Source organism: Amblyomma maculatum, chromosome 9 (assembly GCF_055883805.1).
Source record: "Amblyomma maculatum isolate TAMU_Amacu chromosome 9, ASM5588380v1, whole genome shotgun sequence".
Lineage (NCBI taxonomy): Eukaryota > Metazoa > Arthropoda > Arachnida > Ixodida > Ixodidae > Amblyomma > Amblyomma maculatum.
Window position 1 is genome coordinate 126870773 of NC_139352.1, and position 144179 is coordinate 127014951.

Consider the following 144179-nt stretch of genomic DNA (forward strand, 5'->3'; position numbering starts at 1 on the left):
ATGGGAGCAAGGCACCTTTTGTATCCTGATAATTTGATAAAGTGTTTCATTTGAACACTCATAGTACCATTTCCTGTGTACTGTTTACACGCCCGCAGAGTTAAAGTCTCCCTCATCCCTCAGCATTCCTCATAGTTTCCAAAAGCCACGAATAAAATAATTTGCCAATGACGTTGCTTGATTGAGCGTTTGGAGGCAATCAATTTATTCATTGCTCCCTGCATCTCCAACAGAAAGGGTCCACATAACTGGCATTAGAGAACCGGCGTAAGCACTGTTCGATGGAGAATAAACGGCTATTCTTTCTTTACATGCTGCAGTCTCGATGCGTCGGAGCGGTTACGTGACGTCAGGGAATGCGCTCTACACTTGTCTCGTGCGTAGCTGAATTGAGAATCCATGAATAACGACCTAGCTAGAAGACAAACACAAAAGAAAGCGTTGAGTAAAATCATCCTATCTTTAAGCGGTGTTATAGATTTCTTCAGCAATGCCTTACATTCGCAGGAGTCTGCCGTCCAGTTCTCACAAAGCACTGTTATTTTATTAGCTTCTCATTAATACAGATGTGTCCACACGTGAATTCCGGAAACGAATAAGCGATGACTGGAAACAGACAATAGTCGCTAAGCGTGCGCGACCTATCTCCACTTTACCAGTCATATTCAGTTAAGCAGATTCTATGCCAACAGCACTTAGATGCGAAGCATAGTTTGTGGTAGCGAATATTATTTTTCTCCAGTTTGCTTTAAACACATGCACAAAGATCATGTTTTTCTTGAAGTCAGCTGCTAACCTGCATATTCGAAAATGCCGACGTTGGATTGACTAACAATTGAGACCTTCGCGTTGTGGCGTTACTAGTAAGGGACCACTGCACGCGTATGCCGAAAAACCGGTCTCACCAGACGACACACGTCTTTTATCGGAGCCGGCGCAATCACTACAGTGCATTGTCAGGTGGTAGACACCGCTGGCTTCGATACCGTTAGGTCTCCTTCTAATGACGCCCGCATACACATGCTCGCAGAGGCCTTTTGACTTCACTTGGCGACATTTGACACTTTATAATTAAATGATTGCATCACCAAGTAATAGCACTCAATTGTATAATTTGCAGAATTTGCTTAGCTTTGATCGAATATTTAGGGTAATCCCCCAAGGTGGAGTAAATTTGTAATAAGAGTGTAATTACTCATTGGCATCCACCCAAGCGCAACCAACGGCTACAAAGGAAAGCTATACAGCTTTCTCAGAAACTTCGTAGTTAAAGAAAAATTCGTCCTGATCCGGGAATCGAAGCCGGGACCACCGCCTTTGCGGGTCTCTATCCGCCATAGCTTGCTCTATCCACCATAACTTGCTGAAGCGAGGCTGTAAATAGTTTATTATCGCAACAGGTAGGTATAGGGAGTTAAGCAGGCGGAAGCCCTGTATTTTTTATCTTTTAATTTTACGCACTTAGCGACACATCAGTGCTCCTTCGGTTCCGGTCTGAAAACTAAACGAAATGAATTATGATATTTCAATCACGTTTGTTACGTGAGCAAGAGCGGGAGGGAAGAAAGCCAAACAGGCATGAGAGGAAGAATGTGCGTAGAAAGCACTTGTTTACTTTGTGCATCTTCGGGTGACTGGGGCCGTGTCTCTGAAATGTTTTCGTGTGCATGATGTCTCCAGCGCCGCTTAGTGTTGTCAAAGGCTGTGATTCCAAAATAAATATTAGTAAAGCCGGCGTCTGGTGCCCGCCTATTCTTTGTCCGCGTCTTATCAACTCAGGCGACATCGTTATTAGCACCCATGATATTGCCGCATAGACGACGACGCCAAAGATGATGACATGGACACACGTGCGCGAGCCTGGAAGCAAAGGAAGTTTGGGCGCAAGACTCGTCCTGGTTGATTATTAAACCCGTCTTATCTTTGGGTCCTCCTTGGCGTTCTATCGAGACGTGACACTGGTGGAGGTGCTGGGGTACGCATAAGACTCCTTCCGGCAGTCCACAGCGGATCCCAGACATCGACACGCCTGTCCATCGCGCCAGCGGCCGCCTTCTAGGCCTAGCCCCGGAGTACAACTATCTGCCGAGCGACTCTTCAAACGCCCAAGTCCATCAGGTCTCCCAAGCCATGGCACATCCCAACCCTACGCCGGTGACTCTTCAGAACACCAAGGTGCCAGAGTGCTTTCGCGGGGAAGTGTTTGAAGATGTCGAGGAGTGGCTTGACCAGTTTGAGCGAATGGCCAAGATTAATCAGTGGAGCGCAGATCCCAAGCTTTGCAATGTTTATTTTGCCCTTCAGGATAATGCTAGAACGTGGTTTGAAAACCACGAGGCCAGCTTATCCACATGGAATGACATCCGCCGCTACCTCGTAGACACCTTTGCGAGAACTGATCGACGAGACAATGCGCTGCGCCTGCTTGAAGTGCGTGTGCAGAAGCCGAATGAGAGCGTGGCTATGTTTGCGGAAGACATGGCTCGCCTTTTTCGCCGTGCCGACCCTGATATGAGTGAGCCAAAGAAGTTACGGCATCTCATGCACGGTGTCAAAGAACAGGTGCTTGCCGGCTTAGTACGCAACCCACCTAAAACCGTGAGTTCATTAAGGACGCTACGGCTATAGAGCGAGCCCTCCAAGATCGGTGCCGCCAGTACAACCGACCTGTCAGCTGTGCCCCGACGACTGCGGTGGCGCTGACTGCAACAGATCAGACCACTCTTCGAGACATGATTAGAGAAATTGTCCTTGAGGAGCTGCAGCGAATTACGGTTACGAAAGCTCAGTCGTCAGAGGCCCTCGTGCAAGCTGTAAGGAATGAAATTCGGTGCTCCCTATCACCGTCTGCCCAGTGCAACAAGTTTCATCCAGTCGACAACGCGACAGCCATTTCCGAACCATACCGCGTTCCACAACCGGTCAACTACACGGCCAACATTCCTGCACCTTATCACAAGCCGCAATCTGAGAGCTACGCCGCTGTCCTACGTCGCCCGCCTCCAGACCACACCCCACCGAGCTCACCAAGCCGTCAGGAGACGCGATTCTTCCAGGGGCCTTAGTGGGTGCCTTCCAGACGCTCTCAACCACGCCGAACGGACAGGTGGCGCAGTTCTGACAGCCGGCCACTCTGTTTCTACTGCAGACAACCTGGCCACGTCTATCGGTACTGCCGCTACCGCGAAGAGGGGCAGGCCTTTCCGTTTGCTTCTACTCGCCGCCGCTTCGACGCTGACACTGCCCAAACCGAAGACGGCCTTCCGGTCAGCAGGGAAACCGAATCCCCGGGCTTCCGCCGCCGCTCCTCCCTATCGCCACAGCGTTATTCTTCGCTGATGCGTCGTGGCAATGCTGACGTTGGCGGACGGCGGTCCCCTAGTCCTCACCGGGGAAACTAACAACCGCAACCTCGCGAGGGGAGGTTGCACACAGTCTAAAAGTGTCAAAACCGTCACCACCGCCGCAACTGCCGACAAACCGTGCTTCTGAAGCTGCCGTTAGTATTGACATTGCCGCACTACCGCCGAAAATTCCGCACCAGATGAGCAGCCCCAACGACGAAGCTGACACCGCCGACCTTGTCGCACTTCCGCCACAAATACCGAAAGAGACGAGCAACCCAGATAACGTTGTTAGCGCTGACCTCACCGTTTTCATTGATGGGCTGGAGGTACATGCTCTGGTGGATACCGGGGCGGATTTTTCAATTATTAGCCAGAAACTGGCTGACACGCTGCGCAAAGTAAAAACCGAATGGACTGGGCCAGTATTAAGGAGTGCTGGGGGCCAGCTACCTGCACCGACAGGGAAGTGCACTGCCCGGATAGGATTTGGAAACGCTGTGTTTGTTGGCAGCTTTGTTATTCTCCCTGACTGTTGCAAAGATCTCATCTTGGGCATGGACTTTCTGCGTCTTCATGGGGCTGTAATCAGCATTCGTGGCAGCGTCGTTGCCTTCAACAACAATCATGAAGACCTTGGTTATGCGGAAGTACCACTGATGCCCTTACGCGTCGCCAATGAGATGGTGACATTGCCTCCGCGATCATGCTCTCTTGTTCAAGTGAAGTGCGACATGGCGCATACCGGCGATGGTATCGCCGAAAGGGCAGTCGCTCTGGTTCTAAGCCGAGGTATTTTTATAGCTCGAAGGCTAGTCAACTTGACCAATGGGCAGACCGAAGTGCTGCTGACAAACTTCAGCGACGAGCGTCAGCAAATTCCGAAAGGCACAACTGTGGCATTTTTAGACAGTCTTCCAAATGCGCAGCACTGCTGCTTGCTGCAACAGAAGGGATCAGTGTGCAAGACACCCGTAACCATCGTCGATGTGAGCCCAAATTTGTCTTCTTCAAACGGGACCGCCTTTTGGATCTCATAGATCAATTTCGAGACTGGTTTGCTTCAGAATTTCGGGTCGGCCAAACGCCTTTGACAAAACATCGAATCATCACGGATGACTCGATTCGCCCGATTCGACAAAATCCTTACCGTGTGGCTCCGAAAGACCGTGAAGCCATTCAGCGCCAGGTAGCAAAAATGCTTAGAGACGGCGTTATCCAGCCGTCACAGAGCCCCTGGGTTTCCCCCGTGATACTTGTTAAAAAGAAGGACGGCAACGTACGATTTTGCATAGATTACCGCAAGCTCAACCAAGTAACTAAAAAAGACGTGTACCCTCTTCCTCGCATCGACGATTCCTTGATAGCCTACGAAATGCACGTTACTTCTCATCAATGGATTTGAGAAGTGGATATTGGCAGATAGAAGTAGACGAGAGAGATCGGGAGAAGACAGCATTCGTCACTCCCGACGGATTGCACGATTTTAAGGTCCTTCCGTTCGGTTAATGCTCAGCACGAGCAACATTTCAGAGATTGATGGATACTGTGCTCTCGGGACTTAAGTGGCAAACATGCCTGGTGTATCTTGATGACGTAATTGTGTTTTCGGCCACATTTGAAGAGCATCCACGCCGTTTGCTAGCTGTATTTCAGGCCATACGATCTGCGGGCCTCACAATAAAACCCGAGAAGTGCCCCTTCGGTTACGAGGAGCTGCAGTTCTTAGGTCACGTCGTTAGCTAAGAAGGTGTCCGGCCTGATCCTGAAAAGCTTTCCGCAGTCGCCAAGTTCCCAACACCTACGGACACAAAGACATTGCGGCGTTTCCTGGGTCTTTGCGCCTATTACCGCCGGTTTATTGCTGGTTTCTCACGAATTGCCTGGCCATTAACTTCGCTGACGCGTGACAACGCTGTCTTTCGCTGGTATGAAGAACAACAACAAGCATTTAATGAGCTGCGGAGGCGTTTAAGACACCACCTGTCCTGGCGCACTTTGATGACGACGCCCCTACCCTGCTTCATGCGGATGCCAGCAACATGGGCTTAGGTGCTGTGCTGGTGCAGCGCCAGGATGGTGTGGAAAAAGTAATTGCTTACGCCAGCCGGACCCTATCTAAAGCAGAAGCGAACTACTCGGCAACCGAAAAAGAATGCCTTGCAGGGGTATGGGCGGTAATGACGTTCCGCCCTTATTTGTACGCTCGCCCCTTTCAAGTCGCTAGCGACCATCACTCGCTCTGTTGGCTGACGAATCTAAAGGACCCTTCAGGGAGACTCGCGCTTTGGAGCCTTCGATTACAAGAATTCGACATGGCAGGTATATACAAATCTGGAAAAAAGCATACGGATACTGACTGCCTTTCACGAGCGCCCGTCGAACCTTTCATTATGACCGATGAAGACACTGCGTTTTTAGGTGTCAGAGATGACGCAACGCTTTCCCAACAGCACCGAGTAGACCAGGAGTTGCTCCCTCTTATTTATTGCTTGGAAAAACGAACTACCGTTGTGCCTAAGATTTTCACCCGAGTAATCTCTTCATTCTTTATTCGTAACAACGTACTTTACAAGAAGAACTTCCGCCCTGGGGGAAACAGTCATCTACTCGTCGTCTCATCTGCTCTCCGCAGTGAAGTTTTGCAAGCGTGTCACGACGGGCCAACCGCCGGTCACCTAGGCTACACCCGCACGTTGGCTAGAGTCCAGCATGGATACTGCTGGCCAAAACTGCCGGCGACAGTGAAACACTATGTACGTACGTGCATAGACTGCGTGCGCCGTAAATCACCCCCTGTAAAACCAGCTGGCCTACTCCACCCTCTTCAAGTGCCAAGAACACCTCTTAAGCAAATCGGTATGGACCTCCTGGGACCATTTCCGACGTCCACATCCGGGAATAAATGGATAATTGTCGCCACCGATTAGCTAACCCACTACGCGGAGACCAAGGCTCTGCCAAGGGGTACCGCCGCCGAAGCAGCTCGGTTCTTCGTGGAGAACATTGTCCTGAGGCATGGCGCTCCGGCGCTCATTATAACTGACCGAGGAACTGCATTTACGGCCGAACTTTAGGAGACCGTTCTCCGCCTCAGTGGTACCAGTCACCATAAACTACAGCCCCAAACCAATGGGTTGAGGGAACGCCTCAATAAAACCATCGCGGACATGCTTTGCATGTACGTTGACGTGAACCGCAAGATTTGGGACGAAATTCTTCCCTACGTTACGTTAGCCTACAATCCGGCACGCCAAGACACCACTTGTATGACACCATTCAGCCTCCTTGACGGGCGACCAGTAACTATGCTGGATGCAATGTTGCTCCCGAATGCCGACGCCGACGATTTCGATCAGGACGCCGAGGAAATCGCTCAGCGTGCAGAGGAAGCTCCCCAACCAGCGCGTGTGCGGATCAGAAATCTGCAAGAGCATGATGCACGACGCTACAATCATAGACTCCGACATGTCATGTACGAACCTGGCGACAAAGTGTGGGTCTGGACGCCTATTCGCTGCCGTGGACTCTCCGAAAAACTATTGCAGCGATATTTCGGGCCCTATGTTGTTCAGCGACGTTTAACCGACGTCACTTATGAGGTGGTGCCAGACGGGATGTCGACCTCAAAGCGACGCCAGAAACAAGCCGACGTCGTCCACGTTGTACGCATGAAGCCGTACAACTCGGACTGACCTTGACCTCCTACTTCTTTTTATGCTCGTCGGGACGATGCTTCCTGAGGAGGAGGGCAAATGCCGCATAGACGACGACGCCAAAGATGATAACTGGACACACAAGCGCGAGCCTGGAAGAGAAGAAAGTTTGAGCGCAAGACTCGTCCTGGTTGATTATTAAACCCGTCCTATCTCTGGGTCCTCCTTGGCGATCTATCGAGACGTGACAATATGTATGCGTCATGAATGGAGATGCTCCGGCTTCTCCGTACTGTTGCCAGTCTCCTTAGGTTGCACAGCCGAAGACGCGCCACTGGACAAATCCAATCCTTCGGCGCTGCAAGACAAAGCGTTTCCTTCGTCTCAAACCAAAATAAGATTTCTGCATTACTTGAAAAGTCATTTGTATCATTTAGAAACTCAAAATATGAATTGCTGCATTATTCAGCTTCTTCTGTAGTAGACGTGCGTCACGAGATGTAAATGCCCTATGGCTCTTCCGAGCATTTGCACACTCTCAAATTCTTCTAGTTGAGACATTTGGAACTTGCGTTCTACATGCAGATTGAGAGCTAGCGCCCTTATGTACGCCTATTTGTGAGCGGGCTATGGCGCCGTTCTCCAGAAAATCCGGTGCTGTCGGTGGCGGCGCTGTGAGCGAGAAATCACGGCCAGACTTATAGCTGTTTCGTGGTTTACAGGTTCCATGACCGTCAATTGATTGTCGGCTTGGGACGCAAAGAACGTAGCGGCGTTGCCAGACACTGCGAATTCGGGCTGTGTATTGGGATTGTGGGTGAGCTGAAAATCCAGCCTTCTACAGCCCTTGGATACCGAATTAGAACTGCTGCGCAAGGCTACGCAGGCGCCTTCGTACGGATAGGTTCAAGCTCGGCATTATGTTTACGACGGATAGTGGTTTATATAATGTGGGTACTTAGACTGTGTGTTTGATATAATAGAAACATGGGCGATAAAGCCAGAAGTAAAAAGTACTACGCAAAAGAGGATCCGAAACGGGAGCCAGCCGAAGCTGTCGCCTTACACATTTTGCTGGTGGAGTTTAAATTTTTCTCCACCTTCTAATACAGGGTTGAAGCGCTGTTTTGACAACTGCTGCATAATACAAGGATCATTATTAAAAAACTGAATGTCAAATCTCCTCGTAAATAGCACCAGTACCTTAATGTTCCCTCATCGTATGAACTCAAGTAAATTGAAATTCGACTACCGCTTAGTAAGCATCACAGCCTTGAAGAAGCGCGCCGATCTTCAGGATCTATGTCTTCGTCGTAAACTAGCAAGTTTATCACTTTTTCATAAACTGTGTCATGATCCAACGCTTCATAATGACTTTTTTTTTCGCCTTATTTCATTTTTTATCACCATGATCATCCATTTAAAGTTAAGCGCTTGTCATGTCGTACATCCAACTATGCACATTCATTCATACCAGGTACAAATGTCTGGAACGCTCGGCCTTCACATGTTGCTACCGTCACTGATGCGGATAAATGTTTTACTCTATTGGCTGCCACTGTCTCTGCTTAAACTTTTTGTGTTCACTGTTCACTTACCAGTGCATCAGGTTTCTGTTTTTACTTCTGTTAATGATAATTCTGGTTTCAATGTCGCGCCGTTATTCGTGAGACATTGTATAACTTATATCAACGTTACTGTCTGCCGCTCTGTTCATGATTTTTTTTTCCCCTTTTAAGCTTCAATGTTTAAATTTGCCTTTTGTATTCTTGCGAATATTTATATGCTTTTATCTGTTCTGTTCATTCTTGTAATTGTGGTTTATTTGTTTAATTTTGATTATATGCCTGCATCCCCCCCCCCCCCGCCCTGTGTAATACCCTCTAACTGAGGGCCTTTAGGGGTATGTTGTATAAACCAGCCCTTATACATAGCATTCATTGATTACGAAAAAGCTTTTGACTCAGTTGAAACCTCGGCGGTGATGCAGGCATTGCGAAATCACGGGGTAGACGAGCCGTACGTGAAAGTGCTGGAAGATATATATAGTGGCTGCACAGCAACCATAGTTCTGCATAAAGAAAGTAACAAAATTCCCATAAAGAAAGGTGTTAGGCAAGGAGACACAATCTCCCCAGTACTATTCACAGCTTGTTTAGAGGAAGTATTCAGAGACTTGGAATGGGAGCAGTTAGGGATAAGGGTAGATGGAGAATACCTCAGTAATCTGCGATTTGCAGATGACATTGCCTTGCTAAGCAACTCGGGGGATAAACTGCAAATAATGATTGATGACCTAGACAGAAAAAGTAGAAAGGTAGGCTTGAAAATCAATATGCAGAAGACTAAGTTAATGTTCAACAGCCTCGGGAAGGAACAGCAGTTTACATTAGGTAGCGAAATACTGGAAGTAGTAGGCGAATATGTCTACTTAGGACAGGTAGTAACCGCAGATCCGGACCATGAAAAGGAAATAAGAAGAATAAGATTGGGATGGAGCGCATTTGGCAAGCACTCGCAGATTATGACTAGCAGCTTACCGGTATCGCTCAAGAGGAAAGTATACAACAGTTGCATCTTGCCTGTACTCACCTATGGGGCTGAAACGTGGAGGCTAACCAAGAGAGTTCTACTTAACTTGAGGACAACCCAGGGGGCTATGGAACGAAAAATGGTAGGGGTAACATTAAGAGATAGAAAGCGTGCAGAGTAGGTCAGAGAAATAACTCAAGTTACCGACATTCTAGTGGAAATTAAGAAGAAGAAATGGACATGGGCAGGACATGTAGTGCGAAGAGAGGATAACCGATGGTCGCTGAGGGTAACAAACTGGATTCAAGGAAAGCGTAGCAAGGGGCGGCAGAAAGTTAGGTGGGCGGATGAAATTAAGAAGTTCGCAGGGGTCAAGTGGATGCAGCTAGCACAGAACCGGGTTAAGTGGAGAAATATGGGAGAGGCCTTCGCCCTGCAGTGGGTATAATCAGGCTGCTGATGATGATGATGATGATGATGTACAAATAAATAAAAAAATTGTGAGGGAGTTGGCCATAATTAAAATGTAATCGGCAGCTGGCGCACTACGGAGCACGTAATAATAATAATAATTTGTCTGCTCAGGTAGGCATTTATGTTTCAAGGTGAAGCCTTTAACTTGCGCCCAAAGCACCCCATAAAGCTGACACGCGCGAACAGCGGTTCCTAATGCGGGGAGGATTGGATTGTTTTGCGCTGGTGATATAAGACTGCCTTCATTGCAAGCGCCTACTGTAGCCATTTGCACGCTTTTTCGTTCGGCTATTTATAGCTCATCTGTTCTTCGTAAGGCTAATCATTATAAGTTAGCGAGCCCTACTGCTGCAGAGTAGTAGCGCGTAGAATGCTTTAGGAGCGCTCCTAGAGGAATATATTGGCACCGCAATCGGAGACCCAAGCTTTTATTAAAACCAACTCCAAGACTGATTTACGTTTCCTCTTTTCCTTATTTTAGGCCGTACTATAGTAAAACTGCTGCAAGTTGAGTAATATAAATAGAAAGTCGACTAGCGATTTCTTTCTATAAGAGCTCTTTGTAGTTTTTTACATCGTACATGCTGCGTCTGAAATAGGAAACTGCCTCGATTTTGTTTTTAAACAGAACGGTTGTGGTGTCTCATATTTCGAGTACAACACCAGAGACTAACCACCGATTAGAATATGATGACAGCCTCTTCCTCGCCTTTGAGATAAAAGGACAGGAACAATAATTCCGCTAATGTTGCACAGGCATGATGATATCATGGTCATATCTAAATCCACATTTTCAGAACGGACAAATTGCCAGATTATAAAAACAGTCATGCACGCTACCTGGAACGACATGACTAAGGCTTACTACCAACGAGAGATCAATATACACTGTGTTTGAATGCGTACTGGCTTGACAGCTAACGTTCCCTGCTGACTATATCAGAGCTGCGGTAGCAGGGTCTCCCAGGTGTCTCCACTGCCTATATTGTGCGTCCCCCTGGGAGAATACTAGCATTCCCATATTATGTGGTCGAGAGTCGCTCTCGCCCCACAATGATCTTATCACTCCAGGCCTCAGAGAACATGTGGTTTGCCATAACCGGGTGCGGATATGTATACGTTTGCAGTCGGCTCCACGCGACTGTTTATCTGCTGTTTAATTTCGGGTACTAGTCTACGATCCAATCTACAGTGCTGCGTGATCTCCCCAATGCTTTATCAAGCGCTCTCCGCTCCCTCGGTCATTAAGTGGCCCTGCAGCGGCTCGGCGGTAGAGATCTCGAGCCAGATTGTGGGCCGCCTCGTTGTCGGGGACGGCTTCGCGCGCAGAAATCCAAATTATTTGAATTTTTCTATCCAACTTTGTCTGGCCTAGGATTCTGGCTGCTAAGGGCGAGATCCTGCCCTTGCTAAAATTTTGTATGGCAGTTTTGCTGTCACTGATGACAAAATTTAATGATTCCCACCTGCCTAAAAACATGCACCCGGAATATAACAAAGACAGGAGGAAAAAAACGAACCGAATCATTAAAAATTAGATTCCGCGAAATTTCGAAACATTATGTGGCCTAAGTAGACGCGGCGGGAGCGTTGACAGTTTCACGGTGGCAACGGTCGTGAAAGCTGCCGTGAAAGTTGCCACTTTGCGCGAGAGGAGCATAGAAATAGCCGAGGAAACTGCGATCGCGTTAGCTTGCGTCTGAACGGAAGTAATGACTAGGAGAATAAGATCAGGATCGAGCGCATTTGGCAAGTACACGAAGAGTATGACTAGCAGCTTACCGGTATTGCTCTAGAGGAAAGTGTGGAACAGTTGCATCTTACCTGTAATCAACTATAGGGCTGAAACCTGGAGGCTAACGAAAAGGTTCTACTTAAGTTGAGGGCAATGAAGAGGGATATGGAAAAGAAAATGGTAGGCGTAACATTCAGAGATAGAAATCGTGCGAGGTAATTCAGAGATATCATACAAAATAATTATATTTTAATGACAATAAAGAAGTCGAAATAGTCATCCGTGGGCTGAGCATCTTGTGTAAAAGGTTAACCGATGGTTGCTAGGGAGAGGCGGCCGAACGTCAGGGGCGCTAATGGCATTAAGTGGTTCGCAGAGGTCAAGAGGATACAGCTAGCACCGGACCGATTAAATTGAAGGAATATGGGAGAGGCCTTCGCTGTGCGGTGGATATAGTCCGGCTGATGATAATATTGATAATAAAATGATCTCGCAAGCAGCTACAAAAAGTAATTAAATGACTAGCGCATGTAAGAAGGACACAGACATTGAAGAAGACAGGACGACCACTCGTCCTATCTTTTTGTGTCCTTGTTGCAGGCGTTACTCTTTTAATAAAGATAACACACCAACCAAACCAGCATTCCGTTTATAATAGAAACACAAACACGCGAAAGATGTGTATTACCTAACAACCTTAATAATCAAATAACTTTGTCCAGCATTCTTTCAGTTGCCCAGCGATAAGTTGTTATAGTTTTTTTATATATATACAGAAAGTATGGAGCTGGTGCGTAGTCGTGTTGTCGCTTCCATTGCTCACAGTGCCAGACAAATAGTACGCCTCTTCTTCGTAATGAGCTTCAGGTAAAAATAAAGCACGTTGATTTGGTTGGTGGTATTTTCCGCGCCTCACAAACTCTCGATTGAGAAATGCTGAGACGTGGATGGCTAGTTTTCACTTCTAGATGGGAGCAAGGCACCTTTTATATCCTAATAATTTGATAAAGTGTTTCATTTTAACACTCATAGTACCACTTCCTGTGTACTGTTTACACGCCCGCAGAGTTAAAGCTCCCTCTCCCTCAGTATTCCTCATAGTTTCCAAAAGGCACGAATAAAATCATTTGCCAATGACGTTGCTTGATTGAGCATTTAGAAGCAATCAATTTATTCATTGCTCCCTGCATCTCCTACAGAAAGGGTCCACATAACTGGCATTAGAGAGCCGGCGTAAGCACATGTTCGATGGAGAATAAACGACTATGCTTTCTTCACATACTGCAGTCTCGATGCGTCGGAGCGGTTACTTGACGTCAGGGAATGCGCTCTACACTTGTCTCGTGTGTAGCTGAATTGAGAATCCATGAATAACGACCTAGCTAGAAGACAAACACAAAAGAAAGCGTTGAGTAAAATCATGCTATCTTTAGGCGGTGTTATAGATTTCTTCAGCAATGCCTTACATTCGTAGGAGTCTGCCATCCAGTTCTCACAAAGCGCTGTTATTTTATTAGCTTCTCATTAATACAGATGTGTCCACACGTGAATTCCGGAAACGAATAAGCGATGACTGGAAACAGACAATAGTCGCTAAGCGTGCGCGACCTTATCTCCACTTTACCAGTCATATTCAGTTAAGCAGATTCTATGCCAACAGCACTTAGATGCGAAGCATAGTTTGTGGTAGCGAATATTATTTTTCTCCAGTTTGCTTTAAACCCATGCACAAAGATCATGTTTTTCTTGAAGTCAGCTGCTAGCCTGCATGTTCGAAAATGCCGATGCTGGATTGACTAACAACTGAGACCTTCGGCGTTGTGGCGTTACTAGTAAGGGATCACTGCACGCGTATGCCGGAAAACCGGTCACATCAGACGACACACGTCTTGTATCGGAGCCGGCGCAATCACTACAGTGCATTGTCAGGTGGTAAACACCGCTGGCTTCGATACCGCTAGGTCTCCTTCTAATGACTCCCGCATACACATGCTCGCAGAGGCCTTTTGACTTCACTTGGCGACATTTGACACTTTATTAATAAATGATTGCATCACCAAGTAATAGCACTGAATTGTATAATCTGTAGAATTTGTTCAGCTTTGATCGAGTATTTAGGGGAGTCCCCCAAGATGGAATAAATTTGTAATAAGAAAGTAATTACTCATTGGCATCCACCCAAGCGCAACCAACGGCTACAAAGGGAAGCTATACAGCTTCCTCGGAAACTTCGTAGTTAAAGAAAAATTCGTCCTGATCCGGCAATCGAACCCGGGACCACCGCTTTTCCGGGGCAGTCTCTATCCGCCGTAGCTTGCTCTATCGACCATAGCTTGCTCAAGCCAGGCTGCAAACAGTTTATTAACCCGACAGGTGGGTATAGGGAGTTCAGCAGGCGGAAGCCTCGTATTTTTTTAGCTTCTAATTTTACGCACTTAGTGACACATCAGTGCTCCTTCAGTTCCGCTCTGAAAACAAAAATGCAATGAATTATAATATTTCAATCACGTTTGTTATGTGAGCAAGCGCGGGAGAGAAGAAATCCAAACCGGCATGAGAGGAACAATGTGCGTATACGGCACTTGTTTCCTCTGTGCATCTTCGGGCGACTGGGGCCGTGCCCGTGAACTTTTTTTCGCGCGCATGATGTCTCCAGCGCCGCTTAGTATTATCAAAGGCTGTGATTCCAAAATAAATATTAGTAGAGCCGGCGTCTGGTGTCCGCTTTTTCTTTGTCGGCGTCTTATCAGCTCCGGCTACATTGTTACTAGCACCCATGATATGTATGCGTCATTAATGGAGATGCTCCGGCATCTCCGTACTGTTACCAGGCTCCTTCGTTTGCACAGCCGAAGACGCGCCACTGGGCAAATCCAATCCTTCAGCGCTGCAAGACAAAGCGTTTCGTTCGTCGCAAACCAAAATAAGATTTGTACATTACTGGAAAAGTCATTTGTATTATTTATAAACTCAAAATACGATATGCTGCATTATTCAGCTTTTTTTGTAGTAGACATACGTCGCGAGATGTAAATGCACTATGGCTCTTCCGAGCATTTGCACACTATCAAGTTCTTGTGATTGAGTCATTTAGAACTTGCGTTCTGCATGCAGATTGAGAGCTAGTGCCCTTATGTACGCCTATATTTGAGTGGGCCATAGCGCCGTTCTCCAGAATATCTGGTGCTGTCGGTGACGGCGCTGTGAGCGAGAAATCACGGCCATGCTTGTAGCTGTTTCGTGGTTGACAAGTTCCATTATCATAAATTGACTGATTGTTGGCTTGGGATGCAAAGAACATAGCAGCGTTGCCAGACACTGCGAATCGGGCTGTTTATTGGGATTGTGGTTGAGCTGAAAATCCAGCCTTCTACAGCACTTGGATACCGAATTAGAACTGCTGCGCAAGGCAACGCAGGCGCCTTCGTACAGATAGGTTCAAGCTCGGCCTTATTTTTACGACGGATAGTGGTTTATATAATCTGGTTACTGTTCGATATAATAAAAACATGGGCGATTAAGCCAGAAGTAAAAAGTACTACGCAAAAAATGATCCGCAATGGGAGCCAGCCGAAGCTGCCGCCTTACACTTTTACTGGGGGAGTTTAAATTTTTCTCCACCTTCCAATACAGGGTTGAAGCGCTGTTTTGACAACTGCTGCATAATACAATAATCCTTAATAACAAACTGAATGCCAAATCTCCTTGTCAATACCTTAATGCTCCCTCATCGTATGAACTCTAGCAAATTGAAATTCGACTACGGCTTAGTGAGGGAATTGACCATTTTAAAAATTTAATCGGCAGCTGGCGCACTGTGGAGCACGTATTAATAATAATAATTTGGCTGCTCAGGTAGGCATTTATATTTCAGAGTGAAGCCTTTGACTTGCGCTTAATGAACCCTTATAAAGCAGACACGTGCCAACAGCGGTTCCTAATGCGGGGAGGATTGGATTGTTTTGCGCTGGTGATATAAGACTGCCTTCATTGCAAGCGCCTACTGTAGCCATTTGCACGCTTTTTCGTTCGGCTATTTATAGCTCATCTGTTCTTCGTAAGGCTAATCATTATAAGTTAGCGAGCCCTACTGCTGCAGAGTAGTAGCGCGTAGAATGCTTTAGGAGCGCTCCTAGAGGAATATATTGGCACCACAATCGGAGGCACAAGCTTTTCTTAAAACCAACTCCAAGACTGATTTACGTTTCCTCGTTTCCTTATTTTGAGGCCGTACTATAGTAAAACTGGTGCAAGTAGAGTAATATAAATAGAAAGTCGACTAGCGATTTCTCTCTGTAAGAGCTCTTTGTAGTTTTCTACATCGTATATGCTGCATCTTAAATAGGAAACTGCCTCGATTTTGTTTTTAAACAGAATGGTTGTGGTGTCTCATATATCGAGTACAACACCAGAGATTAACCACCGATTAGAATATAATGACAGCGTCTTCCTCGCCTTTGAGATAAAAGGACAGGAACAATTATTCCGCTAATGTTGCACAGGCATGATGATATCATGGTCATATCTAAATCCACATTTTCAAAGGGGACAAATTGCCACATTATAAAAAAAGTCATGCACACTACCTGGAACGAAATGAGAAAAGCTTACCACCAACGAGAGATCAATATACACCGTGTTTTAATGCGTATTGGTTTGGCAGCTAACGTTCCCTGATGACGATATCAGAGGTGCGGTAGCAGCGCCACCATCGGCGGTGATTTTACATGTATTTAGAACGCCTCTCTCACTTAGTGTTTCAAGACTATATAGCACTCGGTCGTCAGTCATTTGCCGTCCATTTTCTCTGCCATAATGCTACGGATACTCCCTCGTGAACGTCGCTCATATTCCCCCACGAAACCACACAGCACGCACGCGCCTTGTCAAGACTTTGCTCTCGCATCGCGCGCCGTGTTTTAAGGATGGCTGTTGATGGCGTGTCCCTTATTGAACTGTCGGCTCTGCAAACCGAATTGGTGTTGAATGCGAGAAAGGAAGGCGCCGCACATTTTTACTACACGGTGAGTTCGGGCAATTGTCAATCCTAAATGTAAAGGGTCGTGAATATTTGGGGGCTGGGATTTAAAAAATTCCTATGCAAAATCTACTAACCCATTCGAGCTGAAATAACGTTCACAAAGTAGCAAAATATAGTCTACGTTATCTGATAAGTGATTCAACATCGGTACTTGCCTAGATTTTCCGAAATCGAGAAAAAACTGCTCTCGGTGGCGTGCACAATTTTCGCAGAAGAGAGTCGAAAAGCTAGTTTAACATGATGCGTCATCTGTCGAGCAGTGAGACAAGCTCCATCCCGGCCGTTGGCGCGCTTACCTCGCTGCCCGAAAGATGACGCATCATGTTAAAATAGCTTTTCGACTCTCTTCTGCGAAAATTGTGCACGCCGCCTAGAGCAGTTTTTTCTCGATTTCGGAAAATCTAGGCAAGTACCGATGTTGAATCACTTATCAGATAACGTAGACGATATTTTGCTACTTTGTGAATGTTATTTCAGCTCGAATGGTGTAGTAAATTTTGCATAGGAATGTTTTAAATCCCAGCCCCCAAATATTCAAAACCCTGTATATAGATTCCCTTGCCGGTCCCACCATTCTGGAGCCGTCCTTCGCGCCAGAACAAATGAGTGGGAGCAGAATTCTTTGTTCTATGGCATATTGGCATAAATGTTTAGGTTGCGCAAAAAAAAATTAACAGTGCGCTAATGTTGATCACAGCATGCAGGCCTAATTGTGCTTCGTTTCTTATTATCAGACAGCGCACTATGCAGCTTCACATCCCTTTTTTATTTTAATGACAATGGCTTTTTAGCAATGCGGCTGGCGTTCTCTTGCATGATAAGATTTGCGGTTGTTTTCCGCGGTGTCCAACAGCAGTAGCGGTAATTTAATTCGATTTATGCTGACAACTAGCTAACACCAAAAAAGGGCTTTAATAGTTGTAATAGAGGCCTGAAGTTCTAATCTCTCTATTTGTGAGCTATCCATTTTTATTTGCATTACTGCTCTATTCGGCTCTTCCGTATGCATCGTAAAACAAGATGCAGGACGTTTGTGCTATGTCCTGCTGTGGTATTCAGCATAATACCGCAACTTTCATTGCCAGACATTCAGGGTGCGAGATAGGCAATCCTCAAAGACTAGGACAGGCTGGGAGCGCATATATTGAAGCACGTGGTCACAGGCTAAGAAAGAAATCTATCGATGGCGTCTTGACCCGTAATTCAGGATCAGAAGCGCAGCATGCACCTTATTTCACATGTCCATGTCATTTGCATAAGGCAAACCATTCCGAAAGAATTCATTACTCTGAATATCAAAGACGGCGCATTGAACCCGTTAACGACTACAAGCAGAATGAGTGCAAATAAATAGATGACTAACAAATGGTGACAGGTATATCAATAATGAGTACGTGATAGTGGTAGGCGGAAGGATTGTTAGAAATGATACCGGTAAGCTATCTAGGGAGATGAATGTTTATTAATAAACGCCAAAGTATGAATGCCTACAACCCAACAGGAAGGATAGACGTGGCAGATATCAAAGTTAATTAATTACCGCAATATGGTCGACGTAAGGAAATAAAACATGGGGAAAACTGAGCATGCTTTTAAAGAAAGGTCGTAGCCTAAAAGCGGTAAAGGGGAAATTAGGCCTATGCAAAAATTAGTTGTATGCACTGAGAGATAAGCGGGCAGTGGCATTGCTAACATAGACAGTATAATCAAGGTAGCCTAGGAGTTATACGTGGAGCTCTCCAAAGTAACAGGACAAAATGAACTGGCTGCAGTGAAGAGCAACCAGACGTTCCGCCAGCAGCGAAGGGAGACATTAAGAAAGCCTGAGAATCTATGAAAAGGTGGAAAGCAGCTGGGCAGGATCAGGTAACTACAGGTTTGTTGAATGACGAGGGGATATTGTGCTTGAAAGATGCCACCTTGTACACGCAATACCTGATGACATCGAAACTACCGAAAGCACGGAAGAACGCAAAAATTATTTTCATTCATAAGAAAGGGGGTGCTGAAAAAAGTACAGACCAATCAGCTTGCTACACTTTTATCAACCAAAGGATCAAGCAGGAGTTTGGAAAGGGTACTCCTACTATCGATCATATTCATACCATCAACCAGGTGATAAAAAATTGTTCGGAATATAACCAGCCCCTATATATAGCATTCATTGACTACGCGAAAACATTTGACTCGACGAAAGCTCAGTCGTTATGCAAGCGTTGCGAGATCAGGTTATAGGTGAGCCGTGTGTAAACGTACTAGGCGATATCTATAGTGGCTGCACTGTAACCACAGTTCTGCGTAAAAAAGCGATACAATTTCAATTAAGACAGGTGTTAGGCACGGTGACACGATCTTCCCAGTGCCATTTTACAGCTTGCTTAAAGGGTGTGCTCAGACGCGAAATGGGAGCAGTTAGTTAGGCTTCATGATTGATAGAAAATATCTCGGTAATCTTGGATTTGCTGATGACATTGTCTTGTTAAAGGCCTAGGGGACCAGTCAGAACTAATGATTAGTAATCTAGGCAGGAGGAGAAGGAAGATAGACCTAAAGGTTAATGGGCGATGGACTATGGTAATGTTGAACAGCCTGGGAAAGGAACAGCATTTTCACATTGATAGCGAAGTGCTGGAAGTGGTTGACGAATATCTCGACTTAGGACAGGTAGTAAAAGCAGATCAGGACCACGAAAGGGAAATAGCTAGCATAATAGGGTCAGGATGGAGCGTATTTGGAAGGCACTCACATATTATGACTAGCAGCTTGCCGGTGTCTCTCAATGGGAAAGTACACCAGTTGCATCCTGTCGGTGCTAATCTGTGGGGGTTAACGAAAAGGTGTCACTTAAGTAGAGGAAACCGCGGAGAGCTATGGAACGGAAAATGATAGGTGTAACGTCAAGAGATAGGGAACGTGCAGAGTGGGTCAGAGGGATAACTCAAGTTACTGACATTCTAATCGAAATTAGGAAGAAATGGGCACGGGTAGGACATGTACTAATCATTTGGATTCCAAGGAAAGGAAGGGATAGGAGGGGATGGCAGAAACTTAGGTGAGTGGATGAGCTTAAGACGTTCGCAGAGATCATGTGAATGCAGCCAGCACAAGAGCGGATTTTTTGAGGGAAAATTGGAGAGGCCTTTGCCATGCTGTCAGTATAGCCAGGATGATGATAATGATGATTACAGAATTAGCGTTCACGTGACGTTAGTAGCTCCCAGTCGAAGTCTTTCTTGATCTACTTACCCACATGGCATGACTCACCACGTTTTGTCTATACCCATGACTCATAACTCACGAATTACATGATTCGACTCTTTCATATCCTTACACTAATGCCTCAGGACTCCATCATGCAGCACTTTTTATGTCCTGGCTCACAACTCTCATTCGGTAAATAACTTATGACGTCACTTCGTCACGACGTCACTAGAGAACTAACTCCCAGCGACACATTTTGCGCACACTTCCGGCGCCAACATAGTCTGCCGATGCTAGATACCGACAAAAGTGAGATTCAAGGATATGGTCAAGATATATGAAAGTGATAGACTGAATAATGTCCCTATGTTTCAAGCCAAGCGGCCAGCTGGAGTTCGTTCCTTTCCTGTCAGCGCAAAAGCACACACACATCCACGCAGGCGTCGCAGCAACCTGAAAAGGCCAGGCGGTACCGGGTAATTCAAACCCAATGTCGTCAAAAAAACACGTCATAGTAGCGCCAGCTGCTTTCGTTCCCGGGTTCCGATTTCCGGCTAAGTTTCGCAAAAAAAATTTCCATTATGGTTTCTGTAAGGTTTGTTAGTATGAGGTGTTTGCTGTAAAGAAATTTCACCAAGCCTTCGTTCACGTAAATGAATATGCCTCCCCTTGGCTTAGTCGCGAAAGCTTGAAAAGTTAGTCTAAAATAAACAAGTGCAAAACATTCACAAGGAATTTTGACAGTGCAGAAAAAGTGCTATCTTTACGTCAATCACACCAGTTGATATCAGAATGAATCATTGAATAGCACCGTTTTAAATATGAAATATTCTGCCTTTTTGTCTCACTTTTCAAATTATGGGTGCTCCGTAGGCCTTACATAACCGTTACAATAGCACCGCACTCCTATCAATTCAAAGAGAGTAAATTCGACCAAATTTCCGCCAATTGGTGGTGATTGTGTCAGCAGTTCCTTCCACGAACCCCTGGATAAAATCCTTCTCGGATTTACCCTAGTATCGAAGAATCTCATAAAGAAGACATAGATCATCGTTGCCCAAAGCACAATGAACTGGGATCATTTATTCTGCGCTTGCCGTTGTTTGCAGGGCCTTTTTTCGGCTTTCCCTTTATTTAGTCAAAAGCCCCATAATGATGGATTCTGAATTTTGTCACAAAGTTACTCTGCGTCTTTTCCCGCACCTTGCTATGAAGATCAAAATTTTAGAAGAGGAGCGTTCTTGGCAAAAGCAAATAGTCTTTTAAGCATCCAAGTGAAAAAAGCTAGACCTATATTATTATTAATACAAGAATATATAATATAATAATACTGTATAATAATACAAGAAGAGAGTGAGAAGCTTGGGCTTAAACTGAACATTAAAAAGACAAAGATCATGGCGTCTTGCCCTATCAAGTCCTGGAGCATCAATGGACGAGAAGTGGAAGCTGTGACAGATTTTCTGTTCCTGGGCTCCAAGATTACCTCCGAAGGAGACTGCAGCCATGAAATTAAGAGACGCCTGCTTATGGGAAAGAGAGCAATGGTTAGCCTTGACCGCCTAGTAAAGAGCAGAGACATTAGTCTGCTAACCAAGATCCGTATAACTCGTGCTATGGTTTTTCCAGTTGTGAAGTATGGATGCGAGAGTTGGACTGTGAAAAAGGCTGACCGCCGAAGAATTGACGCGTTTCAATTGTGGCGCTGGCGAAGACTCTTGCGAGTTCTTTGGACTGCCAGAAGATCAAATCAGTCGATATTGTCGACCATAAACCCTGACTACTCATTGGAGGGTCAAATTCTAAAGTTAAAGCTCAGCTACTTTGGTGATCTGATGAGAAGAGAGGAGTCGCTGGAGAAAGATTTGATGTTGGGAAAGGTTGAGGGTCGACGGAGAAGGGGTAGGCAGCGAACGCGATGGTTAGATGGCATCCTCGAGGTACTGCAGATGAAGTTATGTGATGTTAGGAAGATAGTGAGCGACCGGAAAGCGTGGCGTAACATGGTCCATAGGATCACGAAGAGTCGGACACGACTGAACGACTGAACTGAACTGATAATAACGGACGCGTTTCAGACAAACTATTGAGTGACTGCGCTGGAATAATTTTTGTGCAGATTCGCCTCCGCAACGTTTTGAGAGCGATATTTCGTGTCAGACAGGTGAGCCGACATCTCATACCTCCCAGCTTTCTGCGGTGTCAGGGGACTGAGTTCGCAAAATGACCTGTTAATAATGCATAAGCGTTAAGCGGCTATGCTTGAGGAGTTGGACACCAGAACTTTGACTGCAGGATTGCGTCAAATTGAGGGGGACAGGAAAAAGGAACGGTTTTAGCCGATAGAGGATGAAGAGAGAGAGAGAAAACTTTTAATGAGCATATAATCAGTAAAAATTCGCAGGAGCTGGGTGGTCGGTGCCCCTAGTCCAGGGCTCCGCTGGCAGCAGCTGACTTGCGGACTAGCTAGATAATCCAGGCTTGCTGGTCCAGGTTGTCGCTGGTCAGGGCCGCCTTCCACTGCTCGTGTGTCGGGCATGGCACTATTAACGTTAGGTCAGGTTTGTCCTAGCATTCCCAAGAGATGTGATAGAGTGTGGGGCTTGCACCGCACCAAGGATGAAGAAATCTCTCCAATGGAAGAGGATGAAGAAATGTCTCCAAAAAAAATTTAGTTCATGCGGAGTCATTAGGCAAATAATTAAAGCCAATAAGGTCAATTAGACGTCGAAATACATAAATGAGGTAATCTCGACGTCCAAAGTGAACACGTAGTACCTCACTTTCTTTCACGTAGCACCTCGGTGCCAGCCACGTCACCTATCAGGATGTCGGAATAGTGACCTGGGTATTTCAACGACACGTGACATCAGTGCGTGACGTCATAAAACTGGGAAAGAGCGTGTTTGGACATGAGCATTAAGGCACCAGGTAAACGATTGAGTGACCAGAAATTGTGTAAAGGATGTGAATTACTCAAGTGAAGTGTAATTAAAGCATACGTAAGAGATAGAGGCATGCAACGCGTGACGTTTACGCTTTCTTTCAATGTGAAGGCTTCAGTGATCGCAAGCTTTTTATTTGGTTATTGAATTTAAATTACACCTTGACCTTTGTCTTTGCAGAACGGGTGGGATATCCGTAAGACAGGGGTGGATATTACATTTCCCTCAGAGTTTGCGGTGGGCCATAAGCTTACAATGGTCATATACTACGACCTGGACGCACAAAAGTAAGTCGGCCGGCCACGACGATTGACGGATCACAGAACGTAGACAGGACAGTGACGGCAAATTATAACTGTTTTACTCGCAGCACTGAGTGCGTTGCCAACCGAACAAGTTGCCTTGTCTGGTGTCTGATTCTCTCTCGGAGCATTAGTAATCTAAAATAAGATTATTTGTGGCAGTAAGTGCACTTCAAACATGCGGCGACGAAAATAGGTCGGTTTCGTTGGCCATTGCCTTAGGCCGCTGTTCAGTCGTCGTTTTCTTTTAAGCCAGTACGTTTGTCTCATGAGTGGCGTCGACAGAGTATTGCCGCGAAACCATCAAATCTGTATTTGTTGTTTTTTAGCAGCCGCCGGCATGCGACCTTATCACTCTTATTCTCGCACGCGTGTCAATTCTGTATGCTTTTTTTTTTGTTAATGTTCGATGTCGCGAGACGCACTTTTATCAGTTTCGCTGTCGCGTAAGATGCGCCGAGATCTGTCTTGTAGATTCCGATTACTCGCTTATGTTTCTACAATGTTTAAAGTTGTGATAGTAGCAGTTTGCGACGTTATCTAGATGGTTTCGAGCAGCCTTTAAATTGAGCGTTGAGGAGTGCAACGGGCATTCTTAGTTCGACGATAGACGAGCACGTTTGTTGCTATTGCTGCCGCCGAGTTGCTTAGATCTTTTGACGACACAAGTCAGCCCAATAAGGAGTTTTTTCCCTGCACTGTGTCATGGGCCTTATCACCACCACGTGACAGTATGACGGTAGAATCTGTGCACAGAGATTCTCATCGGAGCGGGTCCACTTGAACTGGCACCTTAGGAAAATGTTTTTAAGGCACTTTGTACCACGAAAACGTGCTGAAGCGAAAGCCTTTGAAACGCCGCTGATTATTCCTGTATTACGTCTGCCTTGTGTTTTGCGGTTTTCGAGTATTCGTCAAACAAAATGCGGATCATAGATGACTCGATCCGACGCCCGAGGAGGTCAGCTTCGTATATGCGGGAATAGCATGGTGATAGCCGAGTCGCCTTCTGCACGCCTTACAAGGATTTTTCCCCTGCTGTGCCAAACGTGTTGAGAAGAAAATGACTTCAAATACGTTTGGCACAGCCGGGGAAAAATCCTTGTAAGGCGTGCAGAAGCCGACTCGGCTATCCTTGTAAAATCTGAGGGGGACTTGACTGCTCTTACTTAGGTTTAAACAGCTTTGGTAAACGGCTTTCTTTCCTTCTATGTTCACTATTCCTAACGACTTACGTAAGCATCTTGGAAAAAAATATTTATCCGGAATCAAGTTTTTTCACATAAATGCTCAGTCTGCTAAAAATAAGCAAGTACCATTTGAAGTACTTTTTGGACAGATCAGTTTTAATTTCGATGTGATAATGCTTAGCGAAACATGGTATACCGACGAATGTGTTTTTACTTTGCCAGGTTACAACGTCTTCTAATCAAATCACCGCACACGACGGGGTGGTGGAGTGTCATTACTGGTAAAAAACACCTACAAATGCGATATCATTGAATCACTCACTCGTTCCGACAGTGACTGTGAAATGCTGTCAGTTGCACTTAACGGCTGTCTGGTTACAGTACTTTACCGTCCTTCGAGCTCGAACATTCCAAACTTTCTAAACACTCTACAATGTATTTTTGAATACAGTAGAAAAAACAAATTGAAAATAGATTGTGGCGGCGACATAAATATTGATATGCTCGTAAATTCTTCAATAGTAAATGAAACGAAATGGTTGTTCGAAAGTTATGGGTTACCGAATGCTATAACTATGCCTACAAGAATAACTACTCAGTCCGAAACCTTAATCGATGTCTTTCTTACCAGTTTTACTGCAGCAAACACAAAAGCTGGCGTTTTGTCTTGTGATGTCAGTGACCATCTTCCAATTTTCATGTCGATTCTAGACAACTTTGACGAACAAAAAACTCCTAGATTAGTGCAACGCATTTCACCACATAGTCTCGAATGCTTTCGACTGGAACTAATAAACTTGCCCTGGACTGACGTGTTTAGCACCACTGATGCAAATGTTGCATTTGACAGATTTCTAAATAAATTCAAAATCGCTTATGCAAAACATTTTCCCTCAGAACAGTACAAAATATTACAAAAAGTTCGAAAACCATGGATCAATAAAGATCTGATTAAGAAAATTAAGATTAAGTATTCCATGTATGCTAAATTCCTTACCGACCGTGACCCAGAGCAACTAAAAGAATTTAAGCAATACCGCAATCATCCTAACAAGGAAATCAAACGCGCAAGGATAGACTATTTCAACAGTGTTTCTATAACAGCTTCAGACACAACAACAACATGGAAGAAGATAAACACGTTGTTTGAAACTGGTAAGCCCCAAACTTCAATCACGGAACTACATAATCAAGAAAGAACCATAAATAGAACAGAACTGGCAAATGCTTTCAGTGATTACTTAGTTAAGTTGACCTTTTCAGCGGCCGTCGACGACAATGCACTCTGTACGATGCAAACGTGTTCGCAATCAGCTTTCTTGAACCCTGCTACGGAATTAGAGGTACAAGCAGTAATTGAGAAATTAAGAAATAAGTCTGCTTGTGACTTCGACATCCAAGTTCGTCCAGTAAAATCTGTGGCGGACATTATTGCCGGTCCGTTAACCTACATACTTAATCTTCGTTTCAATGTCGGCATCTTTCCTCGTGAGATGCAGGTTTCCAAAGTCCACATACTTTACAAAAAAGAAGATAGAAATAATCTAGATAATTACCGGCCAATTTCCATATTGCCCATTTTCTCAAAAGTTTTAGAGAGTGTTCTTCTTGCTCGTTTGGTGTCATTTACAGATAAGCACAATATAATACATGACTCGCAATTTGGATTCCGAAAAAATCGCCCTACAGAACTTGCTCTGCTAAACCAAAAGGAATACATCCTTCAAAACTTTGAACAAAACAAGTATGTCTTAGGAATATTTGTAGATTTTAGTAAGGCTTTTGATTCCCCAAATCGAAACTTATTGCTGAAGAAGTTCAAATTATATGGTGTACGTGGCCTCGTTCTTAATATGATGAAGTCTTACTTTGAAAACCGTAAACAACACGTATCTTTGAATAACTGTTCTTCACTGACTAAACCAGCATCATTTGGTGTCCCGCAAGGAAGTATTTTAGGGCCTTTTCTCTTTAACATTTTCATAAATGATATAATACAAATCGATCAGTCCGTAAAATACGTAATATATGCTGATGATACCAGCTTGTTTATTGCAGATAATGACAGTGAAGCCCTTTTCCGCCGTGGGAATCAAGTTTTATCTATGTTAACCGACTGGTCACTCAGTAATGGATTATCTATAAACACTAAAAAAACAAAAGCAGTAGTCTTTCGAACAAAAGGCAAGCATTTAGAACAAGGCCACACTCTCTTCCTAAACGGAGAACCATTAGATATTGTAAGTAGCATCAAAACCTTAGGAATAATTTTTTTCAGAACATATGATGTGGGATTTACAGTTTGACTCCGTAACAACTAAATTAGCTCGTACGACAGGTTTGCTTTATCGCCACCGTGAAGTACTCCCGTTTAATATAAGGCTTCTGCTTTATCATACACTTTTTTTGTCTACTGCGCGCTACTGTTTCCTCGTGTGGGGAAATAGCACACGCACTAACGCAGCAAAAATTATTCGTGTTCAGAATAAGATTTTAAAAGTTGTCTCAAACTCACCTTCACAATCTACAACCAATACACTGTTACAACAAATGAACATGGTAAATATGGAACACTATTATGATTTCTTTTTGTGTAAAGCACTTATTAAAGACAAAAAGCAAAATAACTTCTTATCACAGTTGGCTAACATAAGCAAAAACTGTCAACCATACCATACGGCACACAAAGAAGAATGGGAAGTGCCTTCATCAAGGACAAACTACGGAATGCAAATGCTGTCAAACATTATTCCCAGATTGTTAAACAGCCTTGCTTCAAATGTAACAATGCATGATAATATCAGAAATATTAACGTGTTGTATAGTTGATTTGAATTGTCGTGTTTTCATCCTGCTATATGTAGATTTTTATTCTATATGCTCTGTATATAAATGCTCTGTATTTTTTTTTCTTTGCAACACTTCTGTACAGGATGTAGCTGCTTCTTCGCTGTGTAAAATTTGCATATAATTGCTGTTAATCTGTATTATTTCTATTTGTAGCTGTGTTTTTCACAACATCTATGTTTTTATTTTTTATTTTGTTTCACGGAACGCTTTTATTGTCTGCCCTTGCCCTTATATATTAGGGGGCGCGAGCTTGTCAAGCTGTCGACAAGGCAGCTTTTTTCTCTCGCCCCATCATGTGCTTTCAGTAAGTGAAATAAACGAAATGAAATGAAATGTAATATCCTCAGTCATCTCCAGATGTGACATCATGATTACGTCCCATTCGTTCATGTCCGATGACGTCACCAGGTGATGAAGTCACAATCTTGAGGTATCCCGTGCTGCAATCTTGCGAAGAAGTATGACACTGCTCGCAGACAGATACTTATGAGCCTACACAGGTTTTCTCCTTAAACAAAGCGCCGCGACGACTGGGCTACCAGCCTTCGCCAGAACTAGCAGGTCAGTTTCCTGGCCAAGGCACGAAATAATAATACTATCATCGATTCTTTCGGGGTTTTAAGCACATCAACTATGTAAATATTATTAGTAAAGCAGCAGTTTCTCATCAACAAGATGAGCAGGAGGAGGAGGAGGAAGATGAGGAGGAAAGGCAGGGAGGTTAACCCGTAAAAGCAACTGGTTTGCTACCCTGCACTGGAGCAAGGGGATGAGTGTATATAAACGTTTTGAGAGAGGGATGGTTGAAGTTATTACAGTCACATCACAGACATGCCACGTCACATCACGCCACAGTCATATCACAGTCATAACAGCAAACTGTCCTGTGCTTTTCATAAAGCGGAGCAGTGCCTGGAAGACCTTCACCGAAGACGATTGCCGTGGCCAGGGACCTAAAATCTTAATTTCAGTCAATGGGCGTCCATCTAGATGATCCAGCGTACGGAACAGACATTGTCTTTTCTCGCTGTATATCGGGCATTCACAATGTGGCCTATAGACTCATCGCATCCACAGTTTGTACATGCAGGGCTGTTTGCCATGCTTATTATAAAAGAATGCCAGTTTGTGAATGCTACACCAACCCACAGGCGGCACAGCAAAGTTTCTTCGCGTTGGGGTAGGCCAGGTGGAAGGCGGAGCTTCAGGTCAGGGTCCAGGGATTTTAAGCGGCAGTTCGCAAACTGGCCAGAATTCTACAGGGAGAGTCTGTGTTCCCGCGCAAATGCGCGAAGCCTGCCCTTTGCGTCTGCCCTGGAAAAGGGAATCAACACACAATCGCCGTCTTGGTGGGCTGTTCGTGCGACCTCGTCGGCCCGAAGATTGCCCGCTATGCCGCTGTGTCCTGGAAGCCATTGGAAGATGATGTCATGTCCTCCCTTAATTGCACAGTGATGAGTTTGTCGTATTTCCGCAACGAGTTTTTCATGAGCTCCACGGCGAAGAGCCGCTTTTAAGGCTTGCAGGGCTGGTTTTGAATCTGAAAATAGACCACCGCTTGGGGATCTGCTGACTGATATGCCTAATTTCGACACAAAGAGCGGTTAGCTCTGCAGCTGAAGAAGAAGTCTGGTGAATTGTCCTAACTTTTATTCCTGTATTAATTGAGGGTATGACCACGGAGCCTGAAGAACTCACGGCATTCACTGAACCATCGGTGTAGACGTGTAAACGATTTGCATGGTGCTCATGGAAGTATTCAAGAGTGATTTTTTTTAGTTCTGTAAGCGATAGCTCGACCTTCTTCCTGATTCCGGGTATTGAAAGAAGCACATGTGGTTTATGCAGGCTCCATAGTGAAGAGGACGGTCTAGATGCGGGTGTAAACTGGGAAGGCAAAATAGCGCGATACGCATCAACGGTCTCTGTAAACGATGTACGCGGCCTGGTAACAGGAAGGCTGGCCAAATGATGACAGGGAACCCAGGAGATGTGTTGGAAATGTGCCCTCAGGGAGTCAACTGTTAGGTAGGTAGATATGGGATATGCTCCGGTTCAATTAAAATGGTACCAGCCGTAGAGGCACTTTTCGGCAATCCCAGGCAGGTTCGCAGAGCTTGAGCTTGAACGCTTTGTAGAATTCTTAAGTTGATTTTCCTGATATTTCCAAGTGCAGGTAAGCTGTACCGACGAAATCTCATAAATAATGCACGGTATAGTTAGAGTATCGACGGCACGAACGCTCCCCATGACTTTCCCCCAACAAAGGTAAGTACGTGAGTAATTGCTGTCAGCCTCTTTTTCATGAATGAAATATGGGGAGTCCACTAAAGATTTCTGTCGATGACAACTCCCAGAAAGCGATGGCTGCTTTCGTAGGGTATTGCTTTAGTATCAATGCGTACGGTGTAAGGTGACATGTTCTTACGTGTAAATGCAACTAGCGAACACTTTTCAGTTTGCACGTGGAGGTAGGCCGCAACTATACTTGTCGCCTTTTGAAGCCTCGCTCTAACCTGTGGGCGCGTAACTCCTGATGCCCAGACACAGATGCCGTCTGCATATATTGGAAGTTGCGCTGATTGTGGTATTAAGTCGACAAGCCCGACAAGAGTAACATTGAAAAGCGTTGGGCATAGTACTCCGCCCTGTGGGACGCCACGAGAAGCGAAATGGGAAGATGTTGGACCATCTTCAGTCTGCATAAAGTGAGATCTATTGGATACATAACTAATACATAAATAATTCCAATACTTAAGCTGTTCGAGTACAGGTTTGTTTGTTTTTCTAAAAAACATACCGCACGAAATGACCCATTTTTGTCCCGCATTGTACAGCTGGTGCCACACAACACGCCCTATGCTACAAGAAACCCTGAAATGTTTGAGGTACCCAGATGTAGAACAAACTATGGTTTTGCTATGTTGAAATATATACTGCCAATGTGTTTGAACACTTTTCTTTACAGCAACATGAACAAAATGACTTTTTCTTTCCTCCGAGAAATGTTCACTGATTAGGTTGTATTGATAAGGAATGCGTCTATCGACAATTCATTTTTACCTTTTCCTTGTCATTGTATAACATTTTTTTTTCTGTTTCAAAGCACTGTCTCATTTTGTAACGCGTGAGTTGTTCATTTTATATCGCACAAACTGCCGCTGCTGTTCATCGTCGACCTTACAGGTGGCGAAGCCCGTCAAGCGGTCATTGCGAACTGCGTTTTTTTCGTCACCCGCGCTTTTTGTACGACAAAAGCGGAATAAACATTCACGTATCCAGCAAAAAAACACGACCGCCAAGCTCGGCAGCTTCTAGAGCGTCCAAAATGGCCTGGTGAGTGACGTTGTCATATGCGCTTTTTATATCCAGGAACAACGCCGCGGGTAAGCGCTTCAAAATTTTTTTGCCGTTGTACAGATGATACCAGGTCCACCACGTTGTCAATTGAAGAGCGTCCACGTTGAAACCCTGACATTATATCCGGATATATGCGGTAGCGCTCCAGGTATCACTCAATCTTCACTTACGTGGATACTTTTATCTTTTAGTTTGGTAGACTGAGATAGAGCCTGTTGCTTCGTTTGAAATGAGCGGAACTTCACGATAACAGGGCGGCATTTTGTTGTCTGAGAATGCACCAATTCTATGGGCATGTTCAAACGCATCCTTTGTAAGCACTGGACTAAAGCAGCTGGAAATCATGTCTAACAGCATTACTTAGGTTTAGAAATTTCTCTCGTTCATCCAGTTGCTTAAATTATTGCTTTATAAAACTCTGGTACGCTCTAAATTAGAATATTCTGCATCTGTCTGGAGCCCTGGCATTGATTCACTCGTTTCCGATTTGGAAGCTGTGCAGAACCGCGCCTGTCCCTTCATACTGTCAAACTATCACAGAACAAGTAGTGTAACTGCCATGAACTCAAGTTTGTCCTTTCCACTTCTATCTCACCGCAGATCAGTAGCATCATTATCCCTTTTTTATGAAATTTGCCACAACAGCTACCTGAAAGAAAGGTTACTAACAAGACCATCTTACATATCAGTGCGCATTGATCACTGCCATAAAGTTGGGGTTCCATCTAGTCACACAAAATGTTTCCATGACTCATTCGTACCTAGAACTTGTATCAGTTGGAATCACCTTCCCCATGATATCTCATGTATACCAGATAACGACGCATTTCGCGAAGCCGTTGTTTTTCTTTGAATATATCTATGCTTGTTACTATTTAATATTTGCCCTTTACTTCATGAACATAGTTTTTACTTATCCCCACTGCATTCTGAAGCTTTGTTTTCCTTTTTCTTTTTGCACATGTTTTTTGTGTACTTGTACTGTATTTTTTCTGTAACTTTGCTGTACTTTTATATCATTTTATGTGTCCCACTCTCCTCTGTAATGCCCCCGGGCCCTGAGGATAAATAAATAAATAAATAAATAAATAAATAAATAAATAAATAAATAAATAAATAAATAAATAAATAAATAAATAAATAAATAAATAAATAAAGTTGCCAGTGCAATTGGACGGTATGATGTCATGCCCAGAGGCGATTTGCCAGGTTTCAGGAGCGGAACTACACGACTGCACTTCCACTCGTCTGGAACTGTACCCTCACTCCATTATTTGGTGTAATATTCCAAAAGAGCGTGCCTAGCTTCTTTTCCAAGATTTCCAAGCGCAGTGTGTTACACCGTCGGGACCCGGTGATAATGACCATCTGCAAGAAGCCAGCGCAGCGTCAAGTTCCTCCACGGAGAAGGGAAAGTCCATTCGTGAATCCCGTGAAGCTGGAACATCGTTGAAATGTAGCGTTGCCGTTGGAGTCGATTGGCTTACTACCCTAGCGAATAAATCTTCTGCTACCTCGACCTCATTACGTCTTTGATAGAGCGCGAGAGATTTGAATGGGTAGAGCTGTTTAAAGGATGTTCAGAGACCACGAACGACATTCCAGATGCGTGATAAAGGCTTGCGGGGATCAAGCGTTTCACAGAATGACTGCCAACGTTTTGCCTGGAGGGCTTGAATTCGGCGCTGAATTTTCTTTTGCATGCACCTCGCACCTCTGAGGTCGAGGCGCGACTTCGTGCGTCGGTATTCACTCTCTGCCCTCTATCGCAATGCTCGCAGGCGCTGTAATTCCGTATCAAACTCTGTGTAGGTAGGTAATTGGGGTGCAGAAAGACGTCACGTTTATCATGGCCTCCTTAATTTTCTCTTCAATACTTGCAGAGAGGCCTGTTGTGCAAGCATCTTCCATAAGTGCTCGAAATCCGACCAATCGATGTGGCGTATTCGTGGGACAGACGTGGATGTGGAAAGGCTATAATGATCACATATAGAAATGTGGTCGCTTCTGTGTGTTTCTATATCTGCAAACCATTGGACGTTGTTGGTAAGGCATCGAGACACGAAAGCTAAATCAAGACCGCTGCTCTAAGTTGTCCCTCGAATAAAGGTCGGTTTACCGTCATTAAGACACTGCAGGCCATGATCAGAGGCGAAGGATTCAAGCTTTCTTCCCTTAAGGTTCATTCGAACACTGTTCCACATGGTGTGGTGAGCGTTAAAGTCTCCTATGATGATCCAAAGGCCAGGTGTAATCGCCATCAAGTTACCGAATCGTGTGGCGTCAAAACGACTTCATGGCGACATATACGCGCCCACAAGTGTAAACGAGAGATTGCGCTTCTTCACTGTCAGGCAACCGTACTGGTTATCGTTGCTGGGAGTAACCGGATGGAATACATATGCGAGTTCTCGCCGAATATAAATGATGACCTTGCTGTTTTCCTGGAGCGTTGGAGATGCAAATGCCTCGTATCCTGACAGTCGTAAGATCTTTGGTACATTCGGCTCACAAATAACAAGGATGTGGATGCGATTTGCATGAACATATTGTCGAATATCTGAAATTCGGGACTGAAGCCCACGGGCATTTCATTGAAAAATAGAGGCGTCCTTGAGTGTTTTTCTAAATGTTAATGCTGGGGGAGCCATTGTGTCTGCTAATGTAGAGCCGCTTGAACTGGTGTTAGCGCGTCCAGAACCTGTTGCGCATTCTGTGCTGCTGGCGTGTGCAGACTAGATAGCACAGCGCGGATTGCGTTCATCATGGACGTGAGAATGGCAATTACCTGTAGGTCTTGGCCACGTCCCACATCCTGACTTTGCTCTAGTTCGGCAGTAGGTGCAGGACATTCGATTCGCGGCAAGTTTCCCGGCGGTTTTGGTAGCGGTGGCCAGTTAACGTCTGAGGCAGCACCTCCAGATTCACCGCCAGTCGAGGTCCCTTGAATTAAAACTGCAGGCATAGGAGCAGGACAAGATGCAGGAGTGCTCGAGGCCTTGCTATCAAAATTAACTGCTTTCTTAGATGATCCTCGGCGACGCGAACGACTCCATCGCACCTTAGCAGCGACCTCTGTGTGTGTAGATTGATCACGCACCATTTGCTTCAGCACTGCTCGTTCTGTCTTTAAGTGGAGGCAGTCCTTTGAGGAGGAGTTATGAGGGCCATGGCAGTTGGCGCACTTCAGAACAATCGCGCGGCAAATGTCGCCGCTATGCGACTCGGAACACCTAGGATACACGATGGAAATTTTGCAGACCGCACTTCCGGATATTCATACATTTTCTGCATTGAAGTGGCTTGGGCACGAAAGGCCGGAAAGGGTGTCGGAAATATCCAACCTTCATATTCGATGGTATGCAGTCTCCCTTGAAAGTGAGCTTGATGCATTTCGATCTCCCGAGGCGCTGCACTTGCAGTATGGAGATGCTATTTGATGCTTGTTTGATTAAGACTGGTAGACTGGTGTCAGCGATGGCCTCGTCAACATTGTAGATGACGCCGGCCATAGTGCCACTGTCCTGAAGAATATAGGAGCACACACTGATGTCGCCGAGTTTGTTGATGGTGGTCAATCTCTCCAATGCGTTCCGCTCCACGTCATCAAGGCAATTATGTTTTTGTAAGGATTCACTCTAACGTCTTTAATCTTTCCAAGGATGAAGCTTTCAAGAAGCACGGACGTGACTTGCCTGTTGAGTTGGTTCAGATTGTCTGTTGGCGTCTCTGGCACACACAAGACAGTGTGTGTCGGAGGGCCTCGAGTAGTGATGACCGTGGACGTGCTTGATGAGGACGAATCTTGTCGTCGGTGTAGTCTTCGCTTTGCTTTCTTGCTAAGCACCGGCACGAACCCATCGTCGTCGGCCAAAGAGTCATCATTAGCAGGCGAGTACAGCACGGTGGTCTGGCTGCTTGTGTCCCTCGAGTTGTAGAGGCGCTTCCTCTGGGCGACCGCTGCCGACGCACCGGGTTCTACAGGAGGCCCATGAGTGTCCACTTGCATCGCCGTGCGAAAAAGGGAGCGGCACCTCCTGGTTCGGTCACAAATTCCAAAAAGCAACGGAGACGGAAACGCAGCGTTCTGGTAAAGAACATCTTCTTTCTCCAAGATGCGCAGTATTACACACAAAGAAGTAAGCAAAGCTATAGTCATGAAGTAATGCAGAACATGTCGCTAAGATTGCGTGCTACTCCTGCTCAAACTCGGTCTATGCATTAAAGCACTTTTCTAGTGTTGTACAATGCTCTCGCTGCAGCTGATCATGTTTCGTTTAAAACTGCAACACACTCTCGCATTCTGCAGCAAATATCGTCGTCCTCATCTGCGCCGGTCCTTCATTTACTCTTGGTGAATATACACAATCTGGCCGAGTGCAAGCGAGATACGCGAGCTTAGTGTTTGGCCAGTTCACCAGGCGGCATGAAAGAATGAAAAAAATTGATACAATGATACCGACCCATCAGTGTTGCAACAGCAGAAGCAACGCTCAAGCTTTCGCATTGGTACCGGGCAAGTACTGCAGTGCTCTAAAAGCTTTTTATTTATCATCATTGTAAATATTTTTACGAAGTAGCAATTGGTAAAACTTATATATTTCCGGGGTATGAAGACGTCGCGGAACGGTCAGCAAACCGTCAGTTCCTAACCCGTGTGCTTCCGCTCTTGCACCTCCACATCTTCATCCCAGTTCTTCTGAGTGCAACGTACCACTTCTCTTGGTTCAGTCAAAGCTCGTCTTCGAGCAACTACATTAATCAGCAAACTGACAGCAAGGCTTTAGGCGGACGACGTGGATAATCTGTGTCTTGAGACACCAGCGATGATTCGAAGTAACTTTACAAATGATGTAATTGACGTCACTGAAGCGCTTGAGGATGACGAAGGGACCGGAGTATATGCAGAGAAATTTCTGATGCCAACCTGGCCGGCGTAGAGGGGTCAAGAGCTAAACGTAGTCGCTGGGAGCATAGGCGGCTGCGATAGGGCCATCATCGTAGCGTGCCTTAGTCAGGCCTTGTGTGCTAAGGGTTTTTGAGAGCAAGTCGGCGCACTTTCTCTGCACGGCCAAGAGTCTCCAAAACGGATGTATCAGGATGGGTGTAAAATGGGAGAATTGTTTCCAGAAAGGTGAGTGGCGAGCGAGCGTAGAGCGGAGAGAACGGTGAATACCCAGTGGTCTCGTTCTGGTCAGTATTATATCCGTAAGTGACAAAGGCAGCACTGTGTACGTGTTCTTATGGTCCGCATCAATGTACATCGCCAAAATGTTCCTCAAGGCACAATGCATACGCTCCATGAGGCCATTCGTTTGTGCATGATGTGTACAAGTGCTGATAATCAGTGACATTGTAGGAATAGCTCTTCGACGACATCGGCAGAGGATTGAAGACCACGGTCACTGATGGTGACTAGAGGGACGCCATAGCGAAGAATGACAGAGTGCAGCAAAAATGTGCAAACGTCTTCTGCTCTGGCATAAATGAGAGCAGCGGTCTCTACATATCGTGTGCAGTAGTCGACATATCAATAATCCAGCGGTGGCCGGTTGCTGATTGGTGGATCGGACCAGGCAAGTCAATGGCAATGCTCTCAAGTGAGGTATGCGGCGGGCTGATCGATTGCAGCTGTCTAACAAGGGGAGTGTTACGAAGCTTGAACTTTTTGCACTGGATGCAGCTTTCAACGTACTGCCGCGCTCCCTTGTCTAATCCTGGTCAGTAGAAATGTTGTTAAAGAGCAGGGTCTTTCCGCTGCTCATGCTCACTACTCATCGAGGTCGTCGCCGCTCTTTGCTGTTTAACTCTTGTCAGTGGTATCTTATTTATGCTGTACGCGAAGTCGGAATTTGTTTTTTACTTGTTACAGTTAGGAAGGCGGTTTTTTGAATATTTAGTTCCATTTGCCAATCCTTGCACCATGTTATCACGTCTTGAAGGGCGTTGTTTAAATCATCGTGGTCCTTCGAAGAGTTAATTTCATCAACATAAGTACCTAGGTTTAATCCTCTCACATGACCTAAGATGGGAAGCACATATTAACAGCATGGTATCTTTTGTGAAGCACCACCAGAAACTAAACTATTAGCATATAATACATTTATACGACCAGTTCTCGAATACGGTAACACAATTTGGTTCCCTTATACACAGCAGCTTATTAACAAAATCGAAGGAGTACAGCGAAAGGCAGTTATATTTATATTTAACAAATATAGGATCACTAATTCGCCATCCCAATTGCTTAAAAAAGCCTCTATTCTTACTTTACAAAACCGTGCCAAGCTTGCACGACTAAAATTACTCCATCAGTTATTACACAATCCACTAAACATAGATAGCACGTTGTATATATCCTTAGATCAATGCAGAACTTCCCGCCATAAGCACCCACAAACTCTCAAAGAATATTCTTTCCGTACCGAATGTTTTAGATATTCATTTTTTCCACGTGCAACTACCGAATGGAACGGTTTGGATCCACACATCACTAACAGCACATCATTGCCGAAATTTGTAACCCTCCTAGAAGAACTACTACACAACACGTAAACCATTTCGAACCAAATATAACAAACCATTTACAATACTATAAATGAAAGCTTTTGTATTACTGCATTATTTACCTTGTTTAACTGCATTATTACCTAGATATCCTGTGTATGACATTGTTTATCACCTGCTAACTGTTTTTTTTTATATATTCATGTATTTGTAACCTTGTATCGCCATTATTGTAGTCATTGTTCAATTATATGCCCATCCTGTAAAATTCCCAATGGGGATTGACAGTATCTGAAAAAAAAAATAAATTAAGAACAAGCACACGCTCGCCTTTGTCAATTCTAGCTAGTTTGCGAACTTCAACCTAAAATCCCGGACCTTGGCCTGAAGCTTCTTCGTCCACCCAGCCCACCCCGGCGTGATGCAATATTGCTGTGCCGCCTGTGAGGTTGGTGTAACGTTCACTAACTATTTTTCATTTGTTATAGGTATGGCTAATAGCCCTGCATATGCAACATGCGATTGCGATGACACTATGGCCTACATAATACCCTACATACAGTGCCGAAAGACAGTCTCTCTTCCTCGAACTGAAGCGTCTAGATGGACGCCCGCTGACAGAAATTAAGATTCTCGACCACTGGCCGCGGCAATCGGCGGCGGTGAAGGCCTACCATGCACTGCTCCGCTTCCTGAAATCCACGGGCCTGAGCAATAGGCTGTGCTTTACTAACTATACTGACTTTACTGATTCACTGACTATACATACCGTTTTCATATTCATGTAACTCCCTCTTATCTTTCACTTTTATATCCACTCTCCCCCTTCCCCAAGTACAGGGGATAGCAAACCGGATTTTCCTTCCTGTTAACCTGCCTGCCTTTTCTCCTCCTACTTCTCCTCTTTTCCTTCGCGTGCTTGTGGATGTTGAAATTGAAAACTCCAAATAAATATTTCAATAGTTCGCGGAATTATTATCAGAAATAAGTGTGGTTTAAGCACGGAATGCTTTTAGGTGCCGCTGTCAGCGACCTTGAGGTGACATCAAGTAAAAAGCGAGAGAACATCCGGTCCCCCAGTTCTCGTCATCCGGGAACTGACTGCCTATCATTCGAAAGCCGAAACGCGGTCATGCTGGCACCAGAAGAGACTTAACGCAGCGAGTTCTCCACTCCCTGCGCCCCCATGCAGAACTGGCATACAAAACAGGAGCGCTCCAGGATGACAGGGCGCTGCTTGGAAAAGAGGCTTCCGTGACGTCCCCAAGAATAGAAGCACGGTCCCGTGCACGTATGCACGTACAAGACCACCCGATGCGGATGATCGATGCGGCATCAGTTTGAAGCGCGTTCGGGCGTTTAAAACTGTAGCTCTCACTGTGGTGCGGCATCAGCTCATGGCGCTTCCCCCTTTGGCAGGTGGATGTACGCACTTACGGAATGCTCGAACCCGCTGTTTTCCTATATTCTTGTTAGGCATTCACCTTGTCGCGGCCGTGTACGCTTCTGCATCGTTCTGCTTTTGCGTTTTAAAAGCAAGGTGGTTGCTTTAGCAGTGCCCTTTATAAGCACAACGTTATGCCAGTGGCTATTTTATGTTTGCATTTACTCTCCATTACGGAAGAGTCATTCATTTTTTTTTACATTGATCCGCTAAGAGGAAACAGCCGCGAAGCTAATTTTCAGTAAGAGAAACGTCGGATGGACTTGTTGTCTGTGTTGGGTTCACCAGATTATATCAAATCATTCTACACATTCACATCGAAAAGGCTGATTAGGCATGTCAGACTGGCTTTTGCTGTCTACTTTTGAGCGACACGTACATGCGGGGCGAGCTGACTGCAATTCTGCCAACCGCAGACACGGGGTCAAGCGATGACGTACTAGTCAAAAGTTTGTGGGATCCATATTAGCAGAAAAACGTTGCTGAGTTTCATCCGGCTTAACCTATAACGTGTCGGACGATCGCTCGGTTTCCACGATTTGGCTCGCCTATTAAACCTATATTTCTCAGCGTGGTCAGAATTTGCTTGCCGAGCAACCCTAGCAACGGATATAGAACCTCCGTTCTTCACCCATTTCAGCAGAGACTTGAGCCCTTTGCCGTGCTCTCTTCTTCGCCAAGTAAATTTCTTGCCGCTCTCTATGGTAGGATCGTCGAAGAAGCCAGGCGTCTCCGGTGAACAGTCGAAGGATGCGTCCCGGCATCCTGGTCCACTCCATGGCTATGCGCTAGGCGCGCATGCCTTATATTCGCGCTAAACGGTAATATTACATGATTTGGAGACGTGCGCCGTCGCATAACGCATGATTCAGCGCAGCTGCATTTACAGTTGCGAGGAGCAATGTTCTTGCGAGGAGAACGTACACACTCGACTTGGTATATTTCCTCGCAGCCGAGAGGTGAGCAGTTCGCGTGCGGTGCATCACGTGATTATCACGTGTACTCCTCCGGTTTTGAAGGTCGATTCAGTCAGCCAGGTCATGTTCAAGGTTTGGCAAAGGAGAGACGAAGTAGTTAGTGGGTGGGCAAAGCACACCAACGAGAAGTAACAAAAGGTAGCATATGTAATCGAGAATTGATGCATGAAATGGTTACGCGTATAGCACATTGGTTGTAGATGGTACTAACAAAGCGATCGCTTTCCTTAAGACACTTCTAGCTCTCTTTTCATGATGCTGCATTGCCCTGCATAAGCATCGGTAACGGTGACGGCATTGAAATGCAGAACGATGCAGAATTGTAATCGCCTCTGACACGAAAAACACGTTTTAAAAAGGCTGAAGAAGTAGCGCGTTCGAGTGCTACCCGAAGGTTTATAGAGCAACCTTGACGTAACAACCCTTGACGTAGAAGCTCGCCTTGTGCTGCACTCTGGTTGTAGTAGGTCGCGGCGGCAAAATCAAACCAATCTTATTTTAGCCATGCATTTGCGTGTTTCCGAAGTATTTAAAATGCGGAATTTCTGTGTTCTGTAGCATATAGGCGTGTATTTTTGTAACTTCCATGCGTAATTATTTTGAGAACTGTCAGAAGACATTTTAACACATTTCCTATGATTTTGTCTGTGCATTCATATTTTCCTCAATGAACGTCGATGTCTCTCTCTCAGCTTTCTCTTTAAGCATTGATAATGTCCATTTCTCTTTTTTCACTCCTTTGTCAGATTGCAACGAACATTTCGATTCCACAAGGAATATGAACGTTTGGAAACATATTTTAAAATTGTTGTAGACGAAAAGTGGGGGGGTGAGTTCTCATATGATCGGAACACAAAAAAAATAAGGACAAATCCGATAACCCCTGGATTTAAAGGCTTCCATGTGATCGAACTAACCAACACTTCGGGTCTGGAGGTAAGTATGGCTGTATTACTTATTGATTCTTTCAGTGCAATTACCTTCCGACATATATTGACTTAAAAGATTTTGTTGGGACTTCCAAAGCATTTTCCAGGTACGTCATGTCCAACCAATAACATACCTAGATGAAGGACTCCATGGTTGGGTATCCATGAATGCCGAAAAAAATGTTGCACCCCAGAAGATGACCGCCAGGGCAGTACCTGATGAAACACCCAGGTGGTTTTGAAATGAGCTGAACGTATTGATTTTAAAATAGAATATTTGTTTATCACGTCTGTGAGGTTAGTTTTCGGTTATGTTTAAACGCCGGCGCAATCACCGACTGAAAACGCGCAATTCTAAATTTCTGCGATTCGTGCAACGGGTGGAGAGGAGGACCTCAGAGAGGAAACCTTCGCCAATGCCAGTCGACGTTTCTTCACTCCGAGGTGCCGAAGGCATTCCGAGGCACACTAGGCATCTTTCAGCGTGCGTTGCCGAAGTACAAAACGTGGACACTGGGTACTACGCCCCCGATTCAACACGACCTGTGTTCAGATGCGCGAGCACCTACAGCCGCAACGGTGTATTTGATGGAGGCGAATAGGAGAGGCGTCCGTATGCTGTACGATGTCAGTGCACGTTAAAGGTGCCCAGGTGTTCGAAATTGCTTCTTAGCCATCCACTACGGCTCCTCTTTCAACTTTCACTCCAACCTTCCTATCTGTCCTTACGCCGCGGTTTAGGTGTCCATAAAAATAGTGTGACAGGTACTGCGTCCTTCAAATCCTGTAAAGCAATAAAAAATGCTGGACGCTGGACAAATTCAAGCTGGCCAAAGCCAGTGCACTGTGCTCGAAACACTTTCGCATCAAGGCGATCGTGCACAGTTCTTCCTGACACGATTTGTATTGGGACCTGTAAAAACGCACGCCTGAACCGTGACGCGGTCACTTCGATTGTCGCGCACAAAATCAGCATATCAGTCACCATCTCCAAGGACCATAATTATTAAAAGAAGCAAAATCAAAGAAAGCGCTTCCACTTCTAATTTTAATTTCATTAACTTCCAACCGTTCATGCTTCACGTATAAACAAACCTTTGAGTTAATTGTTCACTGCGATCAGTTCACGGAATGCGATCTCAAGATTCAAAGGATAAACACATTCGGCGTGTAGATTAGCTTGCCTGTCTCGTCTTCTACGGCATACAAGCTGCAGGACTCATAGCTCATCAGCTGCGATCCTTCTCGAATGGGAAGGCGATTGAGAAGAATAGATTGTTGTGTCACAGGCTGTGGCGGCTTTTCCAGGCTCTGCCTCACGGCACGCGTCTTATATGCTCGTGAAGTCCTTGCAGGAGCTTTATTTGAAGACCAGACGTGTTTCGCTCATCTCAATGTAGGAGCATCCAGATATGGACTGCAATGAATGAGGTTTTGATAGACGCAACTGAGTGAACAGTCAGTGAAGCTGGTTACGAATAATAGTGGCGAACTTCATACGAAAATATTTCACATGGTTATATCTGGTTGTGGGATGCCGATTCTTTGCGAAGTGATTGAAAACGAGACTCCTCGAAGAAAACATTGAATTTCTAACCATAGTTGGGTTTCTCGTAATGATATGAATGCGCAGCTGCTCCAGTTTGGCTTTTTACGGATGTCAATTATAGAGGACTTCTTTTCTATCATGAATGTAGGAAGAGGGAAGGATATCCTATACGCCAGCTGTATGTACCATGATTTTAGTTGCATTCTACACAAATTTGACTTGGTCGCCAGAAACCTGCTTCTTCAGTATCTCACGTGCACCGTGGAGCTCTCCAATTACACTGCGCTTACTATTCGTTTCTCTGATGTCAAATATTTTTTGCTTATATCTTTCCGTAAGATACTTCTTTTTTCAATGAACGATGCTGGGCGCACTTTCAAAGGAATTCTGTTCTTCGCGTTTTGCGCCCTTTCTTCAGAAAAAAAGGATGCTTCGGGGATGTCAGGAGACGCTTGACAGTGGTAGTCGGATTGTGCATCATTCTCTGGCCTTCCTTAATAACAATATCCACGCCAAGATATCCCTGAAGGCATCTAGTTTCTACTAATAACGACATGCATTACTTTTCAGAAGTACCTTGCTATGACCCAGGACAAGTTCTCAAAACCGGTAGACAGAGAAACGTCGTCGGTTTTGGGCTTAGCTCTGGACACTAACGGAGAAAGCACCTCATGATCACTGGAGTGGAAATAGCATGCCATAATAACTTTCATAACGCGGCGGAGAGTTGATATTGCTGCCATTCGTAATATTAATAATAATAAAACGATTATTATTATTACCAATATATACACGCCAAGGTTTCGCTGAGGGCATCTAGTTTCTACTAATAACGATATGCACTACTTCGCAAAAACACCTTGTTATAATCCAGGACAAGTTCTCAAAAGTCGGAGATACGTAGTCGTTTTTGGGCGCAGCTCTGGACACTTAAGGTGAAACACCCCATGGTCACTCGAGTGGAAATAGCTGCCACGATAACTTTCATAACATGGCGGATAGTTGATAATGCTGCTTCCGTAATAATAATATAATAATTATAACCAATATTATGCACGCCAAGGTTTCGCTGAAGGCATCTAGTTTCTACTAATAAGGACATGTACTAATTTTAAAAAATACATTGCTATGATAAACCTGGACTGTTACGGTGAAACACCCTATGGTCACTCGAGTGGAAATAGCATGCACGATAACCTTCATACCGCGGCGGAGAGTTGATATTACTGCACTCATAATAATACTAATAATAATAACGATAACATTATAATAATAATAATAATAATAATAATAATAATAATAATAATAATAATAATAATAATAATAATAATAATAATAATAATAATAATAATAATCAATATTTATTTAATGTGCGCAGGAACAACCATGTGGTCTTCGTACTGCAGCACAAATTAAAAAAATGAAAATGCACCCACAAGTTTTACACACACAGATAGAACACAAAAGAAACAAATAACAAATAAAATGAAACTGAGACGAAAAGTGTCACGGAAAGAAAGAAATCAATGTCTTATATACACAGTCAGAATTGTAGAGAACATCACGAAAAAAAAATATAGAGAAAAAACAAATAACTGACATTGATTATAGGAATAGAATATACATAAAATAAACAACCATTCCAGGCGCAACAAGTGCGTGGTACTTAAAACACAGGCTTGAAATACAGGGCAATACAATAAAGAAATATAATTGAACGCGGGTCAGTAAGATTCGAAAATAAATTTCAAAGTTAAAATTTAAATAAAAGACGGATAAAAAGCAGTACAAGATACTTTAAACAGCACTGAACAAGAGAAAAAGCAAAACGTGATGTGAATTAAATACAATATTTAGGCTAGAAAGTGGACGTTATATGTGGTAAGTACAGTTTAGAGTACAAAGCTACTAACGTTCAATATAAATGAAGAGAGCGAGTTTTGAAAAATGTCAAGGTGAAGACAAAAAGAGTTAAACAACCTCTGCATTCTGTCAAGAGGGGAATACGAATGAAGAAACGGAAAAACTTGAAACGATCTGAATTCCCTCATGCTCTTTCGCGGAACGTGCTGTAGGATGTACTCTAAGAGTTGAGGGCACATAATGTGGCCATGAAAGAGCTTGTACAGAAAAATTATATCTACTCTGACACGACGGCAGCTTAGAGAAGGAAGGTTCAGTAGGGCACTCCTGGTGGAGCGAGAGGAGGAAGTTGCGCAATTAAAGCGATATCCAAATATCCGTAAAAATGTTTTCTGTTTTTCTGTACTCTATCAACCTTGTCCAAGTTCGATTCGCAAGTGCCATTCCAAACAACCGACGTGTACTCCAAGAGCGGCAAGCATATGGAGAGGTACAGCTTTAAGAACGGAAGTGGAGTACAGAACGCTCTCGAAAGTCTGCAAACGAATCCGAGTGTGCGCATACCCCGCTGAGCAATGCGTTTAATGTGAGAGGAGAAGCTGAGGGTGCGGTCAAAAAGTACACCAAGGTTATTAATTTCATCAACCCTGTCCAACAGCACCGAATTCACAGAATAATGCTAGAGAAAGCTGTGTGTTTTACGCGTAAATGAGGCAACCCAAGTTTCGGAAGAATTGAGGATAAGTCGATTCTTCGCAATCCAATCAGAAAAAGCAGATATGTCCGATTGCAACAACAAGCAATCTTGAAAAGAATGTATTACCTTGAATATTTTTATATCATCAGCATAAAGAAGAAACGAGGAGTTCTTGATCGCCGAGGAAATATCATTAATAAAAACGGAGAAGAGAAGCGGGCCTAATACAGAACCCTGAGGAACTCCACTGGTTGCAGGGTAAACGAAGGAGGTCTGTCCATTGACACTGACAGACCAGGAGCGATCAAGAATATAGCTGCGTAGAAGAGCTACGAGGGAGACTTCGACACCAGAGAGTAGAAGCTTTTCAAGAAGTAGTGAGTGGGTAACAACGTCGAAAGCTTTGCTTATATCACAGTACACCCTGACCTCTCTGAAAGTCTGCTGCAGAGACATACGTCATAAACGTGACTAGGTTGGTAGAAGTAGAGCGACCCGATATGAGGCAATGTTCTTTCGGTATTATGATATGTTTCAGACGGAAGGAAAGTATGTTGTGCAAAGCTAATTCGAAAAGCTTAGAGGTTGCACATAGAAGAGAAATCGGACGATAATTGGAAACATCAGATTTGTTTCCTGACTTGAAGACAGGAAACACGCGTGCCATTTTCCACACACGAGGAAAGGTAGCATTTTTTTAACAGTTATTAAGTATGGCAGTCAATACTGGCACAAAAATACCACTGAAGGATTATGTTATGACGGCTGGAATGCCATCCGGTCCAGAAGACAAAGATGGTCTCAGACGCTTAAGACTCACAGTTATCAACTCGTCGTCAAAGAGACGGAATTAGATGGTGCACCAGATAGGAGGTAAAGAGAATCGCAGTGTGGAGGTTTGTATACGGAAGTAAAATGTTGGGCAAAACTGTCGGCAACATTCCGAATTTCCGACTCTGAGAGTCAACTAGGCTGATACTCGAATCTGATTTAATGGAATGCTTGCGAACGTATCGCCAGAACTGACTAGGACGATTTGAGGCACTCCTCTCTAAAGACTCAAGACAAGAGTTGGTCTCGCTTGTATAAGCGTTTTAAGAGAGAACGCAAGCGGCGAAACTCATCTCCCCAATTGTCAAACCCAAGGCGTTTCCCTTTACGATGGGCCCGTTGCTTAAGTTTTAACGCCGTTATCAGTTCCCTTGAAAACCAGGAAGGAAACTTCCTAAGCGTAGGAGTATGCAGAGGTATGTACTGTCGCATACCATCAAGAACTATTTCAGTGAAGTGACTGACTTGACCGTCGGCATCACTAATGTCATTTAAAAGGGACCAGTCAACAGAAGAGAAGAAATTGAAGAGACCGACGTAGTCCCCACATGCAACTGCGAAACGGGGCGAATTCCCAGTCCGATCTGAATTGGTAGAGAGTAGGGCAGAGACAGAAGTAGTCACAAGAAGGGGAGGGTGAAATTTGTCACAGCGAGTAAGCGGTATGTCGGAACTCGAGACTCGAATACTTTCTAAATTCGATAGACAGATATCGAGAATATTGCCACAGCAGTTTACAATGAAATTGTGTTGCTGCAAAGAGTTAAAGGCTACAAAATCAAGTGGAGTGTTACACTTACTTAATATGTAATGATTATTGTGAGACGTAAATGAGTTCTAGTTGATACCTGGAGTATAAAAATCGCCTAAAATCAGTAGTTTGTATTTGCTATGAGAAGTTATAGCACGTTCGATTGAAAGCAAAACATCATCGTAGACTGGAGAAGGAAGATTAGGAGGAATGCAGAAAGATGCCGGTAGAAGCTTTTCATGTCGATTTCAAATGAGCTCAAGTCACACACATTCATCAACAGTTTCCAGACCGTAACGTCGAACACACTGCAGACAACTGTAAATAGCGATGAGCACTCCATCTCCTCTTTGTTTGGGTCCTGTTTCAGGGCGGTCGCTTCTAAAAACAGAGTAATTATTAGGAAAGAAATCACTGGAAGAGATATCGCTTGACAGCCAGGTTTCGGTAACTGCAACAGCTGTGTAACAACTAGCCAAAACGCTAGAAAAGAATTCAGATCCCTTAGTCCGAAGACCTCGGGCGTTTTGATAACCGATGTCCAAATAAGGGGCCACTGCAACTTAGCGTCATTTCGGAGGTATGCAGCATGTCGTCGTGAAGCTTCCCACGAAAGTCCTTGTAAATGCAGCCCATCGACCACATCGAAGGCTCGACAAGCTTACTTTAGGATTCTTCATCAACTTCAATATAGAAGGACGAGTAGGAGTCGTACCTTGTTTTCAGCTGCCGGAGGGAAATGGGGGTAACATTCATTGACTTTGGATGGTTGGTAAGGCCTACCGATGTTGTCTCGGGACAGAGCTTAGAGACTAAAATAGTCTTCGGACGCTTCTTTTGGTAATTGGCAACGTTCAGGACGGATGAGCTTAATGCGCCAGTGATGGCTTGACTTCGGTGCTTCTTCATCGCACTAGGTTGGTTAACCGCACGGGGAGGACTATAGGCAGAAGATGGACAGGTAACATCGCCGGGAGTCATCCCTCGGTGAAGAGCGGCGGAGTAGTCCACAGACGGCTGCTCATCACGGATAACATCACGGGTAGGATTGCCCACGGAAACGACGAGAGGACGCTCAAACTGCGAAGCAGCGCGCCGCACATGTTCCTGGCGTAGGCCGCGAACATCGGCACGTAGAGACGCAATGGCCTCGATTTGTTGTACGAAGGCCCGCGAGTTCTCCCCACAAATTGCATGCGAAGGGCTGTGAGCCGGACTTCAAGAGTTGCAGCTCATCACCCGCCCAAGTGACGCATTTCGAGTGAACACGTTTCACACAGTCAGCCCAGCGTAAAACCTGCTGCCTGCCAAAGAACGGGCGAGAGCACAGCGCACATGCGTCCTTACTGAGCGCCATCTCCAATATAAATAATAATGATAATAATAATAATAATAATAATAATAATAATAATAATAATAATAATAATAATAATAATAATAATAATAATAATAATAATAATAATAATAATAATAATAATAACAACAGTAATAATAATAATAATAATAATAATAATAATAATAATAACAATACCAATCAATCAATCTTTATTTAATGTGCGCAGGAACAACTATGCGGTCTTCGTGCTGCAGCACAAAAAAAATGCACACACAAGTTTTACACATACAGATAGAAAACAAAGGAATAAACAAATAACGCATGAAATGAAACTGAGACAAAAAGTGTCACGGAAAGAAATCAATCAGTAGCCTGTCTTATATACACAGTCAGAGAATTGTAGAGCACATCACGAAAAAAACCGATAGCGAAAAAAAAACAACAAATAACTGAGATTGATTATAGTAATAGAAGTATACATAAAATAAACAACCCTTCCAGGCGCAACAAGTGCATGGTACTTAAAGCATAGGCTAAGAATACAGGGAAATAAAATTTAAAAAAAAAATAGAATTGAACGCGGGACAGTAAAATTCGAAAATAAAGTTTAAAGTTAAAATATAAATAAGAAGCGATAAAACGCAGCACAAGATACTTTAAACAGCACTGGACAGGAGAAAAGGCAAAACGTGAAGTAAATTAAATACAATATTTTAGGCTAGAAAGTGGGAGCTATATGTTATAAAGTACTATTTAGAATGAAACGCTACGAACATCCAATATAAATTAACAGAGCGAGTTTTGGAAGATGTCAAGGTGAGGACTAAAAGAGTTAAATAACCACTACATTCTGTCCAGAGGGAAATGGGAATTAAGAGACGGAGAAACTTGATATGGTCTCAATTTCCCCATGCTCTTTCGCGGAACGCGCAATAGAGCTGAGGCACATAATGTACTTTTCAAAATACCTTGATATTGCCACAAAACCTTCAAAACTGTATTTGTTGTTTTTAACAGCCGCCGGCATGTGGCCTTATCACTGTGAGTCTGGCACGCGTATCAATTCTGTATCCCGTATTTGTTCATACGCGTTGTCGCGATAGGACGCGTTATCATTTTCTTTATCGCGAACGATGCACCGAGATGTGTCTCAAAGATTCCGATCACTTGCGTATGTTTCTATAATGTTCCAGGTTGTGCTAGTAGCAGTTTGCGACGTTATCTATATTGTTCTGAGCAGCCTTTAAATTTAGCGGTGACGGGTGTGACGGGCATTCTTTGTTCAACGATTGACGAGCGCGTTTGTTGCTATCACCGCCGCCGAGTTGCTTAGTTCTTTTGCGGGGGCGTCAGCCCAATAAAGAGTTACTTCAGTGCAATCACTGACTCTTCATTTGTGTCATCGACCCGGGGCATCACCCCGTGACATCTGGTGGAGGTGCTGCCCTTTATCCTTTAAGCGAAAACATCAATCTTGTTCCTGTCGCCCTGGAAGACCAGCCTACAGGTCACCGAGCCAGCCGCCGACTCCAAGGCCTACAATCCGAACACGGTCTGCTGCCTGACCCCGTTCGACTCCGGATGGCATCAAATTTGGAAATGGTCCAGTCAACAGCACCAGTCATCTTCGTGACGCCCAGGGAGTGCCCCATCTTCCAGGAATTTCCCAGTAAAGATGCGGAAGACTGGATGGACTTTTTTGACCGTGTGGCAGAATTCAACGGCTGGAACGACGCCGTGAAACTCGGGGAAGTCTACTTTGCTCTTCAAGGAGATGCCCGAGTTTGGTTCGAAAATCATGAGGCAGCTATGAAGGATTGGGAGATTTTCAAGGAAGCGTTTATAACTGCCTTTTCAAGCGTCTTCCGAAAGGAAAGAGCCCAGGCCCTCCTTCAGTCAAGGCTTCAACTCCCTAGCGATCCTGTCCTGGCGTACGTTGAGGAGATGAAGCGTCTCTTTCGCCGCGCCGACCCTAACATGACCGAAAGTGAGAAAGTCAAATTTTTAATGTGAGGTGTTAAAGAATCACTTTTTGCAGGTCTTGTGCGAAATCCGCCAAACACCGTGGCGGAATTTGAAACGGAAGCATCTACCGCCGAGAAGACTTTGGACACCCGGATGCGCCACTACGAGCGACCACTTAAACCGGAGTACTCAAGCCAGTACCCCAGCGAATCTGCAAGCGGAGAGAATCTTCGGAAACTCGTCCGCGAGATCGTGAGAGAGGAGCTCCGCCGATTGCTGCCATCATCACAACAACCCCAGGTGGCGACGCTCGCGGACGTCGTACGTCAAGAAGTCCAGCAGGCACTGAAGCGTTCCTCAAGCGACGACTCCGACGGCTCCAGTGCGTGAATCAGCAGCGATGAACTATGCTGCTGCATTGCGCCGTCCTGCACCCCGACGCGACCTCCCAAGCCCTCGTCGCTACAATCGTGCCCCGAAAGGCGCCCCTTGGCCCCCGCCTGCCAAGTCTACCAACGCTCTCCAAGCCTCAGGAAATGCGACGCCTGGAGGACATCTAATAACCGACCGCTCTGCTTCCATTGTGGTGAGGCAGGACACATCCTCCGTCACAGCCCGTACAGGCAGGTCAGCCTCCGTGGTTTCGCTGTAGACGCCCCACGACCCTATTCTGGCGAGCGACCATAGGAAATAAACAACTTCCTGCGCAGCGGAGAGCACTCATCGCCAAGGCGTCTGTCACGCTCCCCATCGCCGTACAATGCCCGATTTGCGTCGCCGGACCGCGGTTACTTGCAAGGACGGTCTCCTAGCCCCGTAGGGGAAACTAAAGGCAGCAAGCTTTGGAGGTGAGGTTGCTCAACGCCGAAAAGACGAAGATCCTCCGCCGCACACGACCACTAACGACGACGACGCAGCCATTTCATTGCCGTTCCGCACGACGACATCGACGACAACACAACAAGAGTGCGAGCCGACACCGCCGCCCAGCGAAATAACAACGGTATGCCCCGGCCATGACCTGAAGAAACGACGGAGCCGAGATCCGACACCAAGGCCCACGTGCAATGCGAGGACGCGAATAAGCGACCTTGAAGTTGATGTAGATGGTCGCAGAGTCACTGCCCTAGTAGACACCGGGGCTGAGTATTCAGTCATCAGTGGACCGTTAGCCTCTCAGCTCAGGAACGTTACCATCGCTTGGGAATGCCCGCTGATTCGCACCGCAGGTGGCAACCTGATTACTCCATCGGGATGATGCACTGCAAGAATAACCGTAAATGGGCGTACTTACCCCACCAGCTTTGTGGTCTTCCAGCAGTGCTTGCGAGACGTGATTTTAGGCATGGACTTCCTAAATCAAGCTCATCAAGCTCTCTGCAGACAAAGCCATACCTGCTACGACGACTTCGACGCAACACGTCGCTCTAAACGTCCTCTACGGAGAATTGACCGTGCCGCCCCGATCAAGCATCGCAGTCAGCGTCGGTAGTGCAGACATCGAAACCGCTGAAGACATCGTCGAAGGAAATATCCAATTGCTCTTGGAACGAGGTGTCGGCATCGCAAGAGGAATCGCGAAATTCCGGAGAGGACAAGCTCAGCTGCTGGTAACAAACTTCACCGATGAAGTCCGGCATCTCAACAAGGGCGGGATGATCGCTTTTCTCGATGAATTAGCGAACCTCATAGACGTATTCGCCCTCCACGACCAACCACTGAAAGACGCACCGGACCAATTCCGTCAGCCCACATTTGACATCAACCCGGCATTGACCCACAGCAGGAAAGATCAGATTTGCAGTCTTTTTCGAAGATACAGGGAGTGCTTCTCGTCATCATCGAAGGTACGACAAACCCAACGGGCCAAACACCGCATTATAAAGGACGAACACGCCCGACTTCTGCGCCAAAGCCCCTACGTGTATCGCCGCGAGAACGCCAAGCCATACGCTATCAAGTTGAGCAAATGCTGCGTGATGACGTAATCCAGCCATCGAACAGCCACTGGGCGGCACCATTCGTTTTGGTGAAGAAGAAAGACGGCACACTTCGCTTCGGCGTTGATTACCGCTGCTTGAATAGCATAAGTAAGAAGGATGTCTACCAGCTTCCTCGCATCGGCGACACTCTCGATCGGCTCTGCAATTCAAAGTACTTCTCATCGATGAACCTAAAGAACGGATATTGGTAAATTGAGTTCGACGAAAGAGATCGTGAGAAGACCGCATTCATTACACCGGACGGCCTTTTCGAGTTCAATGTAATGCCATTTGGTCTCATCTCCGCACCAGCGACGTTTCAACGATTAATGGACGCTGTGCTGGCGGGCTTGAAGTGGCAGATTTGCCTGGTATACTTGAATGATGTCGCTGTCTTCTCGTCAAACTTTAAGACCACCTGAAATGGCTGCAGACAGTGTTAAAAGCCCTTAAATCATCGAAACTAACGTTAAAACCAGAGAAGTGCCACTTCGCCTACGTGGAAGTGCGGTTCCGAGGTCACATCGTTAGCAAGGATGGTGTTCGGCCAGACCCGGAGAAAACAGCTGCAATCGCACCATTTCCACCGCCTGCTGACAAGAAAGCCGTGCGCAGGTTCCTTGGTCTATGCGCTTATTATCGACGATTTGTCAGAGACTTTTCGTGCATCACCGAACCGTTGACACAGATCACAAAGGCTGACAAACCTTTTAAATGGGAAGCGCCGCAAGGACGCCTTTGACGAACTCAAGCGCCGCCTTCTGTGCCCTCCTGTACTTGGCCACTTTGACGAAAACGCCGAGACCGAAATTCACACCGACGCGAACAGTGTGGGCTTAGGAGCCGTTCTCGTCCAGCAGAGTGCCGGACAGGAAAAAGTAATCGCCTATGCTAGCAGGTCCCTCACAAAAGCCGAAGTCAGTTACTCGACGACCGAGAAGGAGTGCCTCGCGACCATCTGGGCCACTTCTAAGTTTCGTCCGTACCTATACGGCCGACCATTCAAGGTGGTAAGCGACCCTCACGCGCTCTGCTGGCTGGCTAATTTGAAAGATCCGGATCTCCGGCCGCCTTGCCAAATGGAGCATACGACTTCTGCCAGATGGAGCATACGAATTCAAGAATTTGACTTGACTGTAGTGTATAAGTCGGGCTGGATGCAGACTGCTTATCACGCGCCCCCGTCGACGCTTCCCCGAAGGACGATGACGACGACGTCTTTTTGGGACCAGTAAGTGCCAGCAGTTTCGCAGAACAGCGATCAGACTCTGAGCTGAAAGCGCTAGCTGATTACTTAGAAGGAAAGACCGCTTCCCATTCTGGTGTGTTCAGGTGACATAATATTCGTTCGCGTTAAGCAATGGCCTCCTCGCGAAGCAGAACTTCGCATCCAACAGGACTACGCAACTTCTTGTAGTGCCTAAAAACCTCCGGCCGGAAATTCTGCAGGCGTTGCATGATGAGCCCACAGCAGGCCATCTCGGATTTGCACGCACATTGCGTCGAATCCAGAAGTACTACTGGCCGCTATTGCCTGCCGAAGTTGCCCACTACGTGAAGACGTGTCGTGAGTGCCAACGACGCAAGACGCCGCCTATCAAACCAGCAGGACTACTAAACCCGATTCCGCCTCCAGACATGCCCTTTTAACAAATTAGGATGGATCTCCTCGGCCCCTTTCCAGCTTCGGCTATGGGTAACAAATGGATCCTCGTGGCCACTGACTACCTCACCCGTTACGCCGAAGCAAAAGCACTGCCCAATAGTACCACGGCAGAAGTTGCCAAATATTTTGTGGAACAAATTCTCTTGCGACACAGCGCCCCAGAAGTGCTCATCAAGGACAGGGGAACGGCGTTTACTGCAGAATTGACGCAAGCCAATCTGGAATACAGTCATACAAGTTATCGACGAACAACTGCGTACCATCCCCAGACCAATGGCCTTACGGAGCGCCTGAACAAAACGATCGCGGACATGATCGCCAAGTAAGTTGACGCTGAACACAAGACCTGGGACGTCATCTTGCCGTACTAGATCTTCGCGTATAACTGTCCAGGAGACGATCACAGCGACCCCGTTCATGCCTCTGTACGGCAGGGAGCCCACGACGACGCTCGACGCAATGCTGCCGCACGTAACCAACGAGGACAACCTTAACGTCGCCGCCTACCTGCAGCGTGCAGAGGAAGCCCGACGACTCGCACGGCTGCGTATTAAAGACCAACAGCGCACCGACACCCGACAATACAACTTACGACGACGCCACGCAGAGTACAATCCACGAGACCAAGTGTGGGTTTGGACACCAATTCGCCATCGCGGACTGAGTGAGAAGTTGTTGCGGCGATACTTTGGGCCGTACAAAATCATTCACAGGGTCGGACCACTGGACTATGAAGTCATTCCCGACGGAACGTCAGCATCGCAACGGCGACGAGCACGCCCAGAAATCGTACTTGTTCGTCTGAAGCCTTATTACGCGCCTTAATGAATCCATGGTGTTTAAACTTTGCAATGTTTCTATTTAAGTTTTTTTGTTTGTTTTGGAACATCGAGGCGATGTTTTTTTAAGGGGGGAGTAATGCCACGAAACCCTCAAAACTGTATTTGTTCTTTTTAACAGCCGCCGGCATGCGGCCTTATCACTGTGATTCTGGCACGCGTGTCAATTCTGTACCCCGTGTTTGTTAACACTCGTTGTCGCGATACGACGCGTTATCATTTTCTTTGTCGCGAACGATGCACCGAGATCTTTCTCAAAGATTCCGATCACTTGCGTATGCTTCTACAATGTTCCAGGTTATGCTAGTAGCAGTTTGCGACATTATCTGGATTGTTCTGAGCAGCCTTTAAATTGAGCGTTGACGAGTGTGACGGGCATTTTTGTTCGACGATCGACGAGCACGTTTGTTGCTATCGCCACCGCCTAGTTGCTTAGTTCTTTTGTGGGCGCAAGTCAGCCCAATAGAAAGTTTCTTCAGTGCAATCACCGGCTCTTCATTTTTGTCATCGATCCTGGTCACCACCACGTGACACTATAATCCAGGACAGGTTCTGAAAAGCCGGAGAACGTCGTCGTTTTTGGGCGCATCTCTAGACACTTACGATAAAACACCCCATGGTCACTCCAGTGGAAATAGGACCGTGGGGTGTTTTACCGCAAGTGTTTAGAGATGCGCCCAAAAACGACGACGTTCTCCGGCTTTTCAGAACCTGTCCTCGATCATAGCAAGATATTTTTGAAAAGTAGTGCAAGTCATTATTAATAGAAACTAGATGCCTTCAGTAAAACCTTGGCGCGCCCATTTTTTATTATTATTTAACTAATAATAATAATAAGCTGTCGGCGTAGCTCGGCCGCACCCACGTGACGCTGTGACGTTACACCCCACGTGACAGAGGTGTGAAAGAGGAAAGTACATTATGTGTCTGTGTGTCGCGCTCCCCGCGCATTTTCCGCACGCTGTGGTTTTGGTCCTTTTGGAGAAGCCGCCCTGGGATGGTTGGTTGGTTGGTTTGTGGGGTTTAACGTCCCAAAGCAACTCAGGCTATGAGAGACGCCGTAGTGGAGGACTCCGGAAATTTCGACCACCTGGGGTTCTTTAACGTGCACTGACATCGCACAGCACACGGGCGCCTTGCTTTTCGCCTCCATCGAAAAGCTGCCGCCGAGGCCGGGATTCGATCCCGCGTCCTTGGGAACAGTAGTCGAGCGCCGTAACCACTGCGCCACCCCGGCGGGGTGGCCCTGGGATGGTCGGAGGGTGTAGCATGGTGAAAGGCTACGGGCGTAACAAGCGTGCGAGCCGGCGCGCCTAAAGGAAACGCCTAATTGTTCTTCCTTTTTTGTCGCCTCCCGCCGATGGCCAGCTGAACGCAGGCGCTGTGTGTAATCTTACAGTGAGCACCGCTGATGGCTCTTACGTTTGAGTGCTGTTTATTATTTTATTGCTGCTGGGAGAGTCGAATGCATGCTGTGCTCGTGAGTGGAGTAGCAGTCTGCCACTGGCCATTTCAACTTTAAAGAATGCTCACTGATTGGCCCCTATATACGCATCCCCTATTGGTCACTGAAAGATTCCCAGAATGCTGGGTGAATTGATTTAGGGACGCGTTTTTTGGCGCCAAGGGAGACTTAGACAGGGACTATCTCGGCGGAGAGTAGGAGAGAGAGGTTCGCACCGGGTTAGGTCATGCGCTGACCGCGCTACTAGGAACCGCTACTGGTATCGCGACGAAAGTTAAGTCGTCAGTAAGGCAGGACAGGCTATCGTTGCGGGCGTACCGTGGCCTGACGTTCTTGTTTGCCTCTGATGGTAGCGACCACCACGATCGTAATCTAAATAGTGTTCAGTTCAGTTCAGGCGTTCAGTCGTGTCCGACTCTTCGTGACCCTACGGACCATGTCACGCCACGCTTTCCGGTCTCTCACTATCTTCTTAACATCACATAACTTCATCTGCAGTGCCTCGAGGATGCCATCTAACCATCGCGTTCGCTGCCTACCCCTTCTCCGGCGACCCTCAACCTTTCCCAACATCAAATCTTTCTCCAGCGACTCTTCTCTTCTCATCAGATGACCAAAGTAGCTGAGCTTTAACTTTAGAATTTGACCCTCCAATGAGCAGTCAGGGTTTATGGTCGACAATATCGACTGATTTGATTTTCTGGCAGTCCAAGGAACTCTCAAGAGTCTTCGCCAGCACCACAATTCAAACGCGCCAATTCTTCGGCGGTCAGCCTTTTTCACAGTCCAACTCTCGCATCCATACATCACAACTGGTTTTACTGATCTTGGTTGGCAGACTAATGTCTCTGCTCTTTACTTTTGATTTTCTGGCAGTCCAAGGAACTCTCAAGAGTCTTCGCCAGCACCACAATTCAAACGCGCCAATTCTTCGGCGGTCAGCCTTTTTCACAGTCCAACTCTCGCATCCATACATCACAACTGGTTTTACTGATCTTGGTTGGCAGACTAATGTCTCTGCTCTTTACTAGGCGGTCAAGGCTAACCATTGCTCTCTTTCCCAGAAGCAGGCGTCTCCTAATTTCATGGCTGCAGTCTCCTTCCGAGGTAATCTTGGAGCCCAAGAACAGAAAATCTGTCACAGCTTCCACTTCTTGTCCACTGATGCTCCAGGACTTGATAGGGCAAGACGCCATGATCTTTGTCTTTTTAATGTTCAGTTTAAGCCCAAACTTCTCACTCTCTTCTTGTACGCGCATCAGAAGTCTCTTGAGTTCCACTTCACTTCCTGCCATTAAAGTGGTATCATCCGCATATCTAAGGTTGTTGATACGTTTTCCAGCAATCTTCACTCCAGCTGAAGACTCGTCCAGACCGGCCTTCCTCATGATGCACTCTGCATATAGGTTAAATAGACAGGGCGACAGTATGCAGCCTTGCCTCACCCCTTTCTCAATCGGAAACCAATCAGTAAGACCATGCCCAGTTCTGACTGTGGCCTCTTGCCCTTCATACAGGTTCCTGAGTAGACAGATGAGGTGAATTGGAACTCCCATCTCTTGGAGAGCTTGCCACAATCTGCTGTGATCTACGCAGTCAAACGCTTTCGCATAATCAATAAAGCAGAAGTAAATGGGTTTCTGGAACTCTCTTGCTTTTTCCATGATCCAGCGAAGGTTGGCAATTTGATCTCTAGTTCCTCTGCCCTTGCGAAACCCAGCTTGCACGTCCGGAAGCTCCCGATCCACATACTGCTGCAGCCTACCTTGGAGGATTTTCAACATCACCTTGCTAGCGTGCGAAATAAGCGCGATCGTGCGGTAGTTGGAACAATCTTTGGCACTGCCTTTCTTTGGAATGGGGATGTAAACTGACCTCCTCCAATCCTGTGGCCACTGCAGGGTTGTCCAAATCTTCTGACATAATGTATGCAGAGTGTTAACAGCGTCGTGGTTGAGGTTTTGAAGCAACTCAGCTGGAATACCATCAATTCCGCTAGCTTTGTTCTTAGCAAGGCTGGCTAAGGCCCATTCAACTTCACTCTTCAGGATGCCCGGCTCGAGACCAGTAATCACAACCGTCTTATGTTGGGTTTGCACATCCGGGTCCTTCTTGTACAGTTCTTCTGTGTATTCCTGCCACCTCTTCTTTATCTCTGAGGCTTCAGTGAGGTCCTTGCCTCGTTTGTCCTTTATCACGCCCAGCTTGGCACAGAAGCTTCCTTTGATATCTTTGATTGTCTTATACAGAGCTCTTGTGTTCCTTAATTGGCTGTTGTCCTCAACTGCTTGGCACTGTATGTTCAGGAAGGCATTCTTATCTCTCCTTGCTATTTTCTGAAAATCCGCATTGAGAACCTTGTATCTTTCTCTTTCCCCCATAACTTTTGCCATCCTCCTTTCCTCAGCTATTTGCAAAGCCTCTTCAGATAACCAGTTTGCTTTTTTGCATTTCTTTTGCTTTGGAACTACCTTAGTAGCAACTTCTTGTATTATATCACGAACATCAGTCCACATCTCTTCGGGCTCTGTGTCTTCTAGATCTAATTCTTGAAATCGATTCCTCACTTCCACAGCATATTCTAATGGAATTTGATCCACATCATATCCGAAAGGCCTTCTAGTTTTCTGCGTTTTCCTCAATCGAAGCTTAATTTTGGCAACAAGAAGCTGATGATCGGTGCCACAATCGGCCCCAGGCCTTGTTTTTACTGCTTGTATAGCGCTTCTCCATCTCTGCCGGCAAATAATATAATCGATCTGATTTCTGTACAGACCGTCCGGTGAAATCCCCGTGTACACGCGCCTCTTGTGCTGTTGAAAATGAGTATTCGCTATGGTCAGGTTGTTTTCTTGACAAAACTCTACTAGCCTCTGCCCAGCTTCATTTGGCTCACCAAGATCGAACTTCCCTGTAATCCGGATATTTCTTCACTCCCGACCTTAGCTATAATAGTGTAAATAAATTCACCAGTTATTCATTTGCGCCAAAAAGACCGCCCATCTGTGTCCCTCCTCTGCAACGTGTCGCACACCAAATGAACCGCTTCACCACCGCGAGGACCTGACATTGCAAACCTACAGCAACAGGAAGAAGAATGATCAAGCTTAAATCAAGGGGAAAAAGCTCCCATTAATAAAAACGTACACAAGGCAGTGATTTTCGTCAGTGCAGAAACAACAGTCCTTATAACCTTGGGCTAAACGAGTGAATCTAACCGGTAGAAGCATGCAGTTGCTGCCACGGAATAATCTGCGTTTAACCTTTTGCGAAGTGTATTGTGTAGTCGTACCTCATTAACTGAAGCCCAGGACATAGTCGACAATATTCGATTCATGGAGAAATCAAATGTGTAAGGAGAATAAATGTCGGCTGAAGGGCAACGTGTTCTACCGGATACCTGAGTGTATACATACGTAGAAAATTCATCTCGTATGCATCAAGCCTAAAACCAAAGATGCGTTGGGCTGATAAGCGAATAAAGAGTACCACTCCTGCAGATATTTTACGCGAAACGACTATGCGAAATCTGTCTACAGGCAGACGTAACGCACTATGGGCCTTATATTTCGTCTGCCTAGGCACATGGTACAAATTTGTATCCTTTCAAATCAATATAAGGAAGATACAATCTGACAATTCAGAGTGTTCCTACAACGCGATAACAACGCGATAACCAGCTGATTAACTAAAAGCCACAAGAAAAATAAACTGACTAGATATTACTTGTTGCTTCAGTTATTCATATCTTAATTTTAGTTCTGGTTACCCCAAGGAACACAACAGTATAACCCGGTTCACACAGCTGGAACACAACAGCGGCATGGTCAAAACACGTCCACCCGTCAAGCCGGAGACTTGCTTTCCAGGAAAACTGTTTCCGAACAGCTTGTCACACTGCACAAGCAGCAACAGACTTGGGCAACGAAAACTAAATGCAACCAGCGTCCGCTACCAGTGTTTTGCCTGTTGGTTTGTCGAGTGAAAATCCCGGCGACTCCACATCACCCCAGCATGCACTTAACCGTGATTAATTGTTTTTAATGGTTTTCGTGCTCGTAAACTGCACTTGAACAAAAAAGCTACCCTTCGTCGCTTTGTTGTCTCCCGCGGTATGGCGTCTTTCAAGCAGTCGTGCGGAGTGCTGTAATTTGGACCAGTTGTGATGGGGCCACCGTGGCTTCCCTCTTCTTTTGTGCGCCGGACCCGGGAGCCGCCTGCGGCTACCCTAGAGAGGCAGCAAAGCAGTGTCGTCGAAGTTCTTTTTTCGGTGTGACAAGGAGTTTCGCAAGGGTTCCTGCATAACTTTCCGTTCCGTTCAGCCGGGCAACAAAGACGTACTTCCGAACAGTTCATGTTGAAGCAGTGTGAGAGGGTAGCTGACATTACGCGACACGGTGTTGCCAGACAAAGTCGGCCAAATGTTTGCGTAGTATGAACCGGGCTTAAGTCGGCACTATCGGCGACAATTATGAATATTAGCCCAACTGGCCATGCAAGCTCCAGCGTGCCGTTTGCGCTTCTCAATTCAACTACCCTCAAACAAGGCGGAAACACGCGCGACAGTTGCATAAGGACCTAGAAAGTTCTGGAACCAACTAAAAGCACTTTCAGGAACTCTGAAAAGACTAGCCGTCATATTGTTACGTACTGAGTCCGTAACAAGCCGTTTATTCTCAGTTGGGGAAACCGAGAGTTCAATGCTCATCAGCTTCAACTTCATCTTCTCTTTTTTGCCTCTTTCTCCTCCTTTTCGCTACCGAACCTTAGCACGTGACACTTCCCCCCTCATAGAGGAAGCACTCAGGGCGAGTCAGACAGGTTGACTGAAATGAAACGTTTTGAGCAGAGCGATATGGACCAGTAATACAGTTAAAAGTCGAGCTAGTTGGTCAGGCGATATGATGAACCACGCAGAAGAATAGATGACAACACATAGAAGAGGCACACAGACACACGCCCACACAAAAACAAGGACGATGCTGCACTGACAACTAATTATTTGTACACCAAACCCTTGTTCCTTCTCAACTTCTAAGTACACACCACGCCATCTTTCACTGTCCTCCCAGTGATCTAAAAAGTATTTCTCTTTCTTCGATAAGGGAACAGAAGGCCTGCTGACACAGTCATCACGAGCCAAAGATAGAGCCCGAGCTTCCAAAATCTCTCTCGTCAATCTGTTCTTATTTCTCCTCAAAACTGCTACGTTATTAAGGTCTGCTGGGGACCTTCCTTTCTTACATAATGTTAGTCCTTTCAGTGCAACGCCAGGTTAGTCCCGGACTTATCCAAAATCGCACTGACATGTTCTCTTACCTTATCATTTACGCATCTCCAGGTCTGGCCGACGTATTTCTTCCCACAGAACAAGGAAATCTGATAAACTATCCCTTGGATGCATTCAGAATATTATGTTCGGTGCGATGTTTTACATCTTGATTTATTGTCGTTCTCATTTACAGGTGCACACATACTTGTTGGGTGTGGTAGGAATAATATGAACGCCGTGTTTCTTACCAATCTTTATCATATCGTGGTTAAAGCCATGAGTATAGGGCACCAAAGGTCTCTTCTTGCTCTGTATCAGATGTCCATTCCCTAACCTTTGCCGCTTATTCTGGGTCAATAAGCTTTCAGCTATGTTGCATATAAAATCAACAAGAAATCTTGCTCCTAGAAGCCTGTCATACTGGTTTAAGAATCTTTTGCCTTATACAGTGACGGAATAATTTCGTAAAAACTGAAAGCTTTACGAAATTATTCCGGCGACCCAAAATGTGATTCTTTACTGTCTAACCCGGGGGGGAGGGCGCCAGCTGGATGGGCGGTGCGGTTAAGGCTGCTAGGTTTTGTCCAGTTGCAATGGCCAGCAGTTAGTATGTGCGCGTGTCGGTCGGCGCCCATACTGTGAGGTTGGGAATCCCCACGGAGATGTCAGCGTACTAACCGCGGAATTGCAAGCGTGCCGCCGCGCACGTAGCACGTTCACTGACACGGGGGAAAGTCCGGAGGCATCCGGACTGGGCAAGTGGAATCCGGTTAAAAGCAGAACAAATCCAATAGCCCCTTGGTGCGAAGAGCGCATCTCCGGGCCGCAGACGCGTTGGTTTCCGTTGCCGAAGAGAACAGGTCCTCGATGGACCGCGGCTGGAGATAACGAAGTCCAGGTACTGGGGAATTTGCCTATAGGCTCAAAAAGGCGAAAACGACGGTGGCAGAGTCGCCTTTATGATCTCTTGTAAGCCCGAAACTTAGGAAAATAACAGTGATAGCACTTAGTCCTAAAGCATTAAGCCCAGCCGGCTGTCAAGGGAACGACGGCTTAGCTCGTGTAGTACGCGAGGAACCGCGGCTTTCTGGCTCATATGCTCGCACGCAAGGGGAAGTGGAGGCCCCTTCCGAGGAACCGAGTCGGTGCAACCCATTCCAGAACAGAGGTTGGTAGTGCTAGCCAAAGGAATGCCTAGCCGGCCGCCTAAAGGTAGCTCTAGCCGCGTAGCACGTAAGGAACCGCGGTTTGCTGACTAAGGCTTCAGGCAAGGGGTTAGAGACCCCTTAGTCCTAGGCGGTAGTGCTGGCCGAAGGAAAGCGCAGCCCGTTGCCAAGGGCCCGGTGGCGCTGCTCGCGTAAGGAATCTCGGCTCGCTGACTCGGGTCCAAAAAGACGAGGGGTGACACAATAGTACCGTACCTCTGTAGCTGCGCGCACGAGCATTCAGCGGACATAAGCAGACCGGTCAAACACGGATGGGGCCAGGTCTAGCCTGGCGATTAGCCGTCTAACATACTATGTTGGAGAGAAAATAATGAATTGAAACCACTGAGGGTATACAACAGGAAGGAACCCGGGCACCGCTTGAAGGTACCTTGGAGTAGAGCCAAAAAAATAATACTACGGTGGCGAATCCCTCTCTAGTAGCCCTAGTACAGTAGGGGCGGGGGAATCTGAGTTGGAGAACGGGTAACCTCAAAGCGGCTCAGCAACCTGTTTCTAGTAGCGGAGACCCGGCGAACAGGATGTGATTTGTGAACACGCTCGAAGGCTGAGGGCCGTGCATTTCAGCTGAGGCGAGTGTTCGCCCTTTACTAAGGCCCGGAGGGTAACTCGACTCAATCAGGATAATTAGAGTAAACCCACGCTGCCAGATCCCTCCTCAACTCCCATAGCCCCTACTCTATATCCCCCTTCCCTTCCCAAATCCCATCCCCTCCTTCTACTTCCCAGGGGAGATTACGGGTAACCTCGCCGGGCCCGCTCTCCGGCTGTGAGCGGCTTTGTAGAATTCCCCACCTTTTTTGTTTGTTTGTTTTTTTGTTGTTGTTTTTTTTAGCCTTCGGGTTCTTTCGCCAACGGGTGCAAAGCACAGATTAAGCTCCTCCTTCGGGACCAAATCTTATTTGTTCTATTGGATTGAGCCTGTTATACCTAGTGGCACGGGCAAATACATATTATTCTATTTTTCTTTTGGTTGCCTCATCATATTTTATGATGTCTAGACCGAGAGCACAGATGTGTCTGGTCACCATGTTTTCTGCACGTGGGCCACACTAAACCGAAACGTCGATAGTGCGAAAGGAAGACTTGCAGATTAATGTCTACAAAATGTTCACAGCGATGAAGGATACTCACAGAAATGTGTGCTGCTGCAGCTACGACTTCTCTGCAACGACTCTTCCTTTTTCTACTCAACGACGACCGCGGAGTCATCTGGGCTCTCGGTCTAGGCAGGAATGAATTACATTACGGGTTGCCGTTGTGATAAGGCAACGTTCTTGTCTTAATCGCCGAATGATTTGCATAAGCAGTTGCACTCGGCGGCAGACAGCAGAGCGAGTGACCTGACCATTCACGTCTATCGGAAACTTCGCCACAGAAATTTCGCAACCACGAAGTTGCAATGTCCCGGTACACCAAAGAAAAAAATTAGCTAGGGTTTAGCTTTGGTTAAACCCGGTAGGTTGCGTAAGCAAAGCCGACGTAGCTTCTCTTTCTGTTCTTTTTTTCTTCTTTTTCTTGTTCTTCTGCTGCGCGAAGCGGCGTGGCTACTAACCAGGTTTACCCGACGGTTTGAAGAGGGGACTCATCTGCGGTCGCTCCTGTCATGTCAGGCTAGGATATTTATGGCAGGCTAAATTATGAAACAGTAGGAGCAAGTGAGAAGCGACTTTAGAATTGGTGGAAAATGTCCAAAGAATAGTGTTGGACTGTGCAGAGGAAATAATTAATGAACCTAACAGATATTGAGCACTCAACCTAATACAAGTTACGTGACACTTCTCACCACTCGCTAAAAAGGGGGATGCTAATCACTATCTGTCTAATGCAGCCTTCGGGCCATGCGCCAGATTATTTTTGAGTGCCGTATCCAAAGTCTCGAGGGTGCACAATGAACTCATTTCTGAACGAAGTTCACTGCTTTGCTGACGAAGGCTTAGGACCGTGCATGCATTCCGTCACATCGGTCCGCGCCCTCCAGAGGGAGTGGCGCCCAACACTAGACTGCAGTCCATACAGCGCTTCAGTTGCACCATACCTTCGATTCCTTATATATGTGCCAGTATATCGACTATGAAAGTAGGACAATCGTGTACAGTTTGGTCGAAAGTCACACCGACGACCTTCCTTCATAAAAACCGTGAATATGAAGGATCTCTGGATGACCATTACGGCCAAACTATTCGTCATCTAAGGTTGCGGATGGTGTCAAATGATTTATCTTGTTTAGATATGTACACGTTTATTTGATGGAGCGTTTTATATAACGAATAAATATGCTTTATATAGATAATGTGTTTGTAATTCGCAATTTTAGTACCCAATCGACATTGTAGATGGCACTGCTTGTGTATTGAAAAGTGTTTCTCTAGCTTAAGGCAGAGTGGTCGAAGTAGTATAAAGGGGCCTGGCATGTTCCGGAAGATAACATAACTAATTGAGATGAAACCCAAAATATGTGTGATTTGCACCGACGACCTTTCCGCCCTCAAATTGTGCATTTCTCGGAGCTTCAGACGGCCATCGAACCGTTTGTCGCTAGGGGTGCCGATTGGTGTCAAAAGCTTCGTCGCGTTAGTAGGCGCACGTTTATAGAATTTAATAACTGACATAGCGAACTATTATACTGGATATAGCGAAGGTGGCAGTCATTCACCATAGAAATGTAAAATCCATGAAGTAGATGGCGCTGCATGAAGCTCCCGCAAAAAAGAAAAATAGCTTTGAAGCCGAACACAGAAGCGGTGTTGGAATTTTATTCTTTATTGCTTACTTTGACATACGTGCAGTACAAGTAAGTGCTTTATTTTCCGTTTGCAAAATACAGTTGAGAACGAACAGGTTCGAGTGAAAAAGCTGCGGAAACAGCTTGACAGGTCCCAAAACCCGTTTGTTGGCAGCAGCAGCCGTGCGGAATGGCAATGATTTCAATACAATAAAGCACAAGCATGAAGAAAGAAACAAAATAACAAACAAAAAAGGGGAATCTGCAAAGCTACATAGGTTAGTATTCAAAAAATACAGCAGCATGAAAATAATCTCACTCAGTCACAAAAGAAGTACAATTGGCAAGGAACATATATAGTGCTGATTTACGATGACTAACCCAATAGTTGACAAGATAAATACACACTCAATATCAGTGTCAAAAAATAATTTTGTAGAGTAGATAATGAAACATGTCAAACATCAATATTTTCCGAGATTAGTGCATTGAGTAAGGCAGGTAGGGTGTAAGCAATCATTTGCTTACCGTAATTAGTTCGCGTGTGTGTTACATACCAGTATTCCGGACATCGCGTTTGGTAGTGAAGTAGATTTTGTTTAAGCTGTTGAACGGATGGCAAAATTATTAAATTTGCATTCTTTAATGTATGCATGTACTAACATGTAGTTGTATAAATTATGCACTTTCAATATATTAAGCTCTTGGAACAAAGGTTCACTTGGGAAATCCCAGTTCTTATTGCATATCGCGCGCAGAAATTTTTTCTGAAGGACAAGTAACCGACCTACATTTGTGTAGGGAACAACCCGTAGGGAACAAAGGAATGTGCCGAATATGCGCTTTTACATCACACTAAAAACAACTTCATTGCATCTAATTTATGAGACGGGTTAAGTCATATGGACGGCTTGGGCTGAGCTCTTACAATATCTCTCACGTATGTTACGCTCTCACGTATTTTCGCACGTGAAACGAACATTTTCATCGGCGTGACCGACCTGCATCGTTTCCCTTGCCTAGCACAAGGAAACTGGTGAGAGTTGAGGGAAATAAACAAACTCAGTTATGCAAAAACAAACATTATAAAGTAATAGAGGAATAAAGAATAAAATTGGAGTAAGAAAACATTATATTACGAAAATAAGGAAAAGTGACGACATGCAAAGGCTTTCGCACTGCTCTGACAAAGCAGATTTAAGTGCACATTTATAATATTAAGAAAGTAGTCGAACTCTTGGAAGGAGATTCAGTACTTTTGAAAAATTTGAATCCTGACTGCTACATCAGTAGGTAATCGAGTAGAAAATATCATTTCGGGTATTCGACAGTATCGAAAAATGGCGCAACCATAACAAGAGATCTGCTCTCGTGTGGCCAACTGCGGCGTAGAAGGCACGTCAGATTACCAACACACGTCGGCTCGATCAGCGGTGTAAGCTATGTAAGAGCTTAGTGGCGGTTATGCACGCGCAATTAGCACTTCTTGATACATCTTCGACCCATGTACCATAAGTTCGCGAAATAAAAGAAGATAGAAAAGTGACTAGAATATAATGCTTATGTTGTAGTGATTGGCTAATGTGCTAAAGTGGTGCACAAAGAAAATACAAAGAGGAGCTGCAGCATCTGAAAAAGGCACTAATGCTGCCGCAGCCGGCTGCATTAAAATCGCCCAAATCGCCATTCAAAATCGCCCAAATCTAACTGCCGAGCGCGACGGCCGCCTTTTGAGTGTTCCCGTGCCTTAGTGCGGATAAAATTTACCAGAAGGTCGAGATTACGCAAGGACTTGGTGAGCTCTTACTTGTACTTGGCTTACAGGTTAGATCCTCTGTAAACCTCAGAATCACAGAAAATGTGGCCGTCACGCAAGCCAGGTAAAGATTTAGGCGACTGTACATACGTGTGAAAACTAGCAACTGTGGACCATATTCAGGGGCGTAGCGCCACAGCTACTGAACAGTCAAGCCCGGCAATCTTATAAGACGCTAAAAATTCTTCGATTGTTTTTTGCGTACTTTACTTACTTCAACATTGCTTCTGGCACGCCATGTTCTTTCTCAGGTAAACGTAGATGGGCAGCAACTACTCGACAAAAATCAAGTTGCTGCCAATGATATACAAAAGCTCAGAGTTTTGTGGTGTGACAAGTCCCATCTAAGTGACTTTGTATTTTGGGAAATTCACTACCGCCCCAAAAAACTGGCGACTGACTTCGCTGTAAGTATATGTGCTCGATATTTGCGAAACGAGATTGTGCGAAGTGTCATTCAGCTCATCAAGATGTGGATGTGCTTTTGGAAAGCAGCCATTGCGACACATTTATAATTTTAGCCGTTAAAAACCTGCATTGAAAATGAGGTCTAGTGCTTGTCATCCCTCCTTACTCAATTAGATCGCCGCTTCAAGGCACAACCAGAGATCTCTTGTGTCAAACAGCTGTCATTCGCGAAAGTCTCCTACCATTTGGGATTGGCATAAATTACCCGCCGATATATTTTCCCATAACGATCACGACGCTTTTAGTGAATTGAAGTGCTCACTGCGCATTGACTTCTGATAGAACATAGTCGGAATTGGGTGCTCCTCTACTTTTTGTCTCTCGCACCATTGTTTTTATTCTTTTTTTCCGCTTTCGAAACCTGCCTCTTATTCAATTGTGAGCTCAATTTGCAAGCGTTCGTAGTAGGGCGGGTTTTTTTTTTTTTTGTTCCTTTTCGATTCGCTGCAGTAGGCATTACGATTCCAGTTTCTTTTATTCAGCTCTCTACGTAACATTCGTTAAGTTCTTTATCTTTTATGACACAATATAAATTGCATGCATGGCTAATACAACGCAGCCGTTCATGTTAATTCTGTTACCTAACGAGCCTGCCGGAACCTGCTCATGCAGACTCGCAAAGAGTATAAGGTCTGACGTCTGCCGCACATTTATGGAATTCAGGGAATTTCCTGAATCAAGAAGTGGTACTACTGGGGTATGTTTTGTATACAGGAAAATGCTGTCCTAGTGTATCAAGCAAGCCAGCCACAGATTTTTGAAAATACGCTTCTTGAGAAGACATCAAGAGTTGTGAACCGAGGTAGTACACAATACGAAGTAGTCACAAGAAAAATGTGAGAAGCACTAATGAGAGAGATATTGCATGCTTGTTAAGGCAAGATTGCATGGCGTATTCGTAGACACAACACCAATTACATTGTGCTAAAAAAAAATACACTTTGAGTGTTTATTTGGACATGTGTAAGCTAACTCTCGGCTTTAATTCCTTTCATATATCTTTTTCTGAGCCTGTTTTTCTTTCTGGTGGACAGTCCGTATAAAAAGCCTGGCGACATCCAATAAAAATTAGCTCACAGTCACTACTAATATGTCCTCTTTCTGTCGTCAAATCTGATGTTATTATAGAAGTCCGAAACAAACTTGTTGTCAAAAAACCCCGTCTTTACCGTCAACAGAGGTGCGGATCTCCTTTACGGTTACCCGTCGTCCCTCAATGAGGCTTGAGAACACATGTAAAGGTTAGGCCGGTGAACCAGTGAGGTACGTGTGTCGGTGTGTGATTGAGGATTAAGTTCAAAGAGGTCACTTTCTTTTACAAGCAATTGAATGTTTATAAATAGTAATCCAAATTACACTGCATAATAATGAAGTACAATGAAAAAAAATAAAACGGCACGAAAAGATATTGATAGCAGAAGACTAGTCAAATGACAAGAGGAAAACCCGACAATGAACAAAACGCTACGATAAAAAGAAGACTACAAAGATAACAAAGAAAGTATTCTAAGTATAAGTATGGGCTAAGTCACATAAGAAACAGCGTAAAATGTTACTAAGTCAGATAAGAGTTAACGCAAAAGCAAAAGAAAAGCAATGTTTGATTAAACAACAGTATGTGGCGAAATGGAATTCTCACGGCTTTCTTGTTAGTCGAGGCGTCGAAGGCTGAGTTGCTCTGTAGCTGCGGTCGTACAGGTGAGGAGAACGATGCCTCGATCGCGAGCCCGATTAAACACAATACGCTTTCCTAGAGCGGCCGCGAGAGGGGCCCGGAAGGCTGAATCTTCCCAGAGCGCACTGGCGCGGGCGTGCTGCTGTATGCATTTTTATGCTCTCGGCTGTATACGCAATGCCAGCGTCAATGACCCGCGGCCGCTGCCCCATCGGCGTGTTGAAGCCTGCTCAGAGGAGCAGCGAGGTCCCGTGAGTTTCGCTCTATATCTGAGGTAGACAGTCCCGCAATTCCCGCTGTATAGGTGAGGCAGTTTGTGACAATGCCCCCCACTGAAGAATATTGCTTCGGAATATTCTAGACATCCACAAGGGCTGAGAACGACGTTATTACTCCCCGCAGAGGGGTGCAGTAGATTGTGTCAGTTCGATGCACTGAAGATCGTTCGTTCAAGGCGCGCACCATATATGCACCGATCAGAACCCGCACAGCACCACAGCCCTCTAGTTCGTCAGTCATGTCTTGTCCCGAATCACTGATAACAATCAAGCGAGCACAAATAGACAGGCACATCATGTACAATTTTCATTACACAACCAACACAGTGCAGCTAGGTAGTAGTGCAAGCTGAACAACTATTCCAGCCGGCTCATGTAATCTGCTCCCACGTCCTCGCTGCCTTTAATATACTCGGCACGGAAGTGTCAAGTATATTAAAGAGTATATACTCGACACCAGCGATGAACGCGGCTGGTCGCAGATTTTGTTTTTTTTTATGGACTTCAAAGGCTGGTGGTCCGTCTGAACAAGAAACCTCCCGTAGAGGAAGACTTGAAATTTTTCTATTCCCCAAACGAGTGCTAAAGCCTCTTCCTCAGTGGTTGAATAGGCTACTTCTCGAGGAAGCAGCTTACGGCTCGCATAGGCAACTGGGTGCAGGATTTCGTCATGCGATTGAAGCAGAACGGCCCCAACACCTCCATCATAAGCATCCGTTTGCAGGACGAATTCCTTGTCAAAACCTGGAAGTTTCGGAATCGGTGCCTCTGCCAGTTTTTCCCGCAAGTTCTTGAAAGCCCGTTCTTGCTCGGGGCCCCAGCTCACGACTGAAGGCTCACCCTTCCGTGTTAGATCTGACAGAGGACAGGTCAGCTCAGCCTAGTTCGGAATGAAATCGCGGTAGTAACCCGTGAGTCCCAAGAAGGATCGAACTTGCTTCTTTGTTGTCGGCCGTGAAGCTTCTTGTATCTTCTGTAGGGTCTTGGTGAGGGGCGACAACTCTCCAGATGCAATTTGGCAGCCCAGGAATGCGACGGTTTCCATTCCGATCTCGCATTTCAGCGGTTTGATGGTGAGACCAGCCGCTTCAATTCGAGCAAAGACCTCGTACAATGTTTGGCGATGTGGTCACCCATCATGACCTTCTTTCTTCTCTCCTTCCCCTTCCCCAGTGCAGAGTAGCAGGCCAGATTTGAATTATTCGGGCCAACCTCTCTGCCTTTTCCTTTCAATAAATCCATCTATCTACATCGTCGAAGTAGTGCGCCACGTCGGAAATATCGCCTAAGATGCTCCGCGTCAGCTTTGTAAAAATGGCTGGCGCCATCTTAATACCGAAGGGCATATATCGGAATTGAAAGCGCCCCGTGCCAACCGTGAAAGCAGTCATCGCGTGACAACGGCACTTGCCAATATCCCTTGAGTAAGTCCAGCTTGGAAAAGAATTTTTGCGCCCTACCGAGGCGATAAGGTCGTCCGCACGTGTTAAGGGCTCGGCGTCGTCAGCGATGACTTCGTTTAGCTTCCGAAAGCCGATGCGTCCCGTCAGGCGTGCGTACCGGGATCACAGGGAAGATGTAGGGCAACTCCGAAGGCTCAATGGTATCCAGTCGGAGCACGTCGTCCACTTCTGATGCAATTGCCTGTCTCAAAGCGTACGGTAGCGGATATTCTTTTACATTTATGAGCCTGTCGCTCTGTAACTACCATTGGCACTCGATCAGCGTGGTCTTTCCCGGAAGGTCCGCAAAAAATTTGGAGGACGCTTAAGCTTCGCCTTCAAGAGTGGAACGCGATAGCGTTATTACACCTCGTTCACACCGCCCAGCGCTACCGGCACTGGAAGACGGCGCCGCTTCCATCACACGCGTCTCAAGAGCGAGCGCGCAATGCCCTGCAATACAACACCACCTGCCAAGGAGTATAAGACAATGCGCTACGGCGCAGCAATCACTGATGAGGCGCCCCGCGTCGGACTTTGCACTCACGAATCACGCGGTGAGCGCCGAGCAACGCAGCGTTCGGCGCGGCAACGAAACGTGCGCCTGAGCAAGCGGAACGAACCAAAAAACTCGGTGTCTCGGAAGGAGAAAGCCGGGCAGCGACGCGCCATGAAGGCGGGCGCGATCATGGGGCTGACGCCTTGATGGGATCGTCCTCTATCTCGCTTGGGAGCACCACGCAGAAGCTTGATTCCTCGGAAGCAGCTCGGCACACATCGCAGGGGACGCTTTCCCAGCAGAAGTGCTACGGCGCAGCGATCACGTCAGAGGCGTCCGGCATCAGACGCTGCACCTAGCAATCGCGCTGTGAGCGGGAAGAGGAGCCGCGTCGCCTAAACACCACTGTTCGAGTGACGCACGCTGGATGTTGGAAGGGGAGAGAGCGAGAAAACTTATTAAACGCAAGGGTATTGGGGCATCCGCGGCCCAAAGGGGAGAAGCGGGTGAGCGAAGATAGTGATCTAAAGAAAGGAAAGACGCTTGATTCTACAACCCGTGAGGGTGCACGGCGAAACGTCAGGGGCGAGTGGCACGCCACGTGTCGGGGCAGCGCCGCACATTGCGAGGAGGGGTTCTTCTGTGTTTGCCGCAAGATGGCTCTGCATGTGCGCAAAGCGCAGAAGAAATGTAGCGGAAACGTACTTCGCTACTCGTGTAACTGAGACTGCGGTGTATATCGGTAATTATGAGCATGTTACTTACAGAAGTTAAGTTAAGTTAAATTGGTTCACAGGAAGGGAAAGGCGCAGTAACTGTCACACTTGCTCTGTGGACACCCGAACCGCGCCGTAAGGGAAGGGAGGAAGGTGGGAATGAAAGTGGAAAGAGAGAAAGAGGAGCCGTAGTGGAGGGCTACGGAGTAATTTCGACCACCTGGGGATCTTTAACGTGCGCTGACATCGCACAGCACACGGACGCCACTTCGTTTCGATGGAGGCGAAACGAAGTGGCGTCCGTGTGCTGTGCGATATCAGCGCACGTTAAAGATCCCCAGGTGGTCGAAATTACTCCGTAGCCCTCCACTACGGCTCCTCTTTCTCTCTTTCCATTTTCATTCCCACCTTCCTCCCTTCCCTTACGGCGCGGTTCGGGTGTCCACAGAGCAAGTGTGACAGTTACTGCGCCTTTCCCTTCCTGTGAACCAATTTAACTTAACTTCTGTAAGTAACATGCTCATAATTACCGATATACACCGCAGTATAACGTTCTACGGCACGTTTCTAAGGCAACACCACAGTCACTAGAAGCGCTTTTGTACCGCTTTCAAGTGCCATAAAGCATGCGAAGAATAAGTATGAGGCAGAATTGCGGAAAACCTTGCAAATGCTAATAAATGAAGAAAATATAGCCCCCGGCACATTCAAGGCCGACATCTGTGAACTCAAGCAAAAGCTGGAGCAGATAAATATCGAACATTATCACGGGGCGCTTGTTCGAGCAAGAGCAGATAAAGTGATAACCGGTGAGGCCCCAACTAAAAGGACCCTGGCAATGGAACGCAAATTGGCCAGCAAGAACATAATAATTGGTTGGTTCACTGGAAGGGAAAGACGCTGTACCTGTCTCACTCGTTTTCTGTGGACACCTGAACCGCGTCGTGAGGGAAGGGAGGAAGGTGGGAGTGAAAGTGGAAAGAGAGAAAGAGGAGCCGTAGTGGAGGGCTACGGAGTAATTTAGACCACCTGGGGATCTTTAACGTGCGCTGACATCGCACAGCACACGGACGCCACTTCGTTTCGCCTCCATCGAAACGCAGCCGCCGAGGTCGGGTTCGAACCCGGGAATTCCGGACAGTAGTCGGGCGTCTTACCACTGTGCCACCCCGGCGGGGCGCCAGCAAGAACGTGATTTCTGAAATTGAGCAGGACGGAGTTATCGTAAAAGGAAAAAACGACATCGAGCACGCTTTCACACTTTTCTAGACAGCCTTATCCATGCGTAGAGGGGTCGACTCAAACAGCTTCAAGGCAGAATTCCTGAATTTTATGCCCAGAATTGATGGCAACTCAAAAGAGAGGTTAGAGCGCCCGATTACAGCCGATGAAATAGAGTTGGCAACTGACGACTTAACACGAGGGAAATCCCCGGGGCCAGATGGATTAAGCGCCGATTTTTACAAAGCTTTTAAGCAGGAACTAGCGCCTATATTGGTTCTAGTTTTAGATGATGCTTACGAAGGAAAGCATCTACCGCCTTCATTCCTGTCCACTCATACAGTTCTGATCCCCAAAACAGATGATCGAGCCGCATTAAGGCAAGTAACTGCCTATCGTCCTATTAGCTTAACCAATGTTGATTATAAGATATACATGAAAGTACTCGCTAAAAGACTTCAAACGGTTATGAAGGATATAGTTGGACCACATCAGACGTGCGGTATCAGAGGCCGATCAATATTCACAAACATAAACACGGCGAGATGCGTGCTGGATTGCTGCGATGCTCTACACATGGGCGTCGCAATGCTCCAGCTCGATTTGGAGAAAGCGTTCGACCGAGTGCCACATGAAATTCTGTTTACCATTTTGCAACATGTAAACGTCGGAACAGTCATCACAGAGGGTGTCAAAATGGCGTACAGTGGTTGCACGACGCGGTTAATAATCAACAAGTCGGTGGGAGCGCGCATCGAGGTGCAACAATCTGTGCGCCAGGTTGCCCCCTCTCGCCTCTACTCTTTGATTGTACATAGAACCCCTTTGCCTCAGTATCATCGGGACTTGCTATATCAAAGGCTTCAAACTACAGTAAGCCGAGGTCAAACTCCTTACATATGCCGACGACGTTGCTATTTTCTGCATTGACTATGAGAGCATTTTGAAAGCTGTGGATATTGTGAAGCGTTTCTGTGCTGCCAGCGGAAGTGCTGTCAATTGGGCTAAGTGCCTTGGATTTTGGCATGGTACTTGGCCAGAGACCCCTGGTACTTTCGCCAACATGCAATGGCTTAGTACACCCGCGAAGTACCTAGGCGCTCCGTTAGTATTACCGCGACAGTGAGCCCTACTGGCGGAATCAAGTTGGGGAAATGCGTGATAGGACGGAGAGAGTGAAAGGTTGGGACTTGTCCATGTTCGCACGCAGCACTGTGTGCAATGTGTTTTTTGTTAGTAAATTTTGGTATGTGCTAAGTGTTCTGCACTGCTCGCGCGCTAATGTGCAAATGTTTCAACGCATATTCGCTGTCTTTGTGTGGGGGTCGGTATGGGAGAGGACAAGCCGTACAAACCTCTTCCGTAGTGTTGGTAATGGAGGACTTGGCTTGTCGCATTTATACCTGCGGCAGGTAGTCAATCGTTTCTGCTTCCTTCGAGACGTGAAGGACCCTTTTTTAAGCACTGTGTTACAGATCAGATTAAGCAAACTCCTACCCGATTTTGTTGTTTCTACCGAATACGTAACAGCACGTGTTGTTGATTTTCTCAAGGAGGTCGTGGCGGCCTGTAATTTCTTAAGTGCGCGATTCTCACGCGATTATTTAGCTGTAGTAAAGCGCAAAAAGTTGTACAAGGACCTTGCAGACGTAGTTTTTCCTGTACCACTGTATCGCACCATGTACAGTGCCAATCCCGGTAGCGACGTTTTAAAGCGCGTAAAGAGAATACATGTGGCTCCAGGCGCAAAGTCCTTTTTCTTTAGGCTCCACACCGGAACTTTAGAGGTAAAACCCTGGATGGAGGAAAAGGGACTGTACGTTTCCTGGGGTGTGCATTGTTTTTTATGCAGAAAGCCCGAAACCGTCGAGCAAGTCTTCTTGAAGTGTTTGGGTGGCGTGTTCTTTTGGGACATACTGCAAAGAACACTGAAAAAAGACCTGCCTCTAGACCCCCGAGGAATTCGTTCCCTAGCTGTGGAAAATGATGAAGGCGTCCCTTTCGACGCAGTAATGCTGATGCACTGTATATGGAAAGCCTGCATGGCAGCGCGACACGCCGACATTGATGCAAGGCAGTACTTGCATCAATGCGAATCCGTTGCGGCAACCCACAAGAATGTGTACCCGGTGCCCGAATGGGTATCGAGAATTGAGCCCCTTATGCACATGAAGAGTTTTTAGCCCCTTTACATCAGTCAAGGTTTGGCTGGAAGTTTTAGCCCATACCGACGCTATGTACGTTCTTCTCATGTGTTCTTTCACTTTTGTTGTGTAGCGATGTATGTCTAAGAAGGCATAAAAAAAAAAACTCGTGGCTGAGTGGTAGCGTCTCCGTCTCACACTCCGGAGACCCTGGTTCGATTCCCACGCAGCCCATCTTGGAAGTTGCTTTTTATTTATGAAGTGCATGCCGGGATTTATCACTCGCGGCCAACGCCGCCGACGCTGACGATACTGGCTTTTCTGCGACACGAGCTCCTTAACGCTGTCGCGTTAATATACCTTCGTACTGTTGCAGAAGTCTATTGGCTTCGTTGTACTCTACGTTGGTCAGTCTCTCGGAAATGTGTACATTCCTTATAGACTGCGTCTGGGAGGGCTTAGGAAGCTCTATCTCTCCAGCGTCTATGTCTTCTTCTGCCGAATTTACTCCACCGACAGCTGCCACGATGGTGTCGCCTTTCCTTTGCTGGTATTTCTTTAGCATGTTGAGATGGAATATTTTTGTGACATGGGGCCCCAAATCCACTTCATAGTCGACATCGCCCCTGCGGCTGATGTTCGAGAAAGGCCTCTTCTATTGCACGAGCAACTTATTGTGCTCTGTGGGAAAAAGAATAAGAACCTTCTCTCCCGGTTTTAGTGAGCGTTTCAGGCTCTTTTCGGAAATGTCGTAGTAGCGGCGGTAACGCTCTCCTGCGTGCTCCAACTCTTCGTGGGCATAGTTTCTTGTATTCACCAGTCTGTCCCGTAGAGCAAGCACGTACTCGTACGTAGTTCGCAACTCGTCAGGGATGGTTAGATTAGTCCAAAGCTCTCTAAGTACAGCTAGAGGTCTACACACATTTCGCCCATACAAGAGTTCGAATAGGGAAAATTTGAAGCTTTCTTGGGGTACATCCTTGTATGCGAACAGGAATAGAGCCCGGTAGCGATTCCAATCGGTCGGTCTCTTCTGACACATGCGCTAGAGGATTTATTTAGGCGTGCCGTTAAACTGTTCGAACAGCCCGTTCACTATCGGGTGGTAGGGAGAGCTACGCAGCTGTTTTACTGACAACAGACGGCTAACCTCTTTTATTACTTCAGAAGTAACATTAGCGCCGCTGTCACCTCTCTGGGCACTCATACACGGGAAAACAGTTCGACAAGAGCTTCGGCTGCCCTTTCGGTCTCGATGCTAGGAAGTGCGACTGCATCAGGGTACCGAGTCCACTATGGTCAAGATGTACCGATTGCCTTGAGCTGACTTCGGGTTGAGTGGGCCAACGATGTCGATCGCCACCCTCTGAAACGTTGTGCGTTGACAGATCGCAAGAGGCAACGAACCGCTTTGCGTTAACCTGCATTGCAGGTCAGATGAATTCTGTCTGAAGCTTAAGTAGGGTTTTCTTCGCGCCTTGGTGGCCTCCCATTAACCCATCATGTGTCAGCTTGAGAATAGCTCATCTGTACCTCTGGGGCACAACAACTTGAGTGTACTCCCCGCCGGACTCAGCGACGTATTTCCTCTGAAGGACGCAGTAAGCAATGAAAAGCTGGTGGCTACCCTTTCCCTTCTTCACTTGTGGCGGGCCCACGCTATCGAGCCACGAGCGTAGGATCGCATCATTCTCTTGCTCTTGAACCAACTTTTTGCGGCATACACTAGGGAGGCCTTGCAGGACTTTAAGTTTTTTCAGCGTTTTATACTTAGACGCCTGCGCTGTAATCACTACCGTGCAAGCTTCAGTGGCATCCGAAATGTGTGCATTGCTCTCGGTGTCAGGCGCTAGCTCTTCAACTTTTACTTCAATGGACATCGTAGGCTCGCTTTCTGTTGTCTTGTGCCAGCTTGGATCGGGGTCGTCTGCTGGCCTAGCACCTTCCACCTTTCCAAGCACCAAATCATACAGGGGATTCTCCATGCAATTAGCGAGAAGTCGTCCCTTAAAATACGCGGTGTCGACATCGACCCAAGCTTCTGGGAGCATTAGGACTGAGCGGTCAAGTAGGTAAACTGGAGACTTCGCATCGGTGATATCTTCCTTCCGTACTACGTCCTTCCTTACCATAACCGTGTTGAAGCCTGTGTCTCTCAGGACTTGGACTGTCCGGCCCCCAATCATGCCGGCTACGACAGGTAAGCATTCCCTGACTGCGCATTCTTTACTGGTGAACCCAGCGTTGATGACGGGGATCTTCCCTCTGTTCTTAAGTCCGAGGTATCCGTTCTCAACGCATACTGCAGCGGACTCCCGATTTTCTTTCTGTGTCGGTGCCCCATTTGCCCAGTATCTCCAGCTTGGATTACCTGGCTTGCCGCATTTGTGGCATTTCTTGGACGGTCCCGATCCATCTGAGGGGGCGGCCCGGCCATTTTCGGGGCGGTATCACGTACGTGAACAAATGAAACATTTCTTTTCAGCGCTGCTCTTAACATCCGATGATTGAAGCAAATTTTGATTTTTCTCGGTATTCTTGGAGATGGTGTTGTTTGCCTTATTCTTCGGGGATCTTCGCTTTCCGAAGCTCGACCAGCCATGGGGCTCCACATACTTTTCTGTTCTTCCTACTGTTTCTGAGAAGGATGTGTCCCTTTTTTCTTTCAAAAACATTTGAAGCGGAGTGGCGCAGTTAGAAATGAACTGTTCCTTTAGAATCAGGTCAAAGAGATTTGCGTACTCTTTCTTTGTGTCCGACAGCTCTATCCATTTGTCTAGGAAGTTCTGTAGGCGCGTCACGAATTGTGAACATGTTTTCTCGCTCCGAAGACTAGCAGACCTAAATTTTTCTCTGAACCCTTCCTCTGTCATACGGAAGCGAATCATGAGCGCTTCGCCGCTTAACCACAGACTAAGAGCTGTAGCCCACAGGTCGTGAGGCCACCTCTGACTCTCAGCGACGCGCTCGAAACGCATTAAGTAAGCGTCAAGGTCGTCCCTGTATTAATTAAAAACCGGCATCAGCTTGTGCGGGCTTATACGTTCGGACCGAGAAACTTGGCTCTCCCCCATTTCTGACCTTGTCCCTTCAGTGTTATTAGCGTCAGTTGCCGGATTATTCGGTAGGTCTCGTCGGAGCATCAGTAACTCTTTTCCTTTTTCCATCTCCGTTATCCAGAGTTGGGCTTTGTGCGACTCTAGTTCCTTTCCTTTCTCCATCTCCGCCATCCGGAGTTGGGTCTTCTGCGACTCTAGTTCTGTCTCCTCTTTCCGCCGCGCACTTTCCTCATTGCGTTCTTCTCTGCGACGAGCTCGCTCCTTATCTACCCATTTGAGCAGCTGTTGACCCTCAAAGCCGAAAGTTCGGCCATACTCAACAAATCATTCTATCTCTGCTACAGCCATCTTAGGGGTGAAGCGTTATGCAGTGCTAGGATACAACATTTAAAAAATTGCGCCTACTCCTCTCTCTCTCACCGACAATTGATTGACCAGTCCTGTTCGCGGACGTCAATTATGTTACAAACCCCGCCATTATGGTCAACAGAGCCGCAGGATCGCCTTTACGGTTACTTGTCGTCCATCTATGAGGTTTGAGAACACATTTAAAATTTAGACCGGTCAACCCGTGAAGTGTGTGTGTCGGTGTGTGATTGAGGAATAAGTTCGAATAGGTCTTTCTTTTACAAACAAATGCATGTTTATAAATAATAATCTATATTACACTGCATAATAATAGAGCACAATGAAAAAATAAAACGCCACGACAAGGTATTGATAGCAGACGACTGGTTAAATGACAAGAGGAAAACCCAACAATGAACAAAACACTGCGATAAAAAGAAGACTACAAAGACAACAAAGCAGGTATTCTAGGTATATTTATAGGGGAAAGTCACATAGAAAACGCAGCGTAAAATATTACTAAGTCAGGTAAAGGTTAACCAAAAAGCGGAAAAGCAATGTTCTATTAAACAGTCTGTGGCGAAATAGAATTCTCACGGCTTTCTTGTTAGTCGAGGAGTCGAAGGCTGGGTTGCTCGGTAGCGGCGGCTGTACAGGTGAGGAAAACGATGCGTCGATCGCGGACCCGATGAAACACAAAACGCTTTTCCGGAGTGGCCGCGAGAAAGGCCCGGAAGACTGAATCTTCCCAGAGCGCACTGACGCGGGCGTGCTGCTGTATGCGTTTTTATTCTCGTCACTCCTTCCCTTGATAACCCCACTACTAACTCACGTGCTGACGACAAGCTTCTTCCGATGATCAGCGCATCGTTAACACCTCACAACGACAGATGTTGAAGAACCTTTCGTCCTAGCACGTGTCCGTCTTTGATTTCTGGTCGTCTGACACGCTGGGCCCTTCGTCTGCAGGAGTGCGACTTCACTGTTTCGTGCAGGAGTGGCTGCCAACACGCCGATGCAGACTGTCTTTCACGTCTCCCCCTTCCTACTACCGAGTGTGACTCTGCTGACTTCGATCACTACATCTCCTCCGTCGTTACCGAGTTTTCCGACGTCTCCGCTCTGCGGACAGCGAAAGAAACCGACATAAGCCTCGAGCCACTGCTTGCGGCGGCGCGCGATTCCACAGCTCCCAGCCCATTTTGCCTGCATGATGGCCTTCTGTACAAAAAGGACTTACTCCAGCACCGCCATTAATTTTCTACTTGGGGTTCCCGAGAGTTACCGCTCGTGCATCCAGCCTGCCATGCACGACGACCCCACATCCGGTCACCTGGGCTCTGCACGAACCCTCCACCGGGCCCGCGACCGGTTTTATTGGCCGAAGATGCGCCAGACGACTGAGCGATGTGTGGCGAGCTACACTACGTGTCAACGACACAAATGTCCTACCTCCACGCCACAGGGCCTGTATCCTGCGACTCCCCCACATGGTGCATTTGAGGAAGTTGGAAACGACCTTATGGGTCCCTTCCCGAAATCTTCCGATGGAAATCGCTGGATCATGGTTTGTGCCGACTACCTCAACCGCTACCGCGAAACGGCCGCTCTTCGTTCAGCCACCGCTCACCACGTGTCCATGTTCTTGCTCCGTTCCGTCATCCTTCGCCACAAACCTCCGCGAGTGATAATCGGTGATCGAGGTCGCCAGTTTACAGCAGATGTTGTGGAAGAGCTGCTCCGTTTGTGCTCATCACATTTTCGACACTCCACACCATATCACCCTCAAACCAATTGTTTGACGGAGCGCACCAACCGCACACTCGTCAACAAGGAGACGACCGGCTACAGTCCGCTTTTTTTTTTCTCCTCTATGCCCGTGATCCTCGGTATACCCTCCACACCATTCTTCCCTATCCCGTCCATGATCAGCCTTGCATCCCCGAAACTGTTTGTCGGGCCGAAGAAGCTCGCTGTCTCACCCGTTTGCGGATTCTGTCTTCGCAAGAGTGTTCCAGAGCTCGGTACGACAGACAGCATCGCCATGTGTCTTACACACCAGGAGACCTGACTTAATGTGGCTTTTTTCGACTTTAGCGGAAACGGGGTTTAGCCCAGAAAATGTTGGCGCATTACGCTGGCCCTTACATTGTCCTCGACCGCATCAGTGACCTGAATTACAAAATCACATGCATGACCGCAACTGGTCGTCGCTCAGCTACAACAGAAGTCGCTCACGTCGCTAGGATGAAACCATGCTAGCACCGTGGGAACAACTTACTCCCTCGCCCAGGAGGGCCTCTGCTGTCCCGTGGGAAATGTAGCAATCCTGAAGAAGAGGAAACACAATGAAGAAGACAGGAGAAAAGATGTGGAGAAAGTTGTGGAGACTCTCGGGCCCGTGCCGGACTCACAGCTGTTGACCAGCTGAGTTATCTGCCTCCTCGACCCGTGCAGCGCTCCGACGTCAAACTCCCACCATATATATCTTCTTTTTTCACGTGTACATACCATCGTCATCTTTATCATCCCGCAGGGCCATCGGTGGCACGCGCCTCGATTGTCCATCGGAAAAAACGTCAGGCAAGGAGCTCGATCAGAGGAGCGATGATAGAGGCAAAGTTCAAGATGAAACGTCGTAAATAGGAACAGAGGCCGCTAAAGTTCCGGAGCTGCTTCAGGGAGGTTGGCTTCGGAAACTCTGCAACTGCGCAAAGTTTGGTGGTGTCAGGAAGAATGCTGTCCTTAGAAACTACGTGGCCTAAAATTGCGAGTCTTCGAGCGGCAAAGTGGCACTTCTTCAATTTCAACTAAAGCTCAGCGTCGGCGAGACACCTGAGGACATGCTTTAGGCGGAGAAAGTCAGAAGAAAAGTCGGTAGAAAAAACTACGATGTCATCCAGATAACAAAGACAGGTCCGCCACTTGAGTCCACGAAAACCAGTGTCCATCAGGCGCTCGAAAGTAGCCGGGGATTGCCAAAGCCAAAGGGCATAATGTTGAACTTGTATAAGCCGTCAGGCAGTTTTCTCGGCCTGGCATTCTATTTCCGCCGCTTTATTAGACATTTTGCAACTATTGCTGCTCCCCTTCATGAACTACTTAAAGCACGCATGCGCTTTCGAGTGGACTGCACAGTGCGAAACTGCATTCAAGAACCTCAAGCATGCCCTGGCATCGGATCCAGTTCTTGGCCACTAAAGCGACACCGCTCTAACCATCCTGCACACTGATTCCAGTGGTCGCGGTCTCGGCGCTGTACTTCTACAGCGCGACGCAACTTCCCGTGAGAAAGCGACTGCCTTCGCTAGCCAGACCATGACTGCAGCTGCGCAAAATTATGCCATTACCGAGCAAGAATGTCTTGCCATCGCCTGGGCGGTTCAGAAATTTCGACCTTATCTCTATGGTCGCCACTTCACAGTTGTGACAGATCACCATGCTCTTTGCTGGTTGTCTTCGCTGAAAGATTTGACAGGTCGACTTGGTCGCTAGATTCTACGCCATCAAGAGTACCAGTTAGACGTCGTTTATACGTTTATAAATCTCGGGTCGCCACCACCAAGATGATGACGCACTTTCTCGCTGCCTACTTTCGCCATAAACCTGCAGTTTTTCTACGCAATGTATTTCCTCCTCTGACCAGAGCCGATTCTCTCTTCCTCCGACGCATATCACAGCAGTTTCCTTTGACGCATCTGACAACAAACACGCTCTCCGGTCCCAGCAACAAGCCGACGCCTACTACCGTCCCATCATCGACCGCCTTAATGGCGCTTTAAACATACCCGATGCTAGGCTCCGCCGGCAGTTACGCAACTTCAAGCTCGAAGATGGCATCCTACTCCGCTACGTGTATTCCCTGAGAAAACCCGCTGGATCCCAGTCCTCCCCCATGTGCTTCGCCCAAGTATCCCAGCGGCTCTACACGATGACGCTACAGTATGTCACCTAGGTTTTCACAAAACCTGCGACCGCGTGAAGAGACAGTTTGTCTGGCCTGGCCTGTCCTCCACTGTAGCTAAATACGTAGCTTCCTGCCCCGTGCCAACGTCGCAAACGGTCGACTTCACCACCTGCTGGCCACTTACAACCTCTTCCCTGTCCAGCCACATCATTCGAAGTAGTCGGCATCGACTTATATGGTCCCCTGCCTCTCTCTGATTGGGGCAACCATTGGATCATCACGGCTGTGGATCCCCTTACGCGCTACGCGGAGGCAGCACCTGTGCCCACTGGATCGACTCAAGGGATTGCAAATTTCTTTTTGCGATATATTGTATTGCGGCATGGCGCTCCACGGGTGCTCCTAAGTGACCATGTAACGACCTTCTTATCAACAGTCGTTGCCGAAGTTCACCACGCATCATCCACTCTTAACAAGACCACTTCAAGCTACCATCCTCAGACTAACCATCTAACGGAACAATTTCATCGCACTATATCGGATATGATCTTAATGTATACATCACACCGGATCATCGAAATTGGGTCACTATTTTACCATTCGTCACATTCGCCTATAATACAGCAGTACAGCGGACAACCGGTTCCTCTCCATTTTTCGTCGTTTATGGCTGCCCTCCCACCACAATTCTCGACAGTTCATTCTTCTCTACATCCGACTGTTCCTCCACATCAGTACCTGCCCAGTTCATATATCCCGTATGGCCAGATGCCGTCACCTTGCTCGCCTCAACACAGAAGCCTGCCAGGAAGATCGCAAGAGTCGCTACGATTCTACTCATCGTGAGGTCTCCTTCCATCCTGGTGACGAAGTACTACTTTACGTACCTCTCCGCACCCCTGGCCTTAGTGATCAATTTCCTCACCGCTACCTTGGTCCATACACGATCGTCGCCCAACCTTCCCCAGTGAACTACTAAGTGACACCTATTCATCCCCCCGCAGATCGACGTCACCGTGGCTGTGAGATATTTCATATGTCTCGTTTGAAGCCATTTGTGCGCAGTAATACATCAATTGCTTAGTAGCGCCCAGGCTGGCCGCTTCCGATCCCCCAGGGAAATTGTGTGAGCTTTCCAAGGATCTTCTCCTTTCATGTGTACATACCATTGTCATCTTCATCATCCCGCGGCGCCACCGGTGGCACGCGCCTCGGTTTTCCACCGGAACAAACGCCAGACCTCCCTTGCCTTGCCATCTCGACCTGGTCTTCTTCCACAATATTGTAATGAGGCGGTTTAGATGGTTCGCACAGCAATATCCGGCTCCGGCTCCTCCTGAGCGGAGCCGGGTCTTTTATATATATTATGTGATGTACTAGGCGACGACGAAGTGAACAGTGAAGGAGCGGAGAAGCAGAAGAGGATGAAGAGAGAATAAAGCTGGGCTGACGAAGAAAGCGCCTGATCGCTTGTCGCCTATTCGCACCGTTGGCTTCAGAAGGTTACGCCGATCGGCTAAGTATTGGGTTGCTGTTCCTGGCTTTGTCTTTCCCCTTTGAGTCTTTTGTTCTCAGTTGACGAACGCACGTGGTGACGTTCTCAATTTAAGGTAATGTCGACGCAGTCCCCCGGCCAAGGGCGTGCCTTCTTACGAGTTGTATGAAGAATGCTACAGCAGCTTACTGGGCCCAGCCAGACGCCCGACATATTCGTCTAAGAAGGCTCGATCGAACATTGAAATTTTATGTTCCGCTTGATATTTCGCGCCATCAGGCATGCTTGCTACATAGACTTCGTTTAAATGTGGCTTTCACGCGCAAGTACTTACATTTAATTAGACAGGTGGACTCGCCGGAATGTTCAGCTTGTGGCATCCCAGAGACTGTGGACCATATATTATTGGTGTGCCCAACGTATGCGTGCGAATGAAGTGTGCTAGCCGCTTCATTGAAACGTTTGGACAAGAGGTCACTGTCGGAGGAACTGCTGCTGGGCGCTTGACAGGACAAGGGGAAAGGTGTCCAGGCAGTTCGTGCTCTTTGCCATTTTTTTGTGCGCCAGCGGACTTGATTCGCGCTTGTAAAGCAAGCCACTGTGCCTGTAGATATGTAGATAGGGACCGTAGAATGGTGAAATACTTTAAGGTTTTCGCTAAAAGATGTGAGCCCATGTTATCGTACTGGCGCCGCCATGTGGCGAGCTCGGAAGACTGGCACGCGCTCGTCTTCTTCGCTCTCGGTGCTCGCCCGCCAGTCGGTTCCGTGCCTGATCTTGCCGGTGCTTTTACTTAGTCCTAGTAAACCTGCTGAGCCAGTTGCACTGGCTTCTGTGACATTTTTGGTGGAGCTTCTGGGTAGATCCCATGTACGAAGAGCCTCTGGCTGCCCCCTACGCCCATCTACACACCGTGCACACGACACCTGTGCACAAGGCGAGCCGTCGCTTGAGAGGCTTAGCACCCGAGTGTGGTCCTCTTGTTTCCCCACCGCGAACCACGATGACTACAGCGGCAATTCAGACCACCACTCAGCTTCCCGTGAGTGCCCAGCAGCTGATCTGCCATACTCCACGTATGCCCACGCCGTTTCATGGCGACAAGTTCGAAGACGTTGAGGACTGGCTGACCAGCTACGACCGGGTCGCTGTGTTTAATGCGTGGGACGAGGAGCGAAAATTGCACAATGTTTATTTTGCACTAGAAGACGCCGCCAAGATGTGGTTCGAAAACCATGAGGCTAATATTTCCACCTGGCAGGATTTCCGGCGGCAGCTGCTCGCAACATTCGGCAACGATACAAGAAAAGAGATGGCCGAACTCGCTCTACATGTTTGTCACCATGTTTGTAGAAGAAATGACTCGCCTATTCAACCGGGCGGATCCGTCCATGTCGGAGGTAAAGAAGGTGCGCTACCTTATGCAAGGCGTCAAGGAGCAGCTGCTCGTTGGCCTTGTACGTGACCCTCCACGTACTGTTGCTGATTTTACGAAAGAAGCAACAAGCATCGAGCGCGTGCCAGTCTCCCGAGCTCGCCACATGGCGGCGCCAGTACGATAACATTGCGAGCTAAACATTTCGACAGATTTGCCTGTCTGGTTGGGTTGATAACTAAATAAAACTTGAAATTTCTCCAACCAACACTTTTATTTTATAAAACCCGACGTTTCGGAGCCGGCTCGGCTCCTTCTTCAGGGGTGCATGACGCGGGGCTGCGTGCAGCTATAAGTAAAAATGGTCGAGGGGGAGAAGAAGGTGGGGGGGGAGGGGAGAATGGGGAGGGGGTCTGTGATGCTAACTACATTGGCGAAACAAAAAACCTAAAAGAAAGAATTCGGCAACACAAGAACGATGTACGAAATTTTTCAAGAGAACGCAACCCCGTAGCTGAACATTCAGAAGATTCCGACCACAGAATAAATTTCGAAGAAACGTTCATCTTGGAGACCGAGACCAATTACCGCAGAAGACGCCTCCTCGAGTCATGGCACATACAGTCTACCGCAAATAACATCAACCGGACAATAGGCAACCTCCCTGCTGTATACTTGCAAGGTCTTCGCTCTCTCCTGGCCACTTCACAGAAGAAAAGAAAAAAGTCGCCAGCGAGCACACCTGCACCTGCGGCACCCTCACTCGTCTAAACCCCCCTCCTTCCTTCTCATTCCTTTCACACACATCTCACCCCCTCCCCATTCTCCCCTCCCCCCCCCCACCTTCTTCTCCCCCTCGACCATTTTTACTTATAGCTGCACGCAGCCCCGCGTCATGCACCTCTGAAGAAGGAGCCGAGCCGGCTCCGAAACGTCGGGTTTTATAAAATAAAAGTGTCGGTTGGAGAAATTTCAAGTTTTATTTAGATAACATTGCGGCAATATGCCTTCTCCCACATCGTCACCCATCATGATCTTCTTTCTTCTCTCCTTTCCCTTCCCCAGTGCAGAGTAGCAGGCCAGAACTGAATTATTCCGGCCAACCTCTCTGCCTTTTTCTTTCAATATATCCATCTATGTATCTCCTGAGAGACCCCCTAACATCTACAGATCTAAGGGAGCCAGTGAGCCGTTCAAGTGAGCGGTGCCGCTCCGATCAGCTCACTAAAGTGAGCCGTCTTGCCTACCTCCACTTTGGAGATTTTCTTTCTTTTTTTGCTGTATCTGTTATCCTCTCCTTCCTTGCTCGGACCCGCTGGGCCAACCGGAAGAAAAAAAACACAAGGGGGGTCATTGCTGGTTAGAAGATTCTGTTAGCGGCGAGTGAAGTTCGAGCCTGCTTAGAGCGGTAAGCAACTTGCGACGAGAGATGAACCTCGGAGGAAGAAAAGAAAAAAAATCTGAGGGACAGTAGAATGGTGAAATACTTTGAGGTTTTCGCTATAAGATGTGAGCGCCAAGCGTAAAGGAAGTTTTTTCGAGAAGTGGGCATACGGAGGATTTCAAAGAAGCGAAAAAAAAAAACGAGGAAACAACCGGAAGGAAACGAGGAAAGCTGTTAAGGGACAGTGATATATGCTCATAACATTCAACTTGCAGGGCTCGTACAGAAGACATTACTTCAATGTTTTCATTTATCCCATTATTAATCGTCCTAGCCTTATAAATAAAGTATGACTCACGCTGCTCCCGTTCCCGTGTAATATTGAATCCCCCCCAAAGAACTGTTAGTTTGACTGAGTCGAATGAGTGCTGTTTCTGGTTGATATGTTTTGAAAAAGGAAGGTTTTGCAGAGAGCGGACATCAGCACGGTGATTATTAAACCGCGTTCGTAGAGGGGTAGCTGTCTGGCCAATATACTGCATGCGGCATACGCCGCATTCTAGGAGATATATAACGTTTGAGACATCGCAATCAAAGTTACCATCTATTCTCCACTTAAAATTTTACGCTATGCTTGTTGCACAGCTTGATGTCTGCATGTGCTTGCACACCTGGCATCTACTCTTTCCGCAAGGCCGGCAGCCCAACCACTGGTTACCTGATTAGAAGAAGGGAATTGTGGGTAATTACGTTTTCACGTAAAAATAATGGCCTGCACAGACTTCAATACCACATGCCGAAATACCTTAATCTATTAGAGGAAAGCAGTATCGATATACATAACATCTAAAAAAAAATGGAAAGAACACCTGATATTAGAAAGAACGTAAACCTACCATTTGTTTACTTTTTTTAGTTTTTGTTTTTTTTTTCCTTTTTTTACAGTGAATACCAAACAATCATTTCTGCCAAAGTGTGCATTTCAATGTCCTATATTTTCTATTTTCTTTTTTTTTACAGTGAATACCAAACAATCACTAAGTGCAAAGTGTGCATTTCAATGTCCTGTATTTTCTTTTTTGTATTTCTGTTGTTAATCTGATTTTCCGAGCAAGTGCATAATTATGCGATGTTGTGTTTGAGTGTGTGTTATCTTAAAGCATTGTGAATTCTGTTTTCTGCATAAGTACCTGTTAGTTTTTGTCTTCCACCCATGCCAAGACAGGGGCAGGAACCCCGTCAAGCTACTAGTACAGTAGCTTTTTGTTTCTGCCCTAGTATTTTTTGTAAAAAAAAAAATACTGAATAAAGGATTTGGATCTGGATTTGGATCTGGATTTGGATCTGGATTTGGATTTGGTCATTACCTATCTTTGAGTGAACTAGAATGTTGCAGATGTTTTTTGGTCGTCTGTAGACAACCTGGGGAAGAGTCGTGAAAGTATTGGAGCGACGTTCGCTCTGTTCTAAAATGTTGAAATGTTTCTTTAGGATTTTGTTCATGTTGGGAAGGTTACTCGTGAAGTTGAGCACCAGGCTTGTTCGACGGTCTATTTTTTCCTTTCGTGGAGGCCCCTCTAGTATTTCCTCCCAGTTGAGTCCAGATGCCTTTTTTGGGGCGTCGTAACAATATCTGGCGGGTATCGCTGTTTAGTGAGGACTTCCCGCATACGTTTTGCGTTTCGTGCGAAGTCCTGATCTTGGGAACAAATTCTTTTGAAGCGCTGAGCCTGAGAATATGGGATGCTTGCTTTTGAGTGATGAGAATGGCAGCTTTGGAAATGTAAGTTTTGTTGCCGGTCCGTGGGTTTTCTGTATACGCTGGTGGTAGCGAACCTTCATGGACCGCAATTTCAACGTCCAGAAAGTTAATTTTGTTCCGGGAATATATGTGCGTGAAGGATATGCTAGGGTGGAGGAGATTGAAGTTTTGAATAGAATGCAGGAGTTATTGTTCTGTGTCAGTCCAAATTAAGAAAATATCATCCAAGTAGCGCGTTTGTATAGGGTGGGCTTAATAGGGGAAGTAAGTAAAAACTGAGATTCAATGCTATGCATGAAGATGTTAGCATACGTAGGGGCTATTTTTGTACCCACGGGGGTGCCGTTAATTTTTAAGTAGTGTTCATTCTCGAATTCAAAGTTGTTGTATTCTAGTACTAGTTTCGTCAATACCTCTAGGACTTCTGGAGTGGGGAATCCTTCCTTCCTATTCTGTCTATAGACCTCAATCACAGCTTTGATTCCGTCGGAATGCGGGATATTTGTATATAGAAGACTACATCTAAGGTTACAAGGAAGGCCCCCTGAGGAAGATTTAGACCGGCTATTTCGCGAAGAAAGTGGTTTGTATCACGTATGTGTGATGGGTGTGTTGCAGGTATGAGTCCAAATAATGTGTCAATGTAACTGGAGATTGGTTCTGTGATTGTGCTGATGCCGGATACTATAGGGCGGCTGGGGTTACCCCTTATATGAATTTTCGGAAGCATGTAGAATCAGTCTGGCGACGGGTGAGAGGCGGTCAGAGCTTTGCATCATCGCAAAAAGATGTCCCCACCTTTTGCGAGCTCATTTAGAGTCCCTGCTATAAGTTTTGATGCTCTAGAGTGGGGTCCGCATGTAGGTGTTTATAGAAATTAGTGTTCGAAAGTCGTCTAATGCCTTCCTCAGTACACTTGTCCTTGTCCATGACCACTATGCCGCCGCCTTTATCTGCCGGTTTGATGACTACATATTTCTGTCTACTGAGCGAATTCAATGCGTCACGTTCCTTTTTGGAAAGTCTTTGCTTACATGTTCTGTAGTCCTTATAAGCTCTGATTACGTCGTTCTGGACGGCACTAATGTGCATGTCTAAATGTTTGTCTCTCCCCGCATTCGGAGTCCATTGGTGATTTTTAAGGTCGAATTCTCTGCCGTGTGCAGTGCTCTGTGTCCCTTCGAAAAAGTATTCCCTGAGTCTCAGAGTTCGGGCAAAGTTATCAAAGTCCTTCAATACCAAAAATGCATTACATTTTCCAGTAGTAGGGCAAAATGTAATTCCTTTTGAGAGTACAGATCGTCCTTCTGCCATAAGGGGGGTGGATGAATGGTTTATAATACTGTACTCGGGATCAAAGCCTGAGCTTCCGACCAGAGGGTAATCAAGCGTAACTGCTTCTGTTAGGCTTGTGATCATAATGGCGGGAACACCGTCACGGGTAAATATTTTTCGTTTGATTTCGACTATCTCAATCGTTCTTTTTTCCTCAAACAGCATGAGTTGGGTGGCCTAAAGCGTGGAAAGAGCGATTTTTCTGCGAGCACGACTCTCTGTTCTCAGGGATACCAACAACCTCTCACATAGGGAAATGGTGACTTTAAGGAGACCTAAAGATGCAGATTTCAGTGCATGGTTCCAATTTTCCTTGTCCTCGTCAAAAAGGTTATTCATTGAGGGTGACATATTGGTACCTGCAAACCCTTTGGTGTGATTTTGGACTGGAGATAAGTATTAAGGCTACGGATCTGAAATTCATGTCTAATTCGTTTATCTACAATTTTTCTTGACTTTAAACATTTTGAGTTATCTCAGGAAGACTGTTGGCAATGTGAGAAGAAGAGAGCCGGCGTACTCACACGCCCTGGATGTCAGTCATGACGAATGCATTGTGCCTCAAATCGCAGCGCGACACAGGTGTGCTCGGAATCTGGCCCTCGGCTTCAGAGTTCACATGGTCCTTGGTGTGTGGGGCCGTGTCTACACTGGTTCTCCTTCTCTTAAAGGGCCCGCTTGGAGCACTTTGTTTCCGGGTACCGGTGCTCTCCACATGGTCATTTTCTTTGGAAAGAACTTGCTGGTTACTTTTTGCTGTGTTGATTGGAGCTGTCTTCCTAGTTGTAGGGGTGAGCTCTGGTGTATCATCCCTAAGTGTAGCCGGAGGCGCTTGCCGACGCGTCTCAGTTGGTTCCCGTGCTGCCGAAGGGGTTCCCTCTATGGTGGCATCCCGTGTCGCGTCCCCTAATGAACTGGTTGTGACGGGGACCACGTCCTCGATCTCATTGAGATGCTGGAATGGTCAAGCCAGTGTTGGCAGCAGGGCTTGGCGCTGGGTACCCGATGGTCCCGCGAAGCTCGCCTCGCACGGTAGCCTTGGGTGTCCTCGGGTGTTTTTTTTTTTTTTTGGCGGCTTCCTTGTAGTGTGGGCACTCTCTTCTCCTCCATCCGCCGATGCGTCTCCGCGATTGTCGGGAAGTAACGGGTCTCGACTTGCCTGGCCTCCTTCTGGTGGTTGTTAAGGACTTCAGAGTAGGTGGGAGCTGTTCGAGTATGCTGTTCCCCGGGGGTTCAGGTGTCACCAGCTGATGGCAGATGATCTTGCCACTGGGATAGGTGGTGCCGGTGGTAATTGAGACGGACTATACCAATTCAAGGTCATGCTAATTGGCCTCCGTAACGCTCCTGCGACCTTCGAGCGCATGATCGACTAGCTTCTCCGTGGTTTCAAGTGGACAACGTGCTTATGCTACTTAGATGACGTTGTCGTTTTCTCTCCCACGTTCAAAAGTCACCTTCAACGACTTTCTACAATACTGGCCGTTTTCCGCGGCGCCGATCTTCAACGCAATGTAAAAAACTGCAGCTTCGGCCGCCACCAGATCAAAATCCTGGGACATTTGGTTGACGCAAATGGTGTGCCGCCAGACCCTGATAAAGTTCGTGCAGTCCGCGAGTTCCTTACACCACGTAATACAAGTGATGTGCGAATTTTTCTCGTGCTCTGTTCCTACTTTCGTCGCTTCATTTTTAACTTCGCTGACCTAGCAAGTCCATTTACCTCCCTTCAGCAGAAAAATCTGAATTTCTCGTGAAGCCTTGGGTAAGCTCAGACCTTCATAAGGCTCAATCCGCCTTCCCCGCTCCTCCTGTCCTGGCGCACTTCGACCCGTCTGCACCTACATAACTGCGCACCGATGCTAGCGGACATGGCGCCATCCTTGCTCACTTCCAGCAAGGTCACTCTCGTGTTATTGCCTATGCCAGCCGCCTCCTATCTCAATACGAGCGCAATAATTCCATTACGGAGCGCGAATGCCTCGCACTTATTTGGGCGTTGACCAAATTCCGCCCTTATTTGTTTGGGCGGCCCTTCAGCGCAGTGACGAACCATCATGCATTGTGTTCGCTGTCCTCACTTAAGGACCTTACTGGCCGCTTAGGTCGCTGGGCCTTGCAATTGCAAGAATGCATGTTTACTCTTGTGTACAAGTCAGGCCGCCTACATCAAGACGCCAACTGCTTGTCACGCAACCCCATTGGCCCTCCAGAACGTCCTGACAATACTGCTGACGACTGCGTTTTGTCCATCTCGGGCTTTCTCCACATTGGCGTCGAACAGAGTCATGATCCTTCCCTGCGCCCCATTACTAATCATCTGCGCAACGACAGCTCCGATCGGTCCATCAGTATGTCTATGCTGCTTAATGACACATTATACCGACGCGATATGCGCCCAGATGATGTATACCTTTTGCTTCTTGTCCAGACACATCTACGTTTTGCTGTTCTTGCGCACCTTCATAATGCTCCTACAGCAGTGCACCTGGGAATGTCACGCACATACGACAATGTTCAACGGCGATTCGCTGGCCTGCCGTTTACCGCTTTCGTCGCTACGTCGCCGCCTGTGAGCTGTCCCAGCGCAAGAAGACACCGTCCCATCACCCTAGTGGGCCCCTTCAACCATTCGCAGTTCCTACTGAGCCCCTTTCTAGAGTTGGTCTCGATCTGCTTGGACCATTTCCCACATCGACTTCAGGAAACAAATGGATTGCTGTAGCGAACGATTACGCCACCCGGTATGCCATCACCAGAGCTATCCCCACCAGCAGTGCCTCCGATGTTTCAGACTTTCTTTTGCGTGACATCATCTTGCTTCATGGCGCTCCTCGTCAACTGCTCACCGATCGCGGTCACTGCTTCCTTTCTAAGGTTGTTCCTCACCTTCTCCGCTGATGCACTACCCACCACAACTTCACAACGGCCTACCATTCACAAACGAAAGGCCTTACTGAGCGCCTTATCTGTACACTGACCGACATGATGTCAATGTATGTTTCTGACCACCACCGTGACTGGGACGTCTCTTTACCCTTCATAACATTCGCCTATAACTCCTCACGACATGATACCGCCGGATACTCTTTATTTTATCTACTCTTTTGGCGCGACCCTCTACTTCCCTTCGACACCTTACTGCATCTTGACGATTCATCCTGCAGTTACGCGTCTCTTTCCATCGCCCGCGCTGATGCCGCCCGTCATATTGCTCGAGACCGGCTTGGTGCGTCTTAGCGTTCTCAAAAGCACCGTTACGATCTCCAGCACCGTGATGCCTACTACCCTCCTGGCTCCCTCGTACTCCTCTTGCTCCCAGCTCGACGTGTAGGCATATGTGAGAAACTTCTGCCCTGCTACAAGGGCCCTTACCGCGTGTTGCGGCAACTTACCGATGCTACGTACGAGATTATGCCTGTGAACCGCATGTCTCCTACAAGCCGTCATCCAGAAGTCGTGCATGTCGCCCGTCTCAAACTTTATATTTCGCGCTCACCTGTGTTGTCTACTCACCGGGACTATGCTTCTTCCGCAGAGGGGGGGGGGGGGGGTATTTTTATGGTACGCAGTCACGGAGACGCTGACGAAATTCTGGGCTAGTGAACAACGACGGCGCTGAAGCTAGGCTCTGGTTGCCCTGTGAGTGTGTCCCTGACGGCGAACTGTTGCGGCTACGACGGAGTGTGCCTCTTAACAATATGTATTTTGCGACGCTGGTAGAAATCCCGGGCCAAAGGTAGCGGCTTTTTATACGGTCGTACGTCTTGTGGTGTCCTAAATGACCGGCAGTGGCATCTTCGTGGTAAGCTCCAGCGCAGATTCTGGAGAGAACGAGGCACAACAAGAAGCCCTCGGTGACCAGTCGTGTGGTATACAGAGCGGTAAAGCGTTCCGTGTTGAATCCGGGAAAGGCGGAGCTGACGACGCAGGCGCCTGTTGGGGGCCAGTGATTGACCGTAGAGGCGAGCGATAATTGTTCTGCAGTAAGGATCAGCCTGCTGCAATGCCAGGAAGTAGTGCTTAGGTCCAGCGGAGAGACGTCGATGGGTGCAACATCTAGACGATCACCCGAAGGCTGACATGAAGGGCAGAGTGTAGGGGCCGCAAGGGAGTTGGTTGGAGTAGAACACAGCGGCAACGAAAGAGGATGTCAGTATCGAGGTGTTTTCTGTCGGATTTGTACTTGATGGTGAAGATATACTCTTTTAAACGCAGCACCGAACGGCCCAGTCGACCTGATAAGTTATTTAATGAAGACAGCCAACAGAGCGCAATGAATGAATGAAAACTTTATTTCCGCCGAAAAGGAGCCCTTCATCTCCCGCTCCCGGCACGCAGGCCAGGGATCGGGTCATGAGGGCCCTGAAGGCTGAGATCAGGTGAGGTTACAAACAACCTTCACGGCCTCAGCCGCCAGGCGGGTAGCGTGCCGCTGAACGGTGCGATCTCCGCTTCGCAGCCAAACATCCCAGGCTTCTCTACTGTCAATGTTAATGCCGAAGCATGGGGAGTCGGCGCATTCCCATATAATATGATCTAGCGTGCCTTTTGGCCGCAATTTTTACATTTATAATCTTCTTCCTCCCCGGTCTGTGTTAAGAAAACCTAGACAGGGCAGATGTAGTTATAGGCTTGTAATCGCCTCCAGATGCGTGCTTCATTGTTAGTGAGAGACCGATCTGGGGGGAGGGTAGACTTTTTGATCTAGTTTGTAAAATTCAGTGATCTCATTGTATGTGATAGCGCAATCTTTTATTCGCTTGCATTCGGGCTGCTCTGCCGCTACCCGATGGTAGAGATCTCGGGCCAGCAGGTGCGCATCTTCGTTGCCAGGAGCAGACTGGGGTGCTGGTATCCATATGATGGATATTGTTCTAGTAATGGGATTTATGAGAAGAATCGTTTTGGCCTCCTCTGAGATCCATCATTTTGCTAAATTCCAGACAGCCATTTTGCTGTCGCTTATTATAGTTTTGGCCTGTGTGCCAGTGCATGCGAGCGCTATTGCGATCTCTTCAGCTGTGCTAATGCCTCGGGTGCGTGTTGAGGCCACAATTTTAGGTGCACCTTCTTCATTTACTACTGCCGAGACGGCTGCTCCGTATCGCTCGCATGATGCCTCTACATAAGCAACTTCCTCGACTGCTTTGCGTTTCATTCTTTTAGCGATGGCTTTGACTCTGTGTTCTCTGCGTTCTTTTTTGTAGTCTGGGCGCACGTTTCGAGGTAAGGGTGGTACCAGTATGTGTTCCCTTATGTAGGGCGGGATAGATGTTTTCGTCTGTGGACCTCTGTCTGATTGGAGTCCAACCCAGTCTAGGATGGTTCTGCCTGTCTCCGTCTGACTTAGTGTTTCCAGTTGTGAGATTCTGACTGCTTCCGTGAGCTCTTGCCATGTATTATGAATTCCTTTTTTATTTTTCAGCTTCTCTGTTGACGTGGAGATAGGCAGGCCTAGTGCGCGTTTGGCGCATTTTCGAATTATGACGTCGATTCTTTGTCGCTCTGTCTTTTTGAGGTTAAGAAAAGGTGTGGCATAACCTATGAAACTGATGATGTAGGCCTGTGCCAATTTGAGTAGACTGGGCTCCTTGAGACCGTGTCCTCTAAGCGCTACTCTTCTGAATATGCCCCTAACATGGGGTGCGTAGTTCTCCAACTTGTTGATGGTGTTTGTGTTCTGCCCTCTTGCTTGAAGGTCCATTCCTAAGATTCTAACTTCCTCTACTTGTGGGAACGGGTAGTTTTCGACATTTATCTTTATGTTTGCTTTATTTTTCTTATTTTGGAGGTTGTAGGCGAATAGTTCTGACTTTCGCGGTGAGCAGGATTGACCGCATTCCGCGGCGTACTAAACCACCTTGTTTGCGGCAGCGGCCACCTGGAGTTTGTTCTCTATCTCTGGGCCACTGTAGCACCAAAGAGAGCGGACGTGCTTCTCATGGGCTCTGTGAATTTTGGCCTCTGGGTCCGTAATTCCTTGTACCACGTTCCTTATTTTGGCCTCGCAAGATCCTTGAGTGCGCCCGGAACTGGCAGAGCCAAATTTTGTGAGTGTGCGAACTTTTTGGAGGACTTTGTGGCATTCTGTGCGTCGACACCGTGCGTCTCACGCCTGGTGTAGTGAATGAAGGCGAGAAACGCGGCGAGAGCCGACGCCATTGTGGCATTTCTCGGTCTCCCACAGGCCGCGGAACGCATCGTATGCAATTGTTTATAGCAAACATAGCTGACTGCTTTTGCTTCCTTCGTTTTTGACTCTGCTGTTGCTATCATCGTCTTTTGTAGTTGGTTTAGGCTTTTTTTTTTAGGTTTATGACTACTTTTGCCTAATTGTTTCTGACTCTGCTTTTGCTACGATTGTTTTCTCGTCTTACTTTTTATTTTTATTTTTAGGGTTCGGGCTGGTTTGCTTCTCTTGTCGTATTCTGTTGTTTGCTATGTTCGGTCCACACTGCATTTGCTAAGAGATGGCCTGCCTTCCGTTTTTTTTTTAATGTTTTTCCTGTTTTTGATAGTTTATCTGCTGAGGTTAGAAATATATTGTCTGTTATCCTGATGGTGCCGCCTGGCGTTCACGTGCTGGGTTTTAAGCGGATTTTGGCGATGAGTCTGATGCTTGAGCTGGACTATAAATATGGCACCTTTCCGTTTAATAAATAGTTGGTAGTGTGCGCATGTGGTGTCCCTTTCTTGTCTGTGTGCGTTTTGCACCGCCGTTTAATTCCATCTTGCACCAACTCGCCCCCAGGTCGTTGTTCTGAAGGACATTCAATACTTCAACAAGTTGCACTCAAACCTATCGACCTCCCTATCATTACCCCTACTCCCAGATAACTTAAGAGTAACCCCCATTTCAAAAAACGTCGCACACGATACAAACCCAGGCAGACGTTCCGCTTGTGTTTCCCGTCATGTTCATCTTACTGATTCCACGATCGTCTACACAGATGCATCACCAACTGACGTCGGAGCAGCTGCTTACTCAATTGAGAGCTTCAGCGATGTAGTGACGCGTACCCTCGGTCCTTACATAGATCCTCCTCCTACAGCGACTCTCAAGACCCTACCAATAGTTACCAGTACTCAAGACCTCGCACAAGCACCCCCTAACCCTTCAGGATATACCATATACACTGATTCAATACAAGCTATACGCGTCATTCACACGGGTCGCATTCCTGAAGAACTACACGATGATCTACACAGAGCTCTTACCAAACTACGTCCCCACACTGTAACACTGAGGTGGATTCCTGGTCATGCTGGAATCCCAGGCAATGAGGTAGTGCATCGCCTCGCCCGCGAACTTCAACACCGGGCACCTGGGATTCCCTGGCCTTATCCACCCACGTGGGACGCTACTCTTCACTGCAAAAAAGAAATCAACACTCACGATGACAACATTAGGGAAACTCTTCGTACACTTCCTCTTCCTGATGAATCCCTCACTACCACGCAAATACGCATACTTAGACACATACAACTAAATACAATCCTTACTCCTGCGCGATCATTTCTACACCGAATCAGACATTCCCTGCATGCCAGAATTTTTCTGAACATTATGCAAAGTTAGAAGACTGCATGTTTTCCCGCCATGTTGCAATACAGTCACCTCACTTTCCACACCCTCCTCCCCAAACCTGGCGGGCTTGGTTAGCCTCTGACCAGCTGAAGGACCACTTGGCCTTAGTGACTCTGGCCCAGGACATTCTCGACGCTTAATAGTACGTTGAATAAAGTTGTTTCCTCCTCCTCCTTCTCCTCCTCAATTAAGCCCTCACAAAGCCACTGCTTCACAAAACTGCGGTTAATAATGAAGGTATACTTATTTTATTTATTTATTTATTTATTTATTTATTTATTTATTTATTTATTTATTTATTTATTTATTTATTTATTTATTTATTTATTTATTTATTTATTTATTTATTTATTTATTTATTTATTTATTCGATACTGCCAATCCCATCAGAAATCTTAACAGGGAGGGCATTCAAAAGTACAGAGGCGTAAAAAATAGCAATAGTAATTGATCAAAGTACATATAAATATATAAATATGATGTGGAAAAATTATTTCTTGCCCATTATCGGCTAGTGTTTTCAAGAAAATGACCTTCAAAAAGCGTGCATTCCCGTAGAAAAGCATTGCCCTATGCTACGTCAAAGGTCCGCTGAGCGAACTGCCATCTCGTTCGACGAACTAGGGGACTTCATCTGAAACCATCCTGGGTCGCTGTGTCGCACACCTATATATCTTGCATAGTAGTAGAATGTATCTGAAATTGCAGAATTCAGGGAAAATGTCGTAATTCGAATTCAATGAATTCAGTTTGCGTTTCAGCTACTACGATTATACTACACTGAATAGTGCACTACGTTTATCAAAATTACGAGCTTTCGGTTGCAGGCCATAAGTAATGTAAGCTAATACTGAGATATTGCACTCAATAGTACGCAAAAGGCTAGCAAGACCGTCACTTTCCGGTACCAGCCACTGATCATTGAAAAGAATCTGCACAAAGCTGAGCTCACGCTTAATGATATGCAAAAAATATCAAATGGGAAAAATTATTTTCCTTGAAATATGTTACAATACGTGTTACTGCCAATAAGCCTGTCAGAGCCCAGCTTTAAAAGTACTGTTGTATATTCTCCTGATAAATATTAATATGGCCATTTTGTAAGAAATTGCTATGCACCTTCAATCTTCAACTAACTGCCTGATACTGCGTTTTCCGTTTTTTCAAAGTCGTTTTTAAAGAACAATTTCGTAGCTAACATATCAATTTAAATATTGCTAATAATTATTGTTGTATTGAATGCAACTTTTTGCCTGCGTTGTAACGCTGATTTATGCTCTTTTTTGCTGTGTTGCTAAATGTTGCTACAAAATTAAGAGATTGAAACGTGTACTCGGCTCAATTCTTATTATTGACGGCCATTATTGAAAGCCATTAGCTTTGCGACCTCCTCCTGTATTTACTAAAATCTTTGTATTCAGTCATTGCGCTGAATAAATTCTGATTCTGATTCTGAAAAAAGCAGTATCTGTCGTCATTACCTTCTGACTCAATAATCTTCTTAGTTTTTGCAGTCTCATTCGCACTGGGCATCGCATGCATCTCATTTCGCGCACAGCCTCAATATTAATATGCTGCATTGTGGTACTTTCAATTACAGAGGACTTCTTATCGCATCGTACACGAACAAATGTACTTTGGTATGGGAGGCTACGCACTGTTCCAAGGAACATGGTCTAGGAGCCCGTAAGCAAAACTTTTTTGACCATCGGCTAGGCTGTTCAGGGTATACTTCGATAGCCTGGCGTGTCGGACGCTGTGAAAGCATAATTTTCTATCAGAAAACGTGACATTTGAACGTAACAACTATCACACGAGTTGGCACGCAGGATGTTCGCTAGAAAACTACGATGCATATTGCTGAGAGCTGATACGATTTCGCAATTCTCATTATCTAGCGCGTGAACGCCGGAAAGCGCGGATGGAAACGACTGAAGCGTCAGTAAGAAAAAAAAATAATAATAATGAAAACAAAATTCAAAAAGCTGCTCCAGAAAATAGCTTTTTGAGATTAGCGGGTGCGTTTTGGATTCTGCGAATTGAAAACAAAACAATAACAATAAATCATCGATTACACAGACGTGTGGCGCCATTCATCAATGTTGGCAAACAGCACAGCAGTCTCGTGCGGCTCTCGTCATGGAGCAGCACATGAATCGCAAAACGCTTTATAAACGGCAATTCATGAAGAAAAAAAACGTTTCTGCACGTAACCAGACTTAAACGCACGAACGCCAGCAGTTAAAAAATTGGCATTTCCGCTCATCAGTGAGGAGTCGTCGGGAAAACGGCCGAGCGTATTAACTTTTCGCTGTTAAGTATCAGTCTGAGTCGCCCTTAAGTACCCTCATAAACTTTTGTCGCACTTTTAGGCACAAGAGTCAATCTCAGGCTCAATGACTATTCATATATGATCTCATTTTGCAATGTGATCTATTTTGCAATAACTACGAAAGGAATGCAGAACAATGAGGGTGGTAATGACTGCGCTCTTTTTGTTGAAACTGAATGCGTTCCCTCAGCACCATTCGCGTTATCTTGGGTACTGGAAGCAACGCCAGGCGCTGTAGTGGCCGACACAGAAACTGCAAACATGACTCTTTACCATGAGAGGTTTCAGGCTCATGTTGCACCCCATTGCAGGGCAGTTTTTAAACATCGTCGAGTATCATTTTTGCCGAATAATCAATTATACATTAAGGCTAGGTTGCCAGAAGTGCGGTGGGCGCGTGACATCCGCGTTATTCGAACACGTTCCAATTCACACCTGAGCGTTAGAAGTTGATTTTGCACAAATAATACAAAAATAACTGATTAGTGAATAACTATCAGTCAAGCGAGCAGAGCGAAAATACTCTGCGAGAAATTGCATCCCTCGTAATTACTTTAATGTGACTTAATCAGAAAGAACGTATCGTCTTTAAAATCTCGATCCATTTTAGATCAGACCCAGTGTATGCCCCACAGCTTATTTCCGGCGTCGTCTGTCGATGGAGGTGTGTTTATGGCTTTCAGAGATGTGTTTTTGGCATACTGACTTGAGTGAACGGCACATAAGAGGAGGCAATGACCCAATATGTAATCACAAGACTGTTAAAATCGAGTCTACGGCAAAGTGGAGTTTGAACCCTACAACTTATTACTCTATATGTAGGTTTGATATAGCCGATCAAAGCATGACATGATAAAAATAATAAAATAAAAACTGGAGTGAAATAGCGGTTTATCAGTTAACAATAGATAACACAGCACAGCACACGGGATGTGAAAGAAATGTGAACAACTGAGAACATCGCCTGCCTGCTTTCAATACTGGATGTGCTAACGTTAACAATTTTGAGAGCTCTTTGCGAACTTACTTTATGTAACCGCCTCCTGCTAGGGCGGCACTGCTGCCTGCAGTATTCGTAAATAAATAAAATACATAAACTACGCCTGTACTATAAACTTTTCTTTCATGTCGCCTGTGACAAGGCATACACAAATGGCAAAAGGCCTTAAACTGCGCAAAAATAGTCAGTGTAAAACCAGAGCAAAACACCAGGCGCAATAATTTCATATTGACTTGGAACTGCGCTAATGCAATTCTAGCCTGCCTGCTGAATGATTACTGCCGCAAGGATCACTCTTGCTCTGCAGTTTTCGTTTTATTTTAAAGCTGCGTGTGCTTGGAACGAAAACTGGGCAGATTTTTAAGGGCAACTCTTGAAATATATGGCTAGCATGTTGCTTGCGCCACTTTCAGAGATATGGCGAGTTCACTGTAATATATTTAGATAGCACCGGTTTGCCGGGCTTGCGTTTTTGTGCATGACGGATCATCACGCATCTCTCCGCAGAGAGGCCTTGGTTAAAGACCACGTACTAGTACCAGCTAGCAGATGACAACTCATAGGCATAACCTATCTGTTTATCAATTAAGCCCATTTTATTATTCAAATTTACAGCTGTAAACGCTCTATTAAGTTCTAACTACTGAACCATATGAACGCGAACACAATATATTAACTTTAAGAAGTCAGCTTAGAACCCGAACGAAAAGCGCCACTGTTCTTGTTTGATCTGATATAGACCTTGGAGGTGAAACCAGGTTGCGTCTAAGCCCGTATGCCACTGAAGGACTCGTATAAGAACAGATATAAAGTTTTTCGAAATCATAAAAAATATAAGACGCGGCTCTTCTGTTGAAAAGTACGCAGCCTGACAGATTCCGACTTAATTTTCAATTATGCGTTTATTCCCCGGCCAGAAATAAAGTGAAGCTGTTCAGCTTAAGCTTTCCTTGCATTGAACGGATTATGCTTGACGCATGATAGCCATGTGTGTTTATACGTCATAAAACCCCATAAAACTAAGTAACTATTAACTGCGGCCTGTTTTGAGTGACTTCGCTCACCGAGTCCATACATCCGTAGTGATAGCCTGTTTCCGTGAATACAGCTTGTGTCGCAAGGGCTTTGTCAGCGGCGGGTTCTTTTCAGTCTCACAGATGAAGGGAAAAAAAACGCCGGCTGCTTCTTTGCCTTCATTTCATTGTTTTTTTTTTTTTCAGAGTGGAACTGTTTGATGGCAAAAAAAGCCTTGGAAAATTAACCGCCAGTGGAACCCTTGGGCTGATGCTACAGGTCTACAAAGATGGTTATGGGCTGTTGACCACGACGACACCGTCCACACGCTCAAAAAATACAAGCTCGCACAGGGTGAACATGAATATCGGCTGCTCAAAGCCGCAAACTATGACGGACATAATATACGTAAGTGATGTAACCTTTGTGCAGCAGTGGCGTAGCGGTAGAACATCCAGCTCGCATGCAAGAGGACCGGGGTTCAAATCCCTGTGCCGCGCAATTCTCCACGGATAACAAAGAAAATCCGCGTGTCGATGGAATTGCATAAACAGGTTTGGGGTGCGACCTGATGCGGGTGAACACCTCCTGCAACGCACTCCCTCACCAGAACAGGAGTTGGCCACCCTGGTGCAGCAATTGGCCGCAACCTCTCATGATTAGTTCTACAAAACCCCTGCCCTCAGTCACCAGCAGCTGCGAAACAACTGACCATGGCGGCGGTCAGACCTGTAACGCAGCAGGGAGTGCTAAGAATTCCTGTCTCCGCTGGACAGGCCGCCATTGGAAACTGACCCTGGCAACGTTTACCGCTAGAACCCTAGCTAGTGAGGGTGGTTTAGCAGTGCTGTCAGAGGAATGGAAGGAAGAAACAGCTCAAAAGGACGGACCTTGTAGAAAGGCGAGACAGACACATGAGCTGACTAACAACCAAATGGTTTATTGCGACACAAGAAGCAATATATAGCAGAGAGCTAAAGCGCATAAGAAAAATCAATTGCGACACAATCATGGCTCTGATATTACACAGCAATTATCAAAACCGTCCACGATTGAGATACGTGAGCTCTTGTGGGAATAGAGCAACGGACGGTTGGCTGACACACGTGTCACCAAGTTCGTCACCAAGGCTGAAACGTGGTGGCTAACCAAGAAAATTCTACTTAAGTTGAGGACAATCCCAGAGGGCTATGGAACGAAAAATGGTAGGGGTAACATTAAGACATAGGAGGCATGCAGAGTGGGTCAGAGAAATAACTCAAGTTACCGACATTCTAGTGGAAATTAAGAAGAAGAAATGGGCATGGGCAGGACATGTAGTGCGAAGAGAGGATAACCAATGGTCGCTTATGGTAACAAACTGGATTCCAAGAGGAGGAAAGCGCTGCAGGGGGCGGCAGAAAGTTAGGTGGGCGGATAAGGTTAAGAAGTTCGCAAGGGTCAAGTGGATGCAGCTAGCACAGAACCTGGTTAATTGGAGAAATATGGGAGAGGCCTTCGCCCTGCAGTGGGTATAGCCAGGCTGATGATGATGATGATGAATGTAACCTTGCTATATTTCACGCAACGTAAACTGATAAAAGGCAATCGGATGGCTCAGAGACAGGGCAAGCATACGTCCAAGCTTCGTGGCATGCATACTTCACAACCGAAGCAAAGGATGCAAATAAGGTGTGTAATTATATCCCAATGACAAGGGCGGATTACGTCTTACCTGTTGTTACTAACGGGTGTATTTCACATGCTATGTGTTTTGTAAGAAGCGAAATAGTAATCTCCATTGCTCGTGCTGATAGCTTCGTAGAGCTGCTCAAAAATTTGAGTTCAAGGCGAGACTCCTGGAGCCTTAACTTACACATTTTATAATTCATAAGTTTTCAAACAATATTCCACAATATTTTTCGTTTTATTGTTCAACAAGTTGTATGCACTGAAGAGCCCCGATCATGTTGTTACTTGTGGTGTAAAGGAATACGGCTGATAAAGAATTTTCGGGAACGCCCAGGTAAAATAAAATGTTTGGGGGAATAGCGTCGCCATATAAACATTATTTATTGTTTCTAACCAATAATCTTCATTAGTTGCCGATTTGAATCTGTCACTACTAGACGGGCAATTTAGATTTTCTCTGCTTTGTTAAATGTGCTGGCAACTATTTATGCACTACAAGCAGAAGTGCTAAAACAGTGCCGTCGGTGTTTCTGTTACACTTTCAAAAAGGTACAGACGCCTGCGCCGGTCACCACTAAAATATGCCTTAATTGGCAACGTGTCACTGCGAACTTCCGGCCTCATCAATCGACCTGATACGGTGCTGTATCGGCCTATAAGTTTTTATGTCTTCGAGATAACTTAATTACCCAACTGAGTATCATCAACGCATTACATATTTCCAAGAGAAGGCAACATTTCAGCGCAATTTCTTCATTTACCGTTGATCTGAGCTGACGTATAGGCAATTACAGGCCAAGCCAGGCGATTATCATTATTTATTGCCGTTGTCTTTTGGAAAAAATTGATTTCAATGTCAGTTTCTTAAAAACGCTACCGATCCTACAAACATAAGTGGTGTTAGCTCTAGAGATATAATCGTATAATTCGAGCTTGTTAGGAGGCCTGAGTTAAACAAAAAGCCTCTAATACTGTCTGTACTTTCTTCATCTGTTTCAGGTAATGGGTGAATTTGTCCGCTAGCAGTTTTCATCCTGTATGACACTCAACGAAAACAAATACTCTTGCGAAACACCCTACTCAACAGCTCGGACGTGGCTGAGACGAACATTACTCTGTCTGTAGTCTTACTAAGCCCAAATAAATGCAATATTTTAGTTCTTCCTGATTCTTGTTACATTCGTCATCTAATCAGAACCGATAATTGACACATATTACGCACTTCTTTCGCTTCGAAGTGTGCGGATCAATATGAACCATTTCAGAGTGCACTTAAGAGGATCTACTTGCTGTGAATACGAAAACTTATGACTTCGGCACTGGCGTTCACTGACCGCAATGATCTATAAACCATCCATTGCCAAGGTAGAGAAGCGTGCGTTTTATGACCTATTTAACAAAGAAAAAAGCGTTATGTGGCCTATTCGGTAGCGTCACTGGCTCGCAAACTAATGGTTCTAAATTCGGATCCCGCCGTAACCAAACGTCTTTACTTAGTAAATCATTTCATTCATTATGGGCATTTAATTTGTCTTATATGTCATGATTTAGATTTTCATTTAATGCGTCGCACCAGTTTGCATGAAAGCGCTGTGGGGTGCATGAAATTCCGCACCAGGTTCACATGGCTGTAACGTGGTGTCGTTTTCGCACCCGCTTTTTCCTAGACGCCTATTTTCGTGTCCGATGTGGTTCTGAATCATTTGGCTACAATTCATAGTGTTTCAGCAACAGTTTTTTTACCTGATAAAAGCCCAAGCTTAGAAGTAGGTGGTCTTGAAATTTTGGAAACAAAAGACTTGTTTACATGCCTTTCCCCCCATTTTGCGCAGGCATATTTCTCCTAACGCGGCTGCGGCTGCGGAACAACTGACCACAGCGACGGTCAGACCTGCACGCAGCGGGGGGTGCTATAAATTCCTGGCTCCGCTGAACAGGCCGCCATTGAAAACTGACCCTGGCAACGTTTAACGCTAGAACCCTAGCTAGTGAAGCTAGTTTAGCAGTGCTGTTAGAGGAACTACAGGGTATGAAATAGGATGTCCTAGAGCTCAGTGAGGTTAGGAGGCCGAATGAGGCATATACTGCACTGAAAGATGGGCATGTACTGTGTTATCGAGGTTTACCAGAGAGGCGACAACTAGGAGCAGGTTTCCTTGTCAATAAGTATATAGCGGGTAATATAGATGAATTCTATAGTATTAATGAGAGGGTGGCAGGCATCGTAATTAGGCTTCATAAGCGGTATGTTTGTACAGGCCTATGCAGCTACATGTAGTTATGATGACCAGGAAGTTGAAAGCTTCTACATGTAGAATCCCCCATGCGAAAAGTAAAGACGCAGTATACTGTACTAATGGGCTATTTCAATGCCAAGGTAGGGGAAAAGCAGGCAGGAGACCAGGCAGTAGGTGACTATGGCATTGGCTTTAGGAATAGCAGGGGGAGTTACTAGTTGCGTTTGTAGAGCGCAATAACTTAAGAATCATGAATACCTTCTTCAGCAAACAGAAGAACCGGAAATGGACATGGAAAAATCCTAACGGGGAGACTAAAAATGAAATTGACTTCATACTGTGCTCAACCCCCGCCATTATGAAAGATGTAGAGGTAATCGGGAAAGTGATGCAGTGACCACAGGATGGTGAGGTTCCGAATTAGCCTAAATCTGAAGAAGGAACGCAACAGATTAGTAACAAAGAAACCCATCAACGAATTAGCGGTGAGGGGGAGGGCAGAAGAGTTCAGGATCTCGCTAAAGAATAGATATTCAGCTCTAACTGAGGATGGCGACATTACCCTAGAAGCAATGAACAATAATATACGAGATATTATTACTGAGTGCGCTGTAGAAGTAGGCAGCAGGATAGTTAGAGAGGATACCGGTAAGCTGTCTAAGGAGACAAAAGATTTGATTAAGAAACGCCAGAGTATGAAAGCTTCCAGTCCAACAGACAAGATAGAATTGGCCGAGATATCAAAGCTATTCAATAAGCGCAAAGTGGCCGATATAAGGAAGTATAACATTGAGAAAATTGAGCAAACTGCAAATGACGGGGGAAGCCTTAAAGCGGTAAAGAAGAAATTGGGCATAGGCAAAAACCAGATGTATGCGATAAGGGACAAGGCGGGCAACGTCATCACGAATATGGACAAGATATTCAAAGTAGCCGGGTGGTTCTATAGAAATATCTACAGTAGCCAAAGCAGTCTGGACCGTAATGAGATTGGCGGTAGGGAAAAACAGTCAGACGTTCCACCAGTGACGAAGGGCGAGGTCAAGAAAGCATTAGAAACTATGCAAAGGGGTGGAAATCAGCTGGAGAGAATCTGATTACTACAGATTTGTTAAAGGACGGAAGGTATATCGTGCTAGAGAAACTGGCCACCCTGGATACGCAGTGCCTGGTGTCATCGACGGTACCGGAACCATGGAAGAATGCAAACATTATCCTCATTCATAAGAAAGGGGGCTCCAAGGACCTTAAAAATCACAGACCAATCATCTTACTGTCTGTTACTTATAAGGTATTTACTAAGCTAATCGCTAATAGAATCAGGACAACCTTAGTTTGCAATCAAGCAAAGGATCAAGCAGGTTTTCGAAAACGGTACTCTACTATCGATGATATCCATAGCATCAACCAGGTGATAGAAAAATGCTCGGAATATAACCTGCCGTTATACATAGCCTTCATTGATTACGAAAAAGCATTTGACTCAGTTGAAACCTCGGTGGTGATGTAGGCATTGCGAAATCAGGGGGTAGACGAGCCGTACGTGAAGGTGCTGGAAGATATATGTTGTAGCTGCACAGGAACCATAATCTCCCCAATACTATTCACAGCTTGCTTAGAGGAAGTATTCAGAGACTTGGAATGGGAGCAGTTAGGGATAAGGGTAGATGGAGAATACCTCAGTAATCTGCGATTTGCTGATGACATTGCCTTGCAAAGTAACTCGGGGGATGAACTGCAAATAATGATTGAAGACCTAGACAGGAAAAGTAGACAGGTAGGCTTAAAATCAATGTGCAGAAGACTAAGGTAATGTTCTACAGCCTCGGGAAGGAACAGCAGTTTACGTTAGGTAGCGAAGCACTGGAAGTAGTAGGCGAATATGTCTACTTAGGACACGTAGTAACCGCAGATCCGGACCATGAAAAGGAAATAACAAGAAGAATAACATTGGGATGGAGCGCATTTGGGGAGCACTCACAGATTATGACTAGCAGCTTACCGGTATCGCTCAAGAGGAAAGTATACAACAGTTGCATCTTACCTGTACTCACCTATGGGGCTGAAACGTAGAGGCTTACCAAAAGAGTTCTACTTAAGTTAAGGACAACCCAGAGGGCTATGGAACGAAAAATGGTAGGGGTAACATTAAGAGATAGGAAGCGTGCAGAGTGGGTCAGAGAACGAACTCAAGTTATTGACATTCTGGTGGAAATCAAGAAGAAGAAATGGGCATGGACAGGACATGTAGTTGTAAGAGAGGATACCCGATGGTCGCTTAGGGTAACAAACTGGATTCCAAGGGAAGGAAAGCGTAGCAGGGGGCGGCAGAAAGTTAGGTGGGCGGATGAGGTTAAGAGGTTCGCAGGGGTCAAGTGGATGCAGCTAGCACAGAACCGGGTTAATTGGAGAAATATGGGAGAGGCCTTCGCCCTGCAGTGGGTATAGTCAGGCTGATTATGATGATGATGATAAGAATTCCACCTACAGTTTGGTAGAGGATTGACGCATGCGTGCGCACGTACGGTATTCTAAGGGACGAACTTTTGTGGCAACACTTCCAAGCTCTATTTTCGCGCAATAAAATTATAAAAAATTTGCTGTGGTTTCAGTTCAGTTCAGTCGTTCAGTCGTGTCCGACTCTTCGTGATCCTATGGACCATGTCACGCCACGCTTTCCGGTCTCTCACTATCTTCCTAACATCACATAACTTCATCTGCAGTGCCTCGAGAATGCCATCTAACCATCGCGTTCGCTGCCTACCCCATCTCCGGCGACCCTCAACCTTTCCCAACATCAAATATTTCTCCAGCGACTCCTCTCTTCTCATCAGATGACCAAAGTAGCTGAGCTTTAACTTTAGAATTTGGCCCTCCAATGAGCAGTCAGGGTTTATGGTTGACAATATCGACTGATTTGATCTTCTGGCAGTTCAAGGAACTCTCAAGAGTCTTCGCGAGCACCACAATTCAAACGCATCAATTCTTCGGCTGTCAGCCTTTTTTACAGTCCAACTCTCGCTGTGTCTTAGCTTGTGGTTAAACCTGGAGTTACGCGAGAGCAATCTGTATGGCTACGCTTAAGTTCGGCATGAAAGTAAAGACATGGCTTTTGCACATAGTGCTCTATTCAGCTCTGCCATTGGAGAATCACTTCACGTATGAGCACCCCTTGCCTCTTGTCGCTGACCATTCTCATTCGGGTATAGAAGACATCTAGTGGTATGACATCATCTCAATGTCGACCTCCAGGGCACACCACCGTCACACCGTCACCTGTCCTGGCATCTCATTGTTGTCGTTGCCTTTACCAAGTACCGAGCTCTCTTCAATTTCTTCCTCTTCTCCTTCCTCTTCTTCTTCTTCTTCCTCCTCTTTTCTTCATCTTCATCTTCTTGTTCCTTGTCCTCTTTTTCTTCCTCTCTTCTCTCCTTTTCTTCCTCTTCCTCTCTTTCTTTTTCTTCTGTTTCTTCTACTACTTCTTCTGTTTCTTGTTTTCCTTCTGTTTGTTCTTCGGACAGGCACGGACAGGCGCGGCAAAATGGCGAGACTGGAGCACCTTTGACCACTAAAGTGCGATCAGGCGAAAGCCGCTATCGCGCGGTGTTCCGAAGCCCTCCACTACGGCCCCTCTTTCTGTTTTGACTCCCACCTTCGCGATGACGCGATAGCGTAAGCTACCAGCTAACATATAATGCCCCGCTTTAACCGAGCCGTATGAACGTGCCTGCGCGCCTAGGCATAACGTGAATGCAAGGGTTTTCTGATTGTGATATCACCCTCCCATGTGAGAGGAAAGGCCCGAGTTGGCAGCCCCTACCAAATGTAATGTCAGGGAGCTATACGTACAGTAAGTGCTCGGCCATGTCAGCTGCCAGCTACCACCTCCCATAACTTCTCCTTTCTTCGCACTTCGGACAGGCGAGGACGGGCACCCACCGGCCAGGCACGGCGAAATAGTGAGACTGTGGTCAATGTAGCTCTCGCTACACAAATGCTACACTGATGGTGTCACACCGTCCCTGTCAAACAATGAAGTGATTTATCAGTAAAAAATGAATTTATGAGGTAGTGGGTCAAACATTGTCTTTATACATGCAACATTTCGTTGACGTGAAGTAGTTAATTGTTACAATGTGGAAGAGTAGATATAGTTAGGCATCGAAAATACATAAGACCTAAATTGGAACAAACACGTAACGTACGTTGTTAATAAAAGCCTGGCGGCTCTTTTTCTCCCTAAAACATTCGCTTAAATCCGCATCAGCCGACACCTAACTCCAATAATACACATCTTTTGTTCGTTTTGTACTCGAATACGTTGGTTCCTCTTCCGTACACAGTACATAGAAAAATTGGAGAATGTACAATGAAAATCGGTTGGGTTCCTTTTAACAAGTACCGCCACCAAAACTCTCCTACAGAATTGTTAGGGCAAGCCGATTTTCTTACAGATCAAACCCGAAGCAGACTACTTCGGCTTTACTTTCTCTTTCTTCTTCTAATGGCAGCATGAAAACTGATAAAAGAACTTAGTACCATAACTTGCACGCAGCACCAGAACAAGACAAAGTAAACACTTAACTGAATTCAGATAACACAACGACATATTCAGGTACTCTTTTTTGTTTCGCAAGCAATCCATGAGTGGAACTGTTTGCTTAGCAATACTATCAACTGCACATCAGTCCAAACTTTAATCGCTAGCATATCAAGCAAAGTACTTAATTGCTCTGTAGCAATGACATCCCGATCGATACTGATTCAGTAATTGGTTTCTTGCTTTCTGTCTTGGTGTTTCTAAATTTTAGGATTGTTAACATCTGCAGTATCTTTTGTGGGTGGGAGTGCGTGTGGATGTCCTACAGCTTAGAACGTACCATTTACTCCTGATTGTTTCGCAGTTCTATAATGGACACAATACGCATATATATTGCTTTTGGTTTATTTTATGCGCACCTACTTGAACTGTGTTTGTATTAAAGTATAGTGCCCCTTTCCTACAACTGCTTCAAATGCGAGGCCGACAGTATGTTTAAATAAATAAATTAAAGCTAAAAAAGCTCATTTGACATCGTAATACCCTTGGACGTTGACATGGTGCCCAGGCGTCTAAACAGCATGGGACGTGGAAATTTTGCAAAATAAGTCAAATGTCCAAGAAAGGTGCATAACGCTGAAAAGCTTTAATGTCATGCCTCGCAATTGCGTTACAAGATCCAAACTAGTCATTCGAGAGTAAAAAAAAAAACGAAAAGTGCAAAAGAAATAAAACGAGTGGTTAAAACAAATATAGACGACGTCCAAAAGACAAAAAGTATAAAGGGTAAAAAAAAAGCGGAAAAAGAGAAAAGATAGCAAAAAAAGAAGCGATCAAGTGCAGTGTTCCCGTGTGGGCACGGGAACACTGCAGGAATCATGTCGTCTAAGTTCTGCTTTCCTCCGGGGCAGGTTGCTCTCGTGTTTTTGCTGAACTAGCTGCTTATCTCGTCGACACCCCGGGCATGCGCTTTCACGGTGTTGCGACCAATGTCGTCATCAGCCAGCGATTACCACAACGAGGAATCTACCTTTGCGTTTTTCCTGGATCCTCCTGCATTCGGCCAGCCAGCCCAATCAACTACAGCATCATCACCCGCCAAGCATAAAAGCGACGACTTCATGGTCTTCGGCTTTAGTGGGCACGGGAACACTGCAGGAATCATGTCGTCTAAGTTCTGCTTTCCTCCGGTGCAGGTGTGTACATTTTCTTTGTACGCCAGAAAAAGCGATGACATATGTTTATTGCTGTTCCCGTGCCCCGAAGTGCTATATGATACAGTGTGTGAATGCTTTTCTAGTGCCCTTTTATTGTTACGCTCTGGAGACATTGAAACTAATCCTGGCCCTGCTACCCGATCCGAATCCCTCTCAGAAATTGAATCCCTCCCCGACAACCCCGCTGAACAAATGTCTGTTCTCTTTCGATTTCTGAAAGACGTACACACGCGGTCATTACAGAGCTCGAAAACGCAGGCCGAACTGGTGTCTGACGTTAAATCTATTAAAGCTGGACAAAAAACTATCGAAACAAAGATAACTGACGTTCAGGAACGCCTAAATGAGTTAGAGGAAAAGTCGAAGATCCTTGACAATTATAGCCACAAATTTGCAAGCATGCAGGAGTCGATTGAAACCTTAACTTCTCAGAATCACATGTTACAGTCGCGGTTGGACGAGCTTGAGGACAGGTCACAACGGGATAATTTACTTTTCCATGGCTTACCTGATTCTGCAGAAACCTGGGAACAAACAGAAACCACTCTCACAACCCTCCTAAGCAAAGTCGTTGACCCACTTCCCAACAACCCAATCCAGCGTGCTCACCGTATAGGTGCCCTTTCCCCTGACAAAAACAGACCCATAATAGCAAAATTTAGTAATTATAAAATCGGAGAACTAATCCTGTCGCATCGCAGTGACTTCCAGGAGCACCATGTCGCAATAAGCGAAGATTTCTCGCCCTCCACTCGGTTGGCATGTAGAAAACTTATTGAGTTTGGCAACAGTCAACCGGGGTCACCTAAGTTTCGTCTACGTTACAACAAATTAGTTTTAAACAAAAAATCATTCATGTACAACCAAGCTACTGACATGGTCGAAGAAGTCATGCCACGAGGCGATCGAGTTACATCGGCTTATGATTCACCCCCGCACACTGTATCCTAGGGGGGCGTGAGGGGCAGTGGTCATACATCATCATTTGGCGTATCAGTTCTGTACACTAACATCAGAAGTATCTCAAGTAAGCGTACAACTCTTTCCTCGGCAATCGACACATGTTCTGCACAAATCCTTGCACTAACTGAAACTTGGTTGTCATCACAGATCACTGATAATGAAATCTTTCCTAACGCTTACCAGTTTGCAATATATCGTTGTGACCGAACGAACAGGCGTGGTGGGGGCGTACTCCTAGCAATATCGAAAAATATTCCATCATCTTGCGTTCATACTAATAGCGTTTTGGAAACTGTTTGGGTTTCAGTCACTCTTGACTATAAGAAATTTATAATCGGAGTATGTTATCGTCCACCTTCTGCTGAGCGCTCATTCAATAATGACCTACATGATGAAATTAACATAGTAAGCTCCAGATTTCCTTCAGCTCCATTGCTTTTACTTGGGGATTTCAACTTTCCAAACATAAAATGGAATTCCCAGCCACCCTCTCTGTTTCCCTTCTCTTCCGATGCCAGTGAATTTCTAGATTTATGCTCAATTTTTTCTCTTACGCAATTAGTTACTCAAGCTACAAGAACATCTGTTAATACCGCTAACACCTTGGATTTGATTTTAACCAATTGCCCCGACGTTGCTTCCGCCATTACTTACTTGCCCAGTTTAAGTGATCACTCTTTGCTAACCTTCGTCATTAAAGCAAATAGTCCCAAGGGTACCAAAAAGAAAAAGATCATACATGACTATAACAGAGCTAACTTCGATGCGATTAATAATGAACTATCGGCATTTATGGAAGTCTTCTTCACTAACTTCAGTGATCGATCTCTTCAAACCAACTGGGTATGTTCGCAACAAGAATTCACGAACTAACAGACAAACACATTCCTACCCGAACCATAACTTCCTATTCGCAGGCCCCCTGGTACACAGTCCATATCAAACGCTTATCTAACAGAAAAAAAGCACCGCTATCGCATTGCTAAACTATCTAACAGCAACGTGCATTGGGAGGCATATAAGGATGCGGCCAATGCCTACGTAACAGCCCTAAAAGATGCAAAACAAAATTTTCTTTCTTCCACTCTACCTTCCATGCTATTAACAAACATTAAAAAATTCTGGCGCATTATTAACCCACCATCCGATGATTCTATCACTTTGTTAGATGAGTCAGGGGACTCCGTTCCCAGCAACTTATGTGCTGCTATCCTTAACGAAACCTTTGCGGAAAATTTTTCTTATTCTTCAAACTTGAATCTACCTACCACTCACCAATACAGTTATGTAGTTATGCCTCCTATACGCATCGACACATCAGGTATCGCCAAATTTATTAACGATTTGAAATTTCACTCATCTCCCGGTTATGACTGTATTAATGCCAAGTTTTTGAAAAACAGCTTTCCCTGCAGTTCTGAAATACTAACCAGAATTTTTCAGCAATCACTCGATACCTCAACATTGCCCATACAATGGAAAATCGGGAAGGTTGTTCCACTGCACAAGTCAGGCAGTCGAACCTCACCTGCGAATTATCGTCCCACCTGCGAATTATCGTCCCACCTGCGAATTATCGTCCTATCTCTCTTACCAGCACATGCTGCAAATTACTGGAATACATAATATTCACACACCTTGTTAATTTTCTCGAGTCCAATTCCTTCTTCACACCCGCACAACACGGTTTCCGAAAATCATATTCATGTGATACGCAACTTGCCTGCTTCACTAGCAAACTTCATGTTATCTTAGACAAAGCATCACAGGCTGATTGCATTTTCCTTGATTTCTCTAAAGCATTCGACAAGGTATGTCACCGCTTATTACTTTTTAAACTAAACCAGTTTAACATTGATCCTAATATTCTTAAATGGATTGAATACTTCCTTCTCAATCGATCTCAGTTTGTTTGCGCTAACAATTATAATTCACCTTTCAGTGATGTTTATTCGGGAGTGCCTCAAGCCTCAGTTATTGGACCGCTTTTGTTTCTCATCTACATTAATGATCTTCCTTCCAAAGTGCAATCTAACATCTATCTGTTCGCTGACGATTGCGTTGTTTTTTGTGAAATAAATTCCCCTGACGATGCTAACCTTCTTCAGAGCGATCTTTCTAACATTTCTTCTTGGTGCAACGCTTGGCGCATGGACCTAAACATTGGCAAATGTAAAGTTATGAGAGTATCCCGACACACTAACACCCCCTTCAGATACTACCTAAATAACGTACCCCTAGAGTCTGTTACTACATACAAATACTTGGGTGTCCACATTTCTGCAGACCTCACCTGGTCACACCATATCGAGTACGTTATTAACAACGCTAACCGCATGTTGGGCTACGTACGCCGAAACTTCATGAAAACTCCGTCATCTCTTAAATTATTGCTTTACAAAACACTAATTCGTTCTAAACTGGAATATGCAGCTGCTATATGGGATCCCCATCACGATGAATTAATTACTTCGCTTGAATTGGTCCAAAATAATGCCGCTCGTTTTATTTTGTCTAACTTTAACCGTGGTGCAAGCGTAACCAGCATGAAATCGTTCCTCTCCTTACAACCTTTAGCATGCCGCCGAAAAATTATTCGTCTCAGTCTTTTTCATAAACTGTACCATCATTCCGCTCTACGAAACGCGCTCATTTCTCCTCCCCACTACATATCACACCGCACCGATCATCGCTACAAGGTTGGAATTGAAACATTTAACACTGTGTCTGCATTTCAGTCTTTCGTGCCTCGTACTTCACGCGAATCGAACAACCTTCCCGCTGAAATCACCGACATCACTGATAACCAACACTTCGGCAACGCTTTAGCTAACATTGTATGAATAGCAGAATAATTTTGTGACACTCACTGTTCTTGTTTCTGTATTTTTTCTATGTTATAGTTTGTAACCACTCCCCTCTTTAATGCCTCTGGCCCTGAGGGTTCAATAAATAAATAAATAAATAAATAAATAAATAAATAAATAAATAAATAAAAGTGCATTGAGTCGCAGGAAAGACATTCGCCTCCCGCACTTGAGAAATCTAAGTGCCTGAAGAATTATTAATCACTTATTCACCTCTATCGCGGGCACTGGGGCCATGTGCTTGTGTCCGCAAAGATAAATCTGATTGTCATCGCTCCACTCAAATCATGCGAATAGGCTTCCAGTATCGTGTAAAGGGAAACGAAGTCCGTGCAGAATTTTCGACAAGAAATAAAAGCCGGCCGGCTGAGCAATCAACAATAGCAATCTCTCACACCACAAAGTGAATTGTCTAAATTCGGTAAATATAAGCCTAGGATGTTTACGTGGGAAAATTCGTGGCCATAATGTGACTACAATGTGGTCGTGGTTTTCTTGCCTCCAGGCCGGCGAGATTCGAACCTTTTCACCAAAAACCTACGAGAACTTCCGACTTTCGCGGCCTCTTAGCAAGTCGTAGCCAACATTTATTCCAGTTTTTATCTGCGTCTCTTTCGATGGTTCAATCCCGCGAGACCTGTTAGAATCAATTTCTGCGTAGGCGCATCAACCCCGCTGGCCTGTTGCATCCACCTATTGTAAATACTATATAATGAGCATCACCATCACAATCATCTGCCGCACTGTATAGCCGCCCAAATCTTTGCCTGATCCGCGCGATGGCGGCCTTTTCTGTGCTCCGGCGCCTTAGGGCAGATCAAACTTGCCGGAAGGTCAAGATTAAGCAAGAGCTTGATGAGCCCTTGCTTATACTTTTCTCAGGTTGGCTCTTCTATTACGCTCAGCATCACAGAAAGTGTGACCGACACGCATGCCAGTTAAATATTTGGGCGACTGTACCCGCTGCAGGTTAAAGGCCCATCCCACATTCTTCCAATTAACGCGGTCCTGTGCTAGCTGCATCCACTTGACACCTGCGAACTTATTAACCTCATCGCCCGCCTGAAATTCTGGCTCCCCTTGCTATGCTTTCCTTCCCTTGGTATCCGATTTGTTACCCTTAGCGACTATCGGTTATCCTCTCTTCGCCCTACATACCCTGCCCATGCTTATGTCTTCTTGATATTCTCTACAATGTCATTAAATCGAGTTATTCCCCTGGATAATTTTTTACGCTTCCTATCTCAACGTTACACCTACAATTTTCCGTTGCATCGTTATCTGCGTTGTCCACAATTCTCGTCGACATATGTCTAAACCTTTACGTTAGCCTCCACGTTTCAGACCCATAAATGAGTACAGGTAAGATATGCAACTGTTAAATAATTTCCTCTTGAGCTACACAGGTAAGCAGCTAGTCATATCTTGCTAGTACTACTTGCCAAATGCGCTCCATCCCAATCTTCTTCTTCTTATTTCCTTTTCATTGTCCGGATCTGCTCTACTACCTATCCTAATTAGACGTATTCGCCTACCACTTCCAGTGCTTACCTACCTCTTGTAAACTGTAATTCCTTCCTGAGGATGTTGAACATTGCCTTCGTCTTCGGCATATTGATTTTAGACGTTCTTTTCTACTTTTCCTGTCTAGGTCATCAATCATACTTTGCGTTTAATCCCGAGAGTTACTTCGCAAAGCAATGTTAACAGCGTATCGCAGATTATTTAGGTATTTTCCATCAGTCCTGAACCATAAATGCTGTCATTTTGAGTATCTGAATACTTCCTCTAAGCTAGCTGTGAATAGTACTGGGGAGATTGCGCCTCCTTGCCTAACACCTTTCTTTATGGGAATTTTCATCATCATCATCATCATCATCAGCCTGACTAAACCCACTGCAGGGCGAAGGCCTCTCTCATATTTCTCCACTTGACCCGGTTCTGTGCTAGCTGCATCCGCTTGACCCCTGCGAACTTCTTAACCTCATCCGCCCACCTAACTTTCTGCCGCCCCCTGCTGCGCTTTCCTTCCCTTGGAATCCAGTTTGTTACCCTAAGCGACCATCGGTTATCCTCTCTTCACACTACATGTCCTGCCCATATGCCCATTTCTTCTTCCTAATTTCCACTAGAATGTCGGTAACATGAGTTATTTCTCTGACCCACTCTGCACGCTTCCTATCTCTTAATGTTACCCCTACAATTTTTCGTTCCATAGCCCTCTGGGTTGTCCTCAACTTAAGTAGAACTCTCTTGGTTAGCCTCCACGTTTCAGCCCCATAGGTGAGTACAGGTAAGATGCAACTGTTATATACTTTCCTCTTTAACGATACTGGTAAGCTGCTAGTCATAATCTGTGAGTGCTTGCCAAATGCGCTCCATCCCAATCTTATTCTTCTTGTTATTTCCTTTTCATGGTCCGGATCTGCGGTTACTACCTGTCCTAAGTAGACATATTCGCCTACTACATCCAGTACTTCGCTACCTAATGTAAACTGCTGTTCCTTTCCGAGGCTGTTGAACATTACCTTAGTCTTCTGCAATTTGATTTTCAAGCCTACCTTTCTACTTTTCCTGTCTAGGTCACCAATCATTATTTGCAGCTCATTCCCCGAGTTGCTTAGCAAGGCAATGTCATCAGAAAATCGCAGATTACTGAGGTATTCTCCATCTACCCTTATCCCTAACTGCTCCCATTCCAAGTCTCTGAATATATCCTCTAAGCAAGCTCTGAATAGTACTGGGGAGATTGTGTCTCCTTGCCTAATGTTGTATCCTTATTTCTTGTTTCAGTTTCGTTTCTTTCAGTGTACATATCGTCATCGTCATTCAATATTGCCGCGAAACCTTCAAAACAGTATTCGACGACCGACGAGCACGTTTATTGCTATCGCCGCCGCTGAGTTGCTTAGTTCTTTTGCGGGCGCAAGTCAGCCCAAATAAAGGTTTCTTTAGTGCAATCATCGACCCCTTCATTTGTGTCGTCGACCTCGTCACCACTACGTGACAATATGATTCCCTATATAAGTGGCTTCACTTGGACGAGTAAAGGAGGGTGTTTTGCATACTGCGCTTGCGTGGTCCTGTGTCATGCGTCTGGTCTGAATCAGACACCACATATTGGCGATGAGGATCAGTATCGGAGCCATGTCACTCGGGTGTTTCCCAGCACCGCCCCCTTTCTTGCCTGCACCCGGTGACCCGGCTGTGTCTGGGCAGCAGTGGAAACGCGTATTCCTGAATTTCCTGGAGACCATTGGCGGCGATGAACTGAAGCCGAAGCGTTTCAAGGCAATTCTGCTAAACTCGCTCGGGGTTGAAGGCCAGCGAATATTCTACAGCATCCTTTGTGCAAGGATGCTGTAGAATATTCGCTGGCCTTCAACCCCGAGGGATACAGGAGAAAGCAGGCTGCTCTAAATCTACTTATATCTCAGGAGTCTGACCCACCGGCAGCTATCCTAATTCAAGAACCCCACCTAATACCTATCAAACTCCAAGACTATGTCACTTACCAGCACGACCAGTTAACTGCCACGTTAGTGCAAAAATTATACGCTGCCATATTGCACGACCCTTTCGAGCCGGATATTGCGCACTGCTATATAACTATTCTTCCTCTCCAAAGAGGAGCGGCAAGCACGCACGTATTGAATGTATACAGCCCTCCTAAAGACAGGCACGCAAAATTGGGTTCCCTCATAAAGAAATTTCTCACCTTAGTGGGCCATTCCCCCTGCGTGATTGGGGGCGACTTCAACGCACCACACCCTTCACGGGGCTACCCGGCAGCGACACCAAAAGGCAGAAAACTGGAAGAAGTAGTGACACAAGAAGGGTTATCGACCCTCACCGATCCCACTTACCCTACGAGGCTGGGAAACAGTGTCAGTAGAGTTACGTGTCCTGACCTGACGTTCACCAAGAACATACAAAGCGCCATTTGGAAGAATACCGAACAGCACCTGGGAAGCGATCACTTCATACTCTCTCTGGAGATAAGCACAAATGCGTGCAAGCGCAAAATAGGTATCGCAAGAGTTACGAACTGGGACAGGTGGAGAAAGGTCCAGACATCTCCTGCAAACCCTATTGCCGACCTAGAGGAATGGTTTAAAGATGAGGTGCACACTTTGAAAGCCTTTACAAAAGAGGTCTGCACGACAGAAGACTGCCCAGCGCTCGATCCGCACCTTCTACATTTATGGGAAGCGAGGCACTCGTTGACAAAGAGATGGCGCAGACAGCGGCTTAACCGCAAACTCAAGAAAAAAATAGAGGAGATAAACAAAAAGGCAGAATCCTATGCCATATCCTTAGCCAGACAGAACTGGAATTCGCTCTGTGATGGTATTCAGGGGAAGCTAGGGGTGTCAAAGACTTGGAAGCTCCTACGTGTCCTAATCGACCCCAGCAGCAGCAAGTCGGCCACTAAAGACAGGTTCACGAAGATCGTACACGCCACCCCGGGTACGGACACAGAGTTGATGGAAAAGCTCAAGGTCAGGTATCTGTGCACGGACCAAGTCGTGGAACAGCCGGACTATTCTGGGCTGCTGAATCCCGAGCTGGACATCCCACTCACGAAAGAAGAAATCAAAGCACAAATCGCGGCCATGAGAAAAAATGCAGCTCCAGGTCCAGATCAGATAACAGCGAAGCTATTATTTAACCTCAGCGATGACACCATCACCTCGCTGGTGGAATGCTTCAACGAGCAGCATTGGGCTACAGGAACGTTACCAATATCCTGGAAGACAGCCGAGGTTCGGTTCATTCCGAAGCCGAACAAACCCCTTAAACTGGATAATCTAAGACCGATATCGCTGACCTCGTGTTTGGGGAAACTCATAGAGAGGGTCATCAACACGAGACTGAGTAGATACTTAGAAGATATCAACCTCCTACCTAACACTCAATTCGGCTTTCGCCCACACCTATCAGCACAGGACGCCCTGTTGTACTTGTACAAAGACCTCCTTGAGACACCTCCCAAGTCACAGACAAGGGCCATCCTGGCACTTGATTTGAAAGGAGCGTTCGATAACGTTCTACATAAAAATATCCTGCAAAGCCTCGCCGATACCAACTGTGGCGCAAGAACCTACAACTATATCAAAAACTTCTTATCAGCCAGGCAAGCCACTATAAACTTCGGTGGAATAAAATCAGATCTCATCACTCTAGACCCGAGGGGAACTCCGAAAGGGGCGGTACTGTCACCCCTCTTGTTCAACTTAGCTATGAAAGATCTACCAGGCCTTCTTTCCGAAATTCCCGGCATCAAACACACATTGTATGCGGATGATATCACTGTCTGGTGCAACTCGGGGAGTGACGCCGAGATCGAGGAGCGTCTTCAAGCAGCAGCGGACACGGTGGCCCGGTACGCCAGGGAGAGAGGCCTCCAGTGTGCGCCGGAAAAGTCCGAGTTGCTAATTCCGAAGAACCCGAGGACACCCCTATCACAGAACATCTCAGTGTATATAGAGAGCCACCCAGTACAGAAACCCACGGAGATCAAGATCCTAGGGCAGTATATCCCGCAGGGGCGACAGAACACCACCACAATGAAGAAGCTTACAACATCCACCGAGCAAATCCTCCGGATGATACATCGTATCCGAAATAAACACCATGGCATGAAGGAAAGGGACACCATCCGCTTAGTGCAAGCTTTCGTGATCTCGCGGATAATGTACGGGACGGCATTCCTTAACCTCTCCAGGTCGGAAATTGAAAAGTTGGAGAAACTCATCAGGAAAGCCTACAAAACGGCCCTGGGGCTACCGAACTCCACGCCAACGGCCAAACTCATGGCTCTAGGAGTACATAATACCCTCGAAGAGATGTGGGAAGCACAATGGCTCTCACAACTCAATAGGCTCGCACTTACAACACCCGGCAGAGAAGTGCTCGAGAAGATCCATGTTAATCAGCCCTATACAATTGACCAAAGGGAAGAGGTCCCACGCGATGTGAGAAGACGCATCAACGTGTACCCCATTCCGCGGAATATGCATCCCGCATATAACATCGAGAGGAGGATAGCAAGAGGGGAAGCCCTGCAGAAGAAATGGGACAAGCAGACTAACACCCTTTACGTGGACGCAGCAGGACCACAGAATGGAGTCATGACTATCGTAGTCTCAACGCCTGCGGGGTCGATGGTGAACTGCGCCTCGGTGAAAACATCTAACCCCACTCACGCAGAGGAGGCAGCTATTGCATTAGCTGTAGCATCTAACCCCAACGCCGTTGTGCTCACTGATTCCCAGAACGCCTGTCGCAACTTCAATTACGGATTAATTCATAAGTCAGGGTTGTCATTGCTAACTAAGCACCCACCCAACAAAGCATCAATCATCTGGTTTTCCGGTCACCTGGAACTACCAGGAGGAAACGAAGCCGCTCACAGGCAAGCCCGAGCTCTTCTATACCGGGCGTCTCCCCCTGATGACCATGAAGAGTGCCGTCACCTGATAGGTTTAGCAGTGTATGCTGACAATCTCGCGCCATACAGAACAGCCAGAAAGGAGTACCCAACACCACACAAATCCCTCAATAAGTTAGAAGAGAACATCCTTAGGAGACTACAAGCCAACACATACCCAACACCAGCTAAATTACACCTGTGGTACCCTACACTATACTCTCCGCAGTGCCCACACTGTGGAGAGGTAGCTAACCTCTACCATATGGTGTGGGCATGCCAATTTATTCCCTTAGTTGACCCCATTCCCAACCCCTCGGAGGAGCAGTGGGAGGCTATACTGCTCAGCGATGATCCTGACCGTCAGCACTGGCTGGTGGGGAGGGCCAGCGCAGCAGCCAATGGACTACCGGACTAGGCGGCCCACCCACATGTTCTGAGAATACTGAATAAATAAAGATGTTTTCAATCAATCAGTCAATTGCACAAAGAGCAGACGCGACTGCGGACGCCAAGGCCGAGGAAAAGGTGGACCAGTTCAAGGACGCGCTTGCTGCTCTGGATACGCAGTTCGCGAGCGCTACGAATGATTTGGTGGAGCGGCGCCGGTTTCGCCAAAGACAACTGCCTGGTGAGACATTTCAAGCATTTACAAACAGTCTTCGGGACCTTGCGTCTACTTGCAATTTTGGCAGTGCTACCGATAGCATGATTCGAGACTTACTGGAAGGCACTTCGTCACGAAAGACCCGTGAACGCATGCTTTATGAAGGGTCTTCGCTTACATTGCAGCTTGCTGTTGACAGCGGGAAGCAAATTGAGCAAACACAACAAGAGCTCGGGGAATTCGCGCATAGCACTGTGAACAAGATTCAAGATGTGCGAAAAAGGTCAGACTCTGAGCAAGGAAGTTGCTACAGGTGCGGCTCGTCATCGCATATGGCTAACTCGACTGCATATGTCCGGCGAGGAACAAGCGTTGCCACTCTTGTGGAAAAATTGGTCACTTTTCAAGCATGTGCAGATCGAAGAAAATGAAATATGCCGTTCGAAAGCCCGAGAAGGCCAACGCCGTCACGGTACTTCAAATCGGTGACCGTAATGCGTCGGCGAAAGATATTCGAGCCAACATTTCAATCGGGAAGATAAGATTGTCGTTGATTGTCGACATTAGGCGCTACGGTTTATTTGCTCAGTGAAGAGCACTACCACAAATATCTAGCCGACACATACTCATTACGACCGCCGACTGCTAATTTGTGTAACTATTCCGGAGAACAAATCAAGTTAAGCGGTTGCTTTCTTGATGACGTATCTTACAAGGGAAACAGCCAGTGTGCTTTTTCATGTCACAACCAAGGGCACTTCGCTGCTGGGGCTTGATGCCATTCGGAGCCTAGGAATCAATATCAACGGCTCAACCTTGAATTGCTGCCAGGTGACATGCCCTGATTCACTGCCTTCACCATTTACGCACCAGTTTGCGCACTTGTTCGCGGAACAGTTAGGGCATGTGAAAAGCTTTGTTCACCATGTTAAATGCCTTTCATCTGTGAAACCAGGCGTTGCGAAACTCAGACGCCTGGCGCTCACGCTACGGCAACAGGTATCGGTAGAGATACAACGCCTGCTGGCCGAAGATATAATTGAACCTGTCGACGCATCGGAGTGGATTTCACTGATCGTCGTCGTGAGGAAGAAGGGCAGTTCAATTAGGTTGTGTGTGGACCTACGTGAAGTGAACAAGGCAGTAATTGCCGATGCTTTTCCTCTCCCGCATACAGAGGAATTACTTCATGAACTAGCTGGAGGAACGTGCTTCTCAAAGCTCGACTTAGCGTCGGCATACCACCGGCTAGAACTGGCTCCGGAAAGTCTGGGACTAACCACCTTTATCACACACGAAGGATTGTTTCGTTTTAAGAGAGTGTGTTTTGGCCTTGCATCTGCCCCTTTAGCCTTTCAGAGAATGATGCAGCATATTTTGAAAGATTGTAAAGGCGTACTTTATTACATTGATGATGTGATTGTGTGGGCAAGACACTTGAGGAGCACCACAAGAATCTACACCAGGTGCTAAAACGCATTGGTGATTCAGGTTTGAAGCTCAACCAGAAATGCACATTTGCTGTTTCAGAACTATCCTTCTTAGGGCATGCGGTGAGCTCGAAAGGGCTCACACCATTGCAGTCTAAGGTTGACGCTATTGTCAAAGTGCCTGCTCCTCACGATGTTGCCACTTTGAGGTCATTTTCGGGTCTCGCTGATTACTTCGCATGCTAGCAAGGTGATGTTGAAAATCCTCCAAGGTAGGCTGCAGCAGTATGTGGATCGGGAGCTTCCGGACGTGCAAGCTGGGTTTCGCAAGGGCAGAGGAACTAGAGACCAAATTGCCAACCTTCGCTGGATCATGGAAAAAGCAAGAGAGTTCCAGAAACCCATCTATTTCTGCTTTATTGATTATGCAAAAGCGTTTGACTGCGTTGATCACAGCAGATTGTGGCAAGCTCTCCAAGAGATGGGAGTTCCAATTCACCTCATCTGTCTCCTCAGGAACCTGTATGAAGGCCAAGAGTATGGATGCAAGAGCTGGATGGATGCAAGTATGGATGCAAGTTGTGATGTATGGATGCAAGAGCTGGACTGTGAAAAAGGCTGACCGCCGAAGAATTGACGCATTTGAATTGTGGTGCTGGCGAAGACTCTTGAGAGTTCCTTGGACTGCCAGAAGATCAAATCAGTCGATATTGTCGACCATAAACCCTGACTGCTCATTGGAGGGTCAAATTCTAAAGTTAAAGCTCAGCTACTTTGGTCATCTGATGAGAAGAGAGGAGTCGCTGGAGAAAGATTTGATGTTCGGAAAGGTTGAGGGTCGCCGGAGAAGGGGTAGGCAGCAAACGCGATGGTTAGATGGCATCCTCGAGGCACTGCAGATGAAGTTATGTGATGTTAGGAAGATGGTGAAAGACCTGAAAGCGTGGCGTGACATGGTCCATAGGGTCACGAAGAGTCGGACACGACTGAACAACTGAACTGAACTGGTTACTATGCTCGGTTTGTGCCGCGATTTGCTGATCTCGTCGAGCCGCTTAGAAGGCTCCTGCGGTCTGGTCAACAGTTCACGTGGGATGATGAGGCTGAGCGTAGCTTCCAGCTTTTAAGACAGCTTTGTCTTCAAGCCCAGTCATACAAATGTTTAACCCAGACCTTGATGTAATTGTTACGACAGATGCTTCTAATAAGGGTCTGGGAGCCGTTCTTCAGCAACACGATGGTGACAGCGTACGCACGGTGGCCTCCGCATCACGTGCCCTGACTCCTGCTGAGCGGAAGTACTCCGTTGGGGAACGTGAGGTTCTTGCTTGTCTCTTCGCGTGCGAGCGCTGGCACGTCTACTTGTGGGGTAGAAAATGTTTGTTACGTATGGACCACCAGGCACTGGTGACGTTACTTTCAGCTGCCGGTACAGGACGCCGACCTTTGCGTATATCCAGATGGTCAGGTCGACTTTTGTATTATAACTTCGACATAGAGTACCAAGAGGGATCGCAAAATGTCGTGGCCGATGCGCTTTCATGCCTACCTCTTGACTGTGATTCGCAGCAGACGATGCAGGAAGAAATTGTGGCCGTTATATCAGAGTGCCTAACAAAGGAACGGCTGCAGGTGGCCACTGCTGCAGACAACACACTCCAACAGGTTGTTGTGCACGTGGTACATGGTTGGGCGCCTAGAAAACCTTTGCCAGCAGAAGTAATGCCGTACTTTAACGTGCGGGAAGAGCTTTCTGTCGTCGATGGCCTTTTGATGCGCGGCGAGCAGGTAGTTGTTCCGAGTGAATTAACTTCGCTCCTTGTTGGTTTTGCGCACGAAGGTCACCCAGGAATTGTGAGGAAGAAGCAGAGACTACGTGATTTTTACTGGTGGCGGCGTTTGAATAAACAGGTAGAAGAAGCAATCCGTTTTTGCTATATCTGTCAGGGCGCGGACAAGTCCGCTAAACCGTCGTTTGCACCGCTGCAGCCGGTGACGTTTACAGCGCTACCATGGCAGAAGTTAGCAATGGATATAGTGGGACCGATTAGCTGGGCCCCTTCAAACTGTAGGTACATGATATCGCTAATCGATTATCATTCCAAGTGGCCTGAGGTTGCCTTTTCATCTAAAGTGACGTCACAGAGTGTGGTCGATTTTTTGCAGACTGTGTTCAGCCGAGAAGGCTATCCGGAAGAAATTGTCACAGATAATGGGCCTCAGTTTAGTTCGCATATGTTTGGAATATTCTTGAGAGAGAGGGGTATCACGCATCGTTGTTCTTCTCTCTACTATCCACAGGGAAACGGCGTGATTGAACGTTTTAATCGCGTGCTGAAAGATTTCATGCAGGTTGCCCGATTGGAGCAACGGCCCCTCCAGGCTGCTGTGGTTGACTATCTCGGCATATATAGGTCGACGCCGCATGCGACAACGGGTGTGTCACCAGCTAACCTGCTCCACGGGCGCCAGCCAAGGACAAGACTCAATACAGTGGGTTTGCCGACAAGAGAGGGTGGCCTTGCCGGTTCGAATAAAAATGTTCCTGCTAGGGTTAGGACGAAGCAGATGTATGCAAAACAGCATACGCACAGGAGGCGAGGTGCGAAAAGACCAGCCTTTAGAGCAGGGGACTTCGTTCGTGTACGCAAGACAGCAGACGGTGGGAAAGCGTCGGTAAACTACACGGGACCTTTCAAGATTGTCGGCAGAAAAGGCTAAAATAGATTTTTCATGAGCGACGGTCGTTGCTGGAACGCGTCTAAACTAGTTCGGGTTCCCTGAAATCAATCGCAGACGATAGAACAATGGGCATGGGAATTGCCTCATCACTGCTCGGGTACCGCTGGGCCTGAAAGCCGCGCAGACGCTGAACAGGGTGAATTGTTGAGATTGCCGGAAACAAGGGCTGAAGTTAATGAAGTGGTTGCTCCTTTAGAGGATTCGGTGGAACAACCTTTGCGTCGCAGCACTAGGGTACGCCGACCTGTAGAAAGATTTGGGTTTTCTTTACCTGAACAATAAGTGTTTAGTTCGTGTTATTTTGGTTGTTGCAAATTACTATGTTGTATTTTTCAAGCGGGAGGCGATGTTGTATCCTTATTTCTTGTTTGTTTCGTTTCTTTCAGTGTACATATCGTCATCGTCATTCAATATGATTCCGTATATAAGTGGCTTCACTGTGACGAATAAAGGAGGGTTTTTTGCATACTGCGCTTGCGTGGTCCCGTGTCATGCGTCTGGTCTGAATCAGACACCACACCTAACACCTTTTGTATGGGAATTTTGTCACTTTCTTTATGCAGAACTATGGTTGCTGTGCAGCCACTATATATATCTTCCAGCACTTTCACGTACGGCTCATCTACCCCCTGATTTCGCAATGCCTGCATCACCGCCGTGGTTTCAACTGAGTCAAATGCTTTTTCGTAATCAACGAATGCTATGTATAAGGGCTGGTTATATTCGGAGCATTCTTCTGTCACCTGGTTGATGGTATGGATATGATCGATAGTAGAGTACCGTTTACGAAAACCTGCTTGATCCTTTGCTTGATTGCAGTCTAAGGTTGTCCTGATTTTATTAGCGATTACCTTAGTAAATACCTTATACGTAACAGACAGTAGGCTGATTGGTCTGTAATTTTTAAGGTCCTTAGAGTCCCCTTTCTTATGAATGAGGGTAATGTTTGCATTCTTCCATGGTTCCGGTACCGTCGATGACACCAGGCACTGCGCATACAGGGTGGCCAGCTTTTCTAACACGATATCCCCTCCGTCCTTCAGCAAATCTGTAGTTATCTGATCCTCTCCAGCTGATTTCCTCCTTTTCATAGTTTCTAATGCTTTCTTGACCTCGTCCTTCGTAACTGGTGGAACGTCCGACGGTTTTTCCCTACCGCCAATCTCCTTACGGTCCTGACTACTTTGGCTACTGTAGAGATCTGTATAGAACTCCTGGGCTACTTTGACTATCTTGTCCATATTCGTGATGACGTTGCCCTCCTTGTCCCTTATCGCATACATCTGGTTTTTGCCTATGCCCAATTTCTTCTTTACCGCTTTAAGGCTTTCCCCGTTCTTTACAGCATGCTCAATTTTCTCCATGTTATACTTCCTTATATCGGCCACCTTGCGCTTGTTGATTAGCTTTGATATCTCGGCCAATTCGATCTGGTCTGTTGGATTGGAAGCTTTCATACTCTGGCGTTTCTTAATCAAATTTTTCATCTCCTTAGACAGCTTACCGGTATCATCTCTAGCTATCCTACCACCTACTTCTACCGCACATTCAGTAATGATATCTCTGAAATTATTGTTCATTGCTTCTAGGGTAATGTCGCCATCCTCGTTTAGAGCTGGATATCTATTCTGTAGCGAGATCCTGAACTCTTCTGCCCTCCCCCTAACCGCTAATTCGTTGATGGGTTTCTTTCTTACTAATTTGTTGCGTTCCTTCTTCAGATTTAGGCTAATTGGGGACCTCACCATCCTGTGGTCACTGCATCGCACTTTCCCGATCACCTCTACCTCTTGCATAATGGCGGGGGTTGAACATATTATGAAGTCAATTTTATTTTTAGTCTCCCCGTATAGGACATGTCCATTTCCGGTTATTCCGTTTGCTGAAGAAGGTATTCATGATTCTTACGTTACTGCGCTCTGCAAACTCAACTAGTAACTCCCCCCTGCTATTCCTACAACCACTGCCATAGTCACCTACTGCCTGGTCTCCTGCCTGCTTTTTCCCTACCTTGGCAGTGAAGTCGCCCATTAGCACAGTGTACTGCGTCTTTACTTTTCGCATGGGCGATTCTACATCTTCGTAGAAGCTTTCAACTGCTTGGTCATCATAACTACAAGGAGGTGCATAGGCCTGTACAACCTTCAGTTTATATCGCTTACTAAGCCTAATAACGATGCCTGCCACCCTCTCATTAATACTATAGAATTCATCTATATTACCCGCTATATACTTATTGACAAGGAAACCTACTCCTAGTTGACGCCTCTCTGGTAAACCTCGATAACACAGTACATGCCCATCCTTCAGTGCAGTATATGCCTCATTCGGCCTCCTAACCTCACTATGCCCTATGATATCCCATTTCATACCCTCTAGTTCCCCTAACAGCACTGCTAAACTAGCTTCCCTAGCTAGGTTTCTAGCGTTAAACGTTTCCGGGGTCAGTTTCCAATGGCGGCCTGTCCAGCGGAGCCAGGTATTCTTAGCACCCCCTGCTGCGTCACAGGTCTGACCGCCGCCGTGGTCAGTTGTTCCGCAGCCGCTGGTGACTGAGGGCTGGGGTTTTATGGAGCTTATCATAGGAGGTTTGTTTGTTACTTAATTTTGTTACTTTCTTTGTGCAGAACTATGGTTGCTGTGCAGCCAGCATAGATATCGTCCACTAAATGCATATACGGCTCATCTGCACCCTGTTTTCGCAATGCCTGCATGACTGCCGAGATTTCGACTGGGAGAAGTGCTTTCTCTTAATCAATGAATGCTATGTATAAAGGCTGGTTATATTCCGAGCATTTTTCTATCACCTGGATAGTATGATTATGATTGATAGTAGAGGCATTTTCGAAATCCTGTTTGATCTTATGGTTGAAGTCTAAGATTATCCTGATTCTATTCGCAATCACCATAGTGAACAACTTCTATATAACAGATAGTAAGCTAACTGGCATGTAATACTTCAAGTCCTTAGGGTATCCTTGATTATGAATTAAGATAGTTGAGTATGTTTCCATGATTCTGGTACCATGGTTGCCAGCAGCTATATCGTATACAGGGTGACCGGTTTTTCTAGCACGATATCCCTCGTTCTTCAGCAATTCTGCAGTTACCTGATCCTCCCAAATGCTGCTTCTACAGCTTCTATACCTTCTACAGCTTTCTTAACCTCGATCACCGTTTTGTGAGCGAATATCTTATAGTTCCTCACAACTGCCAATATCATTATGATCCTAACTCATTTATGTGCTATACAGCTTACTATAGGCCTTCACGGCTACTTTGACTATCTCCTCCACAATAGCAGTCATCCCTTGCCCCTTAGCGCAGGCATATGATTTTTGCCTATTCCTAATTTCTTCTTACCATTTTAGGCTACCACCATTGATTAAAGCATGCTCAATTTTCTCCATGTAATATTTCTGTAGGACAATAGAGCATGGATGGATGAATGGAAGATAGGAGCGTCCCCTTTGAAACGGGGTGGTAGCAGTAGCTATCATGCTCATTTTTCTCCATATATCTTAATTATTGATTTAGAATGGTTAACTAAACCATCATTCTATTTATTAAATTTTGCTCCTACATTACTAACATTATGTCACTTCTCTGCTTTTAAGCCACCAATCTTCCAGCCGTTTTTTGCTAGTTTCCACCGCCGGTTTATTCACCCGGCCACTGTTATTTCTAAACCCCAGAGCTTCAGGAACAGTGATTGCGCCTGCATCAACTTCCGGATGGATACCATTGCATTCGAGTATAATATCGTCAATTGTTTCACTGGAGTTTCCACATACAGCATATGCGTCATCTCCATTGTTAAACTCCTTTTTGTAGCTGCGTGTTCTAAGGCACCCTGATCTAGCTTCAAAAAGTAGGGCACTGCCTCTTGAGTTATCAAAGAAATCTTCATTCCTGATCTGCATTTTCCACTTTCGGTATAATTCCACACTCTGTTTTTTTTTTTTTTTTTCATCGAATTTATCCAATTTTTACCTTCTGTGTTTTTCACCTGTTGCTTAATGCTCTTTATTTCTCCGTCCTTGTTACTAGCATACTTACTAGTTAGTTTCCTAGTTCTTTTCCTACATTGTGAGTCAACGCTTTTTAGGTACAGGTATTTAAATACCTTAGCTGCCCATCTGTTACTGTCCAATTTCCTCAGGCGTTCCTCATATAATATTTTACTCTGAGCTTCCCGTACTTCGAAAGATGCCCAGCCCATATCTCCCTGTACCGCCTCATTTGTAGTTTTGCCGTGGGCACCTAGTGCTAATCGTCCAACAGATCTCTGATTTGTTTCTAATGTCGACTGTACCTCTGATTTTAGGCACAAAACCGCATTTCCGAAAGTAAGTCCGAGCACCATAATTCCTTTCCAAATACCCCTCAATACCTCATACCTATTGTATCCCCACAATGCCTTATGCTTCATTATCCCGGCATTCCTTCGCCCTTTGGCCTTAAGTGATTGCTCATGCTTTCAAATGTATGCCAATCCTTCGTTTACTCATACCCCCAAATATTTATATTCTGCTACTCTAGGTATTTCAAGGCTTTGAATTTTAAGACCCTGATCAGTTGAGCCGTTGAAAATCATCAGACCCGACTTAACTGCGCTGAAACTGAAGCCTAGAGCGTCCCCTTCGTCTCCGCAATACTTAACTAGAGTTTGCAATTCTTCCAGACTCTCAGCTAGCAGCACAATATCGTCTGCATACATCAAACCGGGGAGGCGCTGCTCTACCGCCTTTCCACCTAATCTGTATGACAGGTTAAAACCTAGGTTACTGTCTTGTATCCTCCGTTCCAGGTTTATCATATAAAGCACGAACAGCACCGGTGATAGAGGACAGCCTTGTCTTAATCCTATGCATACTTTGACATCCTCCGTACTTCTTATCCCTTCCCACGGAATTTCTACTTTGTTATCCCGGTATATTTCCTGTAGGAACTCTATTATCTCATAACCGATACCTTCTTCTTTTAATATGTTCCACAGGAGTTCCCTGCTTACGTTGTCGTACGCCCCGTTTATGTCCAGGAAGGCCAAATACGAAGGTCTATTTTCCACTCTAGATATTTCGATGCATTGGGTAAGCACGAACAGGCTATCATCTAAGCGCCTACCATTTCTAAAGCCGTTCTGAAGTTCTCCAAGTATCTTGTTACTTTCAACCCATGCTTGCACCTTTAATTTCACCGCCTGCATGGCTAACCTGTACATTACAGATGTTATGGTAATCGGCCTGTAGGATTTTATGTGCATCCTTTCTCCTTTCCCTTTATAAATCAAATTCATTTTACTCTGCCGCCAGCTGTCCGGAATTTGCTTATTCGCCATGACTGTTTCCAAAGCTTTTAACAACGTTTCCTTACTTTTTGGACCGAGTTCATTATTCAGCTTGATCGGAATTCCATCTATTCCTGTAGACGTGTTTTTAGGAATATTTTTTTCTGCCTTTTTCCAGTTTAAATTGGTCAGTTCTAAGGTGCTTTGTATTCTGCTACCTTGTGTTGCTTCCTGATTTGCGGAGATTACCCTATCGTCGTTCTTAAATGACTCGGCTATAACTGATGTAACGTAGTTCACTGCGTTGTCTCCCTTTAAACAATTTCCCTCGTTATCTTGAATCCGATCTTGCTTTCTTTGATTCTTCTTCCAGCCAGCTTATATGGTTCCAGAATTTTCTTGCTCCGCCTCTAGAGGCATTGTGTATATCAGCCATCCAGCGATCGGTGGACTGTCTTATTTTACTTTGGACGAGGGCCTGCACCTCAAGTTTCTTTTGTCGATATGATTCCCATTTTTGGTCGATTTCCTCCTGAGAAGCCTGTGCTTTCTTTGCCATTCGGTGTTCCCTTGAAGCAGCCCGTCGTTGTTCAATAGCTTCCCTGATTTCCTTATTCCACCAGCTCCGTGGCTTCCTGTTTCCATTCCAGCGGTTTGCTACTTTAACCTCCTGAATTTTCCTCCTTATGAGTAGTTCTACCTGTTCATAATCCCCGTCTTCCATGGGGCTTTTCTCTATTGCTTCCTCTATGTCTGCTGCTATCTGCGCTATTTGATCGTCGTTTAATTTTGCGTTTACGTTTTGTCTAAGTTCCATTTCTCTTTTCATCAAGAGCCCCATCTGCAGACTAATACGTTTATGATCACTTCCAAGACTACACTCCCCTTCTTCGTCTATTTCCATTTTTGTGACCTTGCTATAAATTTCCTGCGACATTAGACAATAGTCAATGGTCGTCTTCCTGTTGCGGAATTCCCACGTGATTTGGCCTTCACATTTTGTTTCTCTATTTACTATAACTAGATCGTGTCGCTCGCAGAAATCTAGCATTAGCTTCCCGTTACAATCCGTGTATCCATCCAGATCGTCGATGTGGCCGTTCATGTCCCCCAGCAGAACAATATTGGCCCCGTTTCCAAACTGGCTTATATCGTCACTGAGACATTCAACAAGATCCCTGTTTTCTTGCCTGCATTGATGTCCTGTTCCTAAATAAACTACCCCTAGCCATGTCCTTATGCCGGCAATGGTTCCTGAAACCCAGATATGTTCTTCACAAGATGATTTAATTCTTTGCCAATTTGTTCCCTGGTGTATCAACATACCTGCCCCGCCACCCTTTCTTTCTGTTCTCGTTCTGTTGCATCCTTCCCAGACGTAGCCTTCTATAAACGGCGGATCTTCTAGATCCCTGAGATGAGTCTCGCTAGCCATTTCGCTCTGTTTCTACCTCCGTGCATGTTTATGTAGCTGATCCTAGTGTTAAATTTCTTTTTTGTAGTTTTCTTTCTCGACCTACTCTTTGCCATTTTTGGGGGCTCAGCCTCCATTATTACACTTTCTTCTGCTTCACTTCTAACTACCTCTGTGCACGGAGTCCTCGCGGACCGCCTAAAAAAGCTACAGCCCTGCCTGCCAAGCGCCAGCCGATCTCTGCTCCGACCCTTCTGTTAAAATGAATGCCATCTCTCTGAAAAGCCCTACCAAAACCTGCTTTATGTACCTCCCTGTTTATCTCAACCACTTCGAAACGCTTCTCCAGGCTTAACTTTCTTATGTCCTGATTAACTGTCACCACGTCCTTTTCCATCTTTCCGTTCAATCCTAGCACCTCTGGTACTGTGCATACAACTATCTGCGTCTGCTGTGCTATCTGCCTGATCTCGTCAACTCCCTTAGCTAAACTTTCCACCACTCCTGCAGCGTCACCATTTAGGACATCGTTTAGACCCGCGGCTACTATTACCATACTGCGCTCTGCGGAATCCTTCAACAGCCTATTTTTACTCTCTTTTAGTACAGCCCTCATTGTTCTCCCTGGGAAGGCTCCAACCAACACTCTCTTATCACCCCTTACACGTTCCAAGATATCTCGCTTGCACCTGTTCATGTTAGAATCTCCGGCGATAAGCACCTGGGCCTTCTCTCTCCCTCTCCCAACTGTTGGCTCCTGCTTTCTGTTATCTATGTCCTTATCTCTGGGATTTTCATTCTTCCTTACTTCTTCCTTTTTTTCCGGCGTCTTAGCTGCTTCTAAATAACTCTGATGGTTCGGATCCGCCTGACCTACTTTGCTTATGCCTTCCATGCCAGTGCTAGCCCCAGCCACGTGGCCCGCATTGGAATGTTTGTCCTTGTTGGTTCCAAGGACAAAGTCGGCCCCTTTCTTTTCAATCTGAGTAAGCTGTCCAAGCAGTTTCTGATTTTCAGTCCTTAGCAAACGTACTTCATTTTCTAAATCCTCCACACCAGACACTAAACTGCCCCTTTCTTGGTCAAATCTATCTAGACGTGCATTCAGCACGCAACACCGACACAAAAAGTCGCTGCCTTCCGCTTCACCTACAGAATCAAAACGCGTTTCTTTGAGATTAACCTGCGCCTCACACTGAGTACACTTTACCTTCTTTTGATTGCACATCTTAAGCGCTCATCGACTGAGCTATAACTGTTACGAATTCTTAGAATATACAAATTGCCAAAAGAAGACACAAGAAACGACTAGCAAACACGCGTTAAAAACCAAATCTGCGAATGCCAATAGCCTATAAAGAAAAATATTTATCTAAACAAGATAGCTAAGTAATGAACGCCAAGAAAACCTAGCTGCCGGCACGAAAAACCATGCCGCTAGGACCAAGAGCTAAAATCTATTCTTTAGGCTGCCCCTAACCTAACTAGCTGAAAAAGAAATAAAGTTAATAAAAGAAAGAACTCACCTATTTGACGCTTCGGAAGCTCCCGCTGTCGCCAGTCCGTCCGTTTCCGGTAGCCACGTGCAATCGGAGGAGCGATGGAACACGCGTCCGCACTACACGGCTGTCAGCTGTCAGCTGGCAGAGACTTTACAAAAGTTAGCGCCATCTAGTGAAAGAAACAGAAACTGTGCGCGGCGGCCATGTTTTGTTCAGTCCATCCGCGCCTCCCATCGAGTACGCTGTCAACGTGCGCCTTCGTAGAATCCGTGCATGCACCGAAAGGTGCGTTGGAATGCTCACAAGCGATTGTTTCATTTTTGAACATCACAACAGTCGCTATTAGCTCCAAGCTCTATTCAGAATAATGCCAGCATGTTGTTGCGTGCCCTTCTGCAGCCAGCGCACCGTCGTAGACGCGTACGGAATCAAGGTATACGCGTGTATGCGAGCATTCGTTTGCAGTCCTAATCGGCTTTACAAGGGTCACTTGCATCATGTAAAGCATTACTGCACGTCCTTCTGACTGGGAGCTAGCTCACAGAATGTGCTATCACCTAAAACAGCAAGGTTGTTTTGCGCGCTATGCAGCCTTGTGAACTTGAAGGATAAACTTATGCTGCGATGGAGGACGCGGGTGAAGGAGCAATGAATGTATAACGAACGCTATTGTGCAAATACGTTCTTTGAAACATTTTGTACGTAGGTTGCGTGTACCATTGTGTATTGGATTTAACGACACGGGCATGATTACCGAAACTACTTTTCACAGTCATACGAAATGGTAGTGCTTGGTGCGGAGAGCAATACGGTTGTCTAGTGCGCCCGAGGTGCGTGTTTCCCGCTGCAAAAGCAAGCGGCTGCCAAACCCGCGGCGTCTAGAAAAGCAGGAAAAGATGACATCCCACTAGTGTGTTGTAACATGCTCACGTGCAGCCCGTTTCGACCGGTCCACGTCCAGAGCGCGCAGCTCAGGTTTTATACTTGCCAAAGCGGTCGATAAAATAACGACGCGCACACTTCATTTTTGTGTGTTTTTTCGAGTCACCCGATGGTTCGCTAATTCACAGCTACCTGAAATTCACTGTAATTATTAAATATGTCGATTTCTTGTTTATTCCCTCTGTCAGAAAGTAAACATTTGAAGCCGTAATCTCATATGAAAGCGCTGACATTGGAAGCTTCGAGGAACTCGGAGGAGGAGGAACTCGGCTGAAACGAAAAGAAATTTGAAAAGTCAACTCACATTACTGCGAAGTGTTTGTGCTTTGTGCAACTGGCTGTGTTCATAAAACAGATTTATATTATATCATATCGTTGTAGAAAAATTAGGAGGTCACTTAATCTCCGCCGTTAAAGGTATAGCGCGATAGTGTCTCTCTCTCTCATACACACACACACGCACGATGTTTTCTTTCTTCACGTGTTATATTTTAGCTCTTCTATTTATTTTATTTATTTATTTATTTTATTTACCAAATACTGCAGGCCCTAACTGGGCTCTAGCAGGAGGGGCGAAAAGAATACAATGCAGTGAAATATGAATCCATCAAAAGAAACATACTACACACAAGTGTAGTACGTTATATGTTGTTATGTATGTTATATTTCTATGTTATGTATGTTGTTATATTTATATCATTTCTTTATTTATTTTTGTTTTATTTGACTTTTTATATTTTTATACACCAATACGCATGCGTCACCAACAATCGGCTTTCCATTCTGAGCAATTTGACACTTTTGAACACATTCTTCAATTATTTCAATTAATCAATTACTTCTAAATTTTCTTCTTTAGCGTCACCAAGCACTGGTTTTTCATTCTGCACCTTTAAACCTTTACTGACCAATTTTTCCTTTTTTTCGTTTCTTTATTTCATCAATTGATCAATTAATTACAAAGATTTTATTAACTCGTCATCGCCTATCGCACACCAATAAATATTCAATCACTGGAAGCACAAATTACCATGGCACTTTTTATTTTACGTAGCCTCTGATTATTTCCGAGACTAATGCCAACTACTGCGTCGACGCATGGGAAGGAAAGTGGTAAGCGCCAGTCCAACTTACGTCAAATTACGCACGATCCTTTTATCATAAAATAAAATGCATCCTCGCTCATTTCACCAACCAAGTATCTTCCAGTGGGATGAGCGACGGTGATTGCGCAAACCAAGCAAACAAACTCGCGATGATCTCTCATATAGGCGTTTAAGGAAACAGCAAAGGCGCACCGACAAATAAAAAAATCCACATTACAGAACTCTGGATACTGTACCTGGATAGGGATAGGGATGACGCTGCGGATTGCCGAGGGGCCCATGCGCGACTCGTAGAGCAATTTTTAACTGCGCTCGGCAGCGCGGCCGGTGGGCCCCGCCACCTCTGGGCTGTCAAAATACGCTTCTAGGCATCGCTAACAGAAACCGCCAATGACCGTAGAGAGGTCCAAGCACAGCACACTATAGTTAAAACGTGAAAAGCGCGAACAGAACGGCGAGCGCTGACAGACGGACACGAAGCGAACGGATGGAGCGAACAAAATATGGCGGCTAGCGCGGGATCAGCGTGCCGCTCACTGTTGCCAGACGTACTTTTGTAAACCCTCTATTTACACCTATTGATGACCTTGGATATCTGCCAGGCTATCCTGTCGGTTTGGATGTCTTCATAATACAACATTTTGGGCGAGTTGGTTAAAGAACCCAAGTATGACAGGTGCAGCTGAGCAGCTGGGCCTATGCCTAGGCCTGTATCTGCTGCTTGAACTGACTCCGCCGCCACCCAGGTGTGCCGTGCTATGTGACTCCCGCGCTGCCCTCAGCCGCCTTCGAACCACCGGCCGGGGAACTCCGCTGCTGTGTCAGATTCGCGCGCGTCTCCCCGGGCACTGCGGCATAGAGGGCAACGAACGTGCCGACGAGCTCGCGACCGCAGCACATGAACTCCCTCCTAGCGACGAGCAACTCGCTTTGGAGGATGTGCGTGCAGTAATCGACGATCACCTCCGGACGCAGCACCCCGACCCACGCATCGCAGGAGGTGAGCGCATTCACAGTGTCAGCGGCCGCTCGCTGACTCTGCTGCAACGCGCAATGATCCTCCGTGCACGCATTGGATGTGTGTGGCCTGGGGAACGACGGATGCGCCACGGACTTGCCACTAGTGACGTGTGACGGCTGTGGAGCGGTAGAAACTCTCGAACATCTTCTACTGCGCTGCACCGCGCTAGCTGAACCACGACGTGAGTTGCTGGCGGCTTACAGAGCGCAGGGGGTAATCCCGGACAGCGTAGCTACATGTGCTCCTGTGGCCGCCGGGCAGTGCGCGCGTCCGCGAGCGAGCTCACGTGAGCCTGTGTGAGTACATCGAACAGGCGGGCTTGATGACCCGCCTATTTCACCTCGTCAGATAGTGCGCGCTGTGACTGAACGCTCCACGTGTGCTATTTCCCACAATAACGGCCGATTGCCCACGACAGCCGTCAGTGTTTTGTACAGTACGTGCCAGTGCGTGCGTTGTGAACAGTTGCCTGGACGCAGAGCTATTGCGGAGGCCCGCCCGATGTGCCGAGTGCTCAGTGTGCCATAGTGTATATATTTCTTTTATTTTTACCTACCCTTTTCTTTCTCTCTATCACTCACCTCTTTGATTTCCTCTACCTTCTCCTCGCTATCCCTTTATTTCCGCCGCTCCAGTTCAGGTGCTTCAGATATAAGATAGCAGATACCGGGGCTGGCAAACGTATTTTCTTTCCTTTCGTACATACAATAAATAGCCACTACAACAACAACAACAAGTTGGTTACATACATTCATTATTACAGCGCAAGGACGGCACAGAACAAGAGGAGGACACAACAGCGCTGATGGACCGAGATAATTGGTGCCACTGCGCTTTTGAATGTTATGGCTCAGCATGGAACTGTACCAAGACCTTCAAGCGCTCCTTGTACGCTCGCACTTGCTGAAGCCATTCAGACCTGAGAATCTTGCAGTCTTCTTCCATGGCTTTGCCGAAGGTTGTACGCCGCCAAATAAGGCTGATACATCAGGTGGGAGGTTTCTCTTGCGAACGCAAAACCCGAGTGAGCGTGCTCGGCAAGCCGCCGCGGCGACTACTGGTACCACATGGAAAGGATCAGGAACACATGCAAAAGAGCCCTTTGTAATAGAAATAAAGTTCCATAATACAAAATTTTGGGCGAGTTGGATTACATTCATTATACAGCGAAAGGACGGCACAGAACAAGAGGAGGACACAACAGCGCTGATGAACCGGGATAATTGGTGCCACTGCGCTTTTGAATGTTCTGGCTCAGCATGGAACTGTACCAAGACCGTCAAGCGCTCCTTGTACGCTCCCCACGAAACACATAACGTCTAATAAACTTCTTTAAACAGCTCTGGAGGGCTACAAACATCTTGTTCTGGAACAAAACCTCTCCCAGACGTCGACGGAAAGAAGTTTCCTGGAAAACTTCGTTAGCACGTCTATACTAAGACGCCTTTTCAAAGACGTCTCAGGTGTGTTTTTTTAGAGACATCAATTAGATATTTTTCCAAAGACCTCTCAGCGATGTTTATTCAGGGTTTACTAACTTCGAAAAGTCCACAAAAATACTCCATGCTTCCCCTGTTCAGAATGTTGAATCCCTATTCAAAGAATGTTCACGAATCACAGCGAACATTTTCTACGCTTGGTTTATTGCAGCCACGGAATTAAGCAATAATTACGGCACATAAATTGTTAGACAGCTTTGCATTACTCCAATGTCTCAACTTGATTATTTGATAATCAGGAACAGAAGGCAGGAGACTGCTTTAAAATAACCTCGAACTTTGAAACTGCGGTTCGTTCTAGCGGGAACCAAAGCCCCGTCATTTACAGTCCAGCTAACCTACCGCTCGTAAGGCTGCACTGGGTTGCACACCGGTCCTGAACGACGAGGGGAGGCACGCGAATGACAACACTTTTTTATGCTACGAATGCCTCTTCATTCCAGTTTGCCTGGCCAACACCAGAAAACCACCGTATTGCCGCTCGTAAGGCCGCACTGGGGTAGCATACGGGTCCTGAAAGAAGACGGGAGGCACGCGAATGACATGCTTCTACTCCGGCTTGCTTGGGAGCACGAGAAAACCACCGCACTGCCGGAAATTTGTTGCTTGGGCAAGAGAACAGTCAGCAGGATAGCCGATCGTACGCTCAAACATTGTTCCGTGCGCTGAAGCCTGCTGCGTGGTGGCGCTCTGCTCGATGCCGATGCAATTTACAATTTGTCAACATTGCTTTATTATTTCATGTTTTTTTTTTCTTTTTTCTTTGCAAAGCATAAGGTTAAATTGAAAAACAAAATAAAATTAAATTCATAATTGTTTTTGTAATAGTTGGGTTTTGTAGGCAGTTATTGCTTTATTAGCATTTTGGCATTGCAGTCGCTAGCGATTGCTTGCTACCCGCGCGCACCGATCGTTCAACTCATCTTTTCTCGTCTTTCGACATGCTCAACGTTTGCTCAACATGCTCTCGATGGAGGAGGAGGAGGTAAACTTTATTAAAGAAGAGGTCGTAGGCGCGGGGTGGGTTGGCGTTCCCGTCCCCGCGGTGGGCTCCTCTTCTAGGCCGGACGCCAGGTGGCCGACCGACGATGTCGTTCGGCCGTTCGGCGACCTCTTCGGCTCGCTCCGTGACTCGGAGTTGAACCTCCGGGTCGGAGCTGAGCAGCGCGGCCCCCCACTGAGATTGGGTAGAGAGCTGCAGACTCTGTGATGGCTTGTCTTGATTACATGAGTATAGGATGTGTGGTGTGTCTGCCTTTTGATGGCCACAGAGAGAACAGACAGGGCTGAACTGCTCTGGGAACCATATGGAGTACATGTACGGATTAAAGAAAGTGTCTGTTTGAAGCTGGCGCCAGGTGACTTGTGTTTTACTTAGAGATCGATGTGGTTCTGGGAAGATTTGTCTTTCTTTCTTGAAGCGGGTAGTAATTTCTTTGTAGGTTGTCATCCGCTCCCTAGCCGACCTGAGCTCAGGGCAGCGCACCTCCCGGTTAACTACGAATCCTCGGGCAAATTGGTGCGCTGCCTCGTTCCCAGGATGGTCCGAATGGGCAGGGACCCAGATCAATGTGATAAGGCGGGTATGGGAGATTTTTTGTAAGATTTTGATGGCTGCGGAGTGGGCCCTTCCTTTTGCAAAATTTCGAATTGCGGTTTTAGAGTCGCTAAGGATGTATTTGGCAGTGGTGGAGGTAATGGCTAAAGCTATGTCAGCCTCTTCGGCCTCCTCCGGAAATTTTGTTTTATTGATTGTCGCCGATGCGAGGGGAGAACCTCGATGATCGACAACTGCCAGGGAAAAGGCATCTCTGTCCGCATGTTCTGCCACGTCCACGTGCGCCGTGTCTTTCTGTACTGAAAATCTTTCGTGTAATTTTTGTGCTCTAGCCCTTCTTCTGTCCGTATCATATTCTGGATGCATGTTTTTAGGCAGAGGATGGACTATTAATTGCTCGTGCACGTGTCTTGGAATCGGCAAAGTGTGGGCCCGGGTCCCTTCATATTGTATTCCTGCTTTTTTTAGGATGAAACGTCCCGTTTCAGTGCTTGACAGTCGTTCGTACTGTGCGGTGAGGTGTGCTTCCACCATTTCCGCTAAGGTGTTATGAATTCCTAACTTTAGTAGTGTTTCATTTGGGGTATGACAAGGGAGGTTTAGCGCAATTTTATAGGACTGCCTAATTAGTGAATCCAGGTCATCTCTTTCTCTAACTGTGAGGGTGACGTATGGTGTAGAGTAGATAACTCTGCTAAGAACGAAGGCTTCTACTAGTTTCCTGGTCTCAGCTTCTTTAACTCCTCCACGCCTATTCGCGATTCGTCTGAGGAGGAGGGAAATTTGGTTGACGGTGTTTTTCAGTTTCTTAATTAGTGTGTCGTTTTTTTGGTTTGACTGTATGAGCATTCCCAAGATTCTTAGTGTTTCCACTTCTTGGATGGCTGCACCTTCCGCGTAGATTTTTATTGCAGGCGCTTTATTCTTTCTTTGACGCTTTGGGTGTAGAATGAGTAACTCAGATTTCTGGGGGGAACACGCGAGTCCCGCGGCTTGCGCCTCCTCTACGACTACGTCTACCGCTTGTTGTAGCGTATCTTGTATCGTGCCAATACTCCCCTTGGTTGTCCAAAGGGTGATATCGTCCGCGTACAAAGAGTGTTCTAGGTCTGGGATTCTTGCGAGTTCGTGTGCCATTTTGATTAGGGTTATATCGAATAAAAAGGGGGGGAGGACCGATCCTTGCGGAGTTCCTCTATCTCCTAAAGTGAAGGTGTCGGATTTGATAGTGCCAATTTGAATTTTAGCCGTCCTATCGGAGAGAAAGTCTTTGATGTAGTTAAACGTTCTTGCGCCTATATTCAGCAGTGAAAGAGATTCTAGGATTGCTTTGTGTTTAACATTATCAAAGGCTTTGGTTAAATCTAGGGCTAGGATTGCCCTGGTACTCCTTTCTTGCTCATGAGATAGGACTTCGTTTGCTAGTCTTAGCATCGTATCCTGTGTTGATAAATGTGGTCTAAAGCCGACCATAGTGTTTGGATATAAATTCTCTTTTTGCATGTGGGACTGGAGTCTGTCTAGTATGACGTGCTCTATCAGTTTTCCTATGCAAGAAGTAAGCGAAATAGGTCTGAGGTTTTCGAGCGCGAGCTTTTTGCCAGGTTTTGGGATGAATTTAACGATGGCATGTTTCCAAGACGCTGGGAGTTTTCCCTCCCTCCAACACTCGTTCGCAAAGTCCGCGAGGGCTGTGATAGAAGCGTCGTCTAGATTTCTGAGTGTCTTATTGTTAATGCCGTCCTCTCCTGGGGCGGATGTTGTACGTACCTTAAAGAGGGCTGCTCTTATTTCCGCCATTGTTATGTCAGCATCCAGGATGGAGTTAGGCTCTCCTTTATAATTGGGCAGGGACTTCGTCTCACGGGTTGTGCAGAAGTATTTCTGCTGTAGCGTGTCTATAATATCTTGATCCGTGCCTGGGTCTATGTTTAAAATTTTGGTGATTTCCTTTTGAGTGGTAGCTTTGTTGGATTCCGGATCAAGGAGATGCCGCAGAAGGTTCCACGTCTGCCTCGTGCCTAGATTGCCATTCACATTTTCACAAATATGGCTCCACTGCTGTCTCGCTAGTTCTGCGGTGTGGTGTTGAATTTCTTTCGTGAGTGTGACGATCCTGTTTCTAAGCTTTTTGTTATATTTTTGCTTAAGCCATCTTTTTTCTAGGCTCTGCCTTGCCTCCCACATGTGCGTAAGTCGGCTGTCAACCGTATTTACGCCTAAATCATGTACTAGTTCCTTAGTGGCCTTTCCCACATCCGATAGGACGGTCTGTGTCCAGTGTTCTAAGTCTATGATTGGTTCGTTGTTTTGGTCGCGGATAGTCCTAAGTTTGTCCAAGTCGGTGATTTGGTTTTTTCTGGGTTGGGGTTTGAGATTGGCAATGGTGATTTTAGACATTATGATATAATGGTCACTTCCCAGATTTTGTCTGCTGTTGCTCCAGCTTAAGTCTGGGAGATTTTTGCCCATCGTTAGGTCCGGGCACGTGTCCCTGGTCACGCTGTTTCCTATCCTAGTAGGTTGCATGGGGTCCGTGTATTGGGTGAGCCCTCTTTGCTGGATAAAATCCATTAGGGCCGTTCCTTTCCTGGACATGGTTGCGTGTCCCCATTGCACGTGTTGAGCGTTGAAGTCGCCCACAATTAGGGTTGGGTTTTGGCCTGCGATTTGGAGGGTTTTGAGTATAGCGGCTTTCGCTGGTCCAGCCGGTGCCCTGGGGTGGCTGTATGCGTTTAGTACGAACAGAGAAGAGGAGTTTCTTCTGCTAGGCAGAATTTCAATCAATATACAATCGAGCTCTACGTTTTCAATCTCGTGGTTAACCACGGTAAGATTTCTATGTACCAATGTAGTGGTTAAAGGCTTTTCTTTGATGTGACATGGCAGAACTGCCCGGTACCCTGGCAGTTTTAGTCGAGACATTCTGGGTTCTTGAATCGCTATAACGTCAGGTTTTTCGGATTGCGATTGAATGTGTAACTGCAGATTTGTTTTTTTGTTGCGCATAGACCTGCAGTTCCACTGCCAAATTGTTACGGTTTTAGGATTGGCCATTTTGCTGGGATAGATCGATTGGCGCCCCTTGAGCTAAAGGGGGAAGCCGGTGTAAAATTTCCTGTAAAACGGTGTCAATTACTCCGAATTTGTGACTTACATCCTGTATGTGTTGTTCGAGTCTTTGTGTTAAATTATCAACTCTTTGGGTTAGACTATCGAGTTTCTGGCTGTGCTCCTCCACTTTTTGTTCGAGTTTTGGGACTCTATCCTCCACTGAGGTATTTCTTACGTCAGCTGCTACTGCTCGTTTTTTGCGAGGTGTTTCTTCCTTGCTAACTACGCTTACTGGGGTTTCGACTGAGGCGGTCACAGTAGTTTCCATTTCTGTGACTTCCGGCAATGGGAGTGGTTTCGGAGGTTGGTCCTTAGATATGGCGGGTGCTTTTAGTTTACTATTTTCCTCCTCCAGGTGTTTGATTCGATCCGTGAGAATTTGAATGTGATGGAGTGCCTGATCTAGTTTAGACTGTAATGTCTGCAGCTCCATCCCCTTCCCATGAGAGGCCACTCCTGCCCAGCTCACCTGTTTCGGCCCGGGGCTCTGAGTCCGGCTGCTAGTGCTGGT

General features: G+C 46.1%; 1 protein-coding gene across 1 annotated transcript; it reads left to right on the plus strand.

Moving 5' to 3' along the window:
* Positions 1-16564: 16564 nt before the first annotated feature.
* Positions 16565-104347, plus strand: LOC146180344 (uncharacterized). The gene is made up of 4 exons (XM_084579953.1): positions 16565-16765; positions 98770-98855; positions 101722-101923; positions 104186-104347. The coding sequence occupies exons 1-4, from the start codon at positions 16667-16669 to the stop codon at positions 104207-104209; spliced, it is 411 nt and encodes a 136-aa protein (XP_084436079.1). The 5' UTR covers positions 16565-16666; the 3' UTR covers positions 104210-104347.
* The last annotated feature ends 39832 nt before the right edge of the window (positions 104348-144179 follow it).

Bases quoted from the DNA above. Each gene is read 5' to 3' on its own strand.
- LOC146180344 (XM_084579953.1), top strand. From the start codon at position 16,667: ATGGCTGTTGATGGCGTGTCCCTTATTGAACTGTCGGCTCTGCAAACC. The intron at 98,856-101,721 runs GTAAGCAAAACT...TTTTTTTTTCAG, and splicing joins GGAACATGGTCTAGGAGCCC to AGTGGAACTGTTTGATGGCA. The intron at 101,924-104,185 runs GTAAGTGATGTA...CATCTGTTTCAG, and splicing joins CTATGACGGACATAATATAC to GTAATGGGTGAATTTGTCCG.